General features: G+C 43.2%; 8 protein-coding genes and 1 long non-coding RNA gene across 30 annotated transcripts; 5 read left to right on the forward strand and 4 right to left on the reverse strand.

Annotated features, from left to right (window-relative positions):
* Nucleotides 1–11,567: 11,567 nt before the first annotated feature.
* On the reverse strand, nt 11,568–14,321 carry LOC125546380 (pectin acetylesterase 5). Its single transcript, XM_087545719.1, has 12 exons — nt 14,101–14,321; nt 13,960–14,042; nt 13,579–13,705; nt 13,339–13,418; nt 13,175–13,264; nt 12,945–13,069; nt 12,810–12,870; nt 12,496–12,549; nt 12,333–12,410; nt 12,149–12,254; nt 11,923–12,068; nt 11,568–11,833 (listed from the first exon to the last, which is right to left on the reverse strand). Exons 1-12 carry the CDS (start codon nt 14,315–14,317, stop codon nt 11,723–11,725), a joined length of 1,278 nt encoding a protein of 425 aa, XP_087401845.1. The 5' UTR covers nt 14,318–14,321; the 3' UTR covers nt 11,568–11,722.
* A 3,154-nt stretch (nt 14,322–17,475) lies between these two features.
* On the reverse strand, nt 17,476–20,339 carry LOC125546384 (pectin acetylesterase 5-like). Of its 8 annotated transcripts, none has more exons than XM_087514453.1 (10): nt 19,498–19,936; nt 19,328–19,403; nt 19,156–19,245; nt 18,953–19,077; nt 18,822–18,882; nt 18,533–18,586; nt 18,368–18,445; nt 18,179–18,284; nt 17,931–18,076; nt 17,476–17,820 (listed from the first exon to the last, which is right to left on the reverse strand). In XM_087514453.1, exons 3-10 carry the CDS (start codon nt 19,183–19,185, stop codon nt 17,674–17,676), a joined length of 747 nt encoding a protein of 248 aa, XP_087370579.1. In that variant the 5' UTR covers nt 19,186–19,245; nt 19,328–19,403; nt 19,498–19,936; the 3' UTR covers nt 17,476–17,673. The 8 variants fall into 8 exon arrangements, 3 of the variants coding, with proteins under 3 accessions (XP_087370579.1, XP_087370578.1, XP_087370580.1); XR_015599227.1 differs by lacking the exon at nt 17,476–17,820 and adding exons at nt 19,943–20,025; nt 20,099–20,339 and having other exon boundaries at nt 17,992–18,076; nt 18,179–18,445; nt 19,498–19,630; XM_087514452.1 differs by having other exon boundaries at nt 17,931–18,284.
* Nucleotides 20,340–20,539: 200 nt separating this feature from the next.
* Nucleotides 20,540–23,755, reverse strand: LOC125546383 (uncharacterized). The gene is made up of 4 exons (XM_048710638.2): nt 23,352–23,755; nt 21,985–22,325; nt 21,043–21,329; nt 20,540–20,945 (listed from the first exon to the last, which is right to left on the reverse strand). Exons 2-4 carry the CDS (start codon nt 22,309–22,311, stop codon nt 20,789–20,791), a joined length of 771 nt encoding a protein of 256 aa, XP_048566595.1. The 5' UTR covers nt 22,312–22,325; nt 23,352–23,755; the 3' UTR covers nt 20,540–20,788.
* A 6,138-nt stretch (nt 23,756–29,893) lies between these two features.
* Nucleotides 29,894–33,160, forward strand: LOC125549573 (pectin acetylesterase 5). The gene is made up of 11 exons (XM_048712952.2): nt 29,894–30,278; nt 30,887–31,019; nt 31,138–31,217; nt 31,293–31,382; nt 31,527–31,651; nt 31,750–31,810; nt 32,060–32,113; nt 32,209–32,286; nt 32,373–32,478; nt 32,580–32,725; nt 32,839–33,160. Exons 1-11 carry the CDS (start codon nt 29,985–29,987, stop codon nt 32,947–32,949), a joined length of 1,278 nt encoding a protein of 425 aa, XP_048568909.1. The 5' UTR covers nt 29,894–29,984; the 3' UTR covers nt 32,950–33,160.
* A 14,370-nt stretch (nt 33,161–47,530) lies between these two features.
* Nucleotides 47,531–48,861, reverse strand: LOC125549574 (B3 domain-containing protein Os06g0194400-like). Its single transcript, XM_087545720.1, has 4 exons — nt 48,620–48,861; nt 48,269–48,443; nt 47,942–48,148; nt 47,531–47,566 (listed from the first exon to the last, which is right to left on the reverse strand). The coding sequence occupies exons 1-4, from the start codon at nt 48,859–48,861 to the stop codon at nt 47,531–47,533; spliced, it is 660 nt and encodes a 219-aa protein (XP_087401846.1).
* Nucleotides 48,862–62,039: 13,178 nt separating this feature from the next.
* On the forward strand, nt 62,040–66,768 carry LOC125546386 (uncharacterized). The gene is made up of 2 exons (XR_015599231.1): nt 62,040–62,347; nt 62,423–66,768. It is a non-coding gene; the product is annotated as an uncharacterized LOC125546386 (long non-coding RNA).
* A 26,391-nt stretch (nt 66,769–93,159) lies between these two features.
* On the forward strand, nt 93,160–94,111 carry LOC125546387 (protein H2A.5). Its single transcript, XM_048710640.2, has 2 exons — nt 93,160–93,426; nt 93,529–94,111. Exons 1-2 carry the CDS (start codon nt 93,253–93,255, stop codon nt 93,937–93,939), a joined length of 585 nt encoding a protein of 194 aa, XP_048566597.1. The 5' UTR covers nt 93,160–93,252; the 3' UTR covers nt 93,940–94,111.
* A 104-nt stretch (nt 94,112–94,215) lies between these two features.
* Nucleotides 94,216–98,819, forward strand: LOC125546390 (glycine-rich RNA-binding protein 2, mitochondrial). Of its 6 annotated transcripts, XR_015599233.1 has the most exons (6): nt 94,216–94,466; nt 95,081–95,149; nt 95,223–95,329; nt 95,460–95,535; nt 98,595–98,663; nt 98,758–98,819. XR_015599233.1 is itself a non-coding variant. In XM_087514465.1 (5 exons), exons 1-4 carry the CDS (start codon nt 94,361–94,363, stop codon nt 95,505–95,507), a joined length of 330 nt encoding a protein of 109 aa, XP_087370591.1. In that variant the 5' UTR covers nt 94,216–94,360; the 3' UTR covers nt 95,508–95,535; nt 98,046–98,180. The 6 variants fall into 6 exon arrangements, 5 of the variants coding, with proteins under 5 accessions (XP_087370591.1, XP_087370589.1, XP_087370590.1 ...); XM_087514465.1 differs by lacking the exons at nt 98,595–98,663; nt 98,758–98,819 and adding an exon at nt 98,046–98,180; XM_087514463.1 differs by lacking the exons at nt 98,595–98,663; nt 98,758–98,819 and adding an exon at nt 96,776–96,913.
* Nucleotides 98,178–102,391, forward strand: LOC125546388 (glycine-rich RNA-binding protein 2, mitochondrial). 10 transcript variants are annotated; one of them, XM_087514456.1, is made up of 7 exons: nt 98,178–98,315; nt 98,595–98,663; nt 98,758–98,864; nt 98,998–99,071; nt 100,152–100,236; nt 100,903–101,012; nt 101,909–102,391. In XM_087514456.1, the coding sequence occupies exons 1-5, from the start codon at nt 98,210–98,212 to the stop codon at nt 100,222–100,224; spliced, it is 429 nt and encodes a 142-aa protein (XP_087370582.1). In that variant the 5' UTR covers nt 98,178–98,209; the 3' UTR covers nt 100,225–100,236; nt 100,903–101,012; nt 101,909–102,391. The 10 variants fall into 10 exon arrangements, with proteins under 10 accessions (XP_087370582.1, XP_087370583.1, XP_087370585.1 ...); XM_087514457.1 differs by lacking the exon at nt 101,909–102,391 and adding an exon at nt 101,183–101,891; XM_087514459.1 differs by lacking the exon at nt 100,152–100,236 and having other exon boundaries at nt 98,998–99,107.
* Nucleotides 102,392–142,028: the final 39,637 nt, after the last annotated feature.

Here is a 142,028-nt window from a genome sequence, read left to right on the forward strand (position 1 = left end):
TTTTACAATTTTACTGTTCATCGACGGGGTGCAGCTGAGCGTGGTTGCAGAAACACCGCACCTTTTTTGAGATACGGCCCTTAGGCGTTTTTATTCATTCATAGACCGTACACAATCCGAGTGCAAAGCTGCACTTAGGAAAACAGGGGGATAAAAAAGGTCATACTGCTCCTCACGGCAGTAACACCATGCCTAGCCAAAACATGAGCTACTTCATTGTCTTCTCTTCCATTGTGCTGAATCTCTACCCCCTGGAAAAGCGAGAGATAGGAAGACATCTCTCTGAAGATAGGACCACTCACCGAACAGTGTATCCCAGCGTTCCAGTCGTCTACTACTGGTTTGCAATCTGATATGATCTCCACTCTAGGCCATCCTCTGTCCATAGCTAGCAACATAGCATCTCTGCACCCCATCGCCTCACATACAAATGGATCGGTGAGCCCCTCATAAGAGACATATCTCCCTACCAGAAACTCTCCTTTGTGATTTCTTGCAACTACCGCCGTCCCAGCTCTGCATCCCATAGCATCAGTTGCAGCATCCACATTTAGCTTCACCACACCTTCTGCCGGGGCTTTCCACCTTTCTTTACGCCGATGTGCGACTGTGTCGTTGGCTGGTATATTCAGAGCTCTCAAGTGCTCCTGTATTAGCTCCATAGACCTGAGCGGCTGGTACTGCCGCTCTTCATGAGTATACTTGTTGCGGTCGCTCCATATTGCCCACATCACTGAGATTACAATGGCTGCATCCTCCTTTGCAATGAAGCTGGGGTCGAGTAGATCCCTTGTCCAAGTCAAAGGTAGCATCGTAGGGAGGCTACAGCCAAAAAATATATGTGCCTCTGCCCAGAACACTTGTGCATGGGTGCAGGTAACCAGAGAATGAAACAAAGTCTCATCCTCATGTCTACACAGCACACAAATCACATCCTCGCCAATATGTCTCCTTACGAGCTCCGCCTTGGCAGGTAGGAAACCTTTCATCACCCTCCACCAGAAGATTCAAAATTTGGGTTGAACATTCAGCTTCCATAGACGCTTCCAACTTTCTTCCTCTCCCGATGAACTGCCCGCCAAGCTGTGACCCTCGTCCTTTTTCTGTTTTAGCACTCGGTACGCCGATATGACTGAGAAGACGCCAGATCGGTCCCAGGCCCAAGCCCAGAAATCATCTTCATTTGTCCTTGGTCTCGGCAAGTTCAAAATTGCGTCGACATCTGTCCTCAAAAATAGTTTCTGTAGCAGCTCCATGTTCCACTGCCCATTCTCCTCGTGCAGCAAGTCAAAGACGAGCTGCAAAGGTTCATTAGACAACCTACAGATCGGCATCATTGAGGTCGTTCCATCTATCCATTGGTCATGCCAAATCTCAGTTGTCTGTCCGTTCCCCACCCGGCGGATCAAACCTTGTTTGAGAACTTCCCGCCCTTGTAAAATCGCCCGCCAAGTGCGAGATGAGCTAGCCGGACACCCAGCCTGAAGGAAATTCCCCTCTGGGTAGTAGCGGCCTCGCAAGACCCTTGCACATAAACTTTCTGGGTCTACTAGCAGTCGCCAAGCTTGCTTGGCTAACATTGCATCATTAAAGAGCTCCAGGTCGCGAAACCCTAGCCCCCCCCCCCCCCCCCCCCTTAGACTTCGGGGTAGTCATCTTCGGCCATTCTTGCCAATGCATACCTTTCTTGTCAAGAGATCCTGCCCACCAATATTTGGACATTACTGTCATAATTCTACCGCACAAGACTTTAGTGAGTTTAAAACAACTCATAGAGAAGGCCGGTAGTGCTTGGACCACTGACTTGATATGCACCTCTTTCCCCGCACTCGATGCTTTCCGGAAATCCCATCCTTGAACCCTAGACCTTTCGCCTCAACGATATGCTCAAAATTCTGGTCTGTTATCCTCCCTGCTGCGGTTGGCAAGCCCAGATACTTCTCTGAGAGGGCCTCTCTCTAAATCTGCAGTACATTCTTAACACCTCTCTTCGTCGATGCCCCACACTTTGGGCTGAAGAACACTGAACTTTTGTGTTTATTAGCATTTTGACCTGAGCCAAGGCTATAGGCAGTCAAAATCTCATTGAGACGTACTGCACTTCTACTATCTGCCTTCATGAATATCAAGCAATCATCCACAAATAGCAGGTGTGAAATCCATGGGGACCTCAATCCTGCTCTAATGCCTCTGTCAATCCATCCCCCGTCATAGTTTTTCAACATGCATGAAAGGCCCTCCCCGCATAACAGAAACAGGTAAGGGGACACAGGCAACCTTGACGCGGGCCTCTCGACGGGTGGAAAGAAGGAAGGAGCTCCCCATTAACTTTGACCTGGAAGGATACAGAATTGACACATTTCATCACCAGAGATATCCAGTCCTCAGAGAAACCGAGTTGGACCATGATACCTTGTAGATAGTCCCACTCCACTCGATCATATGCTTTCATCATATCGATCTTAACTGCACACCATCCCTGCTTCCCTTTCTTCCTCTTCATTGCGTGGACACACTCATATGCCGTTAAGATATTATCAGTTATGAGCCGTCCTGGCACAAAGGCACTTTGCTCTTCAGAGATGATTTCATCTAAAATCTCACGAAGACGGTTAGCCAAAACTTTCGAACACATCTTATAAATAACATTACACAAGGAGATGGGTCTGTATTGAGTAATGTTTTGAGGATTTTTAACCTTTGGTATTAGAACAATCATAGTCCTGTTTACCGACTCCGGCATTTGTCCCTCATTCAGGAAGGTGAGGACAGCAGCAGTCACATCCTCCCCGATTAGGTGCCAATGCCGTTGGTAGAAACCTGCATTGAAGTCATCCTCGCCCGGAGCCTTCGAAGGCGCCATTCCAAATAGCACTGCCTTCACTTCTTCCTCTTTGAACGGTCTCGACAGCCGCTCGTTCATCTGCTCAGTTACCTTAGCCGGAACATGATGCAGCACCTCGTCTATAACTAATTCTTCCTGTGCCGTATAGAGATTGGTATAGAAATTCTGGACCTCTTCATGGATGGCCTCCTTGCTCTCACAGACCTGTCCATTGGAGTCCACCAGCGCCGAGATCCTGTTGCGCGCGCGTCTAGCAGTAGACTGTGCATGAAAGAATCCAGTGTTCCGATCTCCCGCACGCAGCCAGTTGACTCGGGATCTTTGCTTCGCCATTATTTCCTCTCTCAGTAAAAGCTCATTCAGCTGCCTGGCAAGATCCTTCTCCCGCTGAGATGATCCCCTGTACAGGGAATTACTCTTCTCCCTCTCAAATTCCTTTCTCAGCTTCTTCAGTTTCCTTCTGACATCACCAAATTTCTTTGTTTTCTAGTCAGTGAGGTGTCCTTGCATGTGTACAAGATTTCTTTGGAGGTCCCCGAGGGAAAAGTTCCCCGTCCCATGCATCCAGCCACTCTCCACTGCGGATACGTAAGATTCTTCCCGATGCCACGCGTCCTCATACATAAACCGACGTTGTCCCCCCCCCCCCCCCCCCATCATCCGCATCTAATTTCTTAATGCGGGCTGACACTAAGCAATGGTCCGACCTTGGGGAAGGCACATGCCGAACTCTGGTTGCTTCGTACAAGCTCAAAAAGGCCGGGTTTGCAAGAAATCGGTCCAGTCTTACTTTCACATTAGCATCATCATCCTGTCTATTATCCCACGTGTAAGGGATACTCGTGAATCCCAAGTCATGGAAATCACAATCCGCTATCACCTCGCGGAAACCTGCCATCGTCCACTCCGCTCTATCATGTGACCCGAAATACTCACTGTTATCAGTGATCTCATTGAAGTCTCCACCACATAGCCACGGCAAAAGAGCTTTGTGCATTCAACTGCCTCAATCGATCCCAACTTTGGGCTCTATCACTTCGACGGGCTTTAGCATAGAATCCAGTGAAATGCCACGTCTTGCGATCCGACCCCACATTCTCTACCTTTACATCTATATGCTGATCTGAATAGTTGTTCAAAGTTACATCCACTTCATGCGACCAAAATAAGGCCAATCCGCCACTTAAGCCAGAACTTCTTACGGGCACACCAGAAACACCGCACCTAGTAAACGACACCTTTTGCGCTAAGTAAGAATCGATCTATCACCTACTACAAGGCAGAACTCTGGCTCACGTCTAGCGCGGTGATACTGGGCCGGCCCAGTATTGTAGCCATGAAATTGTATTTTTATTCTCTGTGGTTCAGGGCCGGCCCTGAGCATTTGCAGCCGGTTCGGTCACACGGGTCCCCCGCCGATTAGGCATACATATATACTAATAGAATCAAGCAGCTGGAAAATCCTATATGACGCACGTTGCATCAAGTTGTCGAGCTTTCGCAAGGGTTTGAGAGCGAGAGAGGATCTGGGCTGGCCCGCCCAGCACTTCAACCATTCCAGTTTTGGGACCTGCCAGCAGGTTTCTAGTGTTGACACCAGATTTTGGCACGGTGAAGAACTTAATTAAGATGGTCTCAAATGGAGAAGTGCTCAAAGTGAGAAAGTTCCGTATCGTCAAAAGGAAAAACTTTGATATTTGGGCCATAGTCATCCGGTCTCATCTCTAAGGCCGAAGTTCTGTTCAAAGTACTCGGATTTTGTATTCAGAATACTATTCGGCTGATTACGCCCCCAAGATGGTCTCGTATGGGAAAAGTTTCAACTGCAAAGTTCTTCGTCTCGTCGAAACAGACGATTTTTATAGAAGAATCGTCCCCATCCGAGGTTGTATGCGAAAGTTACAGGCAAAATCGTGCGCTGCAGCAGTGTTTGGCCGGATCATCCGGGCCAGGGCCCGGATCATCCGGGAAATTGAAGCACCGAAAACAACAAAAGGTTTATGATGAAGCCGGATGATCTGGGTCCAGTCCCGAATGATCCGGGTGGAGGCCGGAAAATCCGGATAGAAGTCCGGACGTCCGGACAGCTTTTTCTACTACAGACTTTAGAAAAACGGCCCGAAACACCATCAAGATGGCCTCACATCGAAAAGTGTTCAACATTAAAGTTGTGCGTCTCGTCGATGCGGTTGATTTTGATATAAAAACGTCCAAATCCAAGGTCGTATGTGGATTCTAGAGCCAAAACAGTGAGTTGCTATCAGAAAACTGGGCTAGGCCGGATCATCCGGGCCGGAGGTCGTGAGAAGTCCGAGTTTGGTTAGATTTTGATGATTTGGACGGCAAGGCAAGTCCTTTTCTTGTACGGGAAGTCCATCCGCCTCTTATATAGATAAGAGGTGACGGCTGATTGAACAACAACACACAATCGAAGCCAACCCTAATTCTTCTTATTTCTCATTCTTCGTTTGTTCTTCTTCATTGCAGGGCGGCGAACCTCGAGGCCCTAGGGGCGGTCAAGCCGACCTAGGGCAGCCCATAGCCGCCGCGCGCCCTGACGGGGTCCCTTCCGGGCGCGTGGGTTTTCGGGTCTACAAAAGCGCCCGCCGGATTGTCTTGCGTACCGCGCTTTCGGCGGGTCTCCTTCGACGTGAGCTGCGGTGCATCACCCTCGGCGTTGGAAGTACACGGTGAAGTATTCGTGTGCGAACACACTTTTTGGCGACTCCGCTAAGGATCGAAGCTTTGAACGGTCTCCGGCCCGTTCTTGCTACGAAGAGATCGTCATCTAGGGTTTGCAATCTACAAAGGTAACATGAATACCCAATTCACTTATGTAGATGCAAATAATGCATATGTTGTTGCTAGATCGTTTAATGAGCATAATGTATCGGCTAGCCCTAGCTTTATCAATCATGCATTTAATTATGTGCAAGAGGCGATGCAACAAAATCTCCATGCTTCTACCTCATATAATTTTAGCAACATGGAACATATGTATACGAACTCTCATGCATCAGCAGCCCCACAAATCCATATGCCGATGAACAACATGATGAGTTATGTTAATCAAGTTGAAACACTTCACATAGGAACTTCTGATAGTATGCAACAAAGTGTTTCACATTTTTATTCATCGGCAACTAGCTTGCAATATGTTAATCAAAACATGCCGGTGGATACGGGAATTGGCTATGCTACTACTAGTTATCCGGCCAATTACCCTCAATCATCATATGCTACACCTCATGCTACTAATTGTTTGGCACCATATGCAACTATGGGTATTCATAATTCGGCTTCGCACCTTCACGCTAATAGCCGAATAAGTGAAAATTCTATAGGATCACATGTGTCTTCACCTAGTATCGTAGCATACAATGTTTCCCTTGCAAAATTACAGAATTTTGGTGACATCGTTACCAAAAGAGTCTAAAAGTGTCGGGGGGCAATTCTATCCAGATTGGGTCATTAAGAAAAATCTTACGTCTTTTTAGGACGAATGCAATGTTGTTCTACATGAATTAATAAAAGAGGGAAAGCCTATTAATTCTGCTGCAATTCAAGCTAGATTATGTCAAAAAGAGAAAGCATTGGGTGTGGATAGAATTATCAAAAAAGATGGTGATTCAGATAACAAAGTTAATTCGGCTATTGAAAAGACCGAATCAAATATTACGTATGTCGAATCTATTCTAGAAAAACAGGATGACAAGGTGTTGGGGAGCTATTCGAAAGAGGAACAACCTATCGTTCAAGTAACACAACCATCATGCTCTCCCAATGTGTTTGAAAAGGTATGTCTGGCAAGTGATTTACCTATCTTCCGATTTGGTTGCAACTTTATCGTTGATGCTTCTATAAGAGAAATTCTCATAAGTAATTTTGAAAGACCAATGACGAAGGGAAATTTACTTGTTAGCAATAAAACTGTTATAGAACATATCGGTCAATCTATTGTGCCATTTATAAAGACCGATAGTGACCTATTATTGCAGCCAAAGTTTTTCCCATTGTTTTATCAAAATTTCATATCTAATTGGGTAGCTTTCCTTGTTTCTTACTTGGCTTGCACTTGGTCTCAATTGAGACATGTGTATTCTAACTATTTTCGTTTCAGAAATTTAAAGCCAAGGTCAAATTCTTTTGAGAAATCCGATGCTAATATAATATCTTATCCAAATACATCGGAGATAGGGTGTAAAACACAATGCATAGCCGAACGGGGAGATTCTAAATCTGAACCATTCATTTGCTTACTTACAAAGCCGTTCGCACACCAAGATCGGCTAAAAACAAAACGTATACCTTCGATTCAAACATTTGCGATCAAATCTTTGATTTGTTGTTGAAAAATAATTACATTAGAATTCTTGATCACCATGTCAAGACATCTATCCAAGGACAAATTTATTGTAAGTTGCATGATTCGTTCAAGCATAGTATTGAGGATTGCAACATGTTTCGTCAAATAGTTAAATCGGCCATTGATAAAGGACGATTGAAATTTGTTGAGACACCAAGAAATGACGAGTCCATTCCAATTGGTCCCAATGGTAAAAGGTTTTTGCATCGGCTGCTTCAAGCCGATCCATTTAAAGAGAAGGTAAAAACTGCAAGTGATGGGATCAAGCTTTCAAGTAAAGAAATTATTGAAGAGCATAATGAACATAATCTTGAGGGCGAGAATTCCATCGGAGTTACAATGGAGATGCCAAGGACTGGGGGGCAACAAGAAAATCCAAAGATCGGTGCAAGCACAACCAAAGAAAATAAAGGCCGACGTAAGCACAAAGATAAAAAGTCGAAAGTCACTTTCGCACAACTATTGGAAAAATATCAGAAGATAAGTGAGGAGAACAGTGCTTATCGTCCAACTAATGCAAAGGCATCAAGATCACCCCATAGGCGCAAACCCAAGGATCGGTATTGGCAAAATGAGAACTCTAATGCGGTATATTCATATCCATACTTTGTGCCGCCAATGCCAATGCCATGGATACCTTCCTATGACCATGTAAATCCATATCCATCGTGGGACAGGTATGATACATGGGCGCATTCTTCATCTTATTTTAGATCATCTCACAAACATTATGCAGCTCCAAAAAGATCAACATTTGAACAATCACATGTCAAAGACAATTTCAATCATAAGGAATCGGTCCGGAGCTCAATGAACAAGAATGAGGTGGTCAAGCAAGTCTACCGCGTCAAACGAGATGGTCGTAAGAGTGCCACTTCAGATATGATCTCAAATGAAAAAGAGCCAAGTAAAGTGTCGACATTGGCTCAAAAGGCAATAAGGCAAATCAATCAAGTGCCAAATCTGAAGGGAAGAAGTTGAGAGTGCATAAGGTAAAACAAGAATTGACATTACTTCAAACAAAATCGCAGCCGGGGTGCCCACTCGGCTTATCATATTGGCAAAAGAAGAAGTTGCAAAAGCTTAGTGCACAAGAACTTGAAAAGAGAAACATGGCATGGGTTCCCAAAGGAAGTATTGAAAATAAGAATTATGTGCAAGCTTCCTTTACAAGGAGTGCGGCAAATGTGAAGAAGGAAAAGAGTGAAAACTATGAAGGACCAAGCCAAAGGTTTCAACATCTTTGGTCCACACATTATCCATTTTCTTCAACAATGTCGTTGATGCCTATGCCATGGAATTTCTCATCAGGTATGATTGGTTACCCTCAATGGGCTTATTTTAAACCATGGATGCAATATAATTTCTTACATCATGAAAGGGTATTACCAAATCATCATATGTTTGATTAGCTTTAATTTTGTTGCTAATCCAAATGGCTGATATATACTTATCGTCCTAAGAACATAAAATGGACGATGGAGTGTTGACATCGTCCTTAGGAAAAGCATCGTGCAAGTTATTTTTCGGCACACAAGTTTGCCGAAAAACAGAGGGCATGTGTTGACACCAGATTTTGGCACGGTGAAGAACTTAATTAAGATGGCCTCAAATGGAGAAGTGCTCAAAGTGAGAAAGTTCCGTATCGTCAAAAGGAAAAACTTTGATATTTGGGCCATAGTCATCCGGTCTCATCTCTAAGGCCGAAGTTATGTTTGAAGTACTCAGATTTTGTATTCAGAACACTATTCGGCTGATTACGCCCCCAAGATGGTCTCGTATGGGAAACGTTTCAACTGCAAAGTTCTTCGTCTCGTCGAAACGGACGATTTTGATATAAGAATCGTCCCCATTCAAGGTCGTATGCGAAAGTTACAGGCAAAATCGTGCGCTGCAGCAGTGTTTGGCCGGATCATCCGGGCCGGGGCCCGGATCATCCGGGAAATTGAAGCACTGAAAACAACAAAAGGTTTATGATAAAGCCGGATGATCTGGGTCCATTCTTAGATGATCGGGATGGAGGCCGGACAATCCGGATAGAAGTCCGGACGTCCGTACAGCTTTTTCTACTACAGACTTTAGAAAACGGCCCGAAACACCATCAAGATGGCCTCGGATCGAAAAGTGCTCAGCATGAAAGTTGTGCGTCTCGTCGAGACCGTTGATTTTGATACAAAAAACGTCCAAATCCGAGGTCGTATGTGGATTCTAGAGCCAAAATAATGAGCTGCAATCAGAAAACTGGGCTAGGCCGGATCATCCGGGCCTAGAGCCGGACATCCGGGCCGGAGGTCGTGAGAAGTCTGAGTTTGGTTCGATTTTGATGATTTAGACGGCAAGGCAAGTCCTTTTCTTGTATGGGAAGTCCATCCGCCTCTTATATAGATAAGAGGTGACGGCCGATTGGACAACACCACACAATCGAATAAATCTATCTATATCTTTTACCTTTACTTCTCCTTCTCCCTTGTTCTTCTTCTTCCTCGTTTTTCGTTCGTTCTTCTTCATTGCAGGGCGGCGAATCTCGAATCCCTAGGGGCGGTTAGGCCGACCTAGGGCAGCCCATAGCCGCTGCGCGCCCTGACGAGGTCCCTCCCGGGCGTGTGGGGTTTCGGGTCCTCAAAAGCACCCGCTGGATTGCTTGCGTACCGCGCTTCCGGACGGGTCTCCTTCGACGTGAGCTGCGGTGCATCACCCTCGGTGTTGGAGGTACACGGTGACGTGTTCGTGTGCGAACACCTAGCTGCTTTTTTCGGTTTTGGGAACCTTCTAGGAGGTTCCTAAACCGGTTTTTTTTCTGTTTCAATTTATTCTTCTTTTTTCTTCTTTCTTCTTTCCTGTTTCTTTTTTATTTTCTCTCATTTTTTCTGTTTCTGTTTATTTCATTTTTATTTTTTGTTTCTATTTCAAAAAATGTTTGTGTTTCTTAAAATTGTCCACAAATTTATAATTTTTTTGCATCTTACAAAAATTTGGGATTTAAGAAAAATCATTTTCAAAAAATGTTCATCTTTCCAAAAATTGTTCACGTTCTCAAAACATTTCCACCGTTTCAAAAAATGTTCGCTTTTTCAAAACACTTTTGCGTTTCCAATTTTTTTTCCTTTTTTCATAAAAAGAAGAAAATTTAAAAAATATTCATATTTAAACAAATTTTTCATGTTTTCCAATTTGTTCTGCAATTTCAAAAAATGTTTGTGTTTTCAGAAAACATTTGTATTTCAAAAAATAGTTCGTGTTTTAAAATATTGTTCCCAAATTTCAAAAAATGTTCCTATTTTGAAGTTTGTTTGGTAGTTTTAAATAATGTTCACGTTTTCTAATTTTCTTAAGAGTTTAAAATATTAATCACGTTTTAAAAAATGTTCAGATGTTCAAAAAAATGTTCATGTTTTTAGAAATGTTTGTGTTTTTCAACAAAATATATTGACAAATGTTCTCGTTTCATTAATTTTTATATATTTTTTAAAACAAACATGAACAAATTTTGAAATCCTAAACATTTTTTCAGAAACCAATAATTTCTTAAAATATGAAAAAAAAAATTGAATTTCTGAACAAATTTCAGTATCGAGAGCATTTTTTGGAATTTTGAGCAAAAAAAAACAAAAATACAAAATTGAAAATCTGAAAAAAGAAGGAAAAAAGTTTGGATCTGCGTTGTTTTTGTTCTTATTAACTTGAACTGCCCAGTAATCTTACGCGTTGATTATCTCTGGTTGATAGTTGGAAACACACAATTTTTTGTGAATTTATGCTACAATGCTTGATCGCTTCTCCGTACAGATCTGCTCATGCGTCAGCCCAGTCGGTCGTCTGTGCGTTTGCCCAACAGACTGCCGCAATAAGCGGCAGATAGGAGCTCCCAGACTGCTACTTAATAGTTAGTACCCGCCCACCATACAACAACACTCTTAAGCCCAAAATAAATAAATTAAGAATAATACCTTCGAAGATAATTCGAGAAACAAGACGAGCATCATCGGCGTATGTGTGGCGAGCGCCCGACTGTGGGTTTTTTTTATGATCCTGATGAACAAGCGCTGACCCAGCCAAACATATAGAAAATATTGAGGATATATCGAACATCTAATAAAAATCATTCTCAAGTTCAAATTTTTGTTTCGAGAAACAAAAAGAACCAATCATCTGCACAATGATTTTTTTCGTTTTCACCCTTCTCCATTCTAAACTTGGAACATGTTATGATTTCTCTTTTATGTTTTCCCAAACCACAAATAAATGTGAATTGAAATTTTGAAGAAACATATATTTTTCAGAAATTTCCCATGCTAATTTAGTGCATGTACGGTAAATAATTTCAGATGTTCACACAGCGGAACTTTTCACTTGACGTGTTGTCATTCAGTTGAGCATACTCTTTTCATGCTAAGTTTTCATTATTTTCACTATGATATCCAATACTGCATAATTCTAGATGCATTTGCCCCTTCTTTCTTGAATCTTCCCATAGTAAATCTCGTTGCGATCCAGTGAAGTGTAGTAATAAATCATGGCGGCAACTGTCTGCTGCATGTTGGGTTGCATGGGTACTCGCAGTCAATCTCTTTCACTCTTTCGCTACATCCACATTGCCAATCTCCTACAGCCTCAGCAATTGTCTGAACAAAATAGTGAGAATGTAAGCAACACCGCGGTGAATCACATAATACAGATTCCTCACACTTTTTACATGCGATTTTCGCCCTACCTTATCTCCAAGCCTAGGGGAGAATGGTGAATTCCAAGAGATGTCAGAGACCGTTTGGCAGTGAGTGAAGCATGAATCAATGAACAATCCCCATCCCTCTTTATCTTCGACAACCTTCAATGCATCCACCATCGCGTTCCTGAATCCTATCGATGCAGAAGCAGATTATTTATTTGTTTCGAGAAACAAAGAAGGAAATATGAATGGATTGACTAGACAAGCTAACCGTTAAGGAATTCCATTTGTGTGGAATTGCAGTTCCGGATATTATGTTTGCAACACAACCACGAATTATCAGGAGCCAACGAATCCGGTATGAGAACATATCGTACCTATGGAGAAAGAATCATGGATAAATCAATGAGAAACTTAAAAGAGAAGAAGGAGAGGAAGAAAAGATTTCAAAATACCTGAAAAGAATCGTATGCAGAGTTGAGAATAAACATTGGGCTGTGGATACTCTTTATAAGCTCAGCGGGGAAGAAACACTAGGGGAAGAAACAGAGTTACCAACGTAATATGATGACAGATGTAAGCATGGGAATTAGAACGAGTTAGACAAGGGGGGACTACCTCTTTTGGCTCCTTTTTGGCAAGGCAGTCCTTGGGCAACACGTTTCTAATATTCTGCAATAAGTTTAGCAAAAACAATAGAGGGGAAAAGAACTCAATGGCATTTCGTACAAAGCGGCATCCATTACATGAAATTTTGCAATATTCTAGTCAGTGTTGGCACAAATTAACCACATGAAAAGAAAAACAGAGTTCTAAAAAGCTTGATCTATTAGTCATATTTTACAGAAGTACACAAAGGATGAGGTGATCAAACGACTTGATCATAACATACGGAATGTCTTTTAAAGTTTGAGGCATTTCCAAGAGCTAACCTGGAGCTGAACAACACCATCGAAGACAGACCAAAAGGTCCTTTCTCCAGATATATCCTTTCTATATCAAACAAAAAGTGGTACTTCAATTCACATACCATGCTAGTGGATTACATTTACTATCAAGAATCTTACACGTCAAGAAAAAACCCAGCATCGGCAAGGCATTTAACTGAAACCTCCTGAGGAAATTTTGCACTAAAATCATCGCAGTGTAGCATCGTGGCTAGAGCACCAGCAGAGCAACCTGTAAGAAGAACCTGAAATGTGTAGAAAGATAAGTAATTTTTTCATTTTCATATTTTTCTTGTTCACATCTAATGTTTCGTCTAAAAACTGTATGAACTAAGTAAATTAGGTATGACCTTTGTAGCATTGGCAAGTCCCTTTTCCATGACTTCATCAATAACTGCCTCATAGATGCGCAATCCTCTGAAGTAAAGTGTACTTCCATCCTACATCATCACCAACATAACATCACTTCAAGCAACCAAAATAGCGACATCGTACCAGGATTCAGAATAATCACCGGCGCTTGACCTTCCGCATCCCCAGAAAATGATCCCCCGTCGCAGTAGCGCACATACACTCTGTTCCAGTTGTAGAAATCTAATCGAGCACTAATATACATTAGTGCAAGGACATATCAAAGAGGTAAAAATGAGACGAAAGCCTCACTTTATCCAACCAAACAGGAAGAGAGGCAATGTAAAATTATGGGCCAGATGATGGAAGGGTGTGGTTTGTGGAGAGAAGCGTTGATGATTACCAGGATTCAGTGGCTGATCGCTGCTAAGGATCCCGGCATACAATATCGGTTTCATGAAGTTGGATGAACCGAGCTCGGAATTTCTTCGGCTGGAACAATCCTTGACGGTGCTGCACCAGCCTCCTCCCTGGGTGTTTTTCAGTGGAAAAATATATAGTTCAATCAACTAATTGACCTGCCTTGAATCTACTTTGTACGTGAACAAAGGGAGTGAATATCAACATCATGGTACAAAGGTATAAACAAAACATATGGTTAGGCTTAGTTATTAATATTGTAAGATCACGTCATCATCAGTATGACATTTTTTGTTTTGCTGGTGGCTAAGGAAAGCATAGCAACATATATAGAGTAGGAAAATGGGTGGGTGATACTACCAACCTCTAGATGTATGAGCCAGTTGTTTGCGCCGGTGCCGGAGCCTCTCTGCAGGTGGTAGCCCGGCGGGGTCCCGTCCAAGCACACTGAACTCAAGTTAATCTGAGATGAATGGACGGTAGAATCTAATATAGTGCGGCGTACCTGCTCCCTTCTCCTGCGCACCGGAAAGGAGGGTCAGCGGGACTGTCTCCGGCGGCGTCGCGCAGAACATCATAGGAGGGAGAAGGCCGGCGGCGGAAGGCAGCAGCAGGAGCAGGACTGCCGCCGAGAGGCCCCATGCATGGCGGCAATCCCGCGCACGCCGGCGCTGCGCCGTGTGGAGGAGGAGCTGCTCGGCCTGGGCTGTCCCTGGTGCCATTGCAGTCAAGGGACAAGAGAATAAGGAGAAGAATGGTTGGATCACTGCTGCTGCGGCTTCTTCTCATGAAATATTGTTGCCCCATTCGTCGTTTTCCCCGTCCTCCTTTGTAAGTTGGCCCGCTGTTAAACAAATGCGCCAAATTTTCTTACATCCAAGATTAGATCAGACAGATAGCAACATCTACGTCATCCTCATTTACAGAAAGTACCTATAGTTGCATTTTGTTCTTTTTTCTCCGTTTTCCATTCTCAAGTTACCGAGTACCGGCCGGTTTGCTGAGTGCATAATGTCTGACACACGGTAAATGATAAGGAAATCGAGTGCGAAAAAGAAAACGCTCAGCAAAAGCCTGACACTCTCGGTGAAGACGTGCTTCGCAGAGTGTTGCCTGCATAGCAGCAAAGACGTGCTTTGCCGCGTGTTCAGCTTTGCCGAGTTGGCATTCGCGGCGAACATTTTTTTTTCCTTTTTCTTCTTCTTTCTTTTCTTTTGTTGATTGTTTGTTTTATTTTTTTCCTTTTATGCTATGTTCTTTTTTACATTAGTTTTTTTTTGCTTTCTTTCCCTCTCTCTAGGCATTTAATGAACTTTTAAGCATTTAGTGAATATAATTTACTATCAAGTGCATTAAAAAATGGTAAAATTAGGTTGAAAATCATATTTGTACTTTTAATCTAGGGTCTGGCTAGGACTCAGTCGACTGAGACTTCGCGAAGTCTCAGTCGGCTGACGTCATTCTACACGTCATGCACAATCTGCATTGTCCTGTTTTCGTGGCACGATCTACTCTGTTTGGGCTTTTCTTGGGCCTTTTTCTGTTCTATTTTTCTCTGGTGTTGCCCTCGTTATTTTGGGCTGTCCACGTTTCTATTTGGGGGTAGTGGTTGGCTGTTGTATTTTCTTATTTTGTCTAGTGCCTTTTGATTTGAAAATGGATGAAAAAAAAAGCCTAACTATGAGACATCACACCACACATGTGAAAATGTGTTGCTTGGAAAACATGCAATTGCACTTGGAGGCGACACTTGCAGTTGCGTGCCTAGTGGCAAACACGCAACTGCCCCTCTCCCTCGACAAAACTCCACTCACTTGCATTCGCATGGAAGACACGCAGTTGCAGTCGAAGGACACACTTGCAGTTGCATGCTTAGTGGCAGCGATCCAACTCCCCCCCCCCCCCCCCCCCCTCAATTGAACACCACAGAGTTGCAGTCAAGGGTGACACTTGTAGTTGCGAAACACCATATATTACAATCACGCTGAAGACATGCCATTGCAGTCGGTGGTGACACTTGCAGTTGCATGCCTATCGACAGACAAGCAACTGTTCTCGCGACAAAACACCACAGAGCTGCAGTCGAGAGCGACACTTGCAGTTGCATGCCCAGTGACAGACATGCAATTGGCCCTTCCCCGAACAAAACATCACAGAGTTGCAGTCACGTCAAAGATATGCAGTTGCAGTTGGGACACGATAGTTGCAGTTGCGTAACTAGTGGTAGACATGCAACTCTCCTCCTCCCTAAAAAACACCACCGAGTTAGAGTCACGTTGAAGACATATAGTTGCATTCGAGGTGATTGTCCAACCATACAACAATATTTTCAATTTTCAAAATTACAAGTTGTTGTTTAATAAAAAAAACCAAAAGTAGCAAGAATCGTGCTATTAGCAAAAAAAATTTGAAAAGAGCAATCAAAAGAGAAGAGGAAAAGGGAAACAAGAAAATGCTAAAAATACAAGTAAAAAATCAACATCACAAGAAACACATAAAGAAAAATATATTGAAAGTCTTTTGTAGAAAAAATATAAAGAAACAGTAGAAATCGATACAAATAGTTGTCCGGATAGTTCGCAACTGCTTCCGTCCCCCTCTTCGAGCGGTCTGTTTCCCCCGCTGAAAAATTGCTGCCCGAAAAAAAAAGTTCTAACCAGATAAGAAAAGAAACTCTTAAGCCCAGCTCATAGCGCATACCTGACCGACACCAGAGAAACAAAAAAACAGCACAAGAAAAAGAAACATGCCGGTCACGCACCACCAAATTGAGAAAAAAAACATATAGCTTGATAGATTCCTCTGATATCCAAACACACATACAGAGAGTCTAAAACAAAATCACACACAAGCTAGATTTCTTGCACGCCTAGGAAAAAGGCCTAGCAGATAAAGAAGAGCCCCCTCTTTGGCATCACGTATCCCTGCCCAACACAAGGAGTAAAAAAAAACCAAGAAAAAGGAACAGGCCAATCACGCCGTAGCAGGCTGAAACGACACGAGACAAGTAACAGTCGTGAATCTTGAAGCAATGTCCATCCAACGCTCGGTGCGTCGACTGAGACTTGCGGCTGAGATTTAGCACAACCGTTTAATCTATGTTTACGCCTTTTCCAAGAAAGTAAAAGGAATTCCAAACATGAAGGTCATTATTATTTTTATTCCAAAAAATGCATGTCTCTGGTTTTGCACAAAAAACATGATGTACACAGCTTAGAAAGCTGCTCCGGGTGGATATATATCATGATGGCCTCGCACGGATTTTTCTTACGTCTAAATCGATGCCTCCGCGCGTCGAGATTCACTCGCATGATGGATATATATCAAGAATTCAAGATCGGATCAGACGCCATCCCTATTTGTAAAAGGAGTACTCCTTTTTATATTCTCAGCCTACAATGTTAGGGAATTCTCCTTTTTGTTTCTTGAGACGAAAGCTGGCTGTGAATTGAAATTTGAAGCAGCGTTTGGTGAACTAAGAAAAACAACTCCGCTCCTTCTTTTGGAAATTCCACATACCGGCTTGGCGCTTTAACTATAAAATACAACAACAAAGCCTTTTGAGTCTCAAACAAGTTGTTATAAGCTAGAGTTGAAACCCATACGATCCCGGTAAACAAAAAGAAAAGCTGACTTGCAAAGCAGGCATTACATTTTACATTGGTACATGTAATTTGAGTTTGTGGCCTTGTATATAAAAATGGAGGGAGTACAACAACAAAGCCTTTGAGTCTCAAACAAGTTGGGATATGCTAGAGTTGAAACCCATACGGTCTCGAAATCAAGTCATGGTTCTGGCAACGTGGGCGTCATCTGGCGCTTTAAACTCTAAATAACTTCAGTTTTAGTTCTCATTCAATGCACATTTTCACTGGGCGCATTGTCACTTGCAGACCTTAATCATTAATAACAGCAAGATCAAAGTCATTACAAATGTCAGCAGCAAAACTATCTGAAACAGAGTGTAGCCAAGTCTACACCAGAAGTTCTAACTTGAATATCCTGATGATGATTATTTTCATTCATGATGAATATTATTTTCATTTTTATGGCCAGTACAATATGCTTGAACCTTTACTTAGTAGATCTCGACATGGTCAAATGCAGTAACATCTCGTGGAGGCGGCAAACTGTTGCATGTTGGGTTGCACTGATACATGCAGTCAATCTCTTTCGCTCCTTGGCTCCTTCCAGAGTGCCAGTCTCCAACAGCTTCTGCAATGGTCTGCTCCAAAAAGATGGTGACCAAAATATATCAATACAACAAGAATATGGTGCACCAAAGATAACATGGCTACGCAATGTGATTTGGTAGTCATTTCTTTAACTCCATGCCTTATTTTCAAGCCTCGGGGAGGTTGGTGAATGCCAAGACACGCCGGAGAGCGATTGGCAGTGCGTGAAGCATGAATCAATGAACATGCCCCAGTCCTCCTTATCTTCGACGACCTTCAAGTCATTGACCATCTTATTCCTTAATCCTATCGATGGAGAAGAACAACAATTTAGTGTTTCACGAACCCGAAACCATTTGTGCTGAAGGTGGGAGGAAAAAAAGAAATGGATTAACAGGCTAAGCCAACCATCGAGGACTTCAACTTGTGTAGAATTGCAGTTTCGGATATTTTCCTTGCAACTCAACCATGACTTGTCAGGAGCAGATGAATCAGGTACAAGAACATTTCGTATCTAGCGAAGAATCATGGACAAGACACTGAGAATTCTAACACGGGCACATGGATATAAAAACAAGAAGAAATATTGAAAACTACCTGCCATGAATCATAACTAGGGTTGAGAATAAACATGGGGGTGTGGATGCTCTTGATAAGCTCTGCCGGGAAGAAACACTACGAGAAACATTATTTCAGCTAACGAACTTACTGACATAATTTGATGACAGGCCAATGCAAACCAAATTATAATATGGAAACTACCTCGGTTGGCTCCTTGTTGGCAAGGCAGTCCTTGGGCAACACTTTTCTAACATTCTGAAATAAATTTAGCAAAAAAATGAAGACGGAAAGATCTCAATGGCATTTTGTGCCAAATAGCATCAATCGCTAGGATAAAAAAAATATTGCACAAGACTATCCACATGAGAAAACAGAGTTTTACGAAAGCTTGTTCTTGTAGAGAAGTACAACAAGAATCAGAAGATGACGAGAAGGCTTGAATATAAATGAGACATGTCTGCTAAAGTTTCAAGAATGTTGGGCAGCTAACCTGGAGGTGAATGACTCTGTCGTAGAGAGACCAAAGGGACCTTTTTCCGGATATATCCTTTCTGCCAGAAAAAAAGTGGTAATTTAGTTCAGGTGCAACACTAGTGGTACATTTATTTTCAAGAGCCTTACTCATCAAGGAAAAACCCAGCATCTGCAAAGCATTTAACTGAAACCTCCTGCGGAAATCTTGCACGAAAATCATCACAATGCAGCATCATGGATAGAGCACCAGCAGAGCAGCCTGTAAAGAGGGCCTGAAATGCATAGAAAAATGAGTTCTTTTCATTTCCGCTGCTAATTTTATATTAATCCAATAAATTAAGTATGATGACCTGTGTTGCATTTGTGAGTCCTTTTTCCATGAGTTCATCAATAACCGCTTCATAGATACGCAATCCTCTGAAGTATAGTGTGGTTCCATCCTACATAAGTACAAACAGAACATTACTTCGAGCAACCAAAACGGCGACATACATCAGACAGAGGTTCAGAAAAAAAAATCACCTGTGAGCTTCCGCGTCCCCAGAAAACGACGCCCCATCGCAGTACCGCACGTAGACTTTGTTCCAGTTGTAGAAATCTGTCAACACGACGACCAAAATTAGCGAAAGGGCATGGAAAGAGATGGAACAAATAGTGAGGGGTCACTACAAGAGAGAGGCATCAGTGGTTACCAGGATTCTGTAGCTGATCGCCGCCGAGGATCCCATTACCCATGAACCGTATCGGTTTCATGAAGTTGAATGAACCTTTGGTGGACAGTCTGCTGCCCGAACATTCCTTGACTGTGCTGCACCAGCCTCCTCCCTTGAATGGTCGTTTTTTATTGGAAAAACATGCATGAATGTCAAGTAATCAACTATTTGCACTGCCTTGAGTCCACTTGCTAATTAAAGACCACCTTTTTGATAGAAAAGAAAAAGGTGACATTGGGAGGCATGTGCTTGATGGCGACAGAAGTTAGGAGCCGGGTCTCTCTCATGTCAAAGCAGATTTTGGTTATGACATTTTGTTGTAATATATAATTTTGGTGGCCGCTAATTTGATTTGCCTAACTCATGAAAAGGGAAAAAAACAGAGCAATATTATAGCATAATTGATGGATGGTATGGTACGTACCTCTAGATGGACGAGCCAGCCGTCGGCGCCGGAGCCGGAGCCCCCCTGCAGGTGGTAACCGGGCGGTGTTCCGTCCACGCACACTGAAACCAGACCAAATTAACTCCAGATGAATGGCTGGAAGGAAGAAACCTAGATATACAGTATATAGTGTACCTGCACCCTTCTCCTTCGCGCCAGAGAGGAGGGTAAGCGCGACGCGCTCTGCTGGCGGCGGCGCGCGGAACAGCCTAGGACGGAGAGGGCCGGTGGCGGCGAGCAGCAGCACCAGCAGAAGGGCAGCAACCGCGAGCCCCCATACCAGTCGGCGACGGCGGGGCTGCTCCTGGGGGAGGAGGGGCTGATCGGTGGCGGCGGCCATGGCCGTGAGGGAGGGATCAATGCTCTGCTCTGGTGGATTTGAGCTTCGTTCCTCCTCTCATGGTGAACACACACCAGCCTTGCCGCTTTAAGTAACCAGCTAGCTAGCTCAACAGTCATGACTGATGTGACCTGATACCACTACTGTCGAGCAGGAACAGCTGCTGCTGCTGATCACAGACCAATGAGCAATGGATGACACTGGAGCCAAGATAAGATTAGCACAAGGACTCGGCATCAACCTCAAAAGGGGATTCAATTATTCGCAGATCTCATCAGTCCGTGGCTACAAACGAAACAGCAGCACACAACGTGTAGCACGCTACACTACTTACTAATAAAGGACGCCAGCCAAAAGCTTATATAGAAAGGGCATCTCATCTCATCGCACTCACACAGCCTGGATTTCTCTTATTTATGTACACCAACCGTATCTATCTACACCTCCTCTGGGGTCTGGCCGGGGTCCTGGGCCACCGTCGGCCCTCATGACGCCTCGGCAGCGGGGAAACACGTCCACGCCGCGGCGATCTCGTGTGGGAAGCCGCCTCCGCACTTGGGCTCCTGGCTGTCGAAGGCGCTGTAGTCCAGCACCTCGGCCTCCTCCACTTCGCCTAAGCCTAGTTCGTCGGGCGAAGATGGCCTGAGGAGAAAATGTCTGTCAGCGTACGATGATTTCACACGCATGATTCCCGGAGCGTGGAACCGAAGGTGGTAATACGAAATGTCTGTGGTCTTACCCGGGCACGTCGAGAGCAGGCGGGTTGTGGGCGGCATCATGGAGGCCGCTCTTCTTGCCGTTCCCGCGCGACTTCCTCTTCTTCTGCTTCTGTTTCTGCTTGCCCTTGTCCTTCTTCCTGGACCTGGAGCGCTGCTGGTGGCCCTTCACCGTGTGGTCGACAGAGGTGACTGGGGGGTCATATACATCTGAGGCCCAATTCACGTGGCGGGCTCCAGTTGGCGATGCTTCACTGCTGCTTCTCTCACGGCCTCCTTTCATAGCGGAGACGAGAAGCCTTGACGTCGACTAGACAGAAAATAGGAAGGGAATGTGAGTCAGGCAACGATAAAACTGTATTATAAATCAGAAAAACTGCCACGATTACAGTATCAACTTACCGTGAAGGCCCAGCTTAAATGTACCAATACCACTACAGCACCATCATAGCAGGTAGGAACAGAACTACTCAGCGCAGTTTCATGATCAATTTAACATTACAAGTTTAGTTTGCTTAGCTCATTCAAATTCACACCATAGATTGATGAACCTAGACAACTGGCCAAAATAATTCATTAGGCGCAACAAATAGTATAATTGGCCTGGGAACTGAACATTAAATGGCATGGTCACATCAAACAAGTCAGTTAGAACTTCCGTATTCTCAATGCGGATAGGTGAACATGTTTCACAACATGAACACGGCTGAGAGGTTAGTGACACGCCACAAGAAATTATCACTGCCTTTTGAGTTTGCTAAACGTTTTTCACCTATGAAAATCAGTTTCCGGATATTATAGCAAGAATACCCATCTTCCTGGTGTCCTTCCTACTTTCCCTTTAGCTAGTGGCTGCACTAGATCTCAAGCACCCGTTCCCCGTTCATAAAGATACCACACAGAGTAAGCTAAAAGCATCGACATAGCTGAAGCAATCACGGCATAATCTAACATGCTGAACTCACCGGAAAGGACGGCAAGCGCTCATAAGGTGAAGAGGACTTTGGTTCACTGTAATTGGAGATTGCATGGGAGTTTCCATCACCTCCTTTGCCTCTCTTTATTCCTGAGCTGGGAGAACCTGAGATATCAACTTCAGTGTCCAAAGAACCAGCATCCCTTGCTTGTTTATGAGTTCCCTCCAGGTTATGACGGAGCTCCACACAAGAACCTGGAGTCTGCCCAGCTGGAGGAAGTGCCTCCTCTAGCAGAAGCATGTCATCCTTGCAGACAGAAGAGGCACCGTGACCCTCCATGAGCACTCTTTCAGAATCACAAGCCAAATCACCCATGGAGTCGCTTGTCACTACAAGAAGGCAGATAGATATTAGCGGAAATGCATAGAAACTACAGACCATCAATCGATAAAGGTATGGTCGTCAGCGGAGTGTGACGGTGGACAGGGATCTCTTTGCATGTGTCTAAGATATAATCAACGGGTCATAAGAAGCAACCAGAAGTGCCAGTGGCTGGTCAAATTTCTGACCAACTTGTTGTGTGCCAAGGTTAAATTCATAACCAAACAAGTTTCTTCACATGATGAATCTCACTTGTTGAGCAAATTAACTACATTACGTCAAGGACGGGCAGAAGAGATAATAGCAACCAGTCAACTTCCACTGATTCAGATACCAAAAACAACAACGCAAACTAAATAACAGATATCATATCAGTGGTTAACAAATCTGTGAATGTGAAACCACATATCATCAATTGATAAAGTTTATGGTTATCACCAAAGTGTGAGTGTGGAGTGGATGGAGATACATTCTACTCGTGCTTACAATACATTTGAGGGATCATAATACGCGACAAGAAGTGGCAGTGACCGCTCAAATTTCCAACCAACTTGTCATTTCTGAAGCAAGGTTTACTTCATAATGAAAAAAGTTTTGCATGATGAATGACATTGGTTGAACAGATTAAGTACTACATAGCAACCATGTTCCCCTAATTCAAATACCAAAAACAACAATGGAAATGACGTACAGAGATACATATACAATATCAGCAGATAACAAATCTGTGAAATGCCTCTATTAACCCACTCTACTCTTTCTCTAGGGTGGAACTTGTTGCATTACGAGGAAGAAAAAAAAAACTCTGGCCAGTGATGATTCATCCTGCTGGGCAGAAGAGTTTACTAGCCCTTGAACTCCCCAGTCCCCCATCCCTTTTATACTCTGTGAACTCTCTAGTTGGCACTCCGCCTCATACATCCGACAATCGTGGCCGGCTCATTCTGTGCGATCTTACTAGAAACAAACAGGGCAGGATCGCACATGCTGTGAGGGCGCAGATCGGCGGGGCACGATCCCTGGTTGTAAAGTACCTGAGCTGCTGAGGAGAGCTGGGTGGAAGCACTCGGCGATGAACGGAGCCCACGGAGTAAGCAGATCCGGTCCGGTCCGAGCTGTCGAGAAATGCCGGGGGAGGGGCGGCGAGGCAGAGGCAGAGGGGTTAGCTGGGTGAGAGGGCGAGTAGGGGATGGGAGGGAGTTAGGAGAGATGGGAGTGCCAAGGGCGGGGGGAAGGGGAAGGGGGCTTGAGCCGGGCGTCGCCGAACGAGGAGGAGGAGGGTGTGGCCCCCGGCACCGGCTGCATCGTGGCCGAGCCGGCGGTGTGAAGGGATGGGGAGGGGCGGCGAGATCTGGATGGATGGGAATGGAAGCCTCTGTTGGCTTGTGTTTGGAGGATGGAATGGAGTGTGGGAGGACGGCGACGGCGACGACTGGACCGAGGACGAGGCCACTTTGTTCCCTCTGTCGGAAATATCTGCGCCGATGGGCCTTCTAGATGCCCTGGTCAAGATCCAGGCCCGCGTACCTGCTTATCATTTTTGCCTTTTCTCTTCAAATTTTTTTTTGACCTATCCGTGCATGTTCGTCGAAACAGATTTTTGCCCCGCTTTATAATAAAGTGCAAACGACTGAACCGATACAAGCTGACGAGGCAACTCTAATAAAGAATAAAAACATATTTTTTTAAGGCAATACGAGGATCATACAGGATAAATCTTGATCCTAAATAATAAATACACAAAATAAGATTAGGTTTTGGTTACGAAGCGTGGGTTTTCTGCCATTGCTTAAGCTGACAAAATATGTATATGCCCATGATTGATCTGCTTTATTGTGTTATATGGAAGATAATAGATTAATTTCTAAAGAAATTGTTTACGGACCGTGAGTTTATTGCTATTGTTTGGTTACCAAAGTAGTAGTACCAATTTTATCATAAGAAACAATTTTTTTATGGACCGTGGAGTTATTGCTATACCATAGGTTGATTTAGTTTATACGGTTACCAAATATTGGTTTCATGAAAATCCAAAGGGGGTAGAAAAGCAGAAAGAATCAGTGATGGGGAGAAAAACTGACATAAGATGAGACCTTATGTTCTTCTTAAGTAGTAGAGTGTACCTTTTATCATATATAAACATGGAACAAAAGAACAAAAAGGATCTAACATTCAATACAAATTAAAGAATGTGAATTTGGAAATACACATGCATACTATTTTAACTTAATTTTCTATATGTCACTACTTTAGTTATCACGCATATTTCAAACTTCAGAATAGTTCTCATTTCAATCAATTGAACAAAAGCAAATTGTTAATTAGCATGCCAAATACCATTAGATAAAAAATGCCAAATGCATAGTTTTCCCCCGGAGGTAGTGCAAACCCATAGAACCATGATGACACCAATATTTTTCGCATGTTGCCTGGGTCATAGCAGCGCCACCTGCGTGAGCACACACAAAATGGTGAGGAAGCCTGAAGAAGGGCAAGTCCATTTCTTAAGTTATCGGAGATAGAAGAACACATCGCCTACAGGGAGCCAGTAGTGGTGTGGCCTAATAACCTTGTGGTTTGTCACGTTGATGGCATGCATGTTTTTTTTTAAACTTCTGTTTATATTTTGTAAAGTACTCCCTTCGTCCCATAATATAAAACGTTTCTGCAAGCTAATATAGCTTGCAAAAATAATTCAGTTATTTTTGAAGTGTCCATTGCATATTTTCAAAATGTCTATACATTGTAAAAAAAAGGTTTTCTCCACTTTTAAGTAATGTTTGTATTATTAAAAAAATGAGATTTCAGAAATGTTAACATGTATCAAGAAATGGAAGTGGCATTTTAAAAAAACGTTATGAAATGTAAGAAAATGTTTGTATAATTCAAAGACTATTGTTTAGTGTAATTTAAAAACAATGTATGTTACATTTAAAAAAATCAAGCATTTCAAAAATATATTTGTGATATTTAAAAAGAATTATAAAATGTAAAAAACATTTTTATAATTTTAGAAAAAAATCTGAATCATTCAAAAAATGTTTCAACATATATTTGTATATTGTTTCAGCATAAAAATTTAAATGTTTAACACATATTCAAAATAGAAATGTTCAAAACATGTACTTGAAAAAATGTTAGTTATGTACTTAAAAATGTTACATGTATATAAAACTGTGTTTTAGATGTATACGGAATATGTAGAATGCATATGAACGAAGTAGACATCAAAACATACATTTGAAGAAATGTTAATCATGTATTTGAAAAATATTAAACATGTATAAAAATATTGTTACTTTATATAAAAATGTAAAATATGTATGAAAAATTATGAATGTGTTAAAAAGGAAAAGAAAGGAAAAAAAGAATAAAAAAACAAAGAAAACCTAAAGGAAACCGATGCAAAATAGTGAAAAACTTGTGCACAGCTACAAAGTTGGGTCAGCTCAGTAACTCCACACTATAGGCGAGACCTATTACGATTTGTAACACGCGAGAAATGTGTTTGCGATCATCACGAAGGATTGGTCGTAGTAGTGTTCTCACTGAAGTTATTTATAGTTCGGACACCAAATCAGCATGACAAATTTCCCAGAAAGATGAGATGCTATCTTACTAATTCATGATCACTTTTCAGACATTTCAATTCATAGCTAGTTTATGTTCCGAGAAACAAAATGGAGAAATCTCTAGCATTGTAAATTGAGAATGGAAAGATGGGGGAAAACCAAAAGACGTCGATATGTACTTTTTCATGAAAGGGGGGAAAACGGGGATGGCGTTGATGGTGCTATCCATCTGAGCTAATCTTGATATCCATCGAGTGAATCTCGACGTGTGGAGAGTTTGATTTAGAGTTTTGGATGCCAGGAAAAGCGAGAAAAAAAGGAAACCAAAGTAAAAAAAAAGAATACTGATGGAAAACCAAATAAAAAAGAAAATTAAACAAAATATGAAAGAAAAAAAAGGGGTCGAGCGAACCTAGCGATCAAGTTAGTCACAGCATGCGAGCCGACAACTCTGAAACTGGGCCGGCTCGGTAGTGCATCATCCTATAGGCAAGCAAGGGTGCTCCTGTTTAGCGCTCTAAGCGCTAGTAAGCGTGCGCATTAACCGATAGAGCAACCTCACATTGATGTTTAGTAACAGCAAACAATACTACTAGACCGTTTTCCTATTGCATATACACCGAGTATAATTTTTTCAAAAACATAAACTTGAAAAAGAATTCACAAAAATATAGAACAAACCACGAACTTGAAAATTTGATAAAACCACGAACATGAAAACAATTCAAAATTTTGAAAAGATGTTCACCAGTTCGAAAAAATATTCACAAAATTAGGAGAAAGTTCATCAATTTTGAAGAAAAACTTCATCAAATTTGAAAAATAGTGCACACAATTTGAAAAAAGTTCATAGATTTAAAAAAAGTTCATCAATTTTGGAAAAGTTCATCAAACTTGGACAGTCGAATTTGAAAGAAAGTTCATCAAATTTGAAAAAAAAATGAATTTGAAGAAAGTACATCGATTCTGAAAGAAGTTCATCCAATTTTAAAAACGTTCATCAAATTTGAAACAAAGTTAATCAAACTTGAGAAAAGTTTATCAAATTTGAAAAAACATTATCAATTCTATAAAAAAATCTTTGATTCCGAAAAAAAATCAGAAATTTTGAAAAAAGGTTATCAAATTTGGAAGAAAGTTCATCGATCTTGAAGAAAAATTCATCAATTTTGAAATTAAAAAAACACAAATTTGAAGAAAATGTTCACGCAATGGGCAAAAAGGAAAGAAGAGAAAAAAATTAACGAACCAATTCCAAGAAAAAGAAATAGAAAAACGATCAAAATAGTTGCAAGAAAAAAGAAAGAAGAAAAGAAATGAAAATCTATAGTAATCACAAAGATGATGTGGCTAGGTTAGTTAGTGTAGTGTGCTGATTACCAGGAAGCTGTTGTTTGAATCACGCCTATGCACCTGCAGGTTTTTTGCGTGTTGAAGAAAATAGGAAAAAAAGAAATATGGACAGGCCCAACTAGACGCGCGAGTGAGCTGCTTCAGGCGCTGGTTTGCAAAAGCAGTGGTAACCAGCGCCTAAAGCGCCAAATAGGAATTGTCTACGAGCAATGCATTAACATAGTGTGTGGGGCCTAGGCTTCAGCCTTTTCCAATCACCTCTATTAGTTCATTGGTTGTACGGTGTTGTCTTATAGTTCAAGCACCAAATCAACAGAGAAAATTCCCAGAGAAAAAGAGGTGTTATTTATTAATTCATACACCTGTTACAAATTCAATTCATAGTTAGCTTTGTTTTGAGAAAAAAATAAAGAAATCTTTAGCTTTGTAAGTTAAGAAACAAGACCATTCAGGACTAGCCCTTGGAGGCATATTTTTATATAAGAAATCTCTAAACATCACGGCCACTAGGGACTCAAGCCCGGGTGGGCTAGCTCACTCCTTGTGAGCCTAGCCAATAGGGTGACACCCAAAAAGTCACTTTGCGCGTTAATGGTACTTGTCGGTACATCTCACACCACTTTTTTTGTGATTCGTACTAGGTATGGTCCACGCACATGGATATTATTTGTATTGCTTTCTCACTTTTTGGTATTTTTTTTAGTCTGTTAGTTTTGATGGGTCCCATAGTACTAGTTTTTGTCACTATAATGTGCATGCATCATCACTTCTCTCTCTCCCAAACAAATTCATAGACTTTCTTTTACCTTAGAAAATCTAAATCACTCATATCTTCTAATCTATAAACTCGTTTTCAAAATGTTTTATATATTTGAATTTCTGGTGCAAAGACTTTTAGAACAAGATCAATCTTGGATACTTTTTGACTAGTTTGAAAAAAGTGAAATATGTTATTCTGTTATGTCAATTTGTGAAACTGGTATTGGAAATGCGTAACATTTTATTTCAACAGAGTAAAATATGTTATTTCAAAAATGTGCAATTGAAATAGATGCTATTTTTGCGAAACAAACTAGGGAAAAGTGAAATGTAATGTCAACATGTGAAATCGATTTTTTGGAAATGTGTAACCGTTTATTTCAAAAGAGTGGAATGTGTTTTTACAAAAGTATGCAATTGAAATCGATGTGATTTTTGTGAAACAAGCCAGTGAAAAATGAAATGTAATGTTAACATGTGAAACTGATTATTTGGTAATGTGTAACAGTTTATTTCAAAAGAGTGAAATATGTTATTTGAAAAGGTTTTCATTAAAATAGATGTATTTTTGTGAAACAAGTCAGGAGAAAGTAAAATGTAATGTCAACATGTGAAACTGATTTAAAGAAAATCTGTAACCGTTTATTTCAAAAGAGTGATAGTTATGTTTTTACAAAAATATGCAATTGAAATAGATGTGATTTTTGTGAAACAAGCCAGCGAAAAGTGAAATGTAATGTCAACATGTGGAAGTGAATATTTGGAAATGTGTAACAGCTTATTACAAAGGAGTGAAATATGTTATTTCAAAAGTGTGCATTTAAAATACATGTGATTTTTTGAATAACCCAGTGCAAAGTGAAATGTAGCTTCTGAAATTGAAAAAAAAGTATACGAAACTGAAATGCCAACTTGTGAAAGTGATGGAAATCACTTTATCAAAAATATTTCAAGAGAGTGAAATATGTTCCGTGAATTTTGAACTTGTTTAAATTGTATAAAGAATCGGTCTTGTTTTGAAGGTCTTTGCAACAGTTCAAGTATATAAAAAGTTTTGAAATCAGAATATAGGTTCAAAAGTAATGAGCCATTCAAAATTATATGATAAAAATTAGACGTAAGTCTTCGGTTGGTCATGCAATGTTCTGTGCATGCAACACGCCTCTGTCCTCTCTCACTCTCTCACCTGACAAAAAGTTATTGTTGTGGATCCCTCTTCTTTTTGTATTGCTGTCTACTCCCTCCTTCCCGGTTTATAGGGCTTACCTCAAAATTTTCGGTTTCCCGTTTTATAAGTTTCAATTTGATTGTTCCCATCACATGCTCAGATTTCAAGGTGCATTAATTCATTGCATGCAAGGATTATGAGAAACTTGACCAATGCATGAAATACTTTAGGCATGCATGCATTGCAATTAATGCATTGGTAAACACAATTCTTTGAGAAAAACAAGCTTATTAATTGAGTGCTTTTACAAACCACGAAAATTATTCCACCACTCATCATCTACGTTGGTTGGTGACATTTTTGAATTGAGCCCTATAAACCGGAAAGGAGGGGGACCAAAAAACATTGATTTGTACTACTTTTTTATATGTGGAGATGACATAGCTGGTGCTATCCCTCTGATCTAATCTTGATATCCATTGAGTGTCGATCTTGATATCCATGGAGAGAATCTCAACCCACGTGAAGACATGGATTCATACGCAAGGGAAATCTATCCGAGGCCACTTGGATCTAGCAAAACCGTAGAAGGTGCTATTGCTTGTACCAAATGGTAGTAGCAAAGCTCTTTTCAGCTCCAAGATTTGGCGGGTATATCTCCGCAATTATTTTGCTTCGCGCCAACTTACGAGAGGACGGGTGGTGAGTGGAGTGCACGAGACCTCACCTCGCCGGCTACAACAATATTTTAGAGGAAGCAACATAAGCCGGAATCAAACCATTTCTCTCTCTCTCTTACCGGCCACGCGACGACCATGGCGCTGGGGACAACCGAGCCGCTCCTCCTCCAGCCCCCGGAGCAGCGCCGGCGTCCGCCGGACTGGCTCGCGTGGGGGCTCCCGGCGGCAGTTCTGATACTGCTGCTACTCTCCGCCTCCGGTCCTCTCCGTCCGCCGCTTTTCCGCGTGCCGCCGCCGGAGACCGTCCCGCTGACCCTGCTCGCCGGCGCGCAGGAGAAGGGAGCGGTGTGCTTGGACGGGACCCCGCCGGGGTACCACCTGCAGAGAGGCTCCGGCGACGGATCCAACCGCTGGCTCATCCATCTAGAGGTTCGTACCGCACTGTCTATCATCCCACCCATGAATCACCCGTTGCTTCTTATTATCACGATTCATCCATTCTTGAGCCGTTTTCTTATAAACTGTATCGCTATTTTACTTTTCTTATTCACGTCTCCCTCAAATTACCAAACAAAAGAAGAAGCTCAAATGTAGTGGATGATCTTTCAAAAGATACACTTTCGATAACCAAAAAAGTACAATTTCCATAACCAAAGTATGGTTCGAGATAGAGACCCGGGCTCTAATTTCTGTTGCCACCAACAAGGAGATGCCTTTTCGTTGTTAATTTTTTCTATCAAAAAAGATGCCTTCCACATGATAGGGATGTTAAGCAGGTAGTTTCTATCTCTGGATAGGAACTGCCGCACCCTAGGCTAGATTGATTTATTTTTTACTATAAAACGATGTTTATTTCTGGGTTTGTTGGACTTGTTGGCTGTATGCATCTTGCTATGCAGAGGCCAGGCATTTTTTTGATGCGGTTGTATCACCTTGATATATCAATTCAATGAAATGTTCTTTATCGAGAAAAGCAGGTAGACTCAAGGTAGGGAAATAGTTGACTGACCTGTCTATTTTCAATTACAAACAATCAGGGTGGAGGCTGGTGCAGCACAATCAAGGATTGTTCCAACCGCAGAATGTACGCGCTCGGTTCATCCAATTTCATGAAACCGATGCGGTTTGCCGGTGCTGGGATCCTCGGCAGTGACCAGCTGCAAAATCCTGGTAATCACTGATGCCTATCTATTTGTTCCATTATCATTTTCCTGTTTGTTTGCATAATCGTACTTCTTTTACCTGTTTGATATGTCTTTCCCACTAACTTTGATCAGCGTGTAATCAGATTTCTACAACTGGAACAAAGTGTTTGTGAGGTATTGTGATGGGGCGTCGTTTTCTGGGGACGCGGAAGGTCGAGCACAGGTGAATTTTCTGAGTCTTGGTCTCATGCTGCTGTCTTCGTTGCTTCAAGTAATGTTCTGTTTCATGATGATGTAGGATGGAAGCACACTTCACTTCAGAGGATTGCGCATCTACCAAGCGGTTATTGACGAACTCATGGAAAAAGGACTTGCCAATGCTACACAGGTCATACTTAACTTAGAAAGTTCGTGTAGTTTTAAACATGAACCGGCAGTACATACATATTACTCTGTCATTTTCAGCAGCAACATTGATTATTTTGTTGCGAACAACACCATGCGACATTCCTCATATTTCCACACATTTCAGGCCCTCCTCACAGGCTGTTCTGCTGGTGGTCTAGCCACGATACTGCATTGCGATGATTTCAGTGCACGGTTTTCTCTCAATGTTTCAGTTAAATGCCTCGCTGATGCTGGTTTTTTTCTTGACGTGTAAGACTCTTGAAAACAAATGTGACCCACCAGCTAAGGATTGTTCCAACCGCGATGATTGCAGTGCACTTGAACTAAAGTACCTTTTTCTTCGACAGAAAGGATATTTCTGGGAAAAGGTCCTTTTGGTCTGTCTATGATGGCGTTGTTCACCTCCAGGTTAGCATGCTTCAAAGTTTAAAAGGCATGCCTTATTTTATAATCAAGCCTTGTGGTCATCTTGTAGTCCTTTTTTGCACTTGTCTAAAATTTGAATACCAGAAATTTTATAAAACTCTGATTTTTCAAGTGCTTAGTATTGTGCAACAATCAATAAACACTGCAATATTTTTCTGTCCATGTGATTAATGCCACTTTGTACTAAATGCTGTTGAGTTTTTTTTTCTTTATTTGATAAATTTATTTCAGAATGTTAGAGAAGTGTTGCCCAAGGACTGCCTTACCAACAAGGAGCCAACCGAGGTAGTTTCCGTTGTTCAGTTTGATTTTCTTGCCATTCTTGCTCCTGTAATAGATCACGACAGTCAGTTTGTTAACTGAAATAATGTTGCTCCTAGTGTTTCTTCCCCGCGGAGCTTATTAAGAGCATCCGGACCCCCATGTTTATTCTCAACTCGGCGTATGATTCATGGCAGGTAATTTGGAATGTTTTTTCTTCTTATTCTTCTTCCCACTTCTCTTTTAAAGTTCTTACTGTTGTATCATTGAATCTTTGCCACAGATACGAAATGTTCTTGTACCAGTTTCATCGGCTCCTGATAAGCCGTGGTCGAGTTGCAAGGATAATATCCGGAACTGCAATTCCACACAAATCAAAGTCCTTGATGGTTAGCTTAGCTTGTCATTCCGTTTATTTTTCCTCTCTCATTCAACACCAATGCCTTTTCTGTGCAACGAAGCACTGAATATTCAGCTTCTGTGTCATTAGGCTTCAGGAACACAATGGTGGGTGCATTCAAGGTTGTCGAATATAAGGAGGACTGGGGATTGTTCGTTGATTCATGCTTCACTCACTGCCAATCCCTATATGGCATCTCTTGGAATTCAGAAATCTCCCCGAGGCTTGGAAATAAGGTAGGGCATCTAACGTAAAACACATTATGTATGTCATCTATTTCTTTTGTGAGGAACCTGTGGCATCTGATCCACCATGTTGTTACTCGGATTATCACAATTTTGTCGAGCAGAGCATTGCAGAGGCCGCAGGAGATTGGTACCATGGAAGGAGCCAAGGAGAGAAAGAGATAGACTGCGAGTATCCATGCAACCCAACATGCAGCGGACAGTTGCCTCCATGATTTATTATTAGATCCTGTCGAGATTAATTATGTCAAGGGGCAAATGCAGATAGCATTATCTTGTGATGTCCATCATAGTGAAAGGCTAGTGTCAATTTAGAATGAAAATAAGTATACTCAGATGAATGACAATGCGTCAAGTAAAAAAGTTCCCATTTGTGCGAAAAAATGAGGTTATAAATATTTGGAATGGATCTTCCTCCTCCCTAAATTTCGTTTCGTCACACAGAGGTAACACACTCCCCTTCCCCTTATGTTGCTCCCCAGCAACGACACCGGGTGTCAGAGTCGATTTTGGCAAATCTCGGGTAAAGGGTCCCGAGCTGCGCGCCTAAGTATGATGGTAACAAGAGACGCAAGGTTTTTACCCAAATTCGGGCTCCCTCAAAGGGATAATACCATACGTTCTGCACTGGATTTCATTGATTGTGGATGGAGTATAAAGTAATGTGTTTCTACCACGAGATTGTCTATGGCCTCTACGTGCCCTACCCCTGATTTATATAGGTACCCTGGGGTCTAGGGTTACAAATATTTAGAAGATTGTGGTGTACACAATTTCTGATCTTGGAGTGTGTGCCAAGCCTTCAGGAATCCTCGTTGTGCAGGTTGTGCAGGTCTTCTGGATGCGGCCCGTTAGTGAAACGCCATGGGGCTCATTGGCCCGGCCCACTGGCTCGGAGATGATGTAGTGAGTACCCCTAGTCCAAGACTCCATCACCGGGGCCGCATGCCCTAGAGCGGCCACACCGCCCTCCACCCCCTCCTTCCGCCGATGTTGCCTGCCTATGTGCCATGGCGGCGGCGGTCCCCATCTCCCAATAGTGGATGGGAGTGTTCTCGCCGGTCTTCATCTCCATCGATTGAGGCGACGGCGGAGACCTCATCCGCTTCGGTGCATTAGGACGGCAACCTCATCCTTCCCTTCTCCTCGTGGTGGAGTCTTGGCGGCGTGTTGTGTCGCAGTGGATCAGGGCCTTGCTCCTGGATCCGGTGGTTGCGGGCCATCACCGTGCTGCAGCGGGTCTATGGTGGCGTTGACCGTTCTCTGTCGCGCGGTTGGCAAGGTGACTGTGTGGTGTTTGCGCGCGAGGTTGCCCGATTTGGGCCATGGGGTTGGTTGCTCTGCGGATAGTGGCGCCATGGATCAGATGTTGGGTTTGTGTTATGTTCCTGCCGGAGTGGTGTCAATTGGAACCATCGGGCAACTTGGGTTATGTGCCTCCTTATGGTGTAGGTGGTCATGCCTCCGGTCGTACAAGACATGCTCCTCACTCTTTGGATACGTCTCGCGTGGGCCTCAACCATGGCGCATCTGCGTGTTGCTATTAACGGGTCAATGCGGTGGTGCACGGCCAGTGTTGTTTGTGCCTTCGTTGCAGTGGTGGTGGTGGTGCGGACATCGATGCAAGTAGTCAAGCATGGCGGTGTGGCCATTATGGCCTTTTGTTCCTCTTGGTCTCGTTCACGACGTTTGCCACGAGGATCGATCTTGCAAGGTTCACAGTCGCCTAGGCCCTACCTTGGGTCAGAGGTGGCGAGGCATAACGCTTTGGGCGAAAGCTTTGTTCTTTGGTGGGGGTTGATGTTTCTTGGAGGCATTATTGAAGAGTACTTCTTCGCGTCGGGCCGTGACCTATTGACATCATTGGTTAGGATGAATGGTTCATATGTGTATCCAAAATTGTTGAGATCCACTGTTGTCATTCCGTACTGCGGGTCTATCATTGCCCCGCCTTCTGTAAGATTGACTCATTTACACCGAAATAAAGGGACCTTAAAATCACGTCCATAGTCAAGTTCCCATATCTTCTCTATGTAATCATAATATGTGTCCTTTTCCCTATTGGTTTTATTGCATCAAAGCGGATAACACTGTTTTGGTTGGTGCTTTTTTTATTTTGGGCGATCGTGTAAAATGTATTCTCATTTATCTTGTACCCTTGGAAAGTCAATACAGTCGAATATGGTGTCCTGGACAACGAGTACATCTCATCTCCAATAATGGTGTTATTCATGAGATATGGTTGCAACCAACCGCCGAAAGTCGACATGTGTGCACGTGTAATCCAGTCGTCAGACTGCCCTGAGTGTTGGGAGCGTACAATATTTTTGTGTTCATTGATATACGGAGTCACCAAGGTAGAATTTTGTAGAACTGTGTAGTCTGCTTGCGCCCAAGAATGCCCGTCCCTACATATTATTGATTTTGGTCCTAGCGTGCCTTTTTCACTAAGTCTCCCCTCATGCCAACACCAATCGGCTTAAGGTCAGGAATAAAGTCAACACAAACTCAATAATATCCTCTGTTTCATGGCCCTTGGAGATGCTTCCTTCTGGCCTAGCATGGTTACAAACATATTTTTTGAAGACTCCCATGAACCTCTCAAAGGGAAACATATTGTGTAGAAATATAGGACCCAGAATGGCAATCTCGTCGACTAGGTGAACTAGGATGTGTGTCATAATATTGAAGAAGGATGGTGGGAACACCAACTCGAAACTGACAAGACATTGGACCGAATCATTCTGTAACCTTGGTAGGATTTCTGGATTGATTACCTTATGAGAAATTGCATTGAGGAATGCACATAGCTTCACAATGGCTAATCAACATTTTCTGGTAGAAGCCCCCTCAATGCAACCAGAAGCAATTGCATTATAATCATGTGGCAGTCATGAGACTTTGGGTTTTGAAAGTTTTTCTCTACCATATTTATTATTCCCTTTATATTCGACAAGAAGCCAGACGGGACCTTAATACTGAGTAGGCATTCAAAAAATATTTCCTTCTCTGCTTTGGTAAGAGCGTAGCTGGCAGGACCTTCATATTGCTTTGGATGCATGCCACCTTTTTCGTTCATACATTACTGGTCCTCTCGTGCCTCCAGTGTATCTTTTGTCTTCCCATACACGCCCAAGAAGCCTAGCAGGTTCACGCAAAGATTTTTCGTCACGTGCATCACGTCAATTGCAGAGTAGACCTCTAGGAATTTCCAATAGTGTAGGTCCCAAGATATAGATTTCTTCTTCCACATGGGTGTGTGTTCGTCAGGTCATTCGGAATAGATTGTCTGTCAGGACCCTTTCCAAAGATTGCTTTTAAATCCTTGACCATATCAAATATATCATCACGAGTACGGGGGACAGGCTTCTTTCGGCGATCCGCCTCACCTTTGAAATGCTTGCCTTTCTTTCTTAACGGATGTCTGCCCGGAAGAAATCGACGATGTCCCAGGTACACATTCTTCTTACATTTGTCCAAATATATACTTTTAGTCTCATCTAAACTGTGCGTGCATGCATTGTATCCCTTGTTTGTCAGTCCTGAAAGGTTACTAGGAGCAGGCCAACCAATGATGGTTACAAACAACAACGCTCGTAGGTCAAATTCCTGATGTTTGTGTTCATCCCACACATGTACACCTTTGATATCCCACAACTGTAAAAGTTTTTCAACTAATGGCTTTAGGTACATATCAATGCCGTTGCTGGGTTGCTTAGGACCTTGGGTGAGCACTGGCATCATAATGAACTTCCACTTCATGCACAACCAAGAAGGGAGGATATAGATACAGAGTCACAGGCCAGGTGCTACGCTTGCTGCTCTACTCCCCAAAAGTGTTAATGTCATCTGCACTTATACCAAACCATAAGTTCCTTGCATCATCTGCAAACTCCGGCCACTTTCTCTCGATTCTTCTCCACCGCGACCCATCAGCGGGTACTCTCAATATTCCGTCCTTCTTACGGTCTTCGTTGTGCCATCACAATAACTTGGCATGCTCTTTGTTTCTGAACAGACGTTTCAACTGTGGTATTGTAGGAGCATACCACATCACCTTGGCAGGAACCCTCTTTCTAGGGCGCTCGTTGATACATCTCCAACGTATCTATAGTTTTTGATTGTTCCATGCTATTATATTATCTGTTTTGGATGTTTTATATGCATTAATATGCTATTTTATATTATTTTTAGGACTAACCTATTAACCTAGAGCCCAGTGCCAGTTTCTGTTTTTTCCTTGTATTAGAGTTTCGCAGAAAAGGAATACCAAATGGAGTCCAAACGGAATGAAACTTTCACGATGATTTTTTTGGACCAGAAGACATCCATAGGACTTGGAGTGCAAGTCAAGGAAGCCACGAGGCAGGCACAAGGACGGAGGGCGTGCTGATAACCCACAAGTATAGGGGACCGCAACAGTTTTCGATAAGTAAGAGTGTCGAACCCAACGAGGAGCTAAAGGTAGAACAAATATTCCCTCAAGTTCTATCGACCACCGATACAACTCTACGCACGCTTGACGTTCGCTTTACCTAGAACAAGTATGAAACTAGAAGTACTTTGTAGGTGTTGTTGGATAGGTTTGCAAGATAATAAAGAGCACGTGAATAAAAAGTAGGGGCTGTTTAGATAAAGAAACAATAAAGTAAATATAGCGAGTGTGTAAAAGTGGTGGTAGGAGTTGCGGAATTGCCCCTAAGCAATTGACTACTTTACTAGACCGATAGCAAGTATTATGTGGGAGAGGCCACTGCTAGCATGTCATCCCTGACTTGGAATTCTATGCACTTATGATTGGAACTATTAGCAAGCATCCGCAACTACTAATGTTCATTAAGGTAAAACCCAACCATAGCATTAAGATATATTGGTCCCCCTTCAATCCCGTATGCATCAATTTCTATGCTAGGTTGAAGCTTCTGTCACTCTTGCCCTCCAATACATAGTCCTATCAACATACAACTAACCCTAGGGTGTGATCCACACGCGCAATCATATGATGGGCACCAAAGGACAGCAACATGACCACAAGCAAATTAAATCAATCATAGCAACTCATCAACCACCGATAGGACAACGAAAATCTACTCAGACATCATAGGATGGCAACACATCATTGGATAATAATATGAAGCATAAAGCACCATGTTCAAGTAGAGGGTACAACGGGTTGCGGGAGAGTGGACCACTATAGATAGAGGGGGGAAGGTGATGGAGATGTTGGTGAAGATGGCGGAGGTGTTGGTGTAGATCGCGGTGATGATGATGATGGTCACGGCAGCGTTCCGGCGCCACCGGAAGAGAAGGGGAGAGGGGGGCCCCTTCGTCTTCTTCTTCCTTGACCTCCTCCCTAGATGGGAGAAGGGTTTCCCCTCTGGTCCTTGGCCTCCATGGCATGGGAGGGGCAAGAGCCCCTCCGAGATTGGATCTGTCTCTCTGTTTCTGCGTTCTCAAATTCTTCCCTTTCACCATTTCTTATATTCCCGGAGATCCGTAACTCCGATTGGGCTGAAATTTTGACACGGTCTCTATCCGGATATTAGCTTTCTTGCGACGAAAGAAGGGCATCAACCTCCTTACGGGGTAACCACGAGGGTCAGGGGCGCGCCTGCCCCCCTAGGGCGCGCCCCCTGCCTCGTGGGCCCCTCGAGCATCGTCTCGTGTTGATTCACTACAAGAAAACTGAGATACTGTGACGAAAATCCTCGTGACGGAGATGGACAACATCATGGAAATACCTAATGTGTGATGTTTTTGTGGGTGGCGTCACTGATTACCGCAATCGGCGAGGATAGACGTCACTCAACCGTTTCAGCCTTTGAGTGTACCTGGCTACCAATTTCTACGATGGTTTGGTAATTTCCATGACGAACCTAATAGAGTCGCCAAATATTACGAATGTGTTATGATAAAAATTTCTCAGGTAGTGTCTATCGGTGGGACCCGCCATAGCTGCTTCATGGGTTATTGAGCGTTAGGACCTGTGTACCAGTGTGGGGAATATGACACACCTAGTTTTTCTAGAGTCTAGTGAGCTCTATAATTATTTTCTTCTTTTTTTGCGAGAAAATTTTCAGTCTATTCATCAATTGTCAAGTCCATCTAATATAGATGGGTAATAGCTAGTGAAAAACTTATTTTGTTCCATCTAATGTAAATAGATAGTGGTCGGGTAAAAAAACTTGAATCGATGCATTCCTAAGCTGATGTTGTTTCATTCTATCAAAAAATAAAAATGGAAATATAGGTTAACAAGTAAAAGTTTGGTACACGGAGTTTGAACCCGGGACCATTATGGTCTGAGCAAACCGCGTTGCTAATAGGCTAGAATTTTATTTAGATATTTATATGTAAATTGTGCTCCTGCACAAAAAAAATGTAAATTGTGCTAAAAAATATTATGCATCCGGGGAAAAATTTATGGTCCTGGATTATATATATACACACACACACTCGTATAACACTTAGTAGGTTAGTTATTTCTTCCCCGGGGCGTGTGTGTCTCGATCAGTTCGTCTGTCCCGGGTTCTAGTCGGCGTCACGTCGCGGAGAGAGGCAAGGCACAGCACGGCCGTGCTGTGCAGCTGTTTGTAACTTCGTTTTTTTGTTGAGAAAGTTCTTAACTTCGTATTTGACCGGTGCAACACAGCCCATGGCTTGGCAAGCCCAGCAAAACATCTTTCTTTAAAAACAATTATACGTGGGTTGAAGCCAGCTCAACCGCACCGCACATATAGCCAGCATTTTCTCCTCCCCGAGCGAAACCCTCTCTATTTTAGATCTCGCTTTCTTTCGCTCTTGCGGCGGCGGGTGCAGATCAGAGGAGACCAAACGCGACGACGACCCTCTCCCGTCAGGTTCCTTGAGGGCACCCCGTTGCGGAAGCTGCTAGTGGCGTCAGGGCCCACCATGGCATGCAGCGGCGGACCCAGCGTAAGCCATGGCCGGACCAGCCTAGTCGCATGGCGGCGGCCCAGCCTATCTTCGTGACGTGCGTTCTCAGTGTGAGTACACACGTGCGTGCGTCCTCTGATCCCTCTCGTGTGATTGCAGGGAACTGGCTATGGCTTCCTTGAGCGGAACCTTGGGTTCGCCTAAGATACCCGCCTTGTCGCCTTCATCAGGTACTACCGCCACATGGTATGATTTATTAATGAGTCGGGTCGTAGTCTTCTGATCTTTCACACTTGTCAGTACATCCTCTTGACCCTCTATTTTTTTCTTGGATTTTGTCCGTCATATTGACATGGAGCACAGACCACAGTGGTACGCCGGAGTTCCACAGGAGGACCATAAAGCTCAACCAACAATCTGGGTTAACATGTGTACGATGCTCAACTCTCTGTTCTCAGTTTAGGTGAATTGCTTATGTGTGGGGATTGATTCAGAAATTAGTTTTGTTTTGTCCTCCTGGTTAGTGAGTTCTTATTGGCCAATCATGAAATGCTTGTATAATACTCCCCAGTATTTGCTAGGTCAGATAATCATTGCTGTGCAAGTAATCTTAAACTCCTGGAAGCTAGTTTATACATGTCACCAAGTTGAAAATTGTAATTGAATTGTACCTGTTCTGATTTATCTTTTAGAGAAATTATTATGAGAATCTAGATAGAACTCCCTCCGTTCCTAAATACAAGTCTTTTTAGACATTTCAAATGGACTACAACATACGCATGTATGTAGACATGTTTTAGAGTGTAGATTCACTCATTTTGCTCCATATATAGTCACTTGTTGGAATCTCTAGAAAGACATATTTAGGAGCGAAGGGAGTACATCTGAAATGTGTTAGTAATTAAATAGTTGGCTCCAGTACAATATTTTCATTATGATGATCCTCCCCCAGTACCTGTTCTGAGCTCGTGGCAACTCTGTTTGAGGGAGTGTGAATAGATTTGCACATGAATTGATGTTGTTGAATTGCAGTTGGGAGTTTTATGAGCGATTCAACATGATTTGGGTAAATTACTAATGCAGAACTAATTTACTACACTCGTTTGTGGCAATCGGAAGTGATACTGACTATATGCTAGTGCAGATTACTGTCCAAGCAAGTAGATACGGCAACTGTAAAGGTCGAAGCCTAAATGAGATTTTTATTCGGCATGTGACCATCCCGTACAGATTTTTTCTGATGGAATTATTGATCACACTTCCAATCAATGTGTGTAAGGACAACAACCAAAAAAGTTCATGCTTTCTTCACGGTTCTAGGCTGCTTGAAGGTTTCTTCCTTCATGGCTTTGTCAAATATTTTGTTTTTTCACACCATTTTAACCTGTGTTGCTCACAAATACATATCTTTAGTTCTATTCATATTACTTATTAGACAAGTACTAACATGTCTTTTTTGTTATGACTCCAACCTAGAGCTCGAGTTATAACTTGCATGTTGCTCTTTGTTTCTAACAAGATAATTCATAAGTCATCTTTCAAGAAGTTGATATGGACAAAGGAGGATCAAATCAACTCTAGTTGCCTTCAAGAAGTCACGAGAAGAGGTGTCCAACGAAGGTTCCAGGTTTTGATGAAGGTGGAACCTAACATTCACACCAACAAAGTCTCTATTGATGACCTCCAAAAATAAAAATGAAAGATGTTGTATTGGATGTGTAGCTTATTGTTATTTTGGATGGGGAATGTAAGTATGATGTGTACACTGTTTAGAGACAACTTGGCTTGTAATGTGATGTGAAAATGGTCAATGGAAAGATGGCCTTAAAAAGACCACAAGTCCAAAATTTGTTTGTATCGAAGCAGGCCAAACTAATATTAGAGGAAAAAAGTATAATTAAAATAAAATGTCAACTGCTCCATATAAAGGTGGGCTCCACTATTGGGTTCCAAATTGACTATGGGCCACACACAAATTAGATCTAGAAATATAAAATTTGCTAAATTATTGGGCTAGGCCCATTTGGAAACCGAGTGCGCATTAGCCCAGCAAAAATCTAGTGACGACAGCTTCGTCACCGAAGGTCCTATATCCGGTGACGTTTTTTGCGCGCTGCGTCACTAGGAATCATCTGTGACGGGGATTCCGTGACGATGCTAGTGACGCCTGAAAAATGTCACACATGAGTATTTTGTGACGTTGTTAGCTATTACATGACATTTTTGAGCTCGTCACAGTAGGTCCAATCTCTTGTAGTGATTTCACTTCCCAAAAATCACATATATTCCAAAAAAAAAATCTCCGTCCGTTTTTATCCCGTTTGGACTCCGTTTGATATGGATATTTCGCGAAACAAAAAACATGCAACAAACAGGAACTGGCACTGGGCACTGGATCAATATGTTAGTCCCAAAAATAGTATAAAAAGTAGTCAAAAGTATATGAAAGTTGTAGAATATTGGCATGGAACAATCAAAAATTATAGATACGACGGAGACGTATCACGTGCCCAGGGGGGTAGGGCGCGCCCCCCCACCCTTGTGGGCCCCTCATGACTCCGCCGACCTATTTCTTCCACCTATATATTCTCAAATATTCCAAAACCAATCAGGAGAGCCACGAAAACACTTTTCCACCGTCGCAACCTTCTGTACCCGTGAGATCCCATCTAGGGGCCTTTTCCGGCGTCCTGTCGGAGGGGGATTCGATCACTGAGGCCTTCTACATCAACACCATTGCCTCTCCGATAAAGCTTGAGTAGTTTACCTCAGACCTATGGGTCCATAGCTAGTAGCTAGATGGCTTCTTCTCTCTCTCTCTTTGATTCACAATACCATGTTCTCCTCGATGTTCTTGGAGATCTATTCGATGTAATACCTTTTTGCGGTGTGTTTGCCGAGATCCGATGAATTGTAGATTTATGATCAGCTTATCTATGAATATTATTTGAATCTTCTCTGAATTCTTATATGCATGATTTGATATCTTTGCAAGTCTCTTCGAACTATCGATTTGGTTTGGCCAACTAGATTGGTTTTTCTCGCAATGGGAGAAGTGCTTAGTTTTGGGTTCAATCTTGCCATGCTTGATCCCAGTGACAGAAAGGGAACCGGCATGTATTGAATTGTTTTCATTGAGCATAACAAGATGGGGTTTTCATCATATTACTTGAGTTTATCCCGCTACATCATGTCATCTTACTTAATGTGTTACTTTGTTCTATGAACTTAATATTCTAGATGCAGGCAGGAGTCGGTCGATGTGTGGAGTAATAGTAGTAGATGCAGGCAGGAGTTGGTCTACTTGACACGGCCGTGATGCCTATATTCATGATCATTGCCTTAGATATCGTCATAACTTTGCGCTTTTCTATCAATTGCTCGGCAGTAATTTGTTCACCCACCGTAATATTTTCTATCTTGAGAGAAGCCTCTAGTGAAACCTATGGCCCCCGGGTCTATTTTCCATCATATTAGTTTCCAATTTACTTCCTTTGCAATCTTTTACTTTATCTATAAACCAAAAATGCCAAAAATATTTACTTTACCATTTATCTATCTATATCAGATCTCACTTTTGCAAATAAATGTGAAGGGATTGACAACCCCTTTATCGTGTTGGGTGCAAGTTGTTGATTGTTTGTGCAGGTATTCGGTGACTTGTTTGTTGTCTCCTACTGGATTCATACCTTGGTTCTCAAACCGAGGGAAATACTTACTCTACGTTGCTACATCACCCTTTCCTCTTCAAGGGAAAAACCAACGCAAGCTCAAGAGGTAGCACTCGCCCTCAACATCACCAAGGTCATCTCGTCTGATCTTATACCACAATGCACCACATACCGAGCATTCATTCAAATTCTTGTACTCCTCATCGCGGTAGAGGATGCAGTCATTAGGGCGCATGTATCTTCTGCACCTCTAATCCTAGAGGGCAGAGAACCTTGTTTGCTTCGTACGTACTGTCAGGCAATTCGTTATCCTTTGGAAGCTTCTTCTTCATTATTTTCAGTAACTTCTCAAGTCCCTTGTCAGATAAACCATTTTTCCATTGCAGCAATTTCAGTGCGGTACCGAGCTTTGTGTTGCCATCTTTGCAATTTGGGTACAACCGTTTTTTATGATCCTCTAACATGCGATCGAACTTCAACCTCTCATTTTCACTTTCGCATTCTCTCTATGCATCAACAATGACCCGGCGAAGATCATCAGCGGGCACATCTGGTGCCTCTTGATCTTCAGCTTCCCCCGTTGCAGTATCACCGTATTCATGGAACATAGGATAGTTGTCATCATCCTCTTCTTTTTCATTTTCTTCCATCATAACCCCTCTTTCTCCATGCTTGGTCCAACAATTATAATGGGGCATGAAACCGGACTTAAGCAGGTGGAAGTGAAGGATTTTCGAGGAAGAGTAATCCTTCGTATTCTCACAGACAACACATGGACAATATATAAAACCATTCTGACTGTTTGCCTCGGGCACACATAGATAAAATTACACAATCCCATAATGTACTTGGAAGTGCGGCGGTCACCGTACATCCATTGTCGGTTCATCTGCATTATATAGTTAAGTATATCAAAAACCATTGCAGAACATCATGAATAGAAAAATGACCAAATTAATACAAGTTCATCACATTAAAACCAAACTAGCAATGATCAAATGTTATTACTGCAAAAATAAATACATAAAGTTCATATATAGTTCTCATAAAACAACATACAATTATCTGGAGCATCTAAAACATACATTGAAACTAATACAACTATGTAAAACATTTAAATGCAACAACAAATGCGATCAAAATCACAACTAAGGTAACAATTGATCCAACAGCATAATGATACCAAGCATATCAATGACATATTTTCTAATCTTTCTAATCTTCAAGCGCATTGCATCCATCTGGATCTTGTGTAGATCGATGACATCGGCAACATGCAACTCCTATTTCATCTTCTCTTCTTCAATTCTTTTCAATATTTATTTCAAATAATTGTTTTCTTTTTCAACTAAATTTAGAGGGTCGGTTGGAATTTCCGGTTCACATACCTCCTAGATAAAAATATCTATGTCAAGTTGGTCGGCATAATTGTCATAAACACTAAATAAAACAAATAGTTGTAAAAGATAGTATACTACATATGAATCGTAGACCAGACGAGAGCCGACGGGGGCGGATAGCAAAACCATGGCACTATATAATAACAAACAATAATACAAGTAAGAAAATTATACAAGTAACTATCTAAAACATACAAGTAAGAATTTAAAAAATAGAACAAGAGGCTCGCCACGGTGGTGCCGGCGATGAGATCTGCGCGGGCGATCAACGGCGGTGAGGACGGGGACGCAACGACACCCTACACATGTGCAAACTTAGAAGTTAATTTGAGCTCAAATTGCATCTGAATCAAATAAACTCCCATGTACACTCCTCAACTAAAACCCACAAATCGCTCTACTTCTAGAGCATGAAAATATTGAGCTAAACTAGCAACGAGAGATGAAAGGATGAAGTTGCTAACCTTTTAGAACACTTGGACAGTTGGTGCATCGTCAAATCTAGACAAATCTTGGGGAAAATGGAGGTTGGAGGTCGAGCTTGGAGGAAGAACGGAGGAGAAGAAAGAGGGGAAAGCTTAAATGTGCCTCGAGCACCTCATATCATGTTTGTTTTCTGTGAACTCAAGTGGGATCATGCTCTCTGGCATTTCATCGAACACCTCATGTGCGAGGAAGGGAGAACAAAGTAGCACACACGTCCCACCTTCTATGAGAAAAAAACAGAGGAGGGGACGGGGAGGAGCGACGACCGAGACTCTGCCGCAACCCCTTTAGTCCCGGTCGGTGTCTGGAACCAGGACTAAAGGTCCCTTTTGAACCGGGACTGATGTCTACCGAGCCCCGGCCGGCGTCCTAACCGCTTGAACCGGGACCAATACTCACATTAGTCCCGGTTCATAACGCGACTGGGACTATTGCTCTGATACGGCTAGAATCAACGCCCTATTTTCTACTAGTAATAGCATAGAAATAATGCTGCCGTCGATACAAAAATATTCCTATCAATACGATAAAAATTATTTTCCCCTTGCACCATAAAAGGATGATTCGATAAATAATAATGCTCATAAAGGATGTTTATATCGGTAAACAATAATCCTTCCATGCCACCTAAGCATGTTGGGCTGCACAAAATTGTATCTCCAATAACAATTATTTTCCTACATTTGTTTGTTGGAAGCAAATCACAACTTTCTAGAATTTGTTTTTGATAATAAACGATATTTGGCATGATCTATGGGAAACGATTTTTCACTAACAGTCTAGTACTGTCATTCTAATGCAAACGTTCAATCTAGGAAGCATTCGATTAGGAAGCAAATTAGCAGACGTTTTAACCGGAGGCAATTACAGGAACAATTAATTAACGACCCAAACCAACAAACATGGGCCATATTAGCATAAGCAATTACATGAGCAATTAATTAACGACCCAACGAGCGAACCATGCATCGGCCATATTAGCAGATTGGCCGACTATTGTGCTTCTAATCCTACGGTGGCGACTAGTCTGATGGGAAGCAAGGTATCAGTAGTATGATCGCTAGTGCTGCCCAAAGTTAACGATATTTTCTCGTACTAGCATCCAGTTTAATACTTGCATGCATGCAGTCATAATGACAGTCTAATCAGTTTCCTATTTCTTTTTTCATACATGCGGCGTATTAACTTTCCAGTAAACAAAAAGAAAAATTGGTTTACAAAGCAAGGCATTAAAATTTTACCTTAGTACCTGTAATATGAGTTTGTGGACTTGGTTTACAAAGAAAAATAGAGGGAGTAAGTCTGTATGATCATAGAAGCAAAAGGAATATCCCAACTTGTGTGTTCTTGCATAGTAGGTTAAATTGGAAATCACACAAAGTCGGATAGAAACAAGGATGCGGAAACATGCATTATTTACAAATGTCATTGGTTCCCATATAAAAGTCCAAACATATAATTACTATGAGAATCCATGAACTTCTCAACTTGCAAACTCGTCGTCCAATTCCTTCAAGTAGACCTAATTGACCAAAACAACTGAAAAGTTAGTAAAAAGGGAAGAAGGTTAAGGTTAGACAATGATAATAGATTATGTATGATAGGGGGGATGAAGTGCGGAAGTAGATGCTATGTAAGTGCTGGTGGCCATCAACAAATCGCAAACCAACACACTAAACATGTATAGAAAGCTACAAACTAGTAACCTAAAGCATTCCCCTTAGATATGACAGTTCATGGTCAGATATCAAGACTCAAAATGTAGAAAGAACTTGGTTGACGAAATGTGGTCTTATCATTCTTTGAATCTGCAAACACAGCAAGGTGTGTGGTAGACTAGTATTGTTTCTGTGATCATCCAAGAACTTCCCTATGAAAACTAATATTGATGCACAAAACTACAGACCAACTTGTAAAAGTGGAGTACACATTTCAGAGGCCCATATACCGGGCAAGGCAACAAAAGTAGAGTCTTTCATAAGCCATCTAAGACATACTATACATACCCAAAAGCACTATATCAAATTAATTTTATAAACGCTCTAGCATCCCTGTAATCAACTAGTTTTGTAGAAATGAAAATTTTAGCCAACAGTTATTCTTTTCATGTTTACAACTAACTGCAATGCAGGACACAAAATTATGGCGGGCAGAATCATACGAAAACAGAAGCTTCACGATTGTACCAGCCATGTGGCTGCTACACAACAAAAGGGCTTATAAATAAACTTTAAAAATACTCAATTCAAATTTTCAACAAATGCTGACAATAATATGAACAAATTACCCGCTCCCATCTGAATCTTCGAATCTCAGTATATCACACCCTCATGATTTGGCATTCATTTGTAGTAGGAACTTTGTCTGATAATGTAGACCTGCATCATTTACATAACAACGGGTATATCAAAGGGCCGGTGTAATATGATTGAGCTTCAATGAAATAATTATAGTACTTTGTTTGGGCTTTACGCCTAAGTAAGTATTTCTGATAATGGCATTAGAGTAATTTTGACCGGGGGGGGGGGGGGGGGGGGGATTAATCATAATAATTTAATATAAATTATAAACAAGAAATAAGAATATAAATGGCTTATGCTCATTTGATATGAATTTCAGGAATCAAAATAATAGATGATGAAGGTGTTGCCGGCGCATATCCTAATTCTGTGAAGTGCACAACCATTCTCACTAGAGGACATATATAGGGTTCCATATATAGCTAGACACATAATAAGAAATAAGAATCTCACATAGAACTTGTTCCACACGACCCACTCGAACACCAAGCAATCACCATCAACCAGGTTGTGCTCCAAGGCGAACTTTCTCCATCCGGCGCTGAGGACCGTCTTAAGCGCGAGGTAGAGCGTTTCATACTCGTCACCCTCCTCGTCCTCCAAAGTGATTCTATGATCACTCTCTAGGAGATACAGCCGGCAGAACTGCGTCGGGAGGCCCTGTCAGCAATCCAAACCAACGCCCCACAATCATCAGACAGATCGACGAAGACGGTTTCAACTTTCAATAAGGGAAGGGAGTGAAGTGAGTAATGCAAGAGTGAGTGGGGGCTTAATTACGAGCCAGAAGCCTCCAGTGACATGAGACTGTTTCATGGGCTTCACAAAGCTGGGGTTGCCGCCGGGCACCAGCTTACGCAGCAGCTCTTGGGCCTTGGAGTTGGCATGGAGTCTGGCCTCGTCTGTGGCGTACACTCGATTAATCAAGTCACTCCTCGTGCTGCTCGCCCTCCTCCTTGAAAACAATCATCAATCAAATCAAATGCTGCGGTGCATGGAGAGGAATGATGGGGGTACGTTCCTCCTCCTAATCTTCTTCTTCTCTACCAAGGTTGGGTAGTCATCCTAGATACATAGTACATTACACCAAGTTAATCCTAGATACATACATCTTTGGGTATTAAAGATCGCGTACGTACCTCGTAGCAGTACTTGGGCTGCTTGGGGAGGCTGGCAACACGGCCGGACTGCCGGACCGCGGCGTCCCGCGGCACCCGCTTCTGCTTCACGGACTGCCGGACCGGCGAGGGCTTGGGGCCGGCGGCCTCCCTGACGGCTGCGGAGAGCTGGTGCAGGTGCAGCTCCTCCAGCTTGCGATTGTTCTCCTCTATCTGCCTCCGGCGCTGCTCCTCGTACGCGATCGCTCCGGCCATTTCTTCTGTTGTTGGGGAGACGAACGCAACAGAATGAACGGGAGGAGATGAGATGCGGCGGCCGGCCTATAAATTGGGCGATCGAGATTCAAAAGCTCAAACGTTCGAAATCGCTTGCGCTTTCTCAGGGATTCTGTTGATGTGATCAGCACGCTTCATTTACGGCCAAGCAAGTTCGGTAGGGCCCGGCATTCGTGGCATAATTCCATAAACAAATCCCGCATATACAAACTCTAACGTACTCTTTCCATTTTATATTTTAGAAGAAGAACATAGAAGGCGTATCGGCCGTTTTTCCAAATCCACGGTTTCCATAATAAACTGATTCGTAACCTAACACGGAAATAGGAAACTCATGTACGTAGAAAGGGGCCACTCACACAGAAACAGGAACAGGATGGATCTTATCCAAATAAGAAAATCCACACAACACAAACATAATTTTCCATCTAAAAAACACACAAACATAATTTTCCTACAATTAATTGTATTTAAAAAATGCTTCCGTAGTTTTAAAAAGTTCTCATGTATTTCAAAACATATCCATGCATTTAATAAAATATTCATGTAGTTTATTAAAAGTGTTCGCATACTTATTATTAAAAAAATATTAGTATGGTTTTAGAAAAGCTTCTGCCGTTATAGAATGTTCATGTGTTTGTCAAATGTAGTTTACATTTTTTTTTCAAAGAACAAATAAACTAAAGAAAAAATGGGAAAAAACTTAAAATAAAAATAGAAAGATGAAAAAATTAGAGAAAAGGGAATCAGAAAAAAAGGTAAAAATAAAATATAGACTAATAGATGAACTAGGGTTCACCCAGTGCCAAAAACTGCATCAAAACAAAAGTTGTTTGACTAAAAGTAATTGGAGGGGTCGAAAGAGCTTACCTCCCTCGAGGTGGAGGCATCTCGATCAGCCAAAACGATGAAGAAACGGAGGAGATCAAGGGGGATTGGAGGGTCGAAGGAGCTTACCTCCCTCGACGTGGAGGCATCTCGATTAGCACAGCTTGCCCAACCTTTAGAATCTTTTTCCCATGAGGAACTCCTCCCACCACTCCTTGCTGAAGGATATGCGTTTCAAGCGTTTGTCTGTTCCCGTCTTGTATGCAGCAGTGCTGACAAAACAAGCTTCTGAGGTAACTTCTGGGATGCCGTCATGGATGAAGAACAAAAAGAGCACTGATGTCAGCCACCACCACATGGGTTTTGATGGGAAAAAGGAAAAGAAAAAGAACTATGAAAACACTCCATCACATTTTTGGTAATGTTACCTCCTTGCTGGTGTTCCATCCATATGCATGATGGTGGTGTGATACATCGTGTTCATTATCTCTGAACAAATAGTTGATCTGTTCATTTTTCTCCTTAGATGTTATTCTTTGTTTTGTTACTCATACAAGCATGCTCTACTAAGAGATTATGAATATGCATGAGATGCTCGAGTAGGGCGTTTCGGTGCTCAGACTCATCTGCACCCGGTTATAAAAAAATTGTAAAAAATTCAAAAACCATTCAAAAAATTTCAAAAAAAAAATGTGTGCGGTAGACAATTTGATATGTGAGGCCCGCTCCAAATTTCAAGTCATTTGGACATTTGAGGAGCCCTCGGCAAAAAAAAAAATCGAGCCAAAATAGTACATGAACAATAAACATTTTTACAGACCCCCAATTTGTCCTTTTCGCTGAGAGCTCCTTAGATGTCCAAATGATGTGAAAATTGGAGCGGACAACACGCATCAAATTGTCTACCGCACAAAAAAACTTGAATTTTTGAATTTTCTAGTATTTGTTTTGATTTGATTTTTTCGTCAGCTCGGGTGTAGAGATGGATTTTCGTGAGATGCTCTCCGATCTGTATGCGAGGTAAATAATTTAAGTGGACTGCCATCCTTCATCTCTTCATTTTTTAAGAGCCGTGTATTTAGGGCGTAAGATTACTTGATTCATGTTTATGTATCATTCATGCCATGGTATTGTTTTGATGTATGCGGCGCAGTTTAGTCTCATGAAGACGGTCGTGACGAACCTCTCCATCGTGATGCCGTGAGGCGATGATAATGGCTCGATGACGTCGAGGACACCAATATCGAATAAAACTTTTCCCCATGATCTACCTCAAGAAAAAAATGCGTTGGAAGCTGGGGTAGTGCTACTCTGCTCGATCTTCCATCTCCCACTTTGGATATTCTTTGACATCATCTCACAGGGGACTTTGTGCATGTATTGGCTTCAATTTCCAAATTGTACAGTTGCCAGTGAGGTAAAATTTCACCATGCAGATGACTATGCATTGGCTCCTCTATGTTTTGTGTTGTTCTTCAGCGAAAATTATTGCACTTGACTAGTAGAGTTGTGGTGGTATGTAAATGCCAACACGACTTTGTTAATCAAGTTGATCGAATTTCTGCATTTGTTGCACCTTTTTCTCTAAACCATTTTGATCATTTTTTTCGAAGAATAGAACTAACACAATTCAATTATCAGGTCTTTGAGTCTCAATTAGCAAGGTGGAAATGTTCTTCATGCCTCAAGCATTGTTAGGTTCTGACAGTGACAATATGTTTTACAGTGTAAATGGCCCTTGGGTCGCTACAAATTTGTTTTGAGATTTGTACTTTTGCTAATATTGTGTTTTAAAAAGAATACTACTCCCTCTGTCCTATAATATGAGATCGTTTTGCAAGCTAAAACAGCTTGCAAAACGTTCTTATATTATGGGACGGATGGAGTATTTCTTTAGAGTTTTCATTGTCAGTATAGATCTTTTCTTAGATTCTTCAACGTTTCATAGTAAGATTCCTGAAATTGCTTTGCACAGTGATGACAGTGTGGTTGCTTTGAGAACAACTGCCATGTCATCGGCAGTTTGAAATTAATGATTGCCACCTCTTAATTGTATGGCTATATTTGTGTGCCAGAGCCGACGCGGTCCGCCAGAGCCGACGGGTGCGCCATATTCAAGGACAGTGGTGAGGTAGACGGGTGCGCCAGAGCTGACGCGGTCCGCGTAGCGGTCCTTCTGGAGATATCGCCCAATGCAACCGACGGGAAACTAGAGTCTAGCCTTCGTGGATCAGATCACCGCCTTCTTCCGCTCGCCGCTCTTCCTCCCAGACATCTCCCCTCCTTCTCTGGTGAACTTGAATCTCTTGAAATGTGGGTGGCTGCACCGATGAATGTGAAACGAGGGCACCACTTTTATACCAGGGGGGTGCCCCGCAGTAAGGGGCGCGATTCGCATGACATGCGGTCGCCACCGTAGGATCTGGTAGGGCGGAACGGCAGGGATCGACTCGGAGGGGCACGATCCGCGGGAGGGGGTGTGATCCGTGTGACCACCCTTCTCCACCGTCTGATCTGGAAGGTGCAAGCGGCTAGGATCGGCTCGACGGGTGCAATCCAGGTCACCAACGGTCTTTGCCATTGGGTCTGGAAGATTCGTGTGGCTACGATTAGCTCGGTGGCGGTGATCAGTAGGAGGACCAGATAGACCTATCAAGATTTGAGAATCTTCTGTCCTCGCTTTGTTTCATTTTTTTTCCTTTAATGTCGGAACTGGATTTGGAAATTGGGGAGGGGGAGGTTAGACTCATTTTCTATCTAAAGATTTCTTTTGTTATTTTTGGCAATCCCTTTTTGTTTTTGGTATGATTGGCTGGAAAAATCCAAGCATTTCTCACACCAATGAAGAAATTCAAGCATGTCATGAAGCACTCAACAAGAAAAGGCATCCCGTGAAGAAGATCAAGAAGGAAAAGGTCTCAAAATACATAAGCATCTAGGGGTGACTACAAGGAGGTCAATAAGAACGATTTTGTTTCCATGCGCATTGCCAATCCATATACTAAAGACGGGAATAATAAGTAAATCCTCACTTTTGGAATAGGATGCAATAGAAAGTTTATCACGAGGTGATGGAAGGACACTATACTAAACTTTATGACCAAAAGTGTGTAAATACCCGCAGAAGCATAACTATGCTTCTCAAGTAAACTAACTTGCGCCTCCCTTGCAATGAGGCATAATTGTGGTTTCCTTGCAGAGTGAGGTACACATGTGCTCCATCCAAAAGCACAACACACCCATGCTCCACATGAAGAACGCATGTGCTCCACACACCACACCCAAGCTTTGACAGAAGAAATTTGAAAGTAACCGAAAAACAAAGAAATCCCCCAAAAATTGGAAACTGAGAAAAACCAAAAGACCAGAAAAAACCCGCCCCAGAGCGAGAAACAGAACAATGTTTGTGACATTTTAAAAAAATGTTCCCGCATTTAAAAATATATTCTCCATGCTTTGAGAAAAGATTTTTAAAATGATAAAATAATGTTTGTGTAGTTTATAAAAATGTTTCGTACAATTCAAAAAAAATGCCTATGACATTAAAAACAGTGTTCAAGAACTTTTCAAAAGCTTGCACATTTATAAAAATGTTCATGGAAAAATGGTTAATGTGTTACAAGAATTTTACTGTACATATAAAAAACGTACAATGTAAATTTGGCAAATATTCAAAAATGTATTTAGAAAAATGTTTGCCGTCTATTAAAAAATGTTCAACCTTTATTTGAATATATTCAATGTATATAAATATAATTTACACCGTGTTTTTCTTTAAAAATCTGACTATAAAATATGAGAAAATAACAAAGAGGAATTAAATAAAAAACCAAAAATAGAAACAAATGAAATATGAAAATGAAAAACGAAAGAAAACTTGTAGTAATAATGGAAAAAACATAAAAAGGATGAGAAACTAGAGAGCTCCTCCTTGGCGCCTTTAACGCCCGTTACCCAAGCCAGCGCCTGCTGAGTCGCTTGCATGGGCCTGGCCCAGCAACGCTCGCTGGCTGCCGCTGCTCGTTCGCTGGCTGCTGCTGCTCGTTCGCTGGCTGCTGCCGTCGCTCGATCGTGGGCTCTTGCCGTTCGCTCGCTAGCTGCGTTGCTTGCTAAAAAAAAGCTGCCTGCTCGATCACTTTTTTAGGTTTGCTAAAAAAAATGCTACAGTACGTACTGGTTTTCTTGAAAAATAAACTGGTTTGCTACAGTATGTACTTTGGTGCTTTGAAAAAAGTTCATCAAATTCCGAAAAAGTTAATCGAATTCGAAAAAAAGTTCAACGAGTTCGAAAAAGTTCATCAAATTCGGAAAAAGTTCACCGTATTCAGAAAAAAGTTCACCGAATTCAAAAAAAGTTCACAGAATTCAGAAAAAAGTTCATCGAATTCCGAAAAAGTTCACCAAAATACGAAAAAGAAGTTCAACGAGTTCGAAAAAAAGTTCACCAAATTCGGAAAAAGTTCACTGTATTCAGAAAAAAGTTCACCGAATTCAGAAAAAATTCACAGAATTCGGAAAAGTTCACTGTATTCAAAAAAAGTTCACCGAATTCAAAAAAAGTTCACAGAATTCAGAAAAAAGTTCACCAAATACGAAAAAAAGTTCAACGAGTTCGAAAAAAAGTTCATCAAATTCGGAAAAAGTTCACCAAATTCAAAAAAAGTTCACAGAATTCGGAAAAAAGTTCACCGAATTCGGAAAAAGTTAATCAAATTTGAAAAAAATTCATCGGATTTAAAAAACATTCATCAAATTTTCGAAAAAACATCAAATTCAAGATATTGTCATCGATTTGCAGAAAAATTAGTGAAGTAAAAAAGTTTCGCGAATTTAAAAAAAGAAAGAAAAATAGAAAAGAAAAAGAAATAAAGAAAGGGAAAACAATCAAACAATCACATGAAAGGATATGGTGGGTTGGTCGTGGCGTCTTACTCTAAACCAACTGGTCGTGGGTTCGAGACCCAGCTCTGGCGCACCAGTTTTAGAAAACAGAAAAAACAAGTCAAAACTGGGCCGGCCCAACGTGACGAGGGGGGTATGGGCCCGTTAGCGAAAACAGAAAAAACAAGTCAAAACTGGGCCGGCCCAACATGACGAGGGGGGTATGCGCCCGTTAGCGAAAACGCCAGTTTGCAGCGTTTCATCGACGGGAGCGCCTATGTGCCGCCAGCTGCGAGTCCTGCCAAGGCTCACCTACAGGGAGCACGTGTTGGACCTGCCCAGTAACCGCGCGCTATTTGACGTCATTTTTTTTTGTTTTTCTTCCCTTCATTATTCATATTATTTATATCCTTTTTTGCTTTTCTAATTTCATCATATGGCCATATATATAAATACTTTGCTTAGAATTTTAAAAAAGGTTAAACATTCATTCAATTTTTTAAAACGTCTATATAAAAATGCTAATCATGTGTAAGAATTTTTGTATGAAATTAATAAAACATCAAACGTTTAAAAAATCTACATGCATTAAAACATTTCACATAATACTAAAAAATGTAAGTCACATTCATAGAAAATGTTCACAGGTTTCAAAATGTGTTTGTGACATTTTCATAAAAATGTATACGTAATGTTAAAAAATGTATAGTACCATTAAAAAATGTACTTGAAATTTGTCTTCATTCTGAACAAACTGCAACAACAGTTGAGTGGCTGAGTAGAAAGCGAACATGATCTATCATAGGCACGAGACCTTTATCCGAGGGACACATTATTGGGCTCCCTTTGGCATACACATTATTTTAAAAAGGGAACCATCTGCAGTTGCCCCCCTAAAAGTTTTTAGCTAGGTCAGAATAGGTTTGCCTTGCTTTTTGCCCTGTTTTCATTGGGTCTGTGCTTTGCCTTGTCTTGGATGTGTGCTTCTGAAAAGAAAGAGGGAACCATCTATCAGTATATGGCATTAATTGATAGCTGGGGAAATAAATGGACTGAATATGCTTATGGCATCTGGCAGATATGTGATTACATTCATTTTGTAGTGGGCTATGGTGCTGTATAACTGCACTATTAGCGAAAAATTGATATTTGTCGCACTATAAGTATTAATTGTACTAGAAGTTATATGAAAAGGAGATATTTGTGCATTATGATCCAGTAGAAGACTGTCATTACACAACACAAGATGCGAATAATTAATCCATAGTTGTGATGATAGATAAGGGACCCGGGTTTGCCTGCGGATGCGCATTATGGAGAAATTGGAAAACAAAGCTTATGTTTAGAAAAAAATGGAAACGGCATTACTTCTTTTCTTAGTATGATAATCCAAGCTAAGCAAAAACTCGTAAGGTAAACAATTGGCAGAGATATATTATTGTTGGATTCTATTTGAAGTTGATATGCTAGTGCATGTTGGCCTTCTTGGAGAACAACACAGAGTGGATGTTGGGCAACACGCCATTGTGGGCAATGGTGATGTCGTCAAGCAACTTGGAGAGCTCCCCGTCATTGCGAGTGGCGAGTAGCAGGTGGCGGGGCATGATGCAGGTCTTCTTGTTGTCCTTGGCCGCATTGCCCGCCAACTCCAGCATATGTGGTTAAAGATAACACCGAGACAAGATCAGCTACCACTCAGCTGAGCATGAAAAGAACATGAATGCATGAGGTCGGTCATTGATTGGTTACCTCGGCGGCAAGGTATTCGAGGGCGGCGGCGAGGTAGACGGGTGCGCCGGAGCCGACGCGGTCCGCGTAGCGGTCCTTCTTGAGATAGTGCCCGATGCGGCCGACGGGAAACTAGAGTCCAGCCTTTGTGGACCGGGTCACTACCTTCTTCCGCTCGCTGCTCTTCCTCCCGACCATCTCCCCTCCTTCTCTGACGAACTTGAATCCCTCTAAATGTGGGTGGCGGTGCTGATGGATGTGAACGCGAGGGCACCACTTTTATAGGGGGGTGCTCCTCGATAAGGGAGTGATTCGCATGACGTGTGGTGGCCACCTTCGGATCCGGGGGCAGTAGGGATCGACCTGGAGTGGCACGATCCGTGGGAGGGGTGTGATCTGTGTGACCAACGATCTCCACCATCAGATCTGGAAGGTGCAAACGGCTAGGATCGGCTCGGCTGGTGTGATCCATGTCACCAGCGATCATTGTCGTTGGATCTGGAAGATTCAAGTGGCTACGGTTAGCTCGGGGGCGTGATCTGTGGGAGGACCGGATGGACCAATCAGGATTTGAGAATCTTTTGTCCTCGCTTTGTTTTGTTTTTTCCTTTAATGTGGGAACTGAATTCAGAAATTGGGGAGGGGAAGGTTAGACTCTTTTTCACACCGAAGACTATTTTTTGTTATTTTTGGCAATCCCTTTTTGTTTTTGGTATGATTGACTAAAAAAATCCAAGAAGGACACTGGACTTGATTCTGCGTTTTACTTGGGTATAAGCACAAACGTGCTGACCTATATCCAACCTGTTCGTCCCCTTGCATTGCAGACTTTTCTTATAGCAATTGTTATTAGGTGGCCAAGTCTATATATGTATTAATGTGTAACCCATCAATTGGCAGATGCATCAATGGAATAATGCTAGTACAAGAAGCTTTATTCATAGCATCTGTTTCATGACAAACTGGATGGTTTAGTGTATTATGGTAATACTCATATGCTAATTAGCCCAATATATTACATGGCTAATAACTGGCACACTGATTAAACACACTTGTATGATGGTTAGTCCTAATTTGCTGATTAACATATTACTAATACATCGACTAAGCACATGAATTTAGCTGCAACCATGACAAACTTTCTCCCATATATTCAGGTAATTAAATGCATCTTGTAGATATTTTCATATTGTAAGTTCAATTAGAAATCTGTGGAGTTGGTTTTGATGTCTCTAATTTGTTAAAAAAAATGGGAACCGTAATTTTTGGTTAACATGTATACTTGTGAAGCTGAGATCAAAATCGAAGCCGTGAAAAAAAATCATTCTCTCATATTGGTGATGTATCAAATATCCTATAAGTTATGTAAAAGTCTTCTGACCTTGCGAGCATGGATCAATGTAGTTATTGTGGTGCAGCTGGCCATTTGGACTGACATGTTAATCAACGCATGTCTTCAATGCGCGAGTCTGCCTTCTGGGCCACTGGCAAGGTCAGAAGTAATACAAGAGCTGTACTAATTATATACGGTGAATGAAATTTATTATACAGGCTCGATGTATTAGAGCTGCACGAATCACGCGGAAACAGTCGGTTTTGATAACGACCTCGCGTGGCTGCATGTCCACTCATGATTTATCAGGGAAATAACTGGAATGAATATCCTTATGGCATCTGGCAAATACGTGATTACATTCATTTTGTAGTGGGCTATGGTGCTGTATAATTGCACTGTAAGCAAAATTTGATATGGGTCGCACTGTAAGTACTAATTGTACTAGATGTTATATGGGAAGGAGATATTTATGCATTATGATCCAGTAGAAGACTGTCATTACACAATAGTAGTTGAGAGGATAGATAAGGGACAACCGGGTCTGCCTGCGGATGCGCATTATGGGAAAAGTGGAAAGAAACATTTATGTTTAGAGAAAAAAAACGGAAGCGTCATTACTTCTTTTCTTGGCATGAGGATCAGATCCGTATGGCAAGCAGGTGCAGCCTGTGCGATGGAACAGGGCCCCAAAATTTCTGGGGCCCCAAAAATTATCTTAAATCGCAATTAATAATAGCATTAATGGAGGGAATATCCAAGCAACGCTTCATGTCCTGTACAACGTTCCAACTACCAACGCCAACCAGTTCCAAATTCGAAGGCTTTCTCTTGACCTCTCTCTCCACTTAAATAGTAACAATTAATAGTATAAATCACTGCTAAGTTTTTTTGTGAGAAAATTTTCGATCTATTCATCTTTAAAATCATGGCAGTACAACGAATGCCAGAAATAATAAAAACTACATCCATATCCGTAGACCACCTAACAACGACTACCAGCACTGAAGCAACAAGCATCATACTAGGAACTAGTACAACTTATTGCTATTCTTCGCCGGTTTTTTCCGTTATCCTTGAATCAAATCACTTCACAAATTCTTCAAAGAAATTTTAGTATAGCAATGGATTGATATTCTCCGATCTCATTTGTGTTTTTTCTTCTCATCATATATCTCCCTTGTATTATTATTGGGAAGATTATGTTTATGGTGTGCTAAATAAATAATATATTCATAATTATTATTTTCTATATAAAGGGCCTAGTTTCATGATATTTTGCACCTCGCGTATGGCCCTGATGAGGATCCAAGCTAAGCAAATACTCGTAAGGTAAAAAATTGCAGAGATATATTATTCTTGGATTCTGTTTGAAGTTGATATGCTATTGCATGTTTGCCTTCTTGGAGAACAACACAAAGTGGATGTTGGGCAACACGCCACTATGGGCGATCGTGATGCCGTCAAGCATCTTGGAGAGCTCCTCGTCGTTGCGAGTGGCGAGAAGCAGGTGGCGCGGCATGAGGCGGGTCTTCTTGTTGTACTGGGCCACATTGCCCGCCAACTCCAGCATATGTGGTTTAAAGTGAACACCGAGACAAGATCAATTACCACTATGTTGAGCATGAACGGAACAGGAATCTATGAGATCGGTCGTTGGTTGGTTACGTCGGCGGCAAGGTATTCGAGGACGGCGGCAAGGCCAATGGGGCCGCTGGAGCCGACGCGGTCCACGTAGCGTCCCTTCTTGAGATAGTGCCCGACGTGGCCGGCGGTAAACTAGAGTCCAGCCTTTGTGGATCGGGTCACCGCCTTCTTCCGCTCGGCACTCTTCCTCTCGTCCATCTCCCGTCCTTCTACGACGAACTTCAATCTCTCGAAATGTGGGCCGCGACACTGATGAATCTAAACGCAAGCTTATCACTTTTATAGGGAGTGCTCCGGAGTAATGGGCGCGATTCACATGACATGTAGTCGACACCTTCGGATCTAGGAGGGCGGGCGACAGGGATCGACTCAGAGGGGCATGATCGATGGGAGGGGGTGCGATCTGTGTGACCAACGTTCTCCACCGCAAGATCTGGAAGGTGCAAATGGCTAGGATCGGCTCGGCTGGTTCTATCCATGTCGCCGACGTCTTTGCCATTGGATCTGGAAGATCCATGTGGCTACGATTAGCTCGGGGCATGATCCGTGCGAGGACCGGATGGACCAATCAGGATTTGAGAATCTTCTGTCCTCGCTTTGTTTCGTTTTTTCTTTAATGTGGGAACTCAATTCGAAAAATTGGGGAGGAGACTCTTTTTCAAACCAAAGTTTTTTTTGTTTTGTTACTTTTGGCAATCCATTTTTGTTTTTAGTATGATTGACTGAAAAAAGTCCAAGCATTTCTCGCACCAATGAAGAAATTCAAGCATGTCATGAAGCACTCAACAAGAAAAGGCATCATGTGAAGAAGATCAAGAAGGACAAGGTCACAAAATACATAAGCATCTAGGGGTGACTACAAGGAGGTCAATAAGAACAGTTTTATTTCCATGCACATTGCCAATCCATATACAAGAAAGGAATAAAAAGTACTCTCTCTGTGTAGTGTCAAAAATCGTCTTATATTATGGGACGGAGGGAGTAATTCCTGACTTTTGGAATAGGATCCAATAGAAAGTTTATCATGAGGTGATGAAAGGGCACAAGACTAAACTTTATGACCAAAAGTATGTCAACCCCCGAGCTCTGATGGACGAAAATTGAAAGTAACTGGAAAACAAAAAGAACCCCATAAAATTGGAAAGAAAAATCAAAAATCCAGAGAGAAAAAACCGCCCCAGTGCGTGGAATAAAAAAATGTTCATGACATTATAGAAAATGTTTCCGCGTTTAAAAAATATGTTCATCATGCCTTAAGAAAATATTTTTACAATGATAAATAATGTTCATGTAATTTAGAAAAATGTTGCGTGCACTTTAAAAAAATTTCTATGACATTAAAATAGTGTTCAAGAACTTTTCAAATGCTTGCACATTTACAAAATGTTCATGGAAAAATGTTTAATGTGTTACAAGAAAAGTTTACCGTGCATATAAAAAAAAGCTACAATGTAAATTTGGCAAATGTTCAAACATGTATTCAGAAAAATGTTCACCGTCTATTAAAAAATGTTCAACCTTTATGTGAAAATATTCAGCCTATATACTTGAAATGTACACCTTGATTTTCTTAAAAAAACAATCTGACTATAAAAAACAGAAAATACCAAAGAAGAAAGAAATAAAAAATAAAAATTGAATCCAAATAAATTCAAAATGAAAAGGAAAGAATTCTGGAAGTAACAACGGAAAAAAGGATGGAAAACTATAGAGAAAAACACAACCGTGGAAGGTTCTAAAACCAGCTTGCAGTGTTCCATAGATGGGTGTGCCGCATGTTGCGAATCCTACTGAGGCTCACCTACAGGGAGCTCGTGTTGGCCCTGTCCAGTAACCGCGCGCTACTCGTCATGTTTTTTTTTTCGTTTATTATACACATTGTATATATCTTTTTTATTTTCAAATTTCTTTATATTTCATAATATTTTACACGTACACACACATGTGTATAGAAAATGTGTGTGTGTGCGTGTATGTGTGTGATTAACATTTATTATACACATAATATTTTACACATACACACACACATAATATTTTAAATTCTACACAAAGTATATGGAAAATGTTAATCACGCACTCAATTTTTTTAGACGTGTATAGAAAATGCTAATCATGTGTATGGATTTTTTTGTAAATTAATAAATATCAGACGTTTAAAAAATCAACATGCATTAAAATAATGGCATAATTCTAAAAAATGTAAGTTATATTCATGGAAAAGGTTCACAGTTTTAAAGAATGTGTTCGTGACATTTTCGTGAAAATGTATACGTAATGTTAAAAAAAGTTTAGTGCCACTAAAAAATGTGCATGAAATTATAAAGAGATATTCTAGCAAATCAAAACAGGTTCGTGACCTTTTAAGAAAATCTTTACAAAATGTAAAGAAACGTTCGTGCAGGATAATTTTTTCCCGTTAACAAAAGGTAGGTGGCATTATAAAGAAATATGCACATGTTTCAAATAATTACATGAAAGTTTAAAAAATGCTTGTACAATGTAAAAAATGTTTGTTGCCATTAAAATTGTACTATGTGTATTTAGGAAATGGTAATCTTACCTTATCTTTACCTACTAATAAACCACCGATTGCTTCTGGTCGTCCGTCGTTACTACTTTTGCAAAAATGTACCTGTAGTTTTGGGTATTCAACCCGCAGTCCTTTTTAAAGTGGTAAATATAAGAAAACGTTTCGTTCTTGCAAAAGAGACCCTGTAGTTTTGGGTATTCAACCCGTGGACCGAGCAGACTGAAAAAAAAAACCACACACGGAGGACGGGCTCACCTCCTCTCCCTCTCGCCCACGATGTCCTCGCCGCCGCCACCACCCATGCCGTCCGCTTCCGGTGAGCTCCGGCGCCACGCACCATGCCCCTGAGCTCCCAACGGTCCTCTCCTCGCTCCCCTCCAGCCAGATTCTCTGCTCCCGGCCTCTACCGCCCGCTCGCAACCCCATCCCCATGGCTAGGGTTTCAGGCAGGGCTTCGCCGGCGTCAAGGGCATCTTCACGGAGATGTGAAGGACGCCATGGACCTGCAGCTCCTCATGGTTTTATCATGTTCCTATCTCATCCGCTCCCTTTCCCGTCCCTTCCCCAACTCGATTCCTTCCCTTCTTGCGCAGGTCAGCGGGGAGGAACCCTAGCCGGCAGCACCTCCTCACCTTGGATGACGCCTCTGCTGCGCCAAGATAGGGCAAGCAACCCCATCTGCTCTCAATCTCTCCCATTAGCACAAGTCCAGTTTTTTTGAACAAAATTCTGCTACTACACGAACAAGTCCATGAATAGATCTATTTTTATTTGTGAATTGATATCCTTCCAAACACAAACAGTGTATATATGTGTTGTTTTTATTTTTGTACCCTTTTCATTTTTGTGCTTTTATATGTAAGCTCATAAAATAGTTATACTGAAAATGACATGTAAGTTCTTACTGTGGGAGTATGACGACATGAAATTCTAACTGAATTCTTTTCAGCTGGAAAACGCCTTTCTACAAAAAGGAAATAAATTATTCAATTCTTGGTTCCACATAGTCCTAATTGCTTACAGTTTTATCTCTGTTCAATCTATCTTACTGAATTTCTGAACAACCAGGGTTGCTAGCATGCTGTGTGGTGGATTTGTTTTTTTGAAATTGTTTCACGGCTATTTGAGTGCTTTTGTTCGTTCTGTTCATCAGTTCTTTCTAGTATAGTGACTCAAGAAGTGATTCTTCTGCAAAGTGATGTGCTCTCAATCGAGCCAGGCTCCAGGAAAGGTGACCAAGTGGTGTGTGTTTACCTAGCCGAGCATAATCTGAACGACTCCAACTGTTGTGTACAAATCCAGCTATGCAAGTGCAAGTAAAACTACGGTGGTTGTTGCATCCACAAGCTGAGTACAAGGCAGGCTGACTACTAGGAGCCAGTATGACAAGTCTACAAAGATCTCCAGTACTGACAAGGCTCAGTCTGTACAAGGTAAAGATCATAGTGTACTTCACCCTTGATTATTTCTGAAATGAGATGTTTTTCAGTGGATTGATATGTGAGCTGAGAGTGTGCCGGTTCCCTTTGGCTGGTTGGTTAATTGTTGTCCATGTGGTTTCCAGGATTTTCGTATGTTTGTAAGCTTGTCATTATTCTTATTTTCCAGACTAGATCTGACTGCGGGTATAAAACTTTCTTATTTACTCGATTTGCTACTCATGCAGGGGGTGTCTCAGTCTGGTTTGCCGTAGGTCTTCATCGCTATGTTGAATCACATGCTCCTTATAGTCTAATGCAAGTTGCTCATATTCAGAAAATTGGTTACTCTTGAATGAGGAAATAAGGTGCTGATATAAGCATTAACATTAGAGTTCACAATCAGGAACTAACTAAAGCATTAACATTGTATAGACTGTATACATTAAAACAATCAGTGCCGATGCTAATTTCAGCCTTTTATTTCTGGAGTCAAGGGATAACCTTTATTTGAATGGTTATATTTTTATTTCAATTGGAAACAATCTTGATGCACCATTGAAGTTATTTAATAAGAACTATCAACTACTCCTTTTCTATTTTTGCATATTAATGGCCCCAGGTACTCAACTGAGGAACACACCATGCCACTTCGAATCAATATTATCACCATGTATGGAAGATACTAGGAACCATGACTTTCTGATGAATATTCTTATGCCATAGAAGTTTCTCACTTATATAAATTAAATTTAACTCACAATATAGAATGCACTTAGTAAAATAAAAAATATCAGAACAAAAGTAGAAATTTTCCCCAAACAATTATGTTTACACTTCTCCTACTGTTTAGAGGTTGGTTTAGTTTTACCCTGTCAAGAAAAAATCATATATAGTTCTCCAGAATTGGCCTGGCTTATCACATTACGAAGATCCACACTGTGGTAGTTCCCTTTGTAAACATGTACTTTCAATCGTGGTGATATTTTTCAACCTAGATGTACCACATCATGCAAGTTAGATAAAGAATACAAATAAGAAATAACTAGGCCATATTAATGGTGGTTTCACTCTAAATAGGACTAAGCATAAGCTTGTAAAATAAAGAGCACATTAGTTGATTCTCTACATATAATATCACTGCATATTACATTCAGGTTGTATAAGACTGAATTTGTTTTTTCTGTTCGGTTCCGCAGATGTCAGTGTGAACTGGTCACTGCTTTCGGAAAGTGTAGGTAAGTGGGTTACATTTTAGAAGATAACACAATATTGGTGATGCCTTATGGACACATCGCTGTTAAGGATAATGCTTTTGCAATGAGTATTGACATTTCTGGTTGGTATAATGCAACACGGTTGAATCTCTTTGTAACATTGCAACTGAATATCTTGCATGCAATTCAAGGTGTACAGTGATGTCGAGTGCACCGGGTTTGCAGAGCTGCCCCAAGTGCAAGCTCTACATTGACAGAGTGGATGCTTGCACCTTGCGCCTGCAGGTAACTATTGGTTCCCCAAGTCTCCTTCCTACGTGTGGGCACTGTATTTGGTACTTGTGTGGATCCACAATTTCTAGGTTGTAGAAACTGCAGGACTACATGGTGATTTGTCAATGATCTTAAGTTGGCCGACTCTACTACATGGAAAGAATTAATTATGCAAATCCAAACTATTTCTGTATAAAGACTGGATACTACTGTTAATACTGATTTGGTTAACAACATTTAGCTCATGCAACTCTAATGCCAGTTTGGCCATCACTATCAGAAGTAACACCTATACAAGCTCTATTAGTAAACATCACAATTCATGAGTGTTGTTTGACATCACATTAGTGAGCTCCTCGCTCTTGTGATCCTGTGTTATGGAGTCATAACCATTTTCAGTTATTTTCATGCCAACACATTCGATGTTTTCTGTTTAATGTTAAATCATAACCATTAATTAGTCCATCAATGTCTTTTAGTATGTGTTTTCACTGCAAAAGCTTAACCATTGCAGTTTCCTGTGTGTAGAAGCTTGTAGACAATTTTGTTAACTGATTTCTGTGATTTGTTTTCTGTATGTAGCCCCCACTTATGTGGATGGTTCGGCATATCCATATAAGCTTTGTCTTGCAATGATGGTCCAAAGTTTCAAAAAATATATTATATGAAGTTTCAAATTACTTTTTAAAAGTTTGATGCATCTCAAGGACAGTTAGTGGTTGTGTCCCGTATCTAAGCAGCACACAATTGTTGAAGGGTCATGACAGAATCAGAATTTCCAGCATTCCTTTTCCAAGGTAGCATGGATTCGGGAACTTATTCATCAGACTAATTAGAGAATATTTTTACTAATCTGGGCCGGATAACGTGGCGGCTCGAGTGACTAGGGGCGGCGTGGCTGCTAGATGCAGAACAGCGGTGGATGCTGGAGCTTGAAGGGTCCAGATCCATGCGCGGTAGGGGTTGGGGAGGCGGATCCAGAGATGGGCGACGAGGAAAGGGTCGCTGGTGACGACGAGGAAGGCCGGAGCGCGTCTTCCCAGGTGGATCCATGGCATCCGCGACTCCTGGGCATAAAGGAGACATGGAGGTGAGGGACAGAAGGAGGCGCGGTGCGGCGACCTTACGTATTGAAAGTTCACTTCACAAATCTGGAGAACTAGCTGTAACCCCCTTCTCATATCCTTGCACAGGTAAGCAACAAAGTTTGTTTTGGTGATTTTTGCCTTCTTTGATTGATACTTTTGAAGCATCAATGGGTCTCATTTGTTTGTCAATTCGTCAGTTTACTGTAGCCTATATAGCTGTTGCCGACAGTAAACTATATTTGATTGACAAGCAACACATCATGCACTCCTACATACATGGATTCTGTTTGTACTTGACAGCAACAGACTACTCCAATGTATGAATATGTTTGTTTAAAAATGGCAGAATATGTATGAATATTAACTTCATACATGGAGTAAATTCGTAAAAGATGTATGGGATGAGTTTACTGATAAAAAAAGAATACAGAATGCCTGAATGACCCCAATGTACCCAGCTCTCACCGCCATATAGCTAGCACAAGAGCTTAAAAGCAAAGTGCCAGCATGCCTCATACATGTTCCAAGATAAACTAGAACATAGCTACAAATGTAATGCATCAGCAACGTTGTCTGCTACTCTGCTTCACGTACAGCGTCATTGCACATTCAGTTAGGTACGTGCAGGACCTTGCAACATTCAGTCAAGCAAGTAGCCGCTGTTGTTGGAACGCCGTTGTGTGGGCAGTGCTGAAGCAGTCGGCTCGTCCTCGGATTAGAGCAGTGCCGAGTCCGCCGGGTCGTCCTCGCAGCGGGGAAGTCCCGAGGCTGCCGGGTCACAATCGAGTGCAGCAGCGCCGCGGCCACCGGGTCGCCGCCTGATAGAACACCAAGGCTACCAGGCCATCGTAGCATCAAGCAGCGCCGAGGGCCCATCTTTTTTTATTTGTACTATAACAATATGAAGTTTGTATTTTAACAATCTTTGATTATTTTACATGTATTATGTCCAGCTTGCTGTTGCGAGTCCTTGTTTATTCTTGTGACAAATTTAACTATGATTTTCAGCTCATGGTGCAGTGGTCAATATTAAGATGAAGATAGAAAGATTTTTAACAGAAAAATAAAAGGAGAAGTTCTAATAAAATATGCAATGCCCCGTAGCAACGCACGGGCATTTTACTAGTACTAATAAAGCACGGACTGTTTCTGGTCCTCCGTCACGCCATTTTACAAATAAACCCCTCGGTTTTCTGTAAATCAACCCGCAATACATGTTTAAGTTACAATCGAACCGTTTTTTCTCATTTTCTCAGAAAAACCCCTGACGTTTTAGACAATCAACCCACCGTCCATATTTAAGTCAGCCGAAACGTTTTTTTAGTTTTAATAGAAAACCCCTTGACGTTTCAGTTAATCAATCCAAAGTTTATGTAAAATAAGATTATTCATATCTTTTAAACCGTAACTTAGATTTTAACATGTTATATATGAAACTTGATTAGAAAAATATGTAGAATCTAAATATGAAGTTATTTTTAGCTGTTAAATATTTCTAAAATATAATTTTTGATGCAAACTTAATATATAGTGTACGGTCTGTTTTTTTTGTACCGTCGGTGATTCGAATTGCAAATAAACATCTATTAAAACTAGAGTGAGAGAAAAAAACATCGAGAACCATGCATACACAACTATGAAAAACCTTGCGGGAAAAAAATAACATACTTTTTTATCTTATTCCAAGCGAGTGTGCGCACGTGCGCGCGCGCAAAAGAGAGACATTAAGACTAACCACATTCAAACGTGTTTTCATTGTGTGAGCACAGAGGCCACTGTCGGCAACACAAATATGATGCCATGTAAAACTAAAAGACGTGGGCCTATTAATGTCTTGAGTCATGGTTATTGGGTTAAGAGTGTGTGTTATTTTCTTTCCCGTTGCAATGCACGGGCTTTTTTTTCGAGCGAGTGTGTGAGTACAGAGGAAATACAAATGTGATGCCATGTGAAACTAAAAGACACGGGCCAATTAAGGTCTTGAGTCATGGTTATTGGGTTAAGAACGTGTGTTATTTTCTTTCCCGTTGCAACGCACGGTTTTTTTTGCTAGTGTGTATTCATAAATTCAGAAACATGTATATCATGTGTTAGGTTTAATCTTGACTAGGTTAATTAGCTTGATCATGTTCAAGTTCCACATGCAACGTAGAGTCCTGATGCATGCGCGTACGTGATATGAGACTGGTACGCCATGTACTAGTAGCTAGCGTGGCAGAACAAGATGGAGTTCGAGTCTAATTAGGATAGGTGGCCGTGTGTTGCATAGAGTCTGGTTTGGATTGATAGTCACGCCGTGTAGGTTCAGGAGAAGTTCTTGGGTCGGGAACGTGAAGTTGTAACCACGAGAAAACAAGAAAAGAAACAAAGAGGGAAAAAGAGAGGCACGACACGTGCCTTTGGAAAAAGTTTTTGCGTGCACATGTGTTCATCGTGATTTGACGTGATTGATCCCGTGGACGAATTCCAATATCATAAATTTGTAAAGTGTTTAAAGTGTACTCAAAAAATGTTTCATCTGTATGCTAAAAATGTATATTGTGTACCGTCATAAAGTAGATATGTGTTAAAAAGAAAAACCATTTAAAATCGACAAAAACATGAATAAAATAAAACCAATCCGAAGAATACAAAGAAAACGAAGCAAAACAATGAGAAAACATAAAAGTATAACAAAAAAGTGAAGAAAACCAATGAAAAAACAAATAAAAATATCATGTATGGAAGGAAAAGACAAAAACCAGACAAAGTAGTGAAAAACAAAGAAAAGCTTTAGAAAGGGAAAAAAATAAAAGAAAACAGCAAGTGACCTACATCAAGGGAGCTCCTATACAGCGCTGCAGGCGCCCGTTAACGATCCGGCGCCTGCAGCGCTGCTAGCATGAGCCGGCCCACTAGCGTGCTGCCACAAATTTTGTTAATTTTTTTTATGAAAATAAAAATCTGGATGAAGAAAGGTTTACAGATTTAAAGAAGAAAAGTTCATCCATTTGAAAAAATATGTTCACATGTTTCAAAAAGTTCCATAAATTTTAAAAAAGTTCATCAATTTGAAAAAAGTCCATTCAAATTTTTAAAAAGTTCGCCCAATTTAGCAAAAGTTCATTAAATTTGAAAAAAGCTCATATAAATTGAAAAAAAGTTTATCCATTTTTCAGGACAAATGCTCATTAAATTTCGTAAAATGTTCATCAATCTAAAAAAAGTTCAAAGAATTTTCAAAAAAAAAATTGTCAACCGGCGCCTAGATGGTCCGGCCCATTTACGGACGCCACAGGCGCCAGTTAACAAAATGCACGTTAACTGGCGCCTGTGGCGCCAAATAGGAAATGCCCTACATCTTTTTTTTTTGTTTTTTGTTTTTTGCGGGTAGGAAATGCCCTACATCGACACACGAGCACAAGCGAGCGACTGCCCCTAGTGGGCCGGCCCGATTTGCACGCCCTTAGGTGATTCCTATTAAAAGAAACCCCTTGTGACGAGTTTGAGCATCCTGCCCATTTTCTGTATCTTTCTTCTTGAGAACAGCTAGGCTGGCGGATTTCTTATTTGATGCACTCTGCGTTAAAAAAAAAGATGCACTCTGCGTTAAACTGGCGGAGCTTCGCAGAGGTGAGCGACGTGAATAGCTCAGTGGGCCGGGGCCAATTGGCGGTTAGCATAGGTATTGCAGGCTGAAGGTTTTCTCCTGGTTTTGGGAACCTTCTAGAAGGTTTCCCCGAACTGGGATTTTATTTTCCTGTTGTTTTTTTTGGCTGGTTATCTTTTAGTTTCCTTTCTTTTTTCCTTTTGTTTCTTTTTTATTTTCGTTTTCGATTTTATCTTTTTTGTTTCTTTCTTCTTTTTTTCCTTTTTATGTTTATTTTTTCAAAAAATCGTCAATTTTAAAAATGTTCGGAATCAATTGTTCCCAAATTTGAAAATATGTTTGGGGTTTTCAGAAAATGTTTCCAAATTTTAAAAATGCTCGTATTTACAAAAAATGTTCCCAAATTTTAAAAAATGTTTGCATTTTCAGAAAATGTTCCTAAAGTTGAAAATCTAACATTTTTAAAAAAATCGTGTTTTTAAAAAATATTCGTAAATTTCATAAAATTTTCACATTTTTCAAGATAATGTTTGTAATTTTGAAAAATGTTCAAAATTCGAAAAAATGTATGCAAAAATTAGAAAAATGTTCATATTTTTCAAAAAAATTGTTTGCATTTTCAGAAAACATTCAGTTTTTGAAACATTTGATATATTTTCTAAAAGTGTTTGTGCTTTCAAATAATGTTTCAAAATTTGAAAAATGTTCGTTTAAAAAAATGCATCTGCTACAGTAGTCCTGCCATGTCATTTTACTCAGCTACAACATGTCCGTACGAGTAGATGGTTGAATGGTTGCGCTGCTTATATGTCACCATTGTTGTTTTGGTCTGTTGGCTATCATCGCGCGCACAACTGCAAGAGGTCAAGGGTACGATTCCGAGCTAGCTTGCGCATTTTCCCTTTTTGTATTTTCGATTCCACGATACAGTGCACTACTAGGTCGGCCTAGGTCAGACATCCTCCTGTGCGTTTGCTTGACATTATGTTGCATAACGCGACACATAGGAGGTCCCCTAGGCTGGAAGGCCCACATCAACTATAGCGCGACTAAAAGAAAATAATGACTCAAGGCCCAACTAGTTATGTGCTAATCTTCGGCCTGCATGTACTTGGGAATTTTGTTTGTTTTATCTCTCCTCTCGTGTCATATGATTTTGTTTACAACTTTTCATAATTTCCTTTCCTTCCCTTTTCCCACCTAATTTGCAATGTGTCCATATGATGGGAGAAAGATCAAGATAAAAAACGCTCTAATGGGCCGCCCCTGCTCCCCCATGATACGTCCATTTTGCATCATGCTTTTACATCGATATTTATTGCATTATGGTCTGTTATTACACATTATGTCATAATACTTATGCCTATTCTCTTTTATTTTACAAGGTTTTCATAAAGAGGGAGAATGCCGGCAGCTGGGATTCTGGGCTGGAAAAGGAGCAAATATTAGAGACCTGTTCTGCACAGCTCCAAAAGTCCTGAAACTTCACGGAAGACGTTTTCCAAATATATAAAAAATACTGAGAGCAAGAACTTCACCAGGGGGGGCACACCCTGCCCACGAGGGTGGGGGGAGCGCCCTACCCCCCTGGGCGCGCCCCCTACCTCGTGGGCCCCCTGGTGGCCATCTTCTGCTATATGAAGTCTTTCGATGGGAAAAAATAACAAGCCATCTTCTCAGATGAAACTCCGCCGCCACGAGGCAGAACCAATCTAGGGCTCTGGCGGAGCTGTTCTGCCAGGGAAACTTCCCTCCCGGAGGGGGAAATCATTGCCATCGTCATCACCAACGCTCCTCTCATCAGGAGAGGGCAATCTCCATCAACATCTTCATCAGCACCATCTCCTCTCAAAACCCTAGTTCATCTCTTGTATCCAATTCTTATCTCCAAGTCCGGTATTGGTGCTAGTAGGTTGCTAGTAGTGTTAATTACTCCTTGTAGTTGATGCTAGTTGGTTTAATTGGTGGAAGATCATATGTTCAGATCCTATATGCATATTAATACCCCTCTGATTATGAACATGTTTATGCTTTGTGAGTAGTTACGTTTGTTCCTGAGAACATGGGAGAAGCCTTGCTATTAGTAGTCATGTGAATTTGGTATTCGTTCGATATTTTGATGAGATGTATGTTGTCTTTCCTCTAGTGGTGTTATGTGAACGTCGACTACATGACACTTCACCATTATTTGGGTCTAGAGGAAGGCATTGGGGAGTAATAAGTAGATGATGGGTTGCTAGAGTGACAAAGGCTTAAACCCTAGTTTATGCGTTGCTTTGTGGATCCATATGTTTCATGCTATGGTTAGGTTTACCTTAATACTTTTGTTGTAGTTGCGGATGCTTGCAATAGAGGTTAATCATAAGTGGGATGCTTGTCCAAGTAAGGACAGTACCCAAGCACCGGTCCACCCACATACCAAATTATCAAAGTACCGAACACTAATCATATGAGCGTGATGAAAACTAGCTTGAGGATATTCCCATGTGTCCTCGGGAGCGCTTTTCTCTATATAAGAGTTTGTCCAGGCTTGTCCTTTGCTACAAAAAGGATTGGGCCACCTTGCTGCACTTTATTTACTTTTGTTACTTGTTGCTCGTTACAAATTATCCTATCACAAAACTATCTGCTACCACTTATTTCAGTACTTGCAGAGAATACTTTGCTGGAAACCGCTTATCATTTCCTTCTGCTCCTCGTTGGGTTCGACACTCTTACTTATCGAAAGGACTACGATAGATCCCCTATACTTGTGGGTCATCAAGACTCTTTTCTGGCGTCGTTGCCGGGGAGTGAAGCGCCTTTGGTAGGTGGAATTTGGTAAGGAAAAATTTATATAGTGTGATGAAATTTACTATCACTTGTTACTATGGAAAGTAATTCTCTGAGGGGCTTGTTCGGGGTATCTTCACCCCGACCAGTAGAGAAAAGAGTTGATCCTCAACCCAATGAACCTACTGAAAATGAAAATGTCTGCTTTGAAATTCTTTCGGGTATGATAGAAAAACTGCTAGCTAATCCTTTTTAGGAGATGGAACAAAGCATCCTGATGAGCATCTGATATATGTGGATGAAGTTTGTGGAATATTTAAGCTTGCAGGTGTACCCGGAGATGTTGTTAACAAGAAGGTCTTCCCTTTATCTTTGAAGGGAGATGCATCGACATGGTATAGGGTATGTGATGATATGGGGTCTTGGAATTACAAACGATTGAAATTGGAATTTCATCAGAAGTTTTATCCTATGCATCTTGTTCATCGTGATCACAATTATATATATAATTTTTGGCCTCACGAAGGAGAAAGCATCGCTCAAGCTTGGGGGGAGGCTTAAATCAATGTTATATTCATGCCCCAATCATGAGATCTCAAGAGAAATGTTTATTCAAAATTTATATGCTCGGCTTTCTGATAACAATCGCACCATACTCGATAGTTCTTGTGCTGGCTCTTTTATGATGAAGACTATTGAATTCAAATGGGATTTATTGGAAAGAATTAAACGCAACTCTGAAGATTGGGACCTCGACAAAGGTAAGGAGTCAGGTGATACGTCCATTTTGCATCATGCTCTTATATCAATATTTATTGCATTATGGGCTGTTATTACACATTATGTCACAATACTTATGCCTATTCTTTCTTATTTTACAAGGTTTACATAAAGAGGGAGAATGTCGGCAGTTGGGATTCTAGGCTGGAAAAGGAGCAAATATTAGAGACCTATTCTGCACAGCTCCAAAAGCCCTGAAACTTCACGGCAGATGTTTTCCAAATATATAAAAAAATACTGAGAGTAAGAACCTCACCAGGGGGGCCACACCCTCCCACGAGGGTGGGGGCGCGCCCTACCCCCCTGGGCGCGCCCCCTACCTCGTGGGCCCCCTGGTGGCCCTCCGGTGGCCATCTTCTGCTATATGAAGTCTTTCGATGGGAAAAAATAACAAGCCATCTTCTCGGACGAAACTCCACCGCCATGAGGCGGAACCTTGGCGGAACCAATCTAGGGCTCTGGCGGAGCTGTTCTGCCGGGGAAACTTCCCTCCTAGAGGGGGAAATCATCGCCATCGTCATCACCAATGCTCCTCTCATCGGGAGAGAGCAATCTCCATCAACATCTTCATCAGCACCATCTCATCTCAAAACCCTAGTTCATCTCTTGTATCCAATTCTTGTCTCCAAGTCCGGGATTGGTGCTAGTAGGTTGCTAGTAGTGTTAATTACTCCTTGTAGTTGATGCTAGTTGGTTTATTTGGTGGAAGATCATATGTTCAGATCCTATATGCATATTAATACCCCTCTGATTATGAACATGTTTATGCTTTGTGAGTAGTTACTTTTGTTCCTGAGGACATGGGAGAAGTCTTACTATTAGTAGTCATGTGAATTTGGTTTTCGTTCGATATTTTGATGAGATGTATGTTGTCTCTCCTCTAGTGGTGTTATGTGAACGTAGACTACATGACACTTCACCATTATTTGGGCCTAGAGGAAGGCATTGGGAAGTAATAAGTAGATGATGGGTTGCTAGAGTGACAGAAGCTTAAACCCTAGTTTATGCGTTGCTTTGTGGATCCATATGTTTCATGCTATGGTTAGGTTTACCTTAATACTTTTGTTGTATTTGCGGATGCTTGTAATAGAGGTTAATCATAAGTGGGATGCTTGTCCAAGTAAGGGCAGCACCCAAGCACCGGTCCACCCACATACCAAATTATCAAAGTACCGAACGCGAATCATATGAACGTGATGAAAACTAGCTTGGCGATATTCCCATGTGTCCTCGGGAGCGCTTTACATCATATAAGAGTTTGTCCAGGCTTGTCCTTTACTACAAAAAGGATTGGGCCACCTTGCTGCACCTTATTTACTTTTGTTACTTGTTGCTCGTTACAAATTATCTTATCACAAAACTATCTGTTACCACTTATTTCAGTACTTGCAGAGAATACCTTGCTGGAAACCGCTTATCATTTCCTTCTGCTCCTCGTTGGGTTCGACACTCTTACTTATCGAAAGGACTACGATAGATCCCCTATATTTGTGGGTCATCAAGACTCTTTTCTAGCGCCGTTGCCGGGGAGTGAAGCGCCTTTGGTAGGTGGAATTTGGTAAGGAAAAATTTATATAGTGTGCTGAAATTTACTGTCACTTGTTACCATGGAAGGTAATCCTCTGAGGGGCTTGTTCGGGGTATCTTCACCCCGACCAGTAGAGCAAAGAGTTGCTCCTCAACCTACTGAACCTACTGAAAATGAATATGAAAATGAAAATGCTTGCTTTGAAGTTCCTTCTGGTATGATAGAAAAACCACTAGCTAATCCTTTTTTAGGAGATGGAACAAAACATCCTGATGAACATTTGATATATGTGGATGAAGTTTGTGGATTATTTAAGCTTGCAGGTGTACCCGGAGATGTTGTTAAGAAGAAGGTCTTCCCCTTATATTTGAGGGGAGATGCATCGACATGCTATAGGCTATGTGATGATATGAGGTCTTGGAATTACAAACGATTGAAATTGGAATTTCATGAGAAGTTTTATCCTATGCATGTTGTTCATCGTGATCGCAATTATATATATAATTTTTGGCCTCGCGAAGGAGAAAGCATCGCTCAATCTTGGGGGAGGCTTAAGTCAATGTTATATTCATGCCCCAATCATGAGCTCTCAAGAGAAATGATTATTCAAAATTTTATGCTCGGCTTTCTGGTAACTATCGCACCATGCTTGATACTTCTTCTGCTAGCTCTTTTATGATGAAGACTATTGAATTCAAATGGGATTTATTGGAAAGAATTAAACGCAACTCTGAAGATTGGGACCTCGACAATGGTAAGGAGTCAGGTATGACACCTAGTTTGATTGTGTTAAATCTTTTATGGATACCGATATTTTTTGTAAATTTAGCACTAAATATGGACTTGACTCTGAGATAGTAGATTCTTTCTGTGAATCTTTTGCTCCTTATGTTGATCTCCCCAAGGAGAAGTGGTTTAAATAGCATCCTCCCATAGAAGTAAAAATAGTTGCACCTATTAAAGTCGAAGAAAAGACTATCACTTATAATGATCCTACTGTTCCTACTTCTTATGTTGAGAAACCACCTTTCCCTGTTAGGATAAAGGATCATGCTAAAGCTTCAACTGTAGTTCGTAAAAGCAATATTAAAACATATACACCTCCTGAGCAAGTTAACGTTGAACCTAATATTGCTATTGTTAAAGATCTCTTGTCCGATAACATAGATGGGCATGTTATTTATTTTTGTAATGAAACTGCTAGAATTGCTAAACCACGTGATAAAGATAAACCTATACCTGTGGTAGGCATGCCTGTTATTTCTGTTAAAATAGGAGATCATTGTTATCATGGCTTATGTGATATGGGTGCTAGTGCTAGTGCAATACCTTATTCCTTATACCAAGAAGTTATGCATGATATTGCACCTGCTGAGATGGAAGATATTGATGTCACAATTAAACTTGCCAATAGAGATACTATTTCACCAATGGGAATTGTTAGAGATGTTGAAGTCTTGTGTGGGAAAACTAAATATCCTGCTGATTTTTTTGTTCTTGGTTCCCCACAAGATAGCTTTTGTCCCATTATATTTGGTAGACCCTTCTTAAGTACTGTTAATGCTACCATAGATTGCAAAAGAGATGTTGTTACTATCGGTTTAGATGATACGACTCATGAATTTAATTTTTCTAAATTTAGTAGACAACACCGTGAAGAAGAATTACCTAGTAAGGATGAAATTATTGGTCTTGCTTCTATTGCTGTACCTCCTAGTGATCCTTTAGAACAATATTTGCGAGACCATGAAAATGATACGTTTATGATTGAAAGAAGGGAATTAGATGAAGTATTCTTCAAATAGGAACCTATTCTGAAAAACAAATTACATGTTGAAATCCTAGGGGATCCTCCTCCACCCAAGGGTGATCCCGTGTTTGAGCTTAAACTGTTACCTAATACTCTTAAATATACTTATCTTGATGAGAAAAAGATATATCCTATTATTATTAGTGCTAACCTTTCAGAACATGAAGAAGAGAGATTATTGAAAACTCTGAAGAAGCACCGTGTTGCTATTGGGTATACTCTTTATGATCTTAAGGGCATTAGTCCCACTCTATGTCAACATAAAATTAATTTGGAAGAAGATGCTAAACCAGTTCGTGATCATCAACGCCGACTGAATCCTAAAATGAAAGAAGTGGTAAGAAAGGAGATACTAAAGCTCCTTAAGGCAGGTATAATTTATCCAGTTGTTGATAGTCAGTGGGTAAGCCCTGTCCATTGTGTCCCTAAGAAGAGAGGTATTATTGTTGTTCCTAATGATAAAGATGAATTGATTCCTCAAAGAATTATTACAGGTTATAGGATGGTAATTGATTTCCGCAAATTAAATAAGGCTACTAAAAAGGATCATTACCCCTTACCTTTTATCGATCAAATGCTAGAAAGATTGTCCAAACATACACATTTTTGCTTTCTAGATGGTTATTCTGGTTTCTCTCAAATACCTGTGTCAGCTAAAGATCAATCAAAGACTACTTTTACATGCCCTTTTGGTACTTTTGCTTATAGACGTATGCCTTTTGGTTTATGTAATGCACCTGCTACCTTTCAAAGATGCATGATGGCTATGTTCTCTGACTTTTGTGAAAAGATTTGTGAGGTTTTCATGGACGACTTTTCCGTCTATGGATCTTCTTTTGATGATTGCTTGAGCAACCTTGATCGAGTTTTGTAGAGATGTGGAGAAACTAATCTTGTCTTGAATTGGGAAAAGTGTCACTTTATGGTTAATGAAGGTATTGTCTTGGGGCATAAAGTTTCTGAAAGAGGTATTGAAGTTGATAAAGCCAAGGTTGATGCTATTGAAAAGATGCCATGTCCCAAGGACATCAAAGGTATAAGAAGTTTCCTTGGTCATGCCGGTTTTTATAGGAGGTTCATTAAGGACTTCTCAAAAATTTCTCGGCCTCTCACTAATTTATTACAAAAAGATATACCATTTGTCTTTGATGATGATTGTGTAGAAGCATTTGAAATACTTAAGAAAGCATTGATTTCTGCACCTATTGTTCAGCCACCTGATTGGAATTTACCCTTTCAAATTATGTGTGATGCTAGTGATTATGTTGTAGGTGCTGTTCTAGGACAAAGAGTTGATAAGAAACTAAATGTTATTCAGTATGCTAGTAAAACTCTAGACAATGCTCAAAGAAATTATGCTACCACTGAAAAAGAATTCTTAGCAGTTGTATTTGCTTGTGATAAGTTTAGACCTTATATTGTCGATTCTAAAGTAACTATTGACACTGATCATGCTGCTATTAAATATCTTATGGAAAAGAAAGATGCTAAACCTAGACTTATTAGATGGGCTCTCTTGCTACAAGAATTTGATTTGCATATTGTTGATAGAAAAGGAGCTGAGAACCCCATTGCAGACAACTTGTCTAGGTTAGAAAATGTGCTTGATGACCCACTACCTATTGATGATAGCTTTCCTGATGAGCAATTAAATGTCATAAATGCCTCTCATACTGCCCCATGGTATGCTGACTATGCTAATTACATTGTTGCTAAGTTTATACCACCTAGTTTCACATACCAGCAAAAGAAAAAGTTCTTCTATGATTTGAGGCATTACTTTTGGGATGACCCAGATCTTTATAAAGAAGGAGTAGATGGTGTTATTAGACGTTGTGTACCTGAGCATGAACAGGAACAGATCCTACGCAAGTGTCACTCCGAAGCTTATGGAGGACACCATGCTGGAGATAGAACTGCACATAAGGTACTGCAATCTGGTTTTTATTGGCCTACTCTCTTCAAGGATGCCCGTAAGTTTGTCTTATCTTGTGATGAATGTCAAAGAATTGGTAATATTAGTAGACGTCAAGAAATGCATATGAATTATTCACTTGTTATTGAACCGTTTGATGTTTGGGGCTTTGACTATATGGGACCCTTTCCTTCCTCTAATGGATATACACATATTTTAGTTGTTGTTGATTATGTTACTAAGTGGGTAGAAGCTATTCCAACTAGTAGTGCTGATCATAACACTTCTATTAAAATGCTTAAAGAAGTTATTTTTCCAAGATTTGGAGTCCCTAGATATTTAATGACTGATGGTGGTTCACATTTTATTCATGGTGCTTTCCGTAAAATGCTTGCTAAATATGATGTAATCATAGAATTGCATCTCCTTATCACCCTCAGTCTAGTGGTCAAGTAGAATTGAGTAATAGAGAACTCAAATTAATTTTGCAAAAGACTGTTAATAGGTCTAGAAAGAATTGGTCCAAGAAACTTGATGATGCATTATGGGCCTATAGAACTGCATATAAAAATCCTATGGGCATGTCTCCGTATAAAATGGTCTATGGAAAATCATGTCACTTACCTCTTGAAATATAACACAAGGCTTATTGGGCTATTAAAGAACTTAATTATGATTTTAAACTTGCCGGTGAGAAGAGGTTATTTGATATTAGCTCACTTGATGAATGGAGAACCCATGCCTACGAAAATGCCAAGTTGTTTAAAGAAAAAGTTAAAAGATGGCATGATAAAAGGATACCAAAGCGTGAGTTTAATGTAGGTGATTATGTATTGCTATACAACTCTTGTTTAAGATTTTTTGCAGGAAAACTTCTCTCTAAATGGGAAGGTCCTTTCGAGGAGGTCTACCGTTCCGGAGCCATAAAAATCAACAACTTCAAAGGCACAAATCCGAAGGTGGTGAACGGTCAAAGAATCAAACATTATATCTCAGGTAATCCCATAAATGTTGAAACCAATGTTATCGAAACCATAACCCCAGAGGAATACATAAGGGACACTTTCTTGAACGTTTAAGACTCCGAAAAGGAATAGGTATGTGGTACGACAAGTAAACCGACTCCAAAACAGTTTTTAAGGCAATATTTCTCCATTTTGGAATATTTAGAAAAATAGAAAAATAAGAAGCAGTCCAGGAAGGACACAAGGCCTCCACGAGGGTGGAGGGCGCGCCCTACCCTACTGGGCGCGCCCCCCTACCTCGTGGGCACCTCGTGTGCTCTCCAGACTCCGTTTTCGTACACGACACATATTTTGGTCGGTAAAAATTGATTATATAATCTCCCGGGGGTTTTGAGTCCCGTATCACGCAAAAATCTCTTGTCTTTGTTTTGAGTTGTCCTGCTGCAGACAGAGCAACATGTCGTCCCAGGATTAGGAAGGAGAAAGCTACGTGGCTGATTACCTTGCAGATCCTAAGATCTATGGGGATGTGGAGCACTGCGGTTGGACTACGGAAGAAGAAGAGGACTATGAACCCAAGGAAAAGGAGGAGACGAGCTCAGATGAAGATGAAGCCCCACTACCTCAACCTGGGGACATGCATGTGGAGTTCAAAAAGTCAAGCCTCCCGGATAGGGTAAAGAAACCTAAGATCGAGTTTATCCCTTTTCGCCTCTTGCGGGAGAACAAGCATGAACTATGCAAAAAGACACTGAGCTTGGAGCAGGAGATCGAGGACCTAAGGGACCAAAATTATGTCCTCAAGCGCAAATTAAGGAAGAAGCCTACGTCATCAACAAAATCACCACCGTCTCCACCAACAAAGAAGAATTGAGTATCTGGTATGGGCACTCCACTTGGCAACTGCCAAGCTTGGGGGAGTGCCCCGGTATCGTATCACCATCACTTTTATCTTTACCGTTTTTCTTAGTTCGATCCTTTTGATAATAGCTTGATCTAGTAGAATAAAAGTTCTTAGTATGATCTAGTCGTGAGTTTTGCTTTATTATCCTTCTATGTAATCGAGTCCGTGAGCTATATAATAAAGATTAGTATTGAGTCAAGGGCTTGATTATTTTGCCATGATCTTAGATGAATAAAAGAAAAGAGAAAGAAATAAAAAGAAACAAAGAGATCATATGAGTCTTATGGAGAGTAATGAGCTCACATAGAAAGAGTATGATGAATAAAAGTTGTTGAGAGTTGACAAACACAATTTTGGTCATCGTTGCAATTAATAGGAAGTAATAAATAAAGAGAGGTCTTCACATATAAATATACTATCTTGGACATCTTTTATGATTGTGAGCACTTGATACGTCTCCAACGCATCTATAATTTTTTATTGCTCCATGCTATATTATCTACTGTTTTGGACATTATTGGGCTTTATTATCCACTTTTATATTATTTTTGGGACTAACCTATTAACCGGAGGCCCAGCCCAGAATTGCTGTTTTTTTTGCCTGTTTTAGGGTTTCGAAGAAAAGGAATATCAAACGGAGTCCAAATGGAATGAAACCTTCGGGAACGTGATTTTCTCATCGAATACAACTCAGGAGACTTGGACCCTACGTCAAGACACGTAACAGGAGGCCACGAGGTAGGGGGGCGCGCCTACCCCCCCCCCCCCCCAGGCGCGCCCTCCACCCTCGTGGGCCCCTTGTTGCTCCACCGACGTACTTCTTCCTCCTAGATATACCCACGTACCCCAAACGATCAGATACGGAGACAAAAACCTAATTCCACCGCCGCAACTTTCTGTATCCACGAGATCCCATCTTGGGGCCTATTCCGGAGCTCCGCCGGAAGGGGCATCGATCACGGAGGGCTTCTTCATCAACACCATAGCCTCTCCGATGAAGTGTGAGTAGTTTACCTCAGACCTACGGGTCCATAGTTAGTAGCTAGATGGCTTCTTCTCTCTTTTTGGATCTCAATACAATGTTCTCCCCCTCTCTTGTGGAGATCTATTCGATGTAATCTTCTTTCTGCGGTGTGTTTGTTGAGATCGATGAATTGTGGGTTTATGATCAAGTCTATCTAAATTATTTTATGTATGGTTGGTTATTTTTGCAAGTCTCTTCGAATTATCAGTTTGGTTTGGCCTACTAGATTGATATTTCTTGCGATGGGAGAAGTGCTTAGCTTTGGGTTCAATCTTGCGGTGTCCTTTCCCGGTGACAGTAAGGGCAGCAAGGCACGTATTGTATTGTTGCCATCGAGGATAACAAGATGGGGTTTTCTTCATATTGCATGAGTCTATCCCTCTACATCATGTCATCTTGCTTAAGGCGTTACTCTGTTTTTAACTTAATACTCTAGATGCATGCTGGATAGCGGTCGATGAGTGGAGTAATAGTAGTAGATGCATGCAGGAGTCGGTCTACTTGTCTCAGACATGATGCCTATATACATGATCATACCTAGATATTCTCATAACTATACTCAATTCTGTCAATTGCTCAATAGTAATTTGTTCACCCACCGTAGAATACTTATGCTCTCGAGAGAAGCCACTAGTGAAACCTATGGCCCCCAGGTCTATCTTTATCATATCAATCTCCTACTACTTAGTTATTTACTTTGCCATTTACTTTTCCTTTATTTTACTTTGCATCTTTATCATAAAAATACCAAAAATATTATATTATCATATCTATCAGATCTCACTCTCGTAAGTGGCCCTATAGGGATTGACAACCCCTATTTGCGTTGGTTGCGAGGATTTATTTGTTTTTGTGCAGGTGCGAGGGACTCGCGCGTAGCCTCCTACTGGATTGATACCTTGGTTCTCAAAAACTGAGGGAAATACTTACGCTACTTTGCTGCATCATCCCTTCCTCTTCGGGGAAAACCAACGCAGTGCTAAAAGAGGTAGCAAGAAGGATTTCTGGCGCCATTTCCGGGGAGGTCTACGCAAAAGTCAACATACCAAGTACCCATCACATACCCTTATCTCCCGCATTACATTATTTGCCATTTGCCTCTCGTTTTCCTCTCCCCCCACTTCACCCTTGCCGTTTTATTTGCCCTCTCTCTCTATCCTCCCTTTCCGCTTGCCTTTCTTCTGCTATGTCTGAATAAAAAAGGGTTGGGGGTTCTCTCCAGAGTTTTAGTACTTTGGACAACCCCTCTATCCTCGCTAAACTTATAAATAAGGATACTATGGAAAAACCTACCGGAGTTATCAATGAGAGTCTTAATAATTTTGATGAAGATGATTCTAGAATTTTTTGTTATTTACTTGATGAATCTTTGAAATATGCTTGGTATAGACTATTAAGGATCAGGGCTAGCTACGTTCCTCAATATCAAATTGAAGTTTACCTAAAAAGCTTTTATATTGCCCTTCCTTCTTCTTTTAAGCATGTCTTAGATTCTATATTTGAAGAAGGTTTCCTTGAATGGGATGTCATAGACACTTATGAAAAAATGAAAACTATATTTGGGCACCCCATGAATGAGAAAGTTGAATCTACATCTCTTTTGCTCTCTTACCAAAATGAATCTATTAAAGAGATAAAGGCTAGCCTAGATACAAACTTCTGTAACACACTTAATCTTTCTTCTACCATTAATAGCCATGTGCTTTATCAAAATAGAAGGATTAATTCTATAGATAGCAAGTTTTCTCTTTTCTTTCCTACTACCAAAGATGGTAATACCTAGATCTATTCTTGCTTGTTATGCCTAGCTAGGGGCGTTAAACCATAGCGCTTGTTGGGAGGCAACCCAATTTTATTTTTATTCCTTGCTTTTTGCTCCTGTTTAGTAATAAATAAATTATCTAGCCTATGTTTTTGTTGTGTTTTTTGTGTTTAATTAGTGTTTGTGCCAAGTAGAACCGTTGGGAAGACTTGGGGAAAGTCTTGTTGAACTTGCTGTAAAAAACAGAAACTTTAGCGCTCACGAGAACTGCTGTCATTTTTATTTGAAGAGTGCTATTTAGTTAATTCTTTTTGGAGATGATTAATAGATAAATTCCTCACGTCCAGAAATTTATTTTAGAATTTTTGGGGTTCCAGATCTTGCGCTAGCTACAGATTACTACAGACTGTTCTGTTTTTGACAGATTCCGTTTTTCGTGTGCTGTTTGCTTATTTTGATGAATCTATGGCTAGTAAAATAGTTTATAAACCATAGAGAAGTTGGAATACAGTAGTTATAACACCCATATAAATAAATAATGAGTTCATTACAGTGCCTTGAAGTGGTCTTTTGTTTTTTCTTTCGCTAACGGAGCTCACGAGATTTTCTACTTTAAGTTTTGTGTTGTGAAGTTTTCAAGTTTTGGGTAAAGATTTGATGGATTATGGAACAAGGAGTGGCAAGATCCTAAGCTTGGGGATGCCCATGGCACCCCCAAGATAATCTAAGGACACCTAAAAGCCAAAGCTTGGGGATGCCCCGGAAGGCATCCCCTCTTTCGTCTACTTCTATCGGTAACTTTACTTGGAGCTATATTTTTTATTTACCACATGATATGTGTTTTGCTTGGAGCGTCTTGTATGATTTGAGTCTTTGCTTGTTAGTTTACCACAATCATCCTTGCTGTACACACCTTTTGAGAGAGCCATATATGATTTGGAATTTGTTATAATACTCTATGTGCTTCGCTTATATCTTTTGAGTTATATAATTTTGCTCTAGTGCTTCACTTATATCTTTTAGAGCACGGTGGTGGATTTGTTTTATAGAAACTATTGATCTCTCATGATTCACTTAGATTATTTTGAGAGTCTCAATAGCATGGTAATTTGCTTAAAATCCTAATATGCTTGGTATGCAAGATTAATAATAAAACTCTCTTATGAGTGTGTTGAATACTATGATAAGTTTGATACTTGATAATTGTTTTGAGATATGGAGATGGTGATGTTAAAGTCATGCTAGTTGGGTAGTTGTGAATTTGAGAAATACTTGTGTTGAAGCTTGTGATTCCCGTAGCATGCACGTATGGTGAACCGTTATGTGATGAAGTCAGAGCATGATTTATTTATTGATTGCCTTCCTTATGAGTGGCGGTCAGGGACGAGCGGTGGTCTTTTCCTACCAATCTATCCCCCTAGGAGCATGCGCGTAATACTTTTCTTTGATAACTTGTAGATTTTTTCAATAAGTATATGAGTTCTTCATGACTAATGTTGAGTCCATGGATTATACGCACTCTCACCCTTCCACCTTTGCTAGCCTCTCTAATACCGCGCACCTTTTCGCCGGTATCATACACCCACCATATACCTTCCTCAAAACAGCCACCATACCTACCTATTATGGCATTTCCATAGCCATTCCAAGATATATTGCCATGCAACTTTCCATCGTTCCGTTTATTATGACACACTCCATCATTGTCGTATTGCTTAGCATGATCATGTAGTTAACATAGTATTTGTGGCAAAGCCACCGTTCATAATTCTTTCATACTTGTCACTCATGCATCATTGCATATCCCCGTACACCGCCGGAGGCATTCATATAGAGTCATATTTTTTCTAAGTATCTAGTTGTAATTGTTGAGTTGTAAGAAAAATAAAAGTGTGATCATCATCATTATTAGAGCATTGTCCCAGTGAGGAAAGGATGATGGAGACTATGATTACCCCACAAGTCGGGATGAGACTCCGGACAAAAAAAGAGAAAGAAAAGAGGCCATAAAAAGAGAAAAGGCCCAAAGAAAAAAAGAGAAAAAGAGAGAAGGGACAATGTTACTATCCTTTTACCACACTTGTGCTTCAAAGTAGCACCATGATCTTCATAGTAGAGAGTCTCTCATGTTATCACTTTCATATACTAGTGGGAATCTTTCATTATAGAACTTGGCTTGTATATTCCAATGATGGGCTTCCTCAAATTGCCCTAGGTCTTCATGAGCAAGCAAGTTGGATGCACACCCACTTAGTTTCTTTTTGAGCTTTCATATACTTATAGCTCTAGTGCATCCGTTGCATGGCAATCCCTACTCACTCACATTGATATCTATTGATGGGCATCTCCATAGCCCGTTGATACGCCTAGTTGATGTGAGACTATCTTCTCCCTTTTTGTCTTCTCCACAACCACCACTCTATTCCACCTATAGTGCTATATCCATGGCTCATGCTCATGTATTGCGTGAAGATTGAAAAAGTTTTGAGAATGTCAAAAGTATGAAACAATTGCTTGGCTTGTCATCGGGGTTGTGCATGATTTAAATATTTTGTGTGGTGAAGATAGAGCATAGCCAGACTATATGATTTTGTAGGGATAACTTTCTTTAGCCATGTTATTTTGAGAAGACATAATTGCTTTGTTAGTATGCTTGAAGTATTATTATTTTCTATGTCAATATGAACTTTTGTCTTGAATCTTTCGGATCTGAATATTCATACCACAATTAAGAAGAATTACATTAAAATTATGCCAATAGCACTCCGCATCAAAAATTCTGTTGTTATCATTTACCTACTCGAGGACGAGTAGGAATTAAGCTTGGGGATGCTTGATACGTCTCCAACGTATCTATAATTTTTGATTGCTCCATGCTATATTATATACTGTTTTGGACATTATTGAGCTTTATTATCCACTTTTATATTATTTTTGGGACTAACCTATTAACCGGAGGTCCAGCCCAGATTTGCTGTTTTTTGCCTGTTTTAGGGTTTCGAAGAAAAGGAATATCAAACGGAGTCCAAATGGAATGAAACCTTCGGGAACGTGATTTACTCATCGAATACAACTCAGGAGACTTGGACCCTACGTCAAGACACGTAACAGGAGGCCACGAGGTAGGGGGGCGCATCTACCCCCCAGGCGCGCCCTCCACCCTTGTGGGCCCCCTGTTGCTCCACCAACGTACTTCTTCCTTCTATATATACCCACGTACCCCAAACGACCAGATATGGAGCCAAAAACCTAATTCCACCGCCGCAACTTTCTGTATCCACGAGATCCCATCTTGGGGCCTGTTCTGGAGCTCCGCCGGAAGGGGCATCGATCACGGAGGGCTTCTTCATCAACACCATAGCCTCTCCGATGAAGTGTGAGTAGTTTACCTCAGACCTACGGGTCCATAGTTAGTAGCTAGATGGCTTCTTCTCTCTTTTTGGATCTCAATACAATGTTCTCCCCCTCTCTTGTGGAGATCTATTCGATGTAATCTTCTTTTTGCGGTGTGTTTGTTGAGACCGATGAATTGTGGGTTTATGATCAAATCTATCTATGAATAATATTTGAATCTTCTATGAATTCTTTTATGTATGATTGGTTATCTTTGCAAGTCTCTTCGAATTATCAGTTTGGTTTGGCCTACTAGATTGATATTTCTTGCGATGGGAGAAGTGCTTAGCTTTGGGTTCAATCTTGCGGTGTCCTTTCCCGGTGACAGTAAGGGCAGCAAGGCACGTATTGTATTGTTGCCATCGAGGATAACAAGATGGGGTTTTCTTCATATTGCATGAGTCTATCCCTCTACATCATGTCATCTTGCTTAAGGCGTTACTCTGTTTTTAACGTAATACTCTAGATGCATGCTGGATAGCGGTCGATGAGTGGAGTAATAGTAGTAGATGCATGCAGGAGTCGGTCTACTTGTCTCAGACATGATGCCTATATACATGATCATACCTAGATATTCTCATAACTATACTCAATCTTTCAATTACTCAATAGTAATTTGTTCACCCACCATAGAATACTTATGCTCTCGAGAGAAGCCACTAGTGAAACCTATGGCCCCCAGGTCTATCTTTATCATATCAATCTCCTACTACTTAGTTATTTACTTTGCCATTTACTTTGCCTTTATTTTACTTTGCATCTTTATCATAAAAATACCAAAAATATTATCTTATCATATCTATCAGATCTCACTCTCGTAAGTGGCCCTATAGGGATTGACAACCCCTATTTGCGTTGGTTGCGAGGATTTATTTGTTTTTGTGCAGGTGCGAGGGACTCGCGCGTAGCCTCCTACTGGATTGATACCTTGGTTCTCAAAAACTGAGGGAAATACTTACGCTACTTTGCTGCATCATCCCTTCCTCTTCGGGGAAAACCAACGCAGTGCTAAAAGAGGTAGCAGCACTCATTAAAATATGACATGCTAAAAGAGTTGACGTTGGACAAGGAAGACAACGTAATGGGTTATGTCTTCTTACATCTAAGATAAAGTATATTGTCTTGGATCTTCCAACATGATGAGCTTGCCTTTCCCCCTCATGCTAGCCAAATTCATTGCACCAAGTAGAGATACTACTTGTGCTTCCAAATACCCTTAAACTAGTCTTGCCATAAGAGTCCACCATATCTACCTATGGATTGAGCAAGATCCATCAAGTAAGTTTTCATCGGTGCAAGCAATAAAAATTGCTCTCTAAATATGTATGATTGATTGGTGTGGAGGAAATAAGCTTTATACGAGCGTGTGATATGGAAGTAATAAAAGCGACAGACTGCATAATAAAGGTCCATATCACGAGTGGTAATATAAAGTGACGTTCTTTCGCATTAAGATTTTGTGCATCCAACCATAAAAGCGCATGGCAACCTTTGCTTCCCTCTACGAAGGGCCTATCTTTTACTTTTATCTCCTACCTTGCATAAGAGTCATGGTGATCTTCACCCTTCCTTTTTACATTTTTTCCTTTGGCAAGCACAATATGTTGGAAAGATCCTGGTATATATGGCTAATTGGATGTGAGTTCTCATGAACTATTACTATTGACATTACCCTTGAGGTGAAACGTTGGGAGGCAAAACTATAAGCCCCTATCTTTCTCTGTGTCCGATTAAAACTCCATACCCATAAGTATTGCATGAGTGTCAGCAATTGTGAAAGATTATATGATAGTTGAGTATGTGGACTTGCTGAAAAGCTCTTATACATTGACTCTTTCCTATGTTATGATAAATTGCAATTACTTCAATGACTGAGATTATAGTTTGTTAGTTTTCAATGAAGTTTACGATTCATACTTGATATTGTGATTGAATTATTACTCTAGCATTAGATGTTATATGACAAAGAATTATGTAAGTTGCTGTTCTAAGAATGATCATGATGCCCTCATGTCCGTATTTTATTTTTTATCGACACCTCTATCTCTAAACATGTGGATATATTTTTCGATTTCGGCTTTTCGCTTGAGGACAAGTGAGGTCTAAGCTTGGGGGAGTTGATACGTCCATTTTGCATCATGCTCTTATATCAATATTTATTGCATTATGGGGTGTTATTACACATTATGTCACAGTACTTATGCATATTCTCTCTTATTTTACAAGGTTTACATAAAGAGGGAGAATGCCGGCAGCTGGGATTCTGAGCTGGAAAAGGAGCAAATATTAGAGACCTATTCTGCATAGCTCCAAAAGTCCTGAAACTTCACGGAAGATGTTTTCCAAATATATAAAAAATACTGAGAGCAAGAACCTCACCAGGGGGGCCACACCCTGCCCAGGAGGGTGGGGGCGCGCCCTACCCCTCTGGGCGCCCCCTGCCTCGTGGGCCCCCTGGTGGCCCTCCGGTGGCCATCTTCTGCTACATGGAGTCTTTCGATGGGAAAAAATCATAAGCCATCTTCTCGGATGAAACTCCGCCGCCACGAGGCGGAACCAATCTAGGGCTCTGGCGGAGCTGTTCTGCCGGGGAAACTTCCCTCCCGGAGGGGGAAATCATCGCCATCGTCATCACCAACGCTCCTCTCATCGGGAGAGAGCAATCTCCATCAACATCTTCATCAGCACCATCTCATCTCAAAACCCTAGTTCATCTCTTGTATCCAATTCTTGTCTCCAAGTCCGGGATTGGTGCTAGTAGGTTACTAGTAGTGTTAATTACTCCTTGTAGTTGATGCTAGTTGGTTTATTTGGTGGAAGATCATATGTTCAGATCCTATATGCATATCAATACCCCTCTGATTATGAACATGTTTATGCTTTGTGAGTAGTTACTTTTGTTCTTGAGGACATGGGAGAAGTCTTGCTATTAGTAGTCATGTGAATTTGGTATTCGTTTGATATTTTGATGAGATGTATGTTGTCTCTCCTCTAGTGGTGTTATGTGAACGTCGACTACATGACACTTCACCATTATTTGGGCCTAGAGGAAGGCATTGGGAAGTAATAAGTAGATGATGGGTTGCTAGAGTGACAGAAGCTTAAACCCTAGTTTATGCGTTGCTTAGTAAGGGGCTGATTTGGATCCATATGTTTCATGCTATGGTTAGGTTTACCTTAATACTTTTGTTGTATTTGCGGATGCTTGCAATAGAGGTTAATCATAAGTGGGATGCTTGTCCAAGTAAGGGCAGTACCCAAGCACCGGGCCACCCACATACCAAATTATCAAAGTACCGAACGCTAATCATATGAGCGTGATGAAAACTAGCTTGACGATATTCCCATGTGTCCTCGGGAGCGCTTTTCTCTATATAAGAGTTTGTCCAGGCTTGTCCTTTGCTACAAAAAGGATTGGGCCACCTTGCTGCACTTTATTTACTTTTGTTACTTGTTGCTCGTTACAAATTATCCTATCACAAAACTATCTGTTACCACTTATTTCAGTACTTGCAGAGAATACTTTGCTGGAAACCGCTTATCATTTCCTTCTGCTCCTCGTTGGGTTCAACACTCTTACTTATCTAAAGGACTATGATAGATCCCCTATACTTGTGGGTCATCACCCCACACCCCTAGTTGATTGTGTGGTGTGCCTATTGCAGTTGCATGCCGGTTGTAGTGCGTGCCCGTGACCGTGTAGACATGCAAGAGTTCCTAATTTGCGAAAGAGAAGTATCATGATTTTAATCTCACCTTCACATCCCATGGTGGTTTAAATGAAAAAAAATAAAATTATCAATAAACTTGTACTAGGCCGCCATCACTCCAATCCCCCTGGTTACCGAAAAAGGCTTTCGCCCCGTATTATAAATAAAGCAACATGGCCGAACCGATACAAGGTGATGAGGAAATCCTCTTACAAAGCAGATCAAAGATAAAACAAGAGATTTCAAGAGTGCCCACATCCTAAGACAAAACACCCGAGGCTACTGACAGGAAGAGAACTCGTGCTTCTGAGAGAGACCATCAGACTTCGACAGAACGCACACACCAAGTTGTCGCCTGAGAGGACCCCCTGTCCTCTCGCTCTGGGCCGTCAAGTGCCGATCCTGCGTGTAGACACCGAGGACCGAGAGCGATGCCACCAAAGTCATGTGTAAAAGATAAGAAGCCGCTAGGAACACCTCTTTCTAGAGCCAAAGGGGCATCGAGAAGGAGGATCCGAGCTCACTTGCCGATGTCGAAGAGACGTAACCGAAGGGTGCCCGAGCTCCATGGCAACGTCCCCAAGAGGGTGACGATGCCACACACCGCCATCGCCGTGATCGAAAGACGACCGAGGGTTTTCTCCAGAAGCCCTGACACGGAGGAGAACCACAACGACGCTCCCAAGAGGGACGCGACACCCACATGCATCAGCGCCACTGGTGCCAAAGCACGAAGCTTTTGCCCCGCAGTCTCACCCATGCCACACCGAGATACCACGGTCCAAGTCCCCTGCCACCAAAACAGACCTCCACAACATTCTGGGTGACACTGCTGCCGAAGCACCGCCACCACCAGGTTTCATGTCGCCTCCCTACTTGTCATCCACACGACCAAGGAGAAATTCCACCACCACCGCTACGTTGCTTGCCACATAGCCAAACGCGCAACACATCGGCTCTGGCGCCCCAGTCTACCTCGCAGTCGTCCTCAAGCACCTCGTCGCTGAGGTAACCACCCAACCATTGATATAGCCCATTCATGTTCTTCTCGTGCCCGATAGAGCGGTAAGTGATCTCTTCTCGGTGTGCTATTTGAACACCGATGCTGGAACTGGCGGGCAACGCAGCCAATGACAACAAGAAGACCCGAATCATGTCGCTTCACCTACTACTCGCCACTCGCAACAACGAGGAGCTCGCCAAGCTGCTTGACGACATCACCATCGCCCATAGTTGCGTGTTACCCAACATACACTGTGTTGTTCTCCAAGAAGGCCAGCATGAACTAGCATCATAATGACTTCAAACCATGGAGTCCACTAATAATACCACATTCTACATTAATGCAGTGACATGCCTACAAGTTGTATCCCTCACTTCTCCTTTCCGATAATGATGAAAACTTTTCATTCTTTTCATGAAAGTTTCGTTGTTAACTAAGAACGAGGGTGAGCATTTGGACGGCCGTCAAAATTTCGGATCTAACCAACTTTTTAGCCATCGCATTCAGTTTTTCTGCCAACAACATGAAAATCTCGCGATGGCAAAATCTTCGCCAACCAATTAGCATGCCCCGTTTTGATACGGTAGGTGTGGGCGCCATCCAGACATGCCATACACCCACCCAATTCGTGTCACTCTGATCGTTCAACTCGCAGAGTGAAATGTGCATAGCCCAACCCATATTCGATCCACGTGTAACGATCAGCCTACCACGATGTAATCATACAATCTAGCCTTCTACCACACAAAAATGCCACCCAAATCATACCAAAAACAAAAACGGGGTAATTGCCCCAAATAACAGAGTCGAAAAACCCTCCATGTGAAAAGAGAGCCTATTCTCACTGCCCCTAAAATTTTGAACCAATCCTGGCCGCCCACCCTCCGATATCTGACAACGGGGAGCTCACGTCACGCAGATCGTGCCCCACCCGCGGAGCCCCCTCCCCCTATAAAGCCGATGCCCTCGTCGCCGGTAGACGCCACCAAATTCGAAGCAATTCCACGCATTCCCACCCATCGCCGCCGCTGCCCACCACATCCCGTGGTGAGGGCATTAACCTTTTATTTAAATAACTTGGCATTTGGTACCGTGGTGAGGGCACCATCCAGACATGCCCTATACCCACTCAACTCGTGTCACACCGGATCGTTCATCCCACAGAGCAAAATGGGCGTATTTTTTTTCACGAATATGCAAATCTTGCATATCATTTCATTGATAGAAGAAGATAGAATGAATACATGAGGTGGTACAACACATGACACGAACATAAGGGGCGTGAACATGGTGCCCGAAGCTGAGAGATAAGAGATACTCGACCCAAAACAAAAGAAGAACACAACTAAAATCGTCGACCAGAGAAGCTACCCAACCAACAACTAAACGGCCAAACATCTCCAAATCTAACACGGAGTATGCCGCGAGCAAAACAAGACAACACCTTCACGAAGGAGAACGACACCGGGACGTCATCGTTGTTTGGTCCGGAAAACCGGACCTAGGGTTTCCTTTGATGCTCGAAGAGGGGCATGGATAATGGCCATGGCAGCGCCTCCAGGAAGGGGACGACACCTGGGGGTGTCGCCACTGCCAACACAATATGCAGGGATTTCGCCCCGGCCAAATTCCGAGCAATCCCAAGTCGTCGGAGCACAGATCAAAGATGAGGCGGCCGATCATAGGCCAGAGCAGCATCTGCAGGAAGGGGAGCCACGCCCGACGCCGAAGGAGGGCACCGGGCGCTGCCAAACATGCAATCTCCGAAGGAGGACGAGTTTGCGTAATGGGCATATCCCAACCCCTATTTTGATCCATGCATAATGATGAACTTACCACGATGTAATTATGCGACAGAAATTCCACTCATCAATATACCAGCAACAAAATGGGATAACTAATTACCAAAAATAACATAACCGAAAACCCCTCCGCCTGAAAAGAGCGCGTATTCCCGCCGCCCCCAAATTTTCGAACTCATTTCCCGCACGAAAGGAAAGAAACGGAGGGAAAAATCCCTGCGCTCTGATTGGCCGATCGGGCCCTCCCACGGATCGCGCCCCTCGAACCGATCCTGACCGCTCGCCCTCCCAGATCCGACGGCGGGGAGAGCACGTCACGCGGATCGCGGCCCCTCCCTCGGAGCCCCCCTCCCCCCTATAAAACCGGCGCCTTCGCCGCCGGCAGACGCCACGAAATTCGAAGCATTCCCATCCACCGCCGCCGCCCGCCGCATTCCGAGAGGTTCGAGCTCGCCGGAGAGGGAGGAGAGATGGCCAGGAAGGGCGGAGAGAGGAAGAAGGCGGTGACCCGGTCCATCAAGGCCGGCCTCCAGTTCCCCGTCGGCCGCATCGGGCGCTTCCTCAAGAAGGGCCGCTACGCGCAGCGCGTCGGCTCCGGCGCCCCCGTCTACCTCGCCGCCGTCCTCGAGTACCTCGCCGCCGAGGTAACCACCCAACCGATCCCGTGCTCTGTTCCTCCCCTCTTCTTTCTCGCGCTCGCCGGAGTGCTGACCGATCTTGTCTCGGTTCTTTGGATGGATTCGCAGGTGCTGGAGCTCGCCGGCAACGCCGCCAAGGACAACAAGAAGACCCGCATCGTGCCGCGCCACCTGCTCCTCGCCATCCGCAACGACCAGGAGCTCGGCAAGCTGCTCGCCGGCGTCACCATCGCGCACGGCGGCGTGATCCCCAACATCAACCCCGTGCTGCTCCCCAAGAAGGCCCTCGAGAAGGCCGAGAAGGAGTCCCAGTCGCCCAAGTCGCCCAAGAGGAAGGCCCCCGCCCCCGCACCCGCCGCCAAGAAGACCCCCAAGAAGAAGGCCGCCGACAAGAAGACCGCCGCCGACAAGAAGACCGCCGCCGCCGACAAGAAGACCGCCGCCGCCGACAAGAAGACCGCCGCCGCCGACAAGAAGGCTGCCGCCGACGCCGAGGAGGAGGCCGCCGCCGACGAGTAGACAGGGCCAAGTTGCGTCGCGTAGTTCTGCATCTGAGAGGGGAGAGAAAGAGAGAGAGCATGGGATCCTGTATGTAATGCCTGGTCTGGAGTCCGAACTGGTGGTAGTCTGTAGCGTCGATTGATCTTGAATCACTGCTGAATTGAAGCTGGAAACTTGATCGTTTAGCCAATTCCAATCTTTTCCGTGTCAATTTTGCGAAATTTTGCCGGTTCTTGCCTTGATCCCCTTGTTCGTCTGTACATTTGTTCCCACAATTTCACCTGGTTAGGTGTTCTTGGGGGCGATTTGGCAATAACTTGGTTCAGTGAGGTGTGGTTTGTGAAATTTCTTAGGGGGTCAACCGATCTGCGGGGAAGGGGATCTGGGGATCGAAGGATTTGGGGATTATTTCTAGGGTTCGTAGCATAGGCGAAAGGCGATGCTGAATTGGGGAAGAAAGGCTGCGCTCCATGCTAGGGTTCCGGCGGGCAAGCTGCTGGATTGGAGCGCCGCTTTCTCGTCAGGCTCCAAACTGTTCGTCGGAGGTAAGATTCGTCGATCCCATTCTCGTGTTCTCCTGGTATTCGGTTTGGGAATTTGTTCGGTGCTTGGACCCCAATCTTTCCTGTGTTCGAGATCTGGCGGGTGTCCTATATGGCAATTTGCTAACCGGCTTAGGAAGATCATGCTAGTTCCTCAATCATCCTGCTTGCTGTTTGCTAGCAAAAATAGTGCATTATTCTGTCTGGTGAATTTGGTGCAAACGCTCTGTCCAATCTGAAAAAACTGCAAGTGCTAGGAGAAATCTGTTTGAGCATTGCGCAATGCAAGAATGCTGCTGACTTATGGTTCAGGATGCCTGGGGTTCAGTTTCTGGTCAATCTGATTGATGCCTGAACCTGAACCTCTTCTCCGTTGGAGACCTGCCAGATTTATCCAGGTCATGCTAGTTTCTAAACCATCCTGCTTGCTGATTTTGCTAGCACAATGTATTTATTTCGTCCAATGAAATTCCGTGCAAGCAGCGAGTTCAATCTTAAATAAATGTAAATGTTAGGAAGTATCTGTGTGAACACTGAACAAATGCAAGAACTGTGCTGACGTATGAATGGTTCAGGATGTTTTGATGCCCTGCTGTTTTTTCCACCGAGTTTTTCAGGCCTGTCCTATGACACCAATGAAGTTGCTCTCAAGGATGCGTTCTCTCAGCATGGCGATGTTATCCAAGGTACAGATTTATCTGCTCTGAATCTTTTTGCTGATTAGGGGATTGTCCTCGGACTGATCAATGCGCCTGACAGTCAAAGTGATATGCCATCCTGTGACCGGGCAATCAAAAGGATACGGTTTCGTCAAGTTCTCCTCGGAAAAAGAAGCTGCTGCGGCATTGGAGAAGATGAGCGATGAGGTAAGAATTGTGCTTCACGGATTCTGTAGGTATAGCAGAAGAAGCCAAGTTCCTGCAAGATAATATGCAGTGCTCAGTGCAGTTCTTTTACTTATGCTGACACATTTTTCCCACATGATGATTGTTACAGGTGCTTGATGGGAAGAACATACGGGTGCATTTTGCAAACAGTGGATGACCTGCTACTGCTGCTATAGATGAGCAAGGTACTTATCCGGTCTTTGTTTGTTGTGTTCAGAACTTGTAATGTTCGTTCGTGCCCTGGACATGTACCTTTGTATGATCACCAGTACATATTTCAAGCTCAGTCTTACGACCAACTTCAAATAGACCAGTCTTCTGATTTTTTAGCTTGACATTGCCTGTATCATTCTGATTTTTGATAACTGAAAACCAGAGGAACACCTGATTGGTTAGCTAATTCTCTTCGACTAAGACAGAAAGTTAATTCATCGTTTTCTAATTTTAGGTCCACATTAGCGCTGGTTTGGGGAACAATTTATGCTCTCATCTTAATACTTGTATATGGCAAGTCCGATGGAAACCAGCTATCCATCCAGAAGTGTATTATGTATGTTGTGGCAAGCATGGCATGTTATTTCCATCCAGAATGCCAATGGGTCTGTAAACTAGAGCTTATTTTTGGGAGTTTTATTTAAAGGGCAGCTGTAAAATTTGAGCTTAATTTGGGAAATTTTACCGACATGAGAGTTGCATTTCTTCAAACGCACATGATTCAGTACGGAACATCTCATATTTAGCTCAATGAGCCAAGCATATAGCACAAGGGAGATGTTAAAGGAATTCCGTATTTATCCGGCTTACTTATTTCAAGGCTTAAGAATTTATATGAGCAGTGGCTCAACTAGTGTAGGCATAAAGCAGAACTTGTTCACATCGTCAAGCAAGTGACACGCCACATAATTATCATTCATCAAGTAGCATCCGACTTTCCTAGGCCCTTTATTTTGGCAGGTAGTCAGCCACCTCCTTATTCCCATTCATGCATGTTTTCCCCCACTAAAGGGAAAAATCACTGAACCTAAGGTAGACTCTCCAGAGCACATGTTAACTGGTCAGAACTCTGAATTAATTGCTGGTTACCAGAGCTAGCTTTACCAGGCATCTGTTTTAATTCGAACACCCGAAGGACGGATCCCATGTTTCATTTGGCATGGAACACACAACTATGAGGAACAATATCGTACATTGGGTATATGGCATTAATAGGTAAATGAGGAAATAACTGAGAGCAATATGCTTCTGGGCTCTGGCAGACATGAGACGAAATTCGTTTCTAACAGGCTATGGTGTTGTGTAACTGCACTGTTGTACTAGAGCTATATATTTGGATCAAACAATCACTCATAAAAAAATTCCTCAAAAACTTATATTACATTTTTTTTGTTATCTCAAAAAGTATATCACTGTCATTGAACAAGACAGGATGTGCAGAGTGAGCCCCTAGCTTTGAGGATATGACAACCGACGATATGTATCGGGAATGGAAAGCACAGTTCAAAATGGAAAGGCATTTCGTGTGAAGCTTCTGAGGGAAGCGCACATCTGAACCTTCATTCGAGGTTGCCTGCTCACTCTGGAATTTATGCTTTTCCTACTGCTAGCTGTCTCATGTAAATGCATCAGAAAGAAATGCCGTGCTGCTAGCTAGCCATGTTCAAATCGAGATTGTTTCAAGGCTAACCTTGCACCACCTACATATATGTGCTGATTTAGTACAACTTTGTCCTAAATCAGCGACAATTAATATGGATCGGAGGGAGTATCCTTTTTCTTCATCCTTGGCTCTCTCTCACAGTCGCGGAGGATATTGGCTGCTTGGTGAAACCGTCTTTACAAAATGGCCATGCGATAAGTAGCTTTGATTTTACCCCCAGTAGTTGTGTTAGAGTACGTAATGGGCCTAATGGGCCCGTTAGTCTTAGGGTTAATTAGAGATAAGAGTCGCTTACTTAGGGGTCAAGTAAGCCTTGCTTGGGAGTCAAGTAAACCTCTCTATATAAAGAGAGGAGATGTATCAATCTAATCAAGCAAGAATTAAGAAGGAAATCCCTTCCCTCTTGCCCGGCCGTGGGCAAAAAGGCCCCCGGCCGGCCCTCTCGCGCCCTCCTTCTAGCAGCGCCATAACAAGTTGTTTAGTTAATAAACCTAGTGCAGCATGATTCGTCTTGTACATGCTCCACTTCTCATCTAGAATGGCATGCTGATCTAAACACAGCCAGCCAGCTTTGAGAAAACTGTTTCGAAGATGATCTGTCATGTCTTTCTGAACTTTGGTGAAATTCTTAAACTAATTAGAATTTAGAAGTATCATTTACATGTCTTTAGCCTGAAACCATTATATTTATATATAACTGTCCATGCCGCCGAGGAGTAGTTAGGGCCCCGTCGTGTAGCTTATTAGTTCTATAATATCTGAGAGAGAGAGAAAAGAGAGAGGGGTGGATGGATCCTGTATATATCTTTGGAGTCCAAACTGGTAGTAATCTGTAGTTTCGATTGATCTTGAATCATTGCTAAATTGAAGCTGAAAAACTTGATCGAATAGCCAATTCCAATCTCCATTTTGTGTATCTTTCGTTTGGATGTCTTGTTATGTTGATCCTTTTGCTTGTTCTTGATCTTGATGCCCATGTGAACAACGATCTTCTCTTGCTGCAATGTTTCAGTATTTTTTTTGAAACGAATGTTTCAGGCAGTTTCACTTGATTAGCCGTTCTTGAGGGACAATCTTGGAATTGCTTGATTTAGCAGGGTGCGAATCATGAAAATTTTGTGTAGCGAGTGATCTGATTTGGGGGAAGGGGATCAGAGAGGTCTACCAATTTAGGGAATATTTCTAGGGTCGTAGCATAGGAGATGCTCAATTGGGCAAGCAAGGCTGAGCTACATGCTAGGGTTCCTCTGGGCAAGCTGCTGGATCGGGCCGCCACTTTCTCCTCAGGCTCCAAGTTGTTCGTCCGAGGTATGATTCGTACATTTCATTCTCCTCTGGTGTTCAGTCCTAGTCAATTCGTTTGGTGCTTGGACCCCAATCTCTCCTATGTTGAGATCTGATGCCAATTTGAGAATCTGCTTAGGAAGAGGGGATTCATGCTTGGAACAACCCTGTTAGTTAACACTGAGCACATCCTGCTTATTTGCGAAAGATAAAGGACATTGAGCTATCCGAGAAATGTGCTGACTTAAGAATATGGTTGAGGATGTTCTGATGCCCTGCTGTTTCTTCCACTGAGTTTTTCAGGTCTGTCCTACAACTCGAATGAAGTTGCTCTCAAGGACGCCTTCTCTCAGCATGGCAATGTTATCCAAGGTACAAATTTATCTGTTCTGAATCTTTATGCGGTTGTATCTGTGATTTGTGTGGACTAGGGGATTGTCCTCTGATTGGCCAATGTGCCTTACAGTGAAAGTAATATGCCATCCTGTCACGGGGAGATCCAAAGGATACGTCTTGGTCAAGTTCTCTTCAGAAACTGAAGCAGCCGCGGCGTTGGAGAGGATGAGTGACGAGGTAAAAATAAAATGTGCTTCGTTGATCTGTTGGTACAGCAGAAAAAGCCATGTTCTCGCAGGATGATATGCAGCGTTTGGTGCGGCTCTTTTCCTTACGCTAACACAGTTTGGCCACATGATGATTGTTTCAGGTGCTTGATGGAAAGAAAATACGGGTGGATTATGCAAACAGCGAACAATCTGCTGCTGCTGCTGCTGCAGATGAGTAAGGTGCCTATCTGGAATCTGTAATTGTTTCACTGTAAGGCACATGTACTCTGTATATTTACGTAATCACCAGTATATATTTTAAGTTCAGTCCTATGACCAACTTCAAATAGACCGGCCGTCTGATTTGTTTAGCTTTACATTGCCTGTAGCATTGTGATTATTGATAACTTAAAATACAGAAGAACGTCTGACAGCTAATTCTCTTATACTAAGACACGGAATTCATTCATCGACCTTATTTTTTATTTGAGGTCAACATTAGCCATGGTCTAGGAAACAATTTATGCCCGGCTTTTAAAAACTTGAGTATGGCATCAAGTCTCAGGAAAAGTATTGAGTTAGAAAATCAATTTTATTGCATGTTACAGTGTCGGGTTTACATGGGAAATGAAGTGTTTGTTGTGCCCAGAATCTGTAATGTCGATGGAGCCCTGGACATGCATGCACTCTGTACATTTGAATGATCATCGGTACTTATTTTATTTTCATTCCCATACCAGCTTTACCGGTAGACTAGTCCTCTGATCGTTTAACTTGGCACTGGCTGTAGCATTCTGCCTATTGCTAACTGAAAAGAACAGAGCAACACCTAATCGGTGGTGAATTCTCTTTCACCAAGAGACATAATTAATTCCATTGCTTTTGTTTTAGGTCAACATTAACGCTAGTTTCGGAAACAATTCATGCCCCTGATCTTAAAACCTGAGAACTTGCTTTCGCTTCTGTTATAATGCAGAAATATCATCCAGAAGTGTATAATGTTGCAGCAAAGCTTGGCATATCGTAACTATCGGGTGTGGGAAGGAGTTTGTAAATTGGAGATATTTTTGTGTGTGGCAATTTTACTTAAAGGACACTTGTAAATTTGAGCTTAGTTTGGTAAATTTGACCAAAACATGAGTTCCATTTCTTCAAACGCACATGATTCAGCATGAAGCATCTCATATTTAGATCAATGAGCCAAACATATAACACAAGGGAACTGGAAAAGGAGCTCCTGATTTATCTGCACTACTTCTTTCAAAGCTTTAGAATTTATATGAGCTGTAACTCAACGAGTGTAGGTATAACACAGGACTAGTTCACACACCCAAGGAAAGGACAAGCCGCCAGACAGTCATTTATCAAGCTGCATCCGAATTTTCTAGGCCCTTTACAATGTAAGTAGCATAAGGATTCCTGTACAATAACGATGCCATATCTGCACCACTGCATATACTTAGAATCGTTGAGAACCAAAACTATCATGGAATGCTGACGCCGAGTGCCCTCATTAGTGGCACTTTTACTTTTGGCAGGCAGTCACCTCCTTATGCTGATTCTTGTCTGATTTCCTCCATTAAAGAAAAAAAAATCACCAAACCTGAGATCGTAGCACTCTCCACAACACATGCTAATTGGTCAGAATTCCGAATTAATTACTGCTTGCAAAGAGCTAGACTTAAAAGGTAGTATCTAACTATCTATTTAAATTCTTATACCGTAGTTATTTTTCCTCCAAATGTCTGAATCCATATCCGAATTCAGAAGTCATTCAGCCAAAAAAGATGTACTCCCTCCGTCCTCAGATATGGGCAATGAAAGCTGTAGCCCCTCATAATTTATTCTGCGCGAATGTTATTAAGTGGAATAAAGACGTTGACAATAGGACACGATGCTTGACTAATCTCAGCTATTCACTGAAATGCATGTATGTTATGTTATACACCTCTTCCTGCTCAAAATAACATAGCCGCAGAACCTTTTCTTCATTCTGAACAAACTGCAACTACACCTGAGTGGCTGAGTTGGAAGCTAACATGATCCATCAATTCTTCCCCGATCAGGTCTTCTCCTAAGCATGAGACCTTTATCCGAGGGACACATACTGGGCTCCATTTGGCATAAGCATTGTTTCGCAAAGGGAACCATGAACCATCTGTAGTTGCCCCCAAAGGTTAGAATAACTTTGCCTTGCCTTTTGCTGTTTGGTTTCGGGGTTTTGCTGGGTTTGTGCTTTGCTCTGTCTTGGATGCGTGTTTGAGGAAAAAAGGGGATATGGCATTAATTGATAAATGGGGAAATAACTGGAATGAACATACGAGATGACATTCATTTTTCTAGCAGGTCACGGTGCTGTATAACTTCACTGTAAGAACTAAAGGAGCAGCAGGAGACTCCTAATTCTATATTTTAACAAAATAAGATATGTAACTATCAGTGTACTCTACAAGTGGTAGAAGACAGAATCTAAATTGCAATAAAGTTGGCAGAAGTGGTCAGGGAATTAGCAAGCTCCCGAGTGACCCTCAACTTCAGAATTTCAATATCTGCCTTGAACATTCTAATCCAGTCCCTAATATCAGCAGGGATGGCATGAAAAAAAGCACATGTTTCTGTTTTTCCAGATGTTCCAAGCCGCAAGAATTGCCCTGTTTTCGGGTGCGTCTAGGTCCTATATCACTAGTTCAAATCAATAGTTAAGGAGTACCTCTTGCAAATGTCACTTCCATATCCTCTGATGACAATGTATGCCAGTTTTGGTGGAATTTTCTTCCCACCCACGCAGGAGGGCTGGATGGTTTGTTTATGTTTCTTTACCCGATTAAAATAAATAAATATCTTGTTAACTGGGTGTCCAAATTACAAACCGTTCCCACCATTGCATTTCTCGCATTGATATCTTCAAAATTAGATCACATGTTGATAAGTTTTGGCAAAATTATTTCGATCGAAAATCATGTTCCCAATGTGAATTAACATGTGCTCCAAACTGTACTAACTCGGGAAGCATGCATATACTTTATATCATCAGTGCAGACTGCAATAATCTTGTCATCCACTTCACTGCAGAACTTTGTCTTCATTCTGAACAAATTGCAACAACACCTGAGTGGCTGAATAGGAAGCGAACACGATCCATCATAGGCACGACTGCACGAGACCTTTATCCGAGTGACACATTATTGGGCTCCATTTGGCATAAACATTATTTTAAAAAAGGGAACCATCTGTCTTTTAGCTAGGTTAGAATAGCTTTGCCTTGCTTTTTGCCCTGTTTTCACTCGGTCTGTGCTTTGCCTTGTCTTGGATGTGTGTTTGTGAAAAGAAAGAGGGAACCATCTGTTGGTATATGGCATTAATTGATAGCGGGGGGAATAACTGGAGTGAATATGCTTACATCATCTGGCAGATACGTGATTACATTCATTTTGTAGTGGGCTATGGTGCTGTATAACTGCACTTTAAGCGAAAATTTGATACAGGTCGCACTGTAAGTATTAATTGTACTAGATGTTATACGAGAAGGAGATATTTCTGCATTTTGTAGTGGTCTATGGTGCTGTATAACTGCACATGTGCTTCACACAACACATCCGAGCTCTGACGGACAAAAATCGAAAGAAAGTGGAAAAAAAATCCCCAAAAAATTGGAAACCCAGAAAAAACCCACCGCAGTGCTAGAAACAAAAAAGTATTGTGACATTTTAAAAAGTGTTCCCGCATTAAAAAAATATGTTCCTCATGCTTTAAGAAAATATTTTTATAACGTCAAAATAATGTTCGTGTAATTTAGAAAAATGTTTTGTACAATTCAAAAAAAAATGTCCGTGGCACTAAAGACTGTGTTCAAGCATTTTTCAAATGTTTGCACATTTACATAAATGTTCATGGAAAAATGTTTAATGTGTTACAAGAAACATCTACTGTGCATATAAAAAATGTACAATGTAAATTTGGCAAATGTTCAAACATGTATTCAGAAAAATCTACACCGTCTATTAAAAAATGTTCAACCTTCATGTAAAAATATTCAAGCTATATAAATAAAATGCACACCATGATTTTCTTAAAAACTCCGACTATGAGAAATGAGAAAATAACAAAGAGAAATTAAATAAAAAATAATAACCAATGAAAAACAAAAGAAAACTAGAAATAACAATGAAAAAACAAAAAAGGATGAATAACTGTACAGAAAACACAACCGCGTGGAAGGTTCTAAAACCAGTTCGCAGCATTCCATCGATGAGCGCAGCTATGTGCCGCTTGTTGCGAGTCCTACCGAAGCTCACCTACAGGGACCACATGTTGGGCCTGCCCAGTAACCGTGCGCTATTTTACGTCATGTTTTTTTGTTTTTTCTTCCGTTTATTATTCACATTTTTATATCTTATTTTTCTTTTCTAATTATTTATATTTCATAATATTCTATGCATACATATATATAGAAAAATAATCGCATAGAATTTTGAAAAATGTTAATCATGCATTCAAGTTTTTTTAAACGTGTATAGAAAAATGCTAACCATTTGTATGATTTTTTTTGTGAAATCAATAAAATATAAGACGTTTAAAAAAATCTACATGCATTAAAATATTTAGAATAATTCTAAAAATGTAAGTTACATTTAAAGAAAATGTTCACAAGTTTCAAAAATATGTTTGTGACATTTTCATAGAAATGTGTACATAATGTTAAAAATGTTTAGTACCATTAAAGAATGTACATGAAATTTGTCTGCATCATGAACAAACTGCAACAACACATGAGTGGCTGAGTAGGAAGCGAGCATGATCCAACATAGACACGAGACCTTTATCCTAGGGACACATTATTGGGCTCCATTTGCAATAAACATTATTTTAAAAAGGGAACCATCTGCACATGCCCCCAAAAGTTGTACTCGATGTTATATGGGAAGAAGATAATTCTGCATTATGATCCAGTAGAAGATTGTCATTAAACAACACAAGATGCGAAGAATTGATCCATAGTTATGAGGATAGATAAGGGACAACCGGGTCTGCCTGCGGATGCGCATTATGGGAACAATAGAAAACAAAGTTTATGTTTAGAAAAAATAGGAAACGTCATTACTTCTTTTCTTGGTATGAGAATCCAAGGTAAGCAAAAACTCGTATGGTAAACAAATGGCAGAGATATATTATTCCCGGTTTCTGTTTGAAGTTGACATGCCAGTGCATGTTGGCTTTCTTGGAGAGCAACACAGAGTGGATATTGGGCAACATGCCACTGTGGGCAATGGTGATGCCATCAAGCATCTTGGAGAGCTCCTCGTCGTTGCGAGTGGTGATAAGAAGGTGGCGCGACATGATGCAGGTCTTCTTGTTGTCCTTGGCCGCATTGCCCACCAACTCCAGTATCTGTGGTTTAAAGAGAACACCAAGACGACATTAGTTACCACTCTGTTGAGCATGAAAAGAACAGGAATGTACGAGATCGGTCATTGGTTGGTTACCTCGGCGGCAAGGTATTTGAGGACGGAAGCGAGGTAGACGAGGGCGGAAGGGAATGCGCGGTCTGCCTAGTGGCCCTTCTTGAGATAGCGCCCGATGCGTCAGACGAGAAACTCGAGTCAAGCCTTCATGGACCAGGTCACCGCTTTCTTCCGCTCGCAATTCTTCCTCCCGACCTTCTCCCCTCCTTCTCCGGCGAACTTGAATCTCTCAAAATGTGCGTGGTGGCGCTGATGGATGTGAATACGAAGGCACCATTATTATAGGGGGCGGGGGTGCTCCACAGTAAGGGGCGCAATTCGCATGACGTTCAGTCGCTACCATTGGATCTGTGAGGGCGGGTGGCAGGGATCGACTCGGAGGGGCACAATCCGTGGGAAAGGGTGTGATCCCTGTCACCAGCATTCTCCACCGTCAGATCTGGTAGGTGCAAGCGGATAGGATCGGCTCGGCTAGTGCGATCCGTGTCAACATTGGTCTTTGCCGTTGGACCTGGAAGATTCAAGTGGCTATGATTAGCTCGGGGGCATGATCCATGGGAGCCCCATTGCTTGATCATTTTTAGCGGCCGAGTTGTGTCTAGAAAAATGTTTTGAGTCATTTAAGAATTATATATCGGAGAGTTTAGGAATTCTTTTTACTTCCTAGTCTCCTCATCGCTCTGGTAAGGCATCCTGACGTAGAGTTTTGACTCTTCTCTTCTCAAATTTCACTAATTTTTTTTAGGATCACACGGGTATCTTGGAATCGTTCCGATAGTTTTATGATGAGAACATTGTCTTGGTGCCTCCTGTCAGGGGTTTTGTGGAAGTGTCCTGGGGAGTTGAGCTCTGAGGTGTTGTCATCATAATTTTATCGTTGCAGTTCTGGAATACCTGAGTCTAGTACGCCGACATCCAAAATCTCTTTTATGCAGTTCGTTGGTGAGATAACCTCGACGCCACCCAGTACTGGGGCGGGAGTTCGGGAGTATCGCCATAACTTGTATAACGGATGCTTTTCGAAGATTGAGGTAGATGGTTTCTGAAGTTTTTCTCGGTTATGTGTTGAAGGATGGATACAACTGGATGTAGGATCTGCTAGATTTGGGTGAGATATTATGCTTCCCCTGTATCCCCAACACCTGATTGCATAACCGGAAAGGTTCGGGAGTTTCATAGGTGGGAATTCTCGTAGCTCTAGTTCTTCTTCCACGGATATTTGGTTTGAGATTGGGATTTCTTACCGAGTATTCGTTCTTGATCCGTACCTTATTGATTTATTTCTCTACCTAAATTCTACGTGGCTTCTCAATTTATGGATATGTGACCATTTCAAGAGGAATGCATTCGTTCATTTTATTCGGATGTGAAGACTTTATGTTGCAATTTTCATTCCGTTGGATTCAGCTTCATTTTATCTGTCTATGTGCTAATGGATGTCAACCTCTTCAGTATGGCTCCTCCAACGCGCACGACTCCGAATCCTGATCCGCCACCACCTCCACCTCCTCCGAAGGCATGGCAAGCTGTGATGGCCGCAACCAATGCAAACACATAGTTGATCATGCAAATTCTTCAAGAGCGCAATCAAGGCAACCAAGGGAACCAAGGCAACAATCAGAATCACTTTGCTACACTCAACCAGTTCCTTGCTAACGGGCCAAAGACTTTCAACAATTGTGTTGAGGCAACTGATGCTGACGATTGGCTTGTGGATCTATGCAAGCATTTTGAGTGCAGTAACGTCAGGCCTGAGGACTTCGTCAAGTTCGCTTCCTTCCAACTCAAAGATCAAGCTGCAGAATGGTTCCAGCAATACAAGGACTCCAGAGGTGGACGTGTGATCACTTGGGATGAATTCCGTCAAGATTTCCGAGCTCACCATATCCCTCAGAGCGTGGTTGAAAGCAAGCGTGAGGAATTCCGCAACCTGAAACAAGGCTCTTTGTCTGTCTATGACTACAACAAGTTGTTTCAGAAGCTCGCCTGCTTTGCCAAGCAGGACGTCCCTGATGAGAAGAGCATGATACACCAGTTCAGGGGTGGTCTCAGAGAAGAAATTCAGCTAGCTCTTGTTCTCTTTGAGCCCTGGAGGTATGATGAGTTCTACAACATGGCATTGAAGCAAGAGGCCGCTCAACTAAGGTGTGATGCTTCCAAGAAGCGAGTCAGAGATGCTACTCCTTCTTTCTCTACTCAAGTGGCCAAGCAGCAGAAGTATTGGCTTCCTCCTCCTCCGTTCCGTCAGCCGTATCAGCAAAAGAGCAAAGGTGGCAGTGGATCTTCCCACCCACCCAACCCTGGCTTTCAGAACAAGACTTCGTCTCAAGCTCCAAGATCGAGTGCTCCGTATCACCGTCCGCTTTCAGAGGTCACGTGCAACAAGTGCCAACAGAAGGGTCACTATGCCAACAAGTGTCTCAATCAGAGGCGCCTTCCTCCTCCTCCTCCTGTGAGATCGGCAAGTACAGCTGTGGTCAAGCATAACCCCAAGCACGCCAAGGTCAATTTGATGAATGCAGCTCAGGCAGAGGACTCGTCAGATGTCATCATGGGTAACCTTCCTGTTAACGATATTCCCGCAAGAGTTCTTTTTAACACTGGTGCATCGCATTGTTTCATCTCGAGACCGTTTACTTCTAGGCATGAATTGGTTTCGCAAGTTTTGCCTAGTCCATTAGCAGTTGTCTCTCCCGGTAAGCGCATGCATGCTAACTCCATCGTTCCGGATGTTACTATCACCTTGGGTGACTACAAGTTTCTGGCTTCTCCAACGGTTCTTGGTGACTCGGATATTGATCTTATTCTCGGGATGGATTGGCTTTCTAAGCACAAGGCGCATCTTGATTGTGCTGCAAGGCAGATTCAATTGACTCATTCGTCTGAGGATGTAATTGTCTTTGCCGCTCGTGATGATACCATCCGTCTGTTTTCTCTCAATGAGAAGGGTGAACTCGATTCCATCTCGCAAATTCCAGTCATTTGCGAATATCAAGACGTCTTTCCAGAAGAGCTTCCAGGAATGCCTCCGCACCGGCCAGTTGAATTCTTCATTGATCTTGAGCCCGGCACGGAACCAGTGTGCAAGCGTCCTTACAAGCTCGGACCTGAAGAGTTGAAGGAGCTGAAGAAGCAACTCGATATTCAAGAGCGTATGGGTCTTATCCGGCCTAGTTCTTCTCCGTGGGGTTGTGGTGTTCTTTTTGTGAAGAAGAAGGATGGAACGGACCGACTTTGTGTTGATTACCGTCCATTGAACAAGAAGACCATCAAGAATAAATACCCACTTCCCAACATCAACGAGCTGTTCGAACAACTCAAAGGTGCCCAAGTATTCTCCAAGCTTGATCTCCGTATGGGTTATCATCAGATTCGAATCCGTGAGCAAGATATTCCCAAGACGGCCTTCAGGACAAGCTATGGTTCATATGAATACACTGTTATGTCTTTTGGCCTCGTCAACGCTCCTCCAACTTTCTCACGCATGATGAACTTCATCTTCAACGCCTACACCAATGACTTCGTTTTGGTCTATCTCGACGACATTCTGGTTTTCTCGAAGAACAAGGAAGATCATGCCAAGCACTTGCGTTTGGTACTCGATAAGCTGAGGGAACACAAGTTCTACGCCAAGTTCTCCAAGTGCGAATTTTGGCTCGATGAGGTTCTTTATCTTGGTCATATCATCTCTGCCAAGGGCATCGCGGTGAATCCTGAGAAGGTGTCTGCAATTGTGAATTGGGAACCTCCTCAGAACGTGAAGCAACTCCGTAGCTTCCTCGGTCTCGCAAGCTACTGTCGAAGATTCGTTGAAAACTTTTCCAAGATCGCGAAGCCTCTCTCAAATCTTCTCCAGAAGCACGTCAAGTACGTTTGGTCTCCGGAGTGTGACATTGCTTTCAACACTTTGAAAGAGAAATTGATCACTGCTCCAGTTCTGACTCCGCCTGATGAATCCAAGCCGTACGAGGTCTTTTGTGATGCCTCTCTCCAAGGTCTTGCCGCAGTGTTGATGCAAGAGAAGAAAGTTGTTGCTTATACCTCTCGCCAGTTGAAGCCTAATGAAAAGAACTACCCCACTCATGATCTCGAGTTGGAGGCAGTTGTGCATGCTCTTTTGACTTGGAGACATCTCTTATTGGAAAGAAAAGTGGACATTTTCACTGATCACAAGAGTCTCAAGTACATCTTCACTCAGCCTAATCTGAACCTCAGGCAAACTCGATGGGTCGAAATGATTCAAGAGTATAATCCGAGTATCGAGTATACTCCAGGCAAGGCCAATGTGATTGTTGACGCATTGAGCAGGAAGGCTTATTGCAACAGTCTGATTCTCAAGCCTTACCAACCCGAGCTTTGTGAAGCTTTCCGCAAACTTAATCTGCAAGTTGTTCCTCAAGGTTTCCTCGCCAACCTTCAAGTCTCTCCTACCTTGGAAGACCAGATTCGCCAAGCTCATCTTCTTGATGCTATGGTGAAAAAGGTGAAGATTGGGATTGCCAAGAGTCAACCCAAGTACAAGTGCTACCGCCTTGATGACAAGGATACTCTCTTCTTCGAGGATCGTATTGTTGTACCCAAAGGTGACCTCCGTAAAGTGATCATGAACGAGGCTCACAATTCTCTCCTCTCCATCCACCCTGGGAGCACGAAGATGTATCAGGACCTCAAGCAGGCTTATTGGTGGACTCGAATGAAGCGCGAGATTGCTCAATTCGTGAATGAATGTGATGTCTGCAGAAGAGTGAAGGCAGAACACCAAAGGCCAGCTGGTCTCCTCCAACCTCTTGCCATTCCAGAATGGAAGTTTGACCACATTGTGATGGACTTCGTGATTGGGTTTCCAAAGTCCAAGCGTGGCAATGATCCTATATTCGTTGTCATCGACAAACTCACCAAAGTGGCTCACTTTCTGCCTATCAAAGAGTCAATCACTGCAGCTCAATTGGCGGAGCTCTATACCTCTCGAATTGTCTCTCTGCACGGTATTCCACAAGTGATCTCTTCAGACCGTGGAAGCATCTTTACCTCCAAGTTTTGGGATTCTTTTCAGAAGGCCATGGGCACCAACATCCGTTTCAGCATAGCTTTCCATCCTCAAACTAGCGGTCAAGTCGAGCGTGTCAATCAGATTCTTGAAGATATGCTCAGGGCTTGTGTGATCTCCTTCGGCATGAAGTGGGAGGATTGTCTTCCTTATGCTGAATTCTCCTACAACAACAGTTTTCAGGCAAGTTCGGGCAAGGCCCCATTTGAAATTCTGTATGGCAGGAAGTGCCGTACCCCTCTCAACTGGTCTGAAACCGGTGAACGTCAGCTTTTGGGAAATGACTTAATCACAGAGGCAGAAGAAATGTGCAAAGTCATTCGAGATAACCTCAAAGCAGCCCAATCCCTCCAGAAGAGATACTATGACAGTAAGCACCGTGATTTGGCTTTCGAGATCGGAGATCATGTTTACCTCCGCGTCTCTCCTATGAAAGGTACTCGTCGCTTTGGTATCAAAGGGAAGCTTGCCCCCAGATACGTGGGACCTTTCAAGATTGTCAGCAAGAGAGGCGATCTCGCCTATCAACTCGAGCTTCCTTCAAACTTTGCAAATGTTCATGATGTGTTCCATGTCTCTCAGCTCCGAAAGTGCTTCAAGACTCCTGACCGCACCGTCAACTTCGAGGACATTGAGCTCCAAGAAGATCTCTCTTATCGTGAGCACCCAGTTGCTATTCTTGAAGAGACTGAACGCAAGACTCGCAACAAGTCAATCAAATTCCTCAAAGTCAAGTGGTCACACCATTCCGACCGTGAAGCTACCTGGGAACGCGAGGATCACCTCCGTTCTGAGTACCCGGCGTTCTTTCAGTCCTAGATCTCGGGACGAGATCCTTTCGTAGTGGTGGAGTGTTGTAACACCCCGGATGTAACTTTCCCAATATGTACTCCAACTCTTGCCGTTTTCGGCCTTAAGTTATTTTATTTTCTCGGGTTCGGGTTTTTGTCTCCGTGTGTTGTTGTCGTTGTCATGCATCTCATATCATGTCATCATGTGCATTGCATTTGCATACGTGTTCATCTCATGCATTCGAGCATTTTCCCCGTTGTCCGTTTTGCATTCCGGCGCTTCGTTCTCCTCCGGTGGTCATTTCTACCTTTCTTTCGTGTGTGGGGATTAAACATTTCCGGATTGGACCGAGACTTGCCAAGCGGCCTTGGTTTACTACCGGTAGACCGCCTGTCAAGTTTCGTATCATTTGGACTTCGTTTGATACTCCAACGGTTAACCGAGGGACCGAAAAGGCCTCGTGTGTGTTGCAGCCCAACACCCCTCCAAGTTGGCCCAAAACCCACCAAAACCCTCTCCATCATCTAAAGCGTTCGATCATGATCGCGTGGCCGAAAACCGCACCTCATTTGGACTCTCCTAGCTCCTCCTATGCCTATATATAGACCCCCTCCTCTAAATTCGCGGATCCCCTCTCTCAAACCCTAAAAATCGGATCTCCGCCGCCGCCGGACACATCCGGACGGAGCCGGACGCGTCCGCCGCCACCGCCTGCCCAACTGGGAGACGCCACGTGTCCCTGGCCGGCCTCCTCCGCCGCGGCCCGCGGGAGCCCGCATCCGCCCCCCCGGCCCATCCGGCCAGCGCCGCCGCCCGCACCCGCGCACCCGAGCGCCGCCTCCTTCGCCGTCTCCGGCGGCCGGACGCCGCCGACCGCCGCGGCCGCCATCGCCGGTCACTGCCCCCTCATTCCGGCGCCGCCTCGACGCCGGCGGATCTCGCCGCCGCGCGCGCCACCCGCCGCGGGGCCCGTCCAGCGCCGCCGCGCGCATCTCCGGCGAGGTCTCCGGCCACCTCGCCCGGAGCCCCGGCCGTTTTTCCCCGCCGCCGTCGAACTCATCTCCGGCGACCTTCGATTCGGCTACAGTACCCGGTCGAACGCTACAGTGTTCTCAGATCTGAAAATCCGGACGGTTGACTTTTGTTCCTAACCCTAGTTCATGTGCTCATGTTCACCATGCTATATCTCTGCATCCGTAGCTCCATTTTTGGCATATAGCATATCAAAATGTTCGTCTCAGAGAGTACATCATTTCATCTCATTGCATCATTTTCATTTGAGCTCATCTTGATGCCCGAAATGCTGTTAGAAGAGTGCTATTTGAGATAATTGTCAGATCTGCTACTTCATTTGGATATTTGTCATTTTTGCCATGATTATTGTGTGCATGATATGCCCATGAGTTCTACATATGTTTTGTTAAGGGTTTTGTCATCTTTCCAGAGGTGCAACCCATGTATTTTTGCGATGTGTGTGGTGACTAGCACAAGCTTGCAAAGTGAGGCACTTGGTAATGCTGATTTCAGGGACTTAGCATTTCCACTAAGTCCTTGAGCTGTTTATCTCATATGGCCATATGTTCATGTTGTTTACTAGTGATCCGTGCCTCTTTTGAGGATGATCAGTAAGGATGTTTTGTTAATCTTGTAGTGCTCTATCCATCCATGTCTTTGTTTGCAATTATGGAGCACCCTAGCTTGAGTCAATCGAGCTCTACTTTTGCTACTTCATGAATCTGGGCAGATTGTCTACTTGTTAGCAATTTTGCCGAGGATATTGTAGTTGATCCGTGCATGCTATGCTATTGTTCTTGCCATGTCTAGCTTGAATTTTGTGTATTCTTGATGGGTGTGTGCTTAGTTGGTCATGACTTGCTCCGTAGTGAGTGCATCGAGCTCGTAAACATGCCTACTTGATATCTGTTTTCAGCATGCCCCAGTTTTCACTAAGTCTGAAAACTGATTATGCTTTTGCTATGTTCACATGCTTGCAATTGTATTTTCTGATCCCTTTTGGCTCAAGGTCACTAAGGGACTTTTGTTAAGATATTTGAGTAGCTCCATGCCATGTTTTACTTTGCCATGTTCAGGTCCTGTAGCATGTAGTTTTGTTGCCCCAAAGAGTGCTACCTGATCTGAAATTCCAGACAAGTGTTAATTTCACTAAGTCTGAAATCTGTTTACCATATGCATTTTTGCCATGCTTGTTTGAACCTGTTAATGGAGGAATTGGCCGTAGCTCAGTGCTAGACTTTTGTTAAGCTTCTTGAATGCATCCCTACCATGTATTTTGTTGCCATGTTTGGGTGTTGTAGCATGTTCATCTCATTGCATTTAGATGGCTACTTGCTGTAAATCGCAGACCGGTGTCATATTTGAATTGCTTGCCATTTCCAAACCGTAACTCCGATTCCGGCGTTCTTTATATCGTTTTCAAGCGATTTCATCTCATCTTTCCAGTGGCACACTTGGATTTCCAAGTTGAGGCCAGGCTCATGCATCCCTTGTTAAATCTTGCATATGCATCCCGCATCGCATCCCGCATAGCATACCATGTTTGCATCATATTGTTTGATCCTTACACGTGGTTGATTGTGTTCCGTTTGCTTGTTTGTCTTGTTTGGGTAGAGCCGGGAGATGAGTTCGCTAACGAGGAGCCCGTTGAGTTTGCTTTCGAGGATCCAGTCAACTCTGACAACTTTGCAGGCAAGATGATCATACCCTCGAAATCACTACTATCTTTGCTATGCTAGATTGCTCGCTCTTTTGCTATGCCAATGCTATGATGCCTACCACTTGCTTTCAAGCCTCCCAAATTGCCATGTCAAACCTCTAACCCACCATGTCCTAGCAAACCGTTGATTGGCTATGTTACCGCTTTGCTCAGCCCCTCTTATAGCGTTGCTAGTTGCAGATGAAGATTGGAGACCGTTCCTTGTTGGAACATTTATTTACTTGTTGGGATATCATTATATTGCCATGTTATCTTAATGCATCTATATACTTGGTAAAGGGTGGAAGGCTCGGCCTCTCGCCTAGTGTTTTGTTCCACTCTTGCCGCCCTAGTTTCCGTCATATCGGTGTTATGTTGCCGGATTTTTGCGTTCCTTACGCAGTTGGGTTATAATGGGAACCCCTTGATAGTTCGCCTTGATTAAAGCTTTTCCAGCAATGTCCAACCTTGGTTTTACCATTTGCCACCTAGCCTCTTTTTCCCTTAGGTTTCCGGAGCCCGAGGGTCATCTAATTTAAACCCCCCCGGGCCAGTGCTCCTTTGAGTATTGGTCCACCTGTCAGCTGCCGGTGGCCACCAGGGGCAACTCTGGGCTGGCCTACCCGTACCTAGGACAATCTAAGTGTGCCCTGAGAAAGAGATATGTGCAGCTCCTATCGGGATTTGTCGGCACATTCGGGCGGTGTTGCTGGATTAGTTTTAACCTGTCGAAGTGTCTTGAAGAACCGAGGTACCGAGTCTGATCGGAACGTCTCGGGAGGAGGTCTATTCCTTTGTTGACCGTGAGAACTTTTCATGGGCTAAGTTGGGACTCCCCTGCAGGGATTTGAACTTTCGAAAGCCGTGCCCGCGGTTATGGGCAGATGGGAATTTGTTAATGTCCGGTTGTAGATAACTTGAACCTTAATTTAATTAAAATGAATCAACCGTGTGAGTTACCGTGATGGCCTCTTCTCGGCGGAGTCCGGGAAGTGGACACGGTGTTGGAGTAATGTTTGCGCAGTTTGTCCTCTAGTTTCTCGCTCGCGCTTTGCCTCCTCTTCCCGCTCTCTTTTGCGAACAGGATAGCCACCATATATGCTAGTCGCTTGCTACAGCTCCACCATATTTTACCTTGCCTTACCCATAAGCTTAAATAGTCTTGATCGCGAGGGTGCGAGATTGCTGAGTCCCTGTGGCTCACAGATTACTATTACACCAGATGCAGGGCCTGATGATTCTGCTCCAGGTGACGCGCTTGAGCTCAAGTGGGAGTTCGACGAGGACTCTCAACGATACTATGTTTCCTTTCCTGATGATCAGTAGTGGTGCCCAGTTGGGGGTGATCGGGACCGTGTCGCATGTTGGGTTATCTTTTATTTTGGCGCCGTAGACGGGCCATGAGTGTTTGGATGATGTAATGTTATTTATGTACTTGACTGACGTGGCGAGTGTAAGCCAACTATGTTATCTCCCCTTTTATTAATTATATTACATGGGATGTTTGTGAAGATTGCCTAACTTGCGACATATGCCTTCAAGATCAGCGTTTCATCCGTAAGTGTTGTCCATGAAGTTTCGATCAGTTTATCCATGTGCCTTCGTCTGGAGCTTCGGGTGGGTTGTTAGTCGTATGGAATACTGCTTTGTTTGCTAGAAAGCTAATTGAGTCCAATAGTTTTGGTATTATGGTGGAGTTCAAGTCTGTTCATAACTCCCAAACCTGGACTCTAGTTTCAGTCTATGGACCCTGTCAAAACCCAGCTAGAGATAATTTTATTAATTGGTTGCATGATATAATTATCCCTGATGATGCTAACTGGCTATTACTGGGTGATTTCAATTTCATGCGATCAATGGAAAATAGGAATAAACCAGGTGGTGATATTAATGACATGTTCATCTTTAATGAGGTTATTGGGCATCTGGGCTTAATTGAATTACCTATCAAGGGCAGAAAGTACACTTGGACAAATATGCAAACTGCTTCTTTGCTTGAACAGATTGATTGGTTTTTTACAACCCCTTCATGGACATGTTCTTATCCTAACACTATGGTCCTACCTCTGGCTAGAACCACTTCAGATCATGTGCCATGTGTGGTGCAAATCAAAACCACTATTCCCAAGGCCATAGTGTTTAGATTTGAAAATTACTGGACTAATTTGCCTGGTTTTCTTGATTGTGTCAGTGAATCTTGGAGTAGGCCAGTTCATAAGAGATCTTCTGCTGCTATAATATCTGCAAAGTTCAAAGCTCTCAGGCAGGCACTCAAACATTGGCACATTAGCCTTTCCACCGTTAAGGCTCTAATTTCCAACTGCAATAAAGTAATTCTTTGTCTGGATGGTCTTGAGGAGTTAAGGCCTTTGTCTGGGCCTGAGGAAAATTTCAGGAAAATTGTAAAGTTGCATTTGGAGGAAACTCTAAGGTTGCAATTTATCTACTGGAAGCAGAGATGTACCATTAGAAACATTAAAGTGGGAGAGGAAAACACCAAATTTTTCCATGCCATGGCCACAGAGAGATACATGAATAACTCTATTTCTAGTATAACTTCTGATGATGGGCAAGTGACCTCTGATCATGCATCAATTGCTGGACTATTTTTGCAGGAGTTCAAGCAGAGGATGGGATGCACAAATAATACACAAATGGGTTTTGATATGCCAAATATTATCAAGAAGGTTCAGGGACTAGATGACTTGACCAAGCCCTTTTCTGAGCAGGAAATTGATTGTGTTATTAAGGAAATGCCTCCTGACAGAGCACCTGGGCCAGATGGTTTCGCTGGCCTTTTTCTTAAGAAGTGTTGGCACATAATTAAAGATGACTTTCATCAACTGGTCAAAGAGTTGGCTGAGGGGCATCTTGATTTGGAGTGTATCAACAGTTCTCTCATAACCTTGATTCCAAAAAAGCTTTCACCTGAGGGTTTGAATGATTACAGGCCAATATCTTTGACAAATACCTGTTTGAAATTCCTCACTAAACTTTTGGCAAACAGGTTGCAGAAGGTCATCCTTTCCTGTATTCATAAAAACCAATATGGGTTTATTAAATCCAGGTCAATTCAGGATTGTCTAGCTTGGTGCTTTGAGTATATCCACCAGTGTAATGCTTCAAAGAGACCAATAGTGCTGCTGAAATTGGATTTTACTAAAGCCTTTGACACTATTGAGCATGATGCCATTCTTAGAATCTTAAGATACAAGGGTTTTAATGACAAATGGATTTCCTGGATGCAAACTATTTTGTCTTCTGGTTCTTCTTCTGTGCTTCTTAATGGTGTTCCTGGTAACCATTTTAAATGTAAGAGAGGAGTCAGGCAAGGAGACCCAATGTCACCTCTTCTTTTTGTCCTTGCTGCTGACCTGCTTCAGTCTGTTGTCAATGACATGTGCAGTAAAGGAATTCTGACTTTGCCAATCCCTTCCAATAGCCAGGATTACCCCATTGTTCAGTATGCTGATGATACACTAATTGTGTTGCCTGCTATTGATCATCAACTGCTTGCTCTTAAAGACATGCTTGATGTCTTTGCTGCCACAACAGGATTATCTGTGAATTTTACAAAATCCCTTATGGTGCCTATGAACATGTCATCTGATGAAGCTAACAGGTTGGCCTCAATTCTTGGATGTAGTATAGGAACCATGCCTTTTACTTACTTGGGTCTACCCATGGGGACTACAAGGCCCTCAATCCAAGACCTCATGCCCCTTGTGCATAGGATTGAAAGAAGATTGTCTGCCACTTCATGTTTTCTGAATCAAGGTAGCAGGTTGCAGTTGCTCCAGTCTGTTTTAACATCAATGCCCATATACTTCCTGTGCACACTAGTCATCCCAACTGGAATTTTGAAGCAAATTGAAAGGATTCAGAGACGATGTCTATGGAGAGGGAACTCTGATACTCCAAGACAATCTCTGGCTGCTTGGGACTTGGTATGCTTACCAAAAACAAAGGGGGTCTTGGTGTGCTTAATCTCAGGGTGCAGAATGAGGCCTTGCTTATGAAGTTCTTGCACAAATTTTATAATCATCATGACATCCCCTGGGTTGGCCTTATTTGGAATGCCTACTATGCCAACTCTGTCCTTCATACTACCACACTCTGTGGATCTTTTTGGTGGCGTGATGTGTTTAAATTGGCTGACAAATATTGTCAGATGGCTACTCCAACGTTGGGTGATGGCAGGTCCATTCTCTTTTGGTCTGACAGATGGATGGTTGAGCTTAAGGGTTCCTGTCTCAGTGAAAAATTCCCCAGGCTCTTCTCCTTTGTTATTGATGAGCAGCTTTCAGTGTCTGATGTGCTTTCCCAGGAGTTTTTGTCAAATTTGCATTTGCCCCTCTCTACACAAGCCTTTGCTGAGCTTGAATGTCTTCAACAGCTGACTCATGCTTATTCTTGCTCTGCAACTCATGACGCATGGATTTGGCCTTTTCATAAGGGTTGTTTCAGACCCAAATCCTTCTATGTGTATGAGCATCAGCATATTGTTGTTGATCCAATCTTCCAATGGATTTGGAAATCTTCATGTACATTGAAAATCAAAATGTTTGCTTGGTTACTGCTGAGAGATCGTTTAAACACCAGAGACATGCTACTCAGAAGGCATTGGCATGTGAAAGATCATACTTGCGTTCTATGTCCATACCTGATCCATGAAGATCGTGCACATCTGTTCTTCTCTTGTAATTTTAGCATTAGAGTCTGGAATTACTTGCAGATTATCTGGGACCCACAGTCTGGGATGACAACATACAACATGGCAGTAAAGGCTAGGAAGAATTTTGGGCATTCTTTCTTCACTGAAGTGGTCTTTACAGCAGCTTGGAACATTTGGATCTTGAGGAATGGCAAGGTTTTCAGGAATGAGACACCTTCTTTCAGCGCATGGAGACATAACTTCATCCATGACATAACCCTTCTTTCTCATAGGATAAAATGTAAATACAAGGATAGCCTTCTAACTTGGATCTCTAACCTTCCTTAGGTAGTGTTTTTCTTTGCCCTGCTTGGGTTGTAAGTTTGTAAGTATTTCTGTCTTCCTCTTTCCTTTACTTGTATGGACTTGTAATAGGACTTTATTCTTTGTTGTTTTCAATAAAGAGCTGTGAGGCTGTTGCCTTGCAGTACATATTAAAAAAAAAGACATATGTCTTCAATGCGATTATGCCTCTAAGTCGTGCCCCGACACGTGGGAGATATAGTCGCATCGAGGGTGTTACAACCAATCAGGATTTGAGAATCTTCTATCCTCGCTTCATTTCGTTTTTTCCCTTTAATGTGGGAACTAAATTCGGAAATCGGGGAGGAGGGAGGTTAGACTCTTTTTCACACCGAAGATTTTTCTGTTTTGTTATTTCTGGCAATTCCTTTTTATTTTTGGTATGATTGACTGGAAAAATCCAAGCATTTTTGCACCAATGAAGAAATTCAAGCATGTCATGAAGCACTCAACAAGAAAAGGCATCCCGTGAAGAAGGAGAAGGTCCCAAAATACATAATCATCTAGGGGTGACTACAAGGAGGTCAATAAGAACGATTTTGTTTCCATGCACATTGTCAATCCATATACTGAAGAAGTGAATGAAAAAGTAAATCCTCACTTTTGGAAGAGGATGCAATAGAAAATTTATCATGAGCTGATGAAGAACAGTAGACTAAAATTCATGATCAAAAGTGTGTCAACCCCCGCAGAAGCATAGCTTCTAAAGTAAACTAACTTGTGCTTCCCTTGCAATGAAGCATAAACGTGGTTTCCTCGCAGAGTGAGGCACGTATGTGCTCCATCCGAAAGCACAATACACACCTGCTCCACATGAAGCACAGCCGTGCTCCACACAACACACCCGAGCTCCGACGGACGAAAATTGAAAGAAACTGGAAAACAAAAAGATCCCCAAAAAATTGAAAACCGAGAAAAACCAAAAAACAAGAAAAAACCCGCCCCAGTGCGAGAAACAAAAAAATGTTCCGTGACATTTTGAAGAAAGTTCCTGCATTTTAAAAAAGTTCGTCATGCTTTACTAAAATATTTTTATAATGTCAACATAATGTTCGTGTAATTTAGAAAAATGTTTTGTACAATTTAAAAAGAATGTCGCGATTAAAAATGTTGTTCAAGCACTTTTCAAATGTTTGCAAATTTACAAATTGTTTAAGGTGTTACAAGAAAAGTTTACTGTACATATTAAAACATGTACAATGTAAATTTGGTAAAGATTAAAACATGTATTCAGAAAAATGTTCACCGTCTTCCAAAAAATGTTCAACCTTTATTGAAAAATGTTGAACCTATATAAATAAAATGTGCACCGTGTTTTCCCTTAAAATCTGACTATAAATAAATGAGAAAATGACAAAGAGGAAATAAATAAAATATCGGAAATATAAACCAATGAAATACCAAAATGAAAAACGAAAGAAAACTAAAAGTAAGAACAGAAAAAACAAAAAACAAAGATGAAAAACTATAGAGAAAACACAACAGCGTGGAGGTTCTAAAACTAGTTTGCAGCATTCCATCGACGGGCATGGCCATATGCCGTCTGTTGCGAGTCCTACCGAGCACGTGTTGGGCCTGCTCAGTAACCGCGCGCTATTTGAGGTCATGCTTTTTTATTTTTTCTTCTGTTTATTATTCACATTTTTATATTTTTTTTGCTGTTCTAATTCCTTTATATTTCATAATATTGTACACACATATATATAGAAAAATACTTTATGTAGAATTTAGAAATGTTAATTATGCATTATATTTTTAAACATGTATAGAAAATGGTAAATCATGTGTATGATTTTTTGGTGAAATTTAAATCAGAATTTTAAATAAATCTACATGCATTAAAACATTTTGCATAATTGTAAAAAATACAAGTTACATTTATAGAAAAGGTTCACAGGTTTCAAAAGTGTGTTTATGGCATTTTCATAAAAATGTATACGTAATGTTAAAAAATGTTTAGCACCATTAAAAAATGTACATGAAATTTGTCTTCATTCTAAACAAACTGCAACAACACCTGAGTGGCTGAGTAGGAAGCGAACTGATCCATCATAGGCACAAGACCTTTATGCGAGGGAAACATTATTGGGCTCCATTTGGCATAACCATTATTTTTAAAAAGGGAACCATCTGGAGTTGCCCCCCAAAAGTTTTTACCTAGGTTAGAATAGCTTTGCCTTGCTTTTTGCCCTGTTTTCACTGGGTCTGTGATTTGCCATGTCTTGGATGTGTGTTTGTGAAAAGAAAGAGGGAACCATCTATCGGTATATGGCATTAATTGATAGTGTGTGTGTGTGTGGGGGGGGGGGGGGGATAACTGGTATGTGTATGCTTATGGCATCTGGCAGATACGTGATTACATTCATTTTGTAGTGGGCTATGGTGCTGTATAACTGCATTGTTATATGGGAAGTAGAAATTTCTGCATTATGATCCAGTAGAAGACTGTCATTACGCAACACAAAATGCGAAGAATTAATTCGTAGTTATGAGGATAGATAAGGGACAACCGGATCTGCCTGCGGATGCACATTATTCGGAAATGGAAAACAAGGGTTATGTTTAGAAAAAAAGGGAAACGTCATTACTTCTTGTCTTGGTATGAGAATCTAAGCTAAGCAAAAACTCATAAGGTAAACAAAAATGATAGAGATATATTATTCTTTGATTCTGTTTGAAGTTGATATGCTAGTGCACGTTGGCCTTCTTGGAGGACAACATAGAGTGGATGTTGGGCAACACACCACTATGGGCGATGGTGATGCCGTCAAGCAGGTTGGAGTGCTCCTCGTCGTTGCGAGTGGCGAGAAGCAGGTGGCCTGACATGATGCGGGTCTTCTTGTTGTCCTTGGCCACATTGCCCGCCAACTCTAGCATCTAAGGTTTAAAGAGAACACCAAGACGAGATCAGTTACCACTCTGTTGAGCGTGAAATGAACAGGAATGTACAAGATTGGTCGTTGGTTGGTTACCTCGGCGGCAAGGTATTCGAGGAAGGTGGCGAGTTGGACGAGGGCGCCGGGGCTGACGTGGTCCGTGTAGCGGCCTTTCTTGAGATAGCGCCTGATGCGGCCGACGAGAAACTAGAGTACAACCTTCATGGAGCGGGTCACCGCCTTCTTCCGCTCGCAGCTCTTCCTACCGGCCATTTCCCCTCCTTCTCTGGCGAACTTGAATCTCTCAAAATGTGGGTGGCGGTGCTGATGGATGTGAACGCGAGGGCACCGCTGTTATAGCGGAGGGAGGGTGGGGGTGGGGGTGCACGCTCCACAGTAAGGGGCGCGGTTCACATGACGTGCGGTCGCCACCGTTGTATCTGGGAGGGCGGGCGGTAGGGATCAACTCGGAGGGGCACGATCCCTGGGAGGGAGTGTGATCCGTGTGACCAGCGTTCTCCACCCTCGGACCTGGAAGGTGCAAGCGGCTAGGATCGGGTCGGCTGGTGCAATCCGTGTTACCAACGGTCTTTGCCGTTGGATTTGGAAGATTCAAGTGGCTACGATTAGCTTAGGTGCGTGATCTGTGGGAGGACCAAATGGACCAATCAAGATATGAGAATCTTCTGTCCTCGCTTCGTTTCATTTTTTTCCTTTAATGTGGGTGCTGAATTCGGAAATTGAGGAGAGGGGAGGTTAGACTCTTTTTCACACCGAAGATTTTTCTGTTTTGTTTTATTGGCAATCCCTTTGTGTTTTTGGTATGATGACTGGAAAAAAAATCAAAGAATTTCTCGCACCAATCAAGAAATTCTAGCATGTCATGATGCACTCAACAAGAAAAGGCATCATGTGAAGAAGATCAAGAAGGACAAGGTCCCAAAATACATAAGCATCTAGGGGTGACTACAAGGAGGTAAATAAGAATGATTTTGTTTCCATGCGCATTGCCAATCCATGTACAGAAGAAAGTAATGAAAAAGCAGATCCTCACTTTTGGAATAGGATGCAATAGAAAGTTTATCATGAGGTTACGGAAGCACACCGGATTTAAATTTATGACCAAAAGTGTGTCAACCCCGCAGAAGCATAACAATGCTTCTCAAGTAAGCTAACTTGTGCTTCCTTTGCAATGAAGTATAAATGTGGTTTCCTCGCAGTGAGGCACACGTATGCCCCACCCGAAAGCACAACACACCCATGCTCCACATGAATCACACATGTACTCCACACAACACAATCGAGCTTTGATGGACGAAAATCGGAAGAAACTGGAAAACAAAAGATCCCCAAAAAATTGGAAACCAAGAAAAACCAGGAAAAACCAGCCACAATGCGAGAAAAAAAAATGTTCCTGACATTTTAAGAAATGTTTCCACATTAAAAAAATATGTTCGTCATGCTTTATGAAAATATTTTTACAATGTCAAAATAATGTTCGTGTAATTTAGAAAAATGTTTCATACAATTCAATAAAATAATGTGACATTAAAAACAATGTTCAAGCACTTTTTAAATGTTTGCACATTTACAAAAATGTTCAGGGAAAAATCTTAAATATGTTACAAGAAAAGTTTACTCTGCATATAGAAACATGTACAATGTAAATTTGGCAAATGTTCAAAGATGTATTGAGAAAAATGTTCACCGTTTATTAAAAAATGTTCAACCTTTATGTAAAAATATTCAATCTGTATAAATAAAATCTAGACCGTGTTTATCTTAAAAAATACGAGTATAAAAAATGAGAAAATAACAAAGAGGAAATAAATGTAAAATAAAAATAGAAACCAATGAAAAATGAAAATGAAAAACAAAAGAAAACTAGAAGAAACAACAGAAAAAATAGAAAAAGGATGAAAAACTGTAGAGAAAACACAACCACGTGGAAGGTTCTAAAACCAGTTTGCAGCATTCCATCGACGGGCATGGCTATGTGCCGCCTGTTGCGAGTCCCACTGAAGCTCACCTACAGGGGGCATGTGTTCGGCCTGCCTAGTAACCGCGCACTATTTGACGTCATGTTTTTTTTTCTTCTGTTTATTATTCAAAATTTTTATATTTTTTTGGTTTTCTAATTCCTTTATATTTCATAATATCTACACACACATATATAGAAAAATACTTTGCATATAATTTAGAAACATGTTAATCATGCATTCTATTTTTTTAAATGTGTATAGAAAAATGCTAATCATGTGTATGATTTTTTTGTAAAATTAATAAAATATCAGACGTTTGAAAAAATTTACATGCATTAAAACATTTCGCATAATTCCAAAAAATGTAAGTTACATTTAAAAATGCTCACATATTTCAAAAATGTGTTTGTGACACTTTCATAAAAATGTATACGTAATGTTAAAATGTGTTTACTATCATTAAGAAATGTACATGAAATTTGTCTTCATTCCGAACCAACTGCAACAACTCCAGAGTGGCTGAGTAGGAAGCAAACATGATCCATCATAGGCACGAGACCTTTATCCGAGAGACACATTATTGGGCTTCATGTGGCATAAACATTATTTTAAAAAGGGAACCATCTGCAGTTGCCCCCTAAAAGTTTTTAGTTAGGTTAGAATAGTTTTGCCTTGCTTTTTGCACTGTTTTCACTGGGTATGTGCTTTGCCTTGTCTTGGATGTGTGTTGGTGAAAAGAAAGAGGGAACCATTTGCCGGTATATGGCATTAATTGATAGTGGGCTTTCTCCCGGAGTTTTAAGATATTTTTCTCATGTAAACACACTGATTACCACCATGATCAGGACAAGTAATGCCTTGGAAGCCATGAGCTTATTGGAGTGTTGTAGTTGTTGATGCGGATCATCCTACGATCATCCCCATGTATACTCGAGCATACGTCATTGGACACAAGGTGAACTCGCTCCTTTCTGAATCTTCCCTTTCCGCATGTAAGACATGGATGCTACTTCAAGCGCGGACCTTGTGCATACTCAGGTACACCCGAGGAGACCATGGAGAGCCCAAGGACCAAGGCCAAGCGTGCACGAAAGTGAAGGAAGGAGAAGGAAGAAGGGCCAGCTGCTACAGCGGCCGGACATCCGGCCCGAGCCCCGGAAATCCAGCATCGGCCATCCAGAGAGCACCGCAAAGGTCCACCGCAGCCCGGACATCCGGCCATCACCCCGGACATCCGGCTCCTCCCGAAGCCCCGGACATCCGGCTCCTCCCGAAGCCCCGGACATCCGGCCCCTTCGCCCGAAAACCCGGCCCCTCCATCACCGGATGCATCTGGAAGACCCAGGCTAGCCCGGACATCCGGCCTCCCAGCCTGGACATCCGGCCTCCCAGCCCGGACATCCGGCCCGTCGCGAAGCCCCGGACATCCGCCCCCCAGCCCGGACATCCGGCGCCTGTCTGCGCACAGTGAACGGGCCAAGGGCCCATGTATCCCTCTTTCCCACTTACCCCTTCGTGGCTTAGACTATACATACTCCCCCACCTCCTTCTAGTTAGGGTCAGCGTTGGTTTAGCTCATTTGAGAGATAGAGCTTCGCTCATCCATATCGGATCTACTCCACGAGAGAGACCGCGACCCCTCTACGGAGAAGATCCACCTTGGATTCAAGACCCCTCACGGGAAGATCCCTTGTGGATTCAAGACCTCCTCACGGAGAAGAACCGGTTACCTCTTCTATCGTCCGTTGTTGACTTTGGATCTTGTATCTCCCTTTGTGTTCATAGATCTAGCCCATGTGTGATCATTCTTGTTGGTTTGAGTGTTCTCTCGTGTTTCCCCTCGTGATTCTCCTCGTTTTCCCCCTCGTTTTCTTCGTGTTCATCGCGGGATCCGCTCCTTTCGTGAAAGAGCGGGCCACTAGGGTTCTACCCTACATCATCTTGGTATCATGAGCCACGTTGATCACGATTTCGGAGCCCCCCCTTGTTTTCTAGCCTAATTTTGTTGTGTTCTTCCCCAATTTCGAAAATCCCCACCAAAAATAGCCCCCAAATCTTTTTGTGACTTGTTGGTGAGATGAAGTTTTGTTGAATTTGATCCATGGATTTGCTTGGTTTCGAGTGGATCTAGCATATCCCCAATTTCCCCCACTTTCCATCCATAAAATACATCAAATTTTGCCCTTGGAATCATCAATTTCCGCCCCCAATTCGAAAATTTCCGCCCCAAACGAGATCTGGATTCGTCGGGCCGGACATCCGGGCCATCGGGCCGGACATTCGGGTCCCTGGCCGGACATCCGGCTCCTGGAATGCAAAATCCACACGGTTCTGGACATACGCCCCCGGAAATCCGGCCCGAGCCCCGGATGTCCGGCTCCTGTACATTTCAGCTTTCCCGTTTCACCGTTTTGTCCATAACTAATTCATCCGGAGTCCGATTTTCGCGTTCTTTAGCTCGTTGAAAAGCTCTTGACATCCCCCTTCCAACAAAATACTACCAACACCATTTGACTCCATCAAATTTTTGGAACTTTGGCATCTTTGCCTAGGGCTTCCACCACAACCTCCGCATAACCACCACCGACTTCCGCAACCTAACCAATTTTGTTCCCCATCGCATTAGTGGTTGCTTGAGGAGTGATTTGAGTCTCCTAAGGTGTCTAGGATACTTAGGGACGGTTGCTTCTTCATCAACCACCACCACCACTACCACATAGGCTTGACCACCATACACTTCCACCATCCCAACTTAACCCGATTTTGTTCGTGTTGTGAGTTGTGTCTCCTAAGGTGTTTCGGCTACTAGGGACCGTGCTTTCAACTCCGCACTTTGTATAGTACACCACCTTACCCTCCACTTCTGCATTTCCTACTCGCAAAACCCATCATTGCCATTCCGCAATTCCATTGAGCTTCCACAAAACCACCACCGCTTTCCTGCTACCACCATTTGACATTTGACGTTTGAGATTTTGAGTTCGCGGTTTTTTCGTTTCCTAAGGTGTTTCGGCTACTTAGGGACGAGTCACCATCATCTTGGTATCTCCATCAAGATCACCACCACTCATCATCACCAAGGACGGTAACCTCCATATCATATTGGTATCGTGGTACCTCTCCATTGTATATTCCCTTGCCATTGCATTGATAACCCCTAGCCCATTTTGCGTTACTTGCTGTGACGCCCCCGATTCAATCGTACACTAATCATACACGCAAACGTGTACGATCAAGATCAGGGACTCACGGGAAGATATCACAACACAACTCTACAAATAAAATAAGTCATACAAGCATCATATTACAAGCCAGGGGCCTCGGAGGCTCGAATACAAGAGCTCGATCATAGACGAGTCAGCAGAAGCAACAATATCTGACTACAGACATAAGTTAAACAAGTTTGCCTTAAGAAGGCAAGCACAAACTGGGATACAGATCGAAAGAGGCGCAGGCCTCTTGCCTGGGATCCTCCTAACTACTCCTGGTCGTCGTCAGCGGGCAGCACGTAGTAGTAGGCAACTCCGGTGAAGTAGGAGTCATCGTCGACGGTGGCGTCTGGATCCTGGGCTCCAACATCTGGTTGCGACAACCAGGTAGAAGGGATAGAGGGAAAAGAAGGAGAAGCAACCGTGAGTACTCATCCAAAGTACTCGCAAGCAAGGAGCTACACTACATATGCATGGGTATATGTGTAAAGGCCATATCGGTGGACTGAACTGCAGAATGCCAGAATAAGAGGGGGATAGCTAATCCTGTCGACGACTACGCTTCTGGCAGCCTCCGTCTTGCAGCATGTAGAAAAGAGTAGACTGAAGTCCTCCAAGTAGCATCGCATAGCATAACCCTAACCGATGATCCTCCCCTCGTCGCCCTGTGAGAGAGCGACCACCGGTTGTATCTGGCACTTAGAAGGGTGTGTTTTATTAAGTATCCGGTTCTAGTTGTCATAAGGTCAAGGTACAACTCCAAGTCGTCCTGTTACCGAAGATCACGGCTATTCGAATAGATTAACTTCCTTGCAGGGGTGCACCACATATCCCAACACGCTCGATCCCATTTGGCCGGACACACTTTCCTGGGTCATGCCCGGCCTCGAAAGATCAACACGTCGCAGCCCTACCTAGGCACAACAGAGAGGTCAGCACGCCGGTCTAAATCCTATGGCGCAGGGGTCTGGGCCCATCGCCCATTGCACACCTGCACGTTGCGTACGCGGCCGGAAGCAGAACTAGCCCCCTTAATACAAGAGCAGGCTTACGGTCCAATCCGGCGCGCGCCACTCAGTCGCTGACGTCATGAAGGCTTCGGCTGATACCACGACGTCGAGTGCCCATAACTGTCCCCGCGCAGATGGTTAGTGCGTATAGGCCAGTAGCCAGACTCAGATCAAATACCAAGATCTCGTTAAACGTGTTAAGTATCCGCGAACACCGACCAGGGCCAGGCCCACCTCTCTCCTAGGTGGTCTCCTGCCCTGTCGCTCCGCCACAAAGTAATAGTTGGGGGCCGTCGGGAACCCAGGCCCACCTCTACCGGGATGGAGCCACCTGCCCCTTCAGCCCCCAACTCCGAACAGTACCACAGGTAATGTAACTGTGTAAAGTATATAGTATATGCCCGTGATCACCTGCCGAAGTGATCACGGCCCAGTAGTATAGCATGGCAGACGGACAAGAGTGTAGGGCCACTGATGGAACACTAGCATCCTATACTAAGTAGTAGGATAGCAGGTAATGGTAACAATAGTAGTAGCAAGGACAGGCTATGCATCAGGATAGGAATAACGGAAAGCAGTAACATGCTACACTACTCTAATGCAAGCAGTATAGAGAAGAGTAGGCGATATCTAGTGATCAAAGGGGGGGCTTGCCTGGTTGCTCTGGCAAGAAGGGTCGTCAACACCGTAGTCGACAACAGGGGTACCGGCAGCGGTCTCGGGGTCTACCGGAAAGAAGTAACGGAGGGGAACACAACAAATAACAGTGCAATCAAAGTATCACAAGGCATAACATGACAATCCGCGGGGCTAGGGGTGCCCTAACGCGGTATGAGGTGGTACTGGCGAAGGGGGGAAACATCCGGGAAAATATCCCCAGGGTTTCGCGTTTTCGGACAGATGAATTGGAGGGGGAAAGTTGCGTGTTCTCTATGCTAGGGATGCGTGGCGGACGAACGGGCTGCGTATCCGGATTCGTCTCGTCGTTCTAAGCAACTTTCATGTATAAAGTATTTTCATCCGAGATACGGATTATTTAATATTAATTTTTAAAGATTTAATTCATTTTCTGAATTTAATTTAATTCGAAATAAATGTGAATTGCTAGGTGCACCCAGCTCTGGGTACACATAAGTGTACCAGAGGGGCTGACATGTGGGTCCAAGGGGTCCCAGTTGACCAGTCAAACTTTGACCAGTCAAACTTTGACTGGTCAACAGGGGGTGGGTCCCCCTTGTCATATACTATCTTACTAACCTAACAGAGTAAATACACTAATTAGGTTATCAGTTTAAATAACACAGGTTAATTAAGTTAACTAACTCTTTAATTAATAATAATAATAATAATAATAATATTTAATCTTTTTTTTCATAAATGTTTCAAGGGCGTGGGGCCCCTTTGTCATAGGCCCCTCGGGGCTTAACGGGGTAGGTTAACGGGCGCGGGCGAGGCTGCCCGTTTGGGCGCCCGCCCAGACTAGTGGAGGCGCCGGGGCTTCGTAGCCGGCGGCGAGGTGCGTCGGGCAGCAGGGGGCGAGCGTCGGTTGTGGTGCGACGCGCGCGCAGGGGAGCGGCCAAGGCAGTAGGCAGGTGAGCAGCGACACGGTGCGGCAACGACAGAGGCGCGCCTCGGGCGGACGTGCGCGCGAGGGCACGACCAGGTCATGCGCGGAGCGGGGCACCGGGCGCGGCAACGGGAGGACGCGGACGGCGGTTACGACAACGAGATTGAGGAAGGAGGCGGGGGTCGTCGGAGAGGCTCACAGCGGAACTCGTGGAGGGCTCGGTGAAGCCGGGGGAGGTCGAGGCCGTCCGGCGAGGTGGGGATGAGGACGACGGTTCCATGCGGCGGCGGTTGGCGTCGGTGCGACGAGCACGACGTCCTGCGGAGCTCGGGGAGGAGGACGAGGACGCGAGGTCTGGCAAGGAGGCGGTCGATCCGAGCAGCAACGGCGGGGCCTTCGGCGGTGGTGGTGGCGCACGGCGATGACGAGCGGGTGCGGTCCGGTGGGTGGCTTCGGCGACGGCGGTCCGTCGAGGCGCGGCGTCGGGCGAGCAGCAAGGGGCGTCGTTGCCCCCCGATCTAGATCGGGGGAGAGGGAGAAGCGGGGTCGTGGGATCGGGCGACGTTGGGGGCATGCGTCAGGGGCGATGGGGACGAGGCAAAGTTGCCTCGATCCCGATCCAGACGGGTGAGAGAAGGGGATCGTGGGGAGGAGTGGAGAGTAGGATCGGGCTAGGGTTTCATCGGGGTTGGTTATAGGCCAGGGGGAGTTGGGCCGGCTAGCTGGCAGAGGCCGCTGGGCCACGGCCCAGCTAGGGAGGGGGGCGTAAAGTTGTTTTCCTTTTATTTTATTTTTGTAATTTTGCTTTACTATTTTATATTTGTTTCCTATTATTTTAGTTTCTATAAAATACACACTTAGCATCTAATTTAGTATTTCAGTTTAGTCCACTGTCACAAAAAGTCTAGTCCCCAGATAATTTAGTTTGATAATTTATTAATTAGTAAAGGCATTTAAATAATTAGGTTTGCTACTATTTAAATCATTTTAGTGTAGTTAAGCATTTCATAAAAGTTTGGTTTCACCACCATAATCACCTATGTATTATCTGGCACGATCCGAACATTTTAGTTTTAATATTTGAAAACTTTTATTGTTTGCTTAATTTTGAATTTTAATTCGAACCGTTTTCGAACTAACGCGAGAGTAGCAACAGTAATCGAAGTGACGTGGCATCATTAGCACAGGTTCACTGTAGCCTAATTATCCGGATGTCACACTTGCCTATCGAGACTAGCCATTTGAGTATTGCCGGCAATGTTACTTGTGCACATTAGTGATCATCAAGCTACACCTCCCATTGCAATCATACCATATCATATTGGTATCATATCATCCCTTGTGCCTCAAGTTTGTTTCCGCATATACACAATCGCTATCTTGGTTTGTGCATTTCGCAAAGTGGCCATATACAAAAAAAATAAGCTTTTAAGCAAAAGAAAAATAGTGAACAAAGAGCTTGTAAGCAAGTGCCATAGCATCATACCACATTGCATAAGACTGTCATATCCAATCATCTTGGATCATACCACCGGAACATCATATACATAGTATACTTGGGATAGAAGTTCATACATTTTGCATCTTATAGGTTGTGCACAAGTGTCGTATCCGCCTATTGAGCAATCGTGCTAGCGTCTCTCTTGAGTTGTGCAACACGAGCGTTTTCCATGGATTCCACATTTTGTGCTCATCCTTGGTTGCACGACCCCATTTATCTATCCGTGTGTGCGTTTCCGTGTGCCACCCATATTGCTATTGGTCTACTTGTTACACTTGCGAATTTGTGAATCTCTTTCAACATTATTGACTCATGCTAACATTTTACATCAAATTTTTGTGCCACTATCCTCACCGAGCTCCACCATAAGCCTTATTTGTGTAGGTGTGAGAAACCGGCAAGAATTGGTACCAATTGTGCTATTTCCTTGTCCACATTGGAGTGATCATTGATCTACTTTCAACTTCGGTCAAGGTACATTTGGTATTCGTTCTTCTCTTTCTACCACTCACATTTTTCTCTTGGAGTGATGGATAGGCAAGGCATTTCATCTCCGGTCTTCGACAACAACGACGGCGTGAACAACTACATCACCAAAGCGTCAATCTTCGATCTACAACAACAAACGCAAGGCGCACAATCAAGATTGCGAGAGCGCATCGAGAACCTCTCCATCGACATTCGCCACTCCGAAGCAAGGAAAAGGGACTACATCGACAACAAGCTTTCCACACAAAAGAAGGAGCAAGATGCAAGGATGGAGGAGATTCGGGCCTTGATCAAGTCTACTTCCCCTTTGTCATCTTCAAGGCGGCGGCGAGCACATCGATCCTCTTCGGAGCGCCCAAGCGATACAAGCGCAAGTCGTCCACGTCCACATCTCCATGGCGACCACCATCACGTTCGTGATCAACCTCGTCATGAAGGGCAAGTCACCTCCAAGAAACATGTGCACGACGACGACGAACGACATCTACTACGAGCTCAAGTGCGACAACGCCAACATCATCATGATGATGCTCATCAAGCGCAAATGCACAAGTCCCAACAAGCCCTACTTCACGCCAAGTCCACGCTTCATGAGCAAAAGAGAAGACCGCGAGTCGATCACAACCAAGACGGCGCTACGGCTACTACCACCACCACTTTGGCATCTTCGCCAAGTGCTATCAAGGCATCTTCACCTTTGGACGTACGGCATCTTCGCCTAATTCCCACAAGTACGCCTACAACGACTTCATCAATTCCAAGGCGACCACCTACGAGCGAGGGCGACACTTCCATCTTCGGAAGCCCCTCAAGGAAGATGGCCGATCATGGGAATTTCCCTTCGGTCATGGAGACGAGCTACGAGGTGCCACATCATATGGGCCTCCTACAACAAGACGGCGACAAGAAGGTCGAGCAAGGGCCATCCCCTTCAACCACGGCGACGAGTATGAACCTCTTCAACTACATGAAGACGGTGCCCCAAAAGGACTCATTCTCCGAGTCAAGCTACGAGACCGCACATGAGACCTTTTCTTTGGTCTTAGAGGAGAGTGATGATGTGCCATCTTCGGCCTTCATCCACGGCTACAACCACGACATGATTGAGCATGGAGACATTTGCACCAACATCTCTCCGACACCCACATATAAAGAGATGCCCAAATTCTCATGTGAGGAGAGCCACCCCACCATGAGTGATATGAGTGACTCCACCATTTGTGACATTGAGTGCATTTCCTATGAGAGGATGAGTGCAACCACCACTAGCCCCACACTTGAGAGCATCCAAGAGGGAGTGAGTGAGCCACCACACTTAGTGAGTGAGGTAGTTGACACGGCACGTGAGGCCACTACAATTTCTAACAACTTAACCTCTACTCCGAGTGTGTTTTCTTTGGTGCTAGGTCTCCTATATGATGACACGCCTATCCTCGACGAGTCCATACCTCCAATGGAGACAACGATGGCCATGGTGGAAGACGATGCACCCCCTGATGAAGACATGTACCTAGGGTAGGGACACGGACCTGACCAAAGAGTCCTACCCTAGGACACCCCTAGGAGAAGTCACCTTTCAATCGACTTGAAGGTATCCCACTCGACGGAGACAAGACACTCGACCAAGAAGCTATCACTCGACCAAGAAGCTATCACTCGACCATGAAGCCAACCACTCGACTGCCAGGAGACCTAGAGTCACTCCGCAGGCAAACGGTCGGCTGTTAAGTAGTCTTTATGGTCGTTATAGCACTTTATTAGGGACGTTACCAGTAACGCCCAACCTTAAATGTACCTTAAACCCTGCATTACTGAGGGTAGGAGGGGGCCGGCGAACTCTATATAAGCCACCCCCCTCCTCAGTATGAAGGGTTCGCACCCCTGTATCCATACACGCATAATCCAGTCGACCGCCTCCGGGCTCCGAGACGTAGGGCTATTACTTCCTCTGAGAAGGGCCTGAACTCGTAAACCTCGCGTGTAACAACTTCCCAATAGCTAAGATCTAGCCTCTCCATATTCACCCCCTACATCACTGTCAGAGTTAGAACCACGACAGTTGGCGCCCACCGTGGGGCAGGAATCTTAGCGCTTAGTTGGAGAAGTTGCGATCTTTTCCGATCCCTTTGATCATGTTTTCTTGAGGAGTTTTGGTGGAGGACCGCGAGATCCGTCTCGGCGCGCTCACCTTCATCGTCGATGACTCCGCCTGGCTTCAGGAGGCACCACTCGACATCGACGCGCTCCCCGTCCGCGGTGCGACGCACTTCTGCGCATGCATTCGTGGCGTCCTCCTGTGGCAGCCATCAACCCAGTATCGGTCGGCCCCTGCGTCGTCTCCCCGCCCTGTCTCCCACCAGCGCAAGCGCTCCGGTCGGTCAAGACTTCAGCGGTGGGTGAGGCATGTCGTGGCCCGCCAGTCGGCAGCCCCACAAGTCGCGGCAATCGAGCCCGTCGAATCCCTCTACGGCCTGTTCGACTGGCTCCATGGAGACCGCATCCGAGTGCGACAGCAGCGACCCAGCGGCTGAGGTTCTGGCGGTCGATGGAACACACAGTCCCCCCGGTTTCCCTCGCGCCGATGGAGGCGCGGGCGGGGGCGGCCCGTCGCATCCCCATGATGAGTATCTCCCCGAACCTCTCACGTCATCACAGCGAGAGGAGCTTCGCCGCCGGAATACGGACGCCCTCCGCATCCCTATCGTCGGAGAGTCCCCCGAGGCCCGGGCCTTGGAGGACGCGCGTTTGGCTAATTTGGCTGAGCGCACTCGACTGGAGAATCTCCAGCGAGCACTCGACGAGCGAGCGCGTCAGCGGGCTCCCGAGTCTAGTCGATGCCAGCTCTTCCCGCCGACGCAGGTATATCGAACCCCAGTTCAGAATTTGGCCGCTGCGGCCCGTATAGCAGAATCAATTCAGCCCTCCCAGTCGGAGGCTGGCAGGGGCTTGTTACAGATCAGAGCATTGCTCCGGGCGGCGGGAAACCAGAATTCCGCTGTCTCTCAGTCGCGGAATAGGATCCACAGTCGATCTGTCGCAACAGATACAGTCGAGTCGGCTCATAGCCCGAGATCGCCCCCGAGGCGTGAGGGACGTGGTGACCGGCATGATCAGTTCAGGAGGAATGAGCAGTATGATCACCGATTCGACCGTGATGATCGACGTCGAGTGCCAACCCCTCCCCCGAGGAGTGGGTCGTATGCGCCTCGACGGCAAGATGACGTACGCCTTCATAGTGTTGGACAGAGGATTCCAGTCGACCCCAGAGACCCAGGCTTTGATGCGAGATCCATCCTCGTTCAAGGTTTGGTTGACAGGAACAGAGCTCATCGAGAAGGCCACAACAGAGATGCGCCTGCCAGCAGCAGAGTACGTGCTTCAGGGCCAGAGTGTTTCAGTCGAGCCATCAGAGCCGCGGTGATTCCTCCCAATTTCAGGCTGGCGACTGGAATCAGCAAGTTCACCGGTGAATCTAAGCCTAACACCTGGCTCGAAGATTACCGAGTGGCTGTACAGATTGGCGGTGGCAATGATGAGGTGGCCATGAAGCACTTGCCTCTCATGTTAGAGGGCTCGGCCAGAGCGTGGCTAAATCAGTTGGCACCCAGCAGCATTTACACTTGGGAGGACCTCTCCCGAGTGTTTATCACAACCTTTGAAGGAACATGCAAGCGACCTGCAGGCCTTACAGAGCTGCGGTCTTGCGTGCAGAAGCCGAATGAAACCCTGAGGGAATATATCCAGAGGTGGATCACACTGCATCACTTGGTTGAAAATGTGCCGGACCATCAAGCAGTCTGTGCCTTCAAGGAAGGCGTTAAATACAGAGAGTTGAATCTGAAGTTCGGTCGAACTGGAGAGATGTCTCTGAATCGAATGATGGAGATTGCCACCAAGTACGCTAATGGTGAAGACGAGGACCAACTCCGGAGTGGCAAGCACAAGGCAGTCGCCCAAGAAACCGGAGGAAATTCCAGTCGGAAACAGAAGCGGAAGGCCGAGCCAGCCGCTCCTGGGGAGGCCCTGGCCATAGCCCAGGGAAACTTCAAGGGAAAACCCAAGGGCACCTGGAAGCCCAAGAAAGTCAAGGATCAGAATGGAAACGATGTTTTGGACCTGCCGTGTCACATCCACACCAAGAAAGATGAAGAGGGTAATTTTATTTACCCAAAGCATACCACTCGACAGTGCCGGCTCCTAATCCAGCAGTTTCAAGGCAAACAGTCCAAGGAAAAGGAAAAAGAGTCAGACAAAGTTGAGGACAAGGAAGATAGCGACGATGGATACCCCCAAATCAATTCCACCCTGATGATTTTTGCCGATGTCGAAAGCAAAAGTCGACTGAAAGTCATTAACCGAGAGGTGAACATGGTTGCCCCGGCAACACCCAGTTACCTGAAGTGGTCTCAAACCGCCATCACATTCGACCAGTCTGATCACCCGACGCACATTGCCACCCCTGGGAGGCAAGCTTTGGTGGTCGACCCAATTGTTGAAGGCACTCGACTGACTAAAGTCCTGATGGATGGTGGCAGTGGCCTGAACATACTGTATGCTGAAACACTAAAAGGAATGGGCATCCCGATGTCCAGGCTCAGCACCAGTAACATGAGTTTCCACGGAGTCATTCCTGGGAAGAAAGCCCAATCACTCGGCCAGATCGCTCTTGATGTGGTTTTCGGTGATTCAAAGAATTACCGCAAGGAAAAGTTGACATTCGAGGTTGTGGACTTCCAAAGTGCTTATCACGCCATTTTGGGCAGGCCAGCTTATGCACGCTTCATGGCCCGGCCATGTTACGTGTATCTCAAACTGAAGATGCCTGGCCCCAAAGGTGTGATCACTGTTACGGGAAATCGGAAGAAGGCGGAAGAGTGCTTTCAGAAGGGCTCAAAGATTGCAGATGCTCAGATGGCAGTGGTCGAGCTGCAAGAGTACCAAAAGACTGCCGATCCAAGCGAGTTGCTACGAGCCAAGAAGCCTGCTTCAGAATCAGCTTTTCAGTCGTCCGGTGAAACAAAGACAATCCACATTCACCCTACCGACCCCGATGCTGCCCCGACTCACATCTCAACGACGCTTGACTCCAAATAGGAAGAAGCGCTCATCCAGCTCCTCCGTGAGAACTGGGACATCTTCGCATGGAAACCCTCTGACATGCCTGGAGTTCCCAGGGGGCTGGCTGAGCACCGTCTACGAGTTGACCCAAAATTTAAGCCTGTGAAGGAACATCTTCGACGGTCTGCCGTCCAGAAGAAGCAAGCCATTGGCGAGGAGGTGGCTCGGCTCTTAGCAGCAGAGTTCATCCGAGAAATTTACCACTCCGAGTGGCTCGCCAATGTCGTCATGGTCCCCAAGAAAGACAAGTCACTTCGCATGTGCATTGATTTCAAACATATCAATCAGGCCTGCCCGAAAGATCATTTTCCTCTCCCTCGCATCGACCAAATAGTCGACTCAACTGCGGGATGCGAGAGGTTGTCTTTTCTAGATGCTTATTCCGGGTACCATCAGATCCGTCTGTATGGACCCGACGAAATCAAAACAGCTTTCATCACCCCATTCGGATGCTTCTGTTATGTCACCATGCCGTTCGGCCTCAAGAACGCCGGAGCCACGTTCATGAGAATGATTCAGAAGTGTTTACTCACTCAAATCAGTCGGAATGTGGAGGCATACATGGATGATATTGTGGTCAAGTCACGCAAAGGTTCCGACCTGCGGGCTGACCTTGCCGAAACCTTTGCCAACCTTAGGAGGTACGATATCAAGCTCAATCCATCAAAGTGCACATTCGGAGTTCCAGGTGGAAAGTTATTCGGTTTTCTCGTTTTCGAACGGGGGATCGACGCCAATCCTGAAAAAGTTGGCACCATACTCCGGATGAAGCGTCCCGTTCACGTGCACGACGTCCAAAAGCTTACAGGCTGCTTGGCCGCCCTAAGTCGATTCATTTCTCGTCTCGGTGAAAAGGTGTTGCCCCTTTACCGACTGATGAAGAAGTCTGACAAGTTCGAGTGGACTCCAGAAGCTGATGCGGCATTTGCAGAGCTCAAAGCTCTGCTCTCCACCCAGCCGGTGCTTGCTGCCCCAATCGGCAAAGAGCCTCTGCTGCTTTACATTGCAGCCACAGGACAAGTTGTCAGCACAGTACTTACGGTCGAGCGGGAAGAAGAAGGAAAGGCCTTCAGAGTTCAGCACCCAGTCTATTATCTGTCCGAAGTTTTGACCCCTTCAAAACAAAGATACCCTCACTACCAGAAGCTTGTATATGGGATTTACATGACCATGAAGAAGGTTGCACATTACTTCTCTGACCACTCCATTACAGTCGTCAGCGACGCCCCACTGTTAGAGATTCTGCATAACAGAGATGCAACTGGTCGAGTGGCCAAGTGGGCGATCGAACTCCTTCCCTTAGATATCAAGTTCGAAGCAAAGAAGGCTATCAAGTCCCAAGCAATCGCAGATTTCATCGCCGAGTGGATTGAACAGCAACTTCCGACTCAAGTTCACTCGGAGCACTGGACCATGTTCTTCGATGGATCTAAGATGCTGAATGGTTCCGGTGCTGGGGTAGTTCTAGTCTCCCCCTGAGGAGATAAGCTCAGATATGTTCTCCAGATTCACTTTGATTCCTCCAATAATGAAGCAGAGTATGAAGCACTTTTGTATGGGTTGCGCATGGCCATTTCACTCGGCGTCCGTCGCCTCATGGTCTATGGCGACTCAGATTTGGTGGTTAATCAGGTGATGAAGGAGTGGGACGTCAGAAGTCCAGCTATGACTGGTTATTGCAATGCAGTGAGAAAGTTAGAAAAGAAATTCAAGGGGTTAAAGCTTCATCACATCCCCCGACTGAAAAATCAAGCAGCTGATGATCTGGCAAAGATAGGCTCCAAGAGAGAAGCCATTCCCAGCAATGTGTTTTTGGAGCACATCCGCTTGCCGTCAGTCCAGGAGGATCCTTTCACAGAAGAAGCCCCACAACCGAAAAGTGCCACAGATCCGACTAAAGTCGAAGTTCCTGCTGTGGTCGACCTAATCATGGAAGTCTTGGCAATCAGTCCCGACTGGACGATACCGTACATCGCGTATATCCTAAGGAAAGAGCTCCCAGAAGACGAGGAAGAGGCTCGACAGATCGTCCGCCGATCCAAGACCTTCACAGTCATAAAGGGGCAGTTGTATAGAGAAAGCGCGACTGGAATCGGTCAGAAGTGCATAACACCAGAAGAAGGTCGGATAATCCTTGATGATATCCACTCGGGGACCTGTGGCCACCATGCGTCCTCTCGGACCATTGTGGCTAAAGCATACCGAGCGGGATTTTACTGGCCTAGAGCAAATGAGATGGCAAAAGAGATAGTCGACAAGTGTGGAGGCTGCCAGTTCTACTCCAACATGTCACACAAGCCTGCATCAGCCCTGAAGACCATTCCACTCGTCTGGCCCTTTGCTGTCTGGGGACTGGACATGGTTGGTCCACTGAGAACAGGCAGGAGCGGATTCACGCATGTGCTTGTGGCAGTCGACAAGTTCACCAAATGGATTGAAGCCAAGCCTATCAAAAATCTTGATGCTAGCACTGCTATCGGTTTCATCAGAGAGTTGATATTCAGGTATGGGGTCCCGCATAGCATCATCACTGACAATGGGTCAAACTTCGATTCAGACGAGTTCAGAGCTTTTTGCGCCTCTCAAGGCACACGAGTCGACTACGCGTCGGTCGCGCATCCTCAGTCGAATGGACAAGCTAAAAGAGCAAATGGTCTGATTCTCAAAGGACTGAAGCCTCGGCTGATGTGTGATCTCAAGCACGCGGCAGGTTCTTGGGTCGACGAGCTTCCGTCAGTTCTGTGGGGATTGAGGACCACCCCTAACCGGTCGACTGGAAGAACTACATTCTTTCTGGTTTATGGAGCCGAAGCGGTTCTGCCAAGTGATCTTCTTCACAACGCGCCCCGAGTCGAGCTTTACACCGAAGATGAAGCAGAACAGGCCCGGCAAGACGCAGTCGACCTCCTAGAAGAAGAGAGGGAGATGGCCATGATCAGATCGACCATTTATCAGCAAGACTTGCGTCGATTCCACGCCCGGAATGTGAAGAGTCGAGCCTTCCAAGAAGGAGATTTGGTCCTTCGAGTGGATCAACAGAAACCACACAAGCTTGCTCCTACTTGGGAAGGTCCCTTCATCATCACCAGAGTCCTTCACAATGGAGCGTATCACCTCTACAATATTGATCGCCAGATCGACGAGCCACGAGCTTGGAATGCGGAACTACTCCGCCCCTTTTACACTTGAGCCCTCCCTTGGACGAGATGTAATAAGAAAAATTCCTGCAGTTCGTTTTTATCAAAGGCAAGAGTGTTCCATTAATTGTTGTCACTTTTGTTTACATACGGAATCCCCCAGTGGGTGACTTAGCTGCGAATCCGTTTCGCCTAAGTTTGAAAAAATCCTACCGAGTGGAGAGCGATCCTCCCACTCGGGGGCTTAACTGCAGTCCAGCACTCGCCTAAGTTTGAAAAAATCCTACCGAGTGGAGAGCGATCCTCCCACTCGGGGACTTAGCTGCAGTCCAGCACTCGCCTAAGTTCTCTCACTTAGAGACTTAGCTGCGGTCCGGCACTCGCCTAAGTTTGAAAAAAATCCTACCGAGTGGAGAGCAAACCTCCCACTCGGGGGCTTAGCTGCAGCCCAGTGCTCGCCTAAGTGTTTGAAATCCTACCGAGTGGAGAGCGATCCTCCCACTCGGAGGATTAGCTGCAGTCCAGCACTCACCTAAGTTCTCTCACTTAGAGACTTAGCTGCGGTCCGGCACTCGCCTAAGTTTGAAAAAATCCTACCGAGTGGAGAGCGATCCTCCCACTCGGGGGCTTAGCTGCAGTCCAGCACTCGCCTAAGTTCTCTCACCTAGAGACTTAGCTGCAGTCCGGCACTCGCCTAAGTTTGAAAAAATCCTACCGAGTGGAGAGCGATCCTCCCACTCGGGGGCTTAGCTGCAGTTTAGCACTCGCCTAAGTTCTCTCACCTAGAGACTTAGCTGCAGTCCGGCACTCGCCTAAGTTTGAAAAAATCCTACCGAGTGGAGAGCAAACCTCCCACTCGGGAGCTTAGCTGCAGCCCAGTGCTCGCCTAAGTGTTTGAAATCCTACCGAGTGGAGAGCGATCCTCCCACTCGGGGGCTTAGCTGCAGCCCAGTGCTCGCCTAAGTGTTTAAAAATCCTACCGAGTGGAGAGCAAACCTCCCACTCGGGGGCTTAGCTGCAGCCCAGTGCTCGCCTAAGTGTTTAAAAATCCTACCGAGTGGAGAGCAAACCTCCCACTCGGGGGCTTAGCTGCAGTCCAGTGCTCGCCTAAGTGTTTAAAAATCCTACCGAGTGGAGAGTAAGCCTCCCACTCGGGGGCTTAGCTGCAGCCCAATGCTCGCCTAAGTGTTTAAAAATCCTACCGAGTGGAGAGCAAACCTCCCACGCGGGGGCTTAGCTGCAGCCCAGTGCTCGCCTAAGTGTTTAAAAATCCTACCGAGTGGAGAGTAAACCTCTCACTCGGAGGCTTAGCTACAGCCCAGTGCTCGCCTAAGTACAAGACTCGACCCAATCCGCGAGTCGACCGCTACCTTCTCCCTTGGAGCTGCGTCGCAAATACAAGACTATTCCGAGTGAAGATAAACTTCCACTCGACGAATCAAACCGTGAAGATATCCAACGAGAAATCAAGTTCAGAAAAAGCCCAAAAGGTCCCAAACCTCAAAGTACTCGAGCCCTCGGCTCGGCGGAGTTTAAACGGTTACAAATCCACTCGGCATCCCGAGGTAAATTCAAAGTTTTTCACTCCTCGGGAGGAGGACTGGAAGGGGCGACGAACTCATCCAAGTCGATCCCGTCGGCGATACGGGTGGCAGCGGCGATGAAAGTCTCCATGAAGTTTTGAAAGTTGTGCTTCCTGGTATTTGCAACTTGGATGGCCGCCAGCTTTTCTTCTCGCGCCTCCTTGCAATGGACGCGGACCAGAGACAGAGCGACATCAGCACCACATCTAGTAGAAGATTTCTTCCATTCCGCCACTCGACCTGGGACTTCGTTAAGTCGAGCCATCAGAGACTCGAGGTCGTTCTGAAGCGTCGTCCCAGGCCAGAGTGATGTGTCGATCCGCGACATTGCAACTTTCAGCCGAGCCAGATAATCAACGACGCTAGTAACACGAGACTCCAGTCGGAGCACGTTCATGGCAGCCTCGTCCTTCACAAGAGAGTTAACAGGGTCCAAGCTTGGCTCCACTCGATTGGTCTCCTCTTCAAAGTTCTGACAGAATTCTGCAAACACGATTCAAGAGTAAGACAGTGGCCCTACACAGGCTTGGCAAACTGCAAGACAGTCGGGGCAGAGTAATTACCTTCGAGCATGACGAACAACTTCTTGGCAAGTCCACCGAGATAAGCCTCCAGATCTTTTACCTTCCCCGCCAGCTCACCCGCCTTGTCGTGCAGAGCCATCTTCTCCTTCTTCAGTCGACTGGCATCTCGATTAGCTGTCTCGAGAGCGGTTTTCAGTCTGGAGTTCTCCTGTTCAAGAGCTCCGACCGAAGCCAATTTCTCCTCTGCAAGCTTCGTTTTGCTCGAGGCCTCCTTCTGTGCCTCTGCAAGGTCTTGGTCCTTCTTCTTCAGAGCTTCCTCCAGTTTATCTGTGGCGCGTCGAGTGGAACCAACATCAAGAATGGACGAGAAAGAAAAGCCACCCGTTAAGAATAGAGAACCTCACCAGCCATACCTTTTGCTTCTTCTTGCGCCTTCCTCAAATTCTCCTGAGCAAGCTTCAAGTTAAGGTTGAGCTGGATCTGCTGATTCTCCAACTCAGTATAGCGAGCTACAAGTTCGCAAGATTTCTGTAAAAAGGAAAATCAGTCGACAGACGCCCAAGATAAGTTGCTTCCGAGTAACTAAGAGACAATGATGACGTTTCTAAGACCACAGCCGAATCAAAAACATTCGACAATAGTCTCGGGGACTACACCCAGTGGGTGCACTCAGCGTGCCCCCACTGGTTCGACCAAAAAAAAGTCAACTGCCCGCAGTCGACCTGGCCAGACCAAACCGAGTGAAGAAATACAGCTACAGCAACACAATGTAAAGACTACAGTCGACTGCCAGCAGTCCACCGTAGTCTCGGGGACTACACCCAGTGTGTGCACTTAGCGTGCCCCCACTCGTCCAAAGGATTGGCAGACACACCCAGTGGGTGTACAGATACAGATACAAAAGATCTTCGGAAAAGAGACTCTTCAAACAGCATATCATAATAGACCAAGTGTCGAGTCGACTGACCTGGACGTTGCTCTGAAGAGCCGAACTCGCGTCATAGGCTGCTTGTCTGGCCTCCCGAGCCATCTTCACTTGCCCCATCATGATCCCCGCCTGGCGTATAACCTCCTTTGCAGCAGCCGCTTGGTCCTCAGGGACGGGGTACGCAGCAAAAAGCGAAGGTGGATCCGCAGTCAACGCCGAGGGCCGCGCACTCGCCAG

Source organism: Triticum urartu, chromosome 3A (assembly GCF_056163025.1).
Source record: "Triticum urartu cultivar PI428250 chromosome 3A, HENAU_Tu73, whole genome shotgun sequence".
Classification (NCBI taxonomy): domain Eukaryota; kingdom Viridiplantae; phylum Streptophyta; class Magnoliopsida; order Poales; family Poaceae; genus Triticum; species Triticum urartu.

What these genes read in the sequence shown, in the direction of transcription:
- LOC125546380 (XM_087545719.1), bottom strand. Translation starts at nt 14,317, where the DNA reads ATGGCACCAGGGACAGCCCAGGCCGAGCAGCTCCTCCTCCACACGGCG. An exon ending in GACTTGCCAATGCTACAAAG is followed by an intron (nt 13,070 to 13,174) that starts GTCATACCTAAT and finishes TACACATTTCAG; the next exon opens with GTTCTTCTTACAGGTTGCTC. An exon ending in GCTGGGTTTTTTCTTGACGT is followed by an intron (nt 12,871 to 12,944) that starts GTAAGATTCTTG and finishes TGTTTGATATAG; the next exon opens with AAAGGATATATCTGGAGAAA.
- LOC125546384 (XM_087514452.1), bottom strand. Translation starts at nt 19,185, where the DNA reads ATGGAAAAAGGACTCACAAATGCAACACAG. An exon ending in GACTCACAAATGCAACACAG is followed by an intron (nt 19,078 to 19,155) that starts GTCATCATACTT and finishes TATGCATTTCAG; the next exon opens with GCCCTCTTTACAGGCTGCTC. An exon ending in CCCCGAGGCTTGAAAATAAG is followed by an intron (nt 17,821 to 17,930) that starts GCATGGAGTTAA and finishes TTTTTGGAGCAG; the next exon opens with ACCATTGCAGAAGCTGTTGG.
- LOC125546383 (XM_048710638.2), bottom strand. Translation starts at nt 22,311, where the DNA reads ATGGGTGATTTGGCTTGTGATTCTGAAAGAGTGCTCATGGAGGGTCAC. An exon ending in AGCGCTTGCCGTCCTTTCCG is followed by an intron (nt 21,330 to 21,984) that starts GTGAGTTCAGCA and finishes TTTTCTGTCTAG; the next exon opens with TCGACGTCAAGGCTTCTCGT. An exon ending in CCTGCTCTCGACGTGCCCGG is followed by an intron (nt 20,946 to 21,042) that starts GTAAGACCACAG and finishes TTTTCTCCTCAG; the next exon opens with GCCATCTTCGCCCGACGAAC.
- LOC125549573 (XM_048712952.2), top strand. Translation starts at nt 29,985, where the DNA reads ATGGCGCTGGGGACAACCGAGCCGCTCCTCCTCCAGCCCCCGGAGCAG. An exon ending in ACGCGGAAGGTCGAGCACAG is followed by an intron (nt 31,218 to 31,292) that starts GTGAATTTTCTG and finishes ATGATGATGTAG; the next exon opens with GATGGAAGCACACTTCACTT. An exon ending in CCAACAAGGAGCCAACCGAG is followed by an intron (nt 32,114 to 32,208) that starts GTAGTTTCCGTT and finishes TGTTGCTCCTAG; the next exon opens with TGTTTCTTCCCCGCGGAGCT.
- LOC125549574 (XM_087545720.1), bottom strand. Translation starts at nt 48,861, where the DNA reads ATGGCCGGAGCGATCGCGTACGAGGAGCAGCGCCGGAGGCAGATAGAG. An exon ending in TACTGCTACGAGGTACGTAC is followed by an intron (nt 48,444 to 48,619) that starts GCGATCTTTAAT and finishes ATTGTTTTCAAG; the next exon opens with GAGGAGGGCGAGCAGCACGA. An exon ending in TCACTGGAGGCTTCTGGCTC is followed by an intron (nt 48,149 to 48,268) that starts GTAATTAAGCCC and finishes GATTGCTGACAG; the next exon opens with GGCCTCCCGACGCAGTTCTG.
- LOC125546387 (XM_048710640.2), top strand. Translation starts at nt 93,253, where the DNA reads ATGGCCAGGAAGGGCGGAGAGAGGAAGAAGGCGGTGACCCGGTCCATC. An exon ending in TCGAGTACCTCGCCGCCGAG is followed by an intron (nt 93,427 to 93,528) that starts GTAACCACCCAA and finishes ATGGATTCGCAG; the next exon opens with GTGCTGGAGCTCGCCGGCAA.
- LOC125546390 (XM_087514465.1), top strand. Translation starts at nt 94,361, where the DNA reads ATGCTGAATTGGGGAAGAAAGGCTGCGCTCCATGCTAGGGTTCCGGCG. An exon ending in GCATGGCGATGTTATCCAAG is followed by an intron (nt 95,150 to 95,222) that starts GTACAGATTTAT and finishes TGCGCCTGACAG; the next exon opens with TCAAAGTGATATGCCATCCT. An exon ending in TGGAGAAGATGAGCGATGAG is followed by an intron (nt 95,330 to 95,459) that starts GTAAGAATTGTG and finishes TGATTGTTACAG; the next exon opens with GTGCTTGATGGGAAGAACAT.
- LOC125546388 (XM_087514456.1), top strand. Translation starts at nt 98,210, where the DNA reads ATGCTCAATTGGGCAAGCAAGGCTGAGCTACATGCTAGGGTTCCTCTG. An exon ending in GCATGGCAATGTTATCCAAG is followed by an intron (nt 98,664 to 98,757) that starts GTACAAATTTAT and finishes TGTGCCTTACAG; the next exon opens with TGAAAGTAATATGCCATCCT. An exon ending in GCTGCTGCTGCTGCAGATGA is followed by an intron (nt 99,072 to 100,151) that starts GTAAGGTGCCTA and finishes GGTATAACACAG; the next exon opens with GACTAGTTCACACACCCAAG.